The sequence below is a fragment of the Sceloporus occidentalis genome, unplaced genomic scaffold, assembly GCF_023333645.1.
Source record: "Sceloporus occidentalis isolate IW3139 unplaced genomic scaffold, rSceOcc1.0.p SCAF_21, whole genome shotgun sequence".
Classification (NCBI taxonomy): domain Eukaryota; kingdom Metazoa; phylum Chordata; class Lepidosauria; order Squamata; family Phrynosomatidae; genus Sceloporus; species Sceloporus occidentalis.
The window spans coordinates 7,668,061-7,812,239 of record NW_028317001.1 but is presented as its reverse complement, the minus strand read 5'-3'; the positions used below and the strand labels follow the sequence as shown (position 1 = coordinate 7,812,239).

General features: G+C 44.2%; 2 protein-coding genes and 1 long non-coding RNA gene across 3 annotated transcripts in view; 1 reads left to right on the top strand and 2 right to left on the bottom strand.

Moving 5' to 3' along the window:
- Positions 1 to 35,987: 35,987 nt before the first annotated feature.
- Positions 35,988 to 37,591, bottom strand: LOC149301526 (uncharacterized). Its single transcript, XR_016272246.1, has 3 exons — positions 37,348 to 37,591; positions 36,937 to 37,101; positions 35,988 to 36,093 (listed from the first exon to the last, which is right to left on the bottom strand). It is a non-coding gene; the product is annotated as an uncharacterized LOC149301526 (long non-coding RNA).
- A 33,548-nt stretch (positions 37,592 to 71,139) lies between these two features.
- On the bottom strand, positions 71,140 to 111,491 carry LOC149301525 (uncharacterized). The gene is made up of 4 exons (XM_089484305.1): positions 110,568 to 111,491; positions 97,215 to 98,308; positions 78,436 to 78,497; positions 71,140 to 72,661 (listed from the first exon to the last, which is right to left on the bottom strand). Exons 1-4 carry the CDS (start codon positions 111,486 to 111,488, stop codon positions 71,676 to 71,678), a joined length of 3,063 nt encoding a protein of 1,020 aa, XP_089340431.1. The 5' UTR covers positions 111,489 to 111,491; the 3' UTR covers positions 71,140 to 71,675.
- A 28,397-nt stretch (positions 111,492 to 139,888) lies between these two features.
- The window catches only part of LOC149301524 (uncharacterized), an 18,427-nt gene continuing 14,136 nt past the window's right edge, over positions 139,889 to 144,179 (top strand). Inside the window, exon 1 of the mRNA XM_089484304.1 lies at positions 139,889 to 140,034. Coding sequence (XP_089340430.1) covers positions 139,889 to 140,034 — 146 coding nt within the window. The remainder of the gene's footprint in view (positions 140,035 to 144,179) is intronic.

The following is a 144,179-nucleotide window of genomic DNA, read 5'->3' as shown; positions in this document are numbered from 1 at the left end:
TGAAACAAAAGAAGCTTTATTGATGAATCCAAGCAGAAACATCCGTTAACACCTTTTTGCAAAGTCTGAAGTCCAAAGGAACTTGCTCAACCCCTCCCTAAGCCAGCCCCCAATTCCCAAGCTAAAGCAACACAAGTGGAGGTTGCATAGATACCAAGGTTGTCTATACTTCCCTTCTCCCAGACAGCCTCACCTTGAAGAGCGGTGTTCCCAAGCCAGCTTCACTCCTCCTTGATAACCATTCTCCAGCTGCAACCCCAGCCCCTCTCCAAACGCCCTCCTTCATCTAAAAGCCACTCCATCTGCCCTTCTATCATTTTCCATGATGTGCTTTCTATCACCCATCACTCTACACTACCTACTATGAACTACAACTCCTACTTTAATAAGCAAACCCTAATATTTTACCCTTTATGACAGAACTCTTATACACTAGTCCTGACACGCAATGGGCCAGTCCCAATCCTTCAGGTATACAGCACCAGTGTGAAGTGACAATTCTCCTGTCTCAATCCTTCAGGCAAGGAGCATCAGCATAAAGTCACAATGGGCCAGTCTCAGTCTTTCAGGCAAGGAGCATCAGCGTGAAATCATAATGAACCTGAGTTCAAATTGGGCCAGTCTGAATCCTTCAAGCAAGGAGCATTGGCCTGAGGTTGCAATGGGCCAGTCTAAATCCTTCACGTAAAGAGCACCCCTCTGAAGTCACAGTACTACTATCTCAATTATTCAGGCAAAGAGCATCAGCCTGAGGTCACAATATGTCATGTATTCATGCATTTATTGATTTAGGGATTCATGCCATAAGGGTTATAGGTTTAGGTTTAAATTAGAGTTAAGATAGATGGGATTTATGGTGGGTTAAAATAATATGTTTGAATATGTGCTTTAATGGAAGATACTAGAAAGAGGTAGAGAGATCATGGCTAAAGAATGTGCTTCTTTGCTAGGATTGGAATGTGTAGGAATCACCCTTCTAACAGAGCCTTGAGTTTAAAAGACTGGTCTCTGGAAAAGGAGGAGGGAACATAGAGAGTCATTGGTGTTGTTATATTGTATTATGTTGTTATGGGTTTATGCTTATTATATTTTCATATGGTACCATATTAGATTGGGATTGATGGGGTTTCGTATTAGATAGATAGATAGATAGATAGATAGATAGATAGATATTGTTAAGCCATATTGTTAATTAAAACTGTTGTGTGGCTGAGCTCTGTGGTCCAAGGCCAGAGGTTCAGTGGTTGAGAAAAGGCACATGAGAGCTTAATTGTCTTTAGAACAGCTGCCAAAATCTCAGATGGGAGGACACTGCGCAGGAAAGGGCTACCCAATTAATTGGCTTTATTGGTGAATGGGGTGGGGTTAATTGATATAAAAGTGATATGTTTATACTTTCTTTCATTCCTGCCAAATAAAGTCCCTTCTATTGCATGTATCTTCTTCAATAAAAGCTGTTCTTTTTCAAAGTACTGCCTTTTGTGTTTCAAGAGGGGCTGCAATTAGGACCCTGACATATATCTCTCTCCCCTTCCATTCACCCTGCTTTCCCAAAAGGGCTGGAGAGCATACCAAAACAACCACAGAACCATTCCCTGCTCTTGTGTAATGCCAGGTCAGTCAAAAATAAAACACACATAGTCCATGATCTCCTACTGGATGAAGAGGCTGACCTGGCTTGTTTCACAGAGACCTGGCTGGTGAAGATAGCTCAGCCACCTGGGATCAGGCCTTACCAGCCAGGTTCTCCTCCAGTGAGCAGATAAAGGGACGTCGCTTTGGTTCATAAAGAGAATCTTGCTTTGGCCAGGATACCTATCCATAAGATGGCCCACATCAAATGTATTTGCCTCAGCTTAAAGACTAGGGAATGTCTGGGGATTCTGTTGGTTTAATGTCCACCTGTTGCTTAACATAAATACTCTCTGGAAAAGATAACATCAGAATTAACACAAACCAGGGAAAGAGTGACATTCCTGGAGGAAGAATATTAAAAATTGGGAAAAGAGATAGAGAGATTAACAGAAGAACATACTGAAGATACAGCAGAAAAAATTAAATTAGAGCAAAGATTTAGGGAGCAATGTCTGAGAATAAGAGGTCTTCCCGAATAGAAGAAGATCTATATAAAAGGATAATACCAGCCTTGGCTGAATTTATGGACCTAGATAATGAAACCTTTCTCCTTGAGGTGGACAAGATGTTAAGAGTAAGCTCCTGGGTTGCAAAACAGAAGAGACTGCCCAGAGATATCGTGATTTATTTTGTTAGGACTCAAATGAAAGAAGCAATTCTTCAACAACACTTTCATACAAGATTCAAAACCAAAGAAAGTGAAATTTTATTGTTTAAAGATATCTCTGGGAAACTGTTAAGGAAGAGGAAGGAATATGGACCACTGACTAAGGTTTTGCGCAGCAATGTAATCTACTACAAATGGGAACTAACTCAGGGCCTATCTTTTAAATTCAAGCAAAAAAGATACCAAATCAACTCGGTACAAAAAGCAAGAAATGTTCTACATGAGAATGAAAAAGAACTTAATAAAGGGGACAGTCGGAAAGAAGAAAGAAACAACCCCGGAAAAGGAGAAGAGGATAAGGAGGAAGAGAGCTTAAAAGAAGAAAGAGAAGAAGGAGAATTGCTTAGGAAACCAGATCCAAACACAAGAGAGGATGATATAGATGGAGAATATGAAGATGAAACGGAAAAAGACGGACATCCTATCATCGAATGTTAAAGGAATCAACAGCCCAAAAAACAAGGTAAACTTTTTCATTATTGAGGGAAACAGAGACTTGATGTCATTTGCCTTCAGGAAACCCATATAAAGGAAGAGGATATAAGATTGTTGGAAAATGCCAAATTGGGGAAAGAATACATAGCAGCCTCAAAAAAGAGGGGAAAAGGTGTAGTGATATATGTAAAGGATAAATGAGAATCTAAAGAGGTATTCTCAGACCCCAATGGATACTTGGTTGGTGTAGAAGTTACTTTACAAGACCAAAGGATCCTAATGGTGGGAGTTTATGGACCCTTAGGAAATAAAGGCCTGTTTTTTGAAAAACTGAAAAAACAAATGCCAGACCATATTGGCTATAGGACCTTAATGATGGGAGATTGGAAAGGGGTGATAGACCCCCAGATAGATAGAAAAGCAGACAAGAAAACATACTTAAAGCAAGGGAAATTGCCGAAATCTTTCTTTGAATCAAAAGAAGCCTTCACATTAGAAGATACTGGAGAATCAAGTATGGTCTGTCTAAGGATTCACGTTCTTTTCAAACACCCATCAATCCTGGTGGAGAATAGATATGTTCTTGACTTCCCCGACTATTAGCAAAATGGTGGAAGCAGTAGAAACCCTACCAAAAATCCTATTGGATCACAACCCAATTTTATTGTCTTTGAAGAATAAACCTAAGGAACTGATATGGAGACTAGATGAGGCTTTGTTAAAAGATGGAAAAATTCTAGATAAAGCAAAAACAAATCCACTTAAATCCTTCTTTGAAGAAAATCTGAATGGAGAAGTCAGCCCAGAGATCGTCTGGGACACAAGCAAAGCGGTAATGAGGGGTTTCTCTTTGAAGCAATCTTACGAAAGGAAGACAAATAGAGAAAAGAATTGGAAAGAACTACAGGAAAAGTTAAAGGATAAGGAACAATTACTGAAAGAAAACCCCTAAAACAAAATGATTCAACAACAGATTCAGAAGATTGAAAAGGAAATATCCACAAAGCTAATAGAAGACCAGGAGAAAAAATCAAGATGCATCAAACAGAAACACTTTGAGAATGCTATTAACCTGGTAAATGTTTAGCATGGAAACGGAAAAAGGGAAAGGAGAAACGGATCTTTTCAAGGGTTAAAGAAGGGATTGAGATTTATTCCAACCAAAAACATATGAAAAAATGTTTATATAAATATTTCACAAATCTATACAAAGATGAATATATTTCCAAGGAGAGGATACAAGAATCTTTGGACAGAGAAGATGTAGTAAAGATTGACGAAGAACAGAGAATCAAACTTAATAAACCAATAACGGCTCCTGAGGGGCTAGAAGCAATCAGTAAAACCAAGGCATCCAAAGCGCCAGGGACAGATGGCCTAAGCACAATGTATTACAAGAGCTTACAGAAAGAGCTAATTAAACCCCTAGTAGAAATCATGAATAGACTCTCACAAAGAAGAACGCCTGACTCTTGGAAGATAGATGATATTGCACTGATTCCTGAAGAAAGTAAGGAGCTGCTGGAGGTGAAACATTTCAGACCCATTTCTCTCCTTAACAACAATTACAAAATCTTTGCAATGGTCTTAGCAGAAAGATTTTTAAAAACCCTACAAAATATCATAAACGGAGACCAAAGGGGCTTCCTCCCAAAAAGGCACCTTAGAAACAACACAAGGAATTTAATAGATATTAGAGAAATCTATGAGAAGAAAACAGACAAAAAAGTAGCTATAATTTTTTTTGAGGCCGAAAAGGCGTTCGATGAAGTTAATTGGAGCTTCATGTTGGAAACCTCAAGAAAAATGGTTCTAGGAGATAACTTTATCAGCTGGATAGAAGCAATCTATAGAAAACAAAGAGCGAAACTTATTATTAATGGGGGGAAAGCGAAGGCGTTACCTGTAATGAGAGATACCTCTCTCACCTTTGTTATTTATGGCCACTTTAGAGACTTTGAGTCCTAGCATTAAAGAAGATAAGAAGACCAAAGGCCTGGAAATAAAACAGGAAGAGTACAAACCTAAGCTATACGCGGATGACGTGGTGATATACTTATCTGACCCAATAGAAAGTGTTAATCCCCTGCTTTATAAATTAAAGATATATAGACAGCATTCAGGTTTCTGGATTAACAGGGATAAGACAAACATTTTACCAATTAATTTAACAAAAGAACGATCAGGAAAATCTACAAGAGGTGACTGGCTTTAAAGTAGAAGAAAAGGTCAAATATCTAGGTGTTGCGTTCACCTCTAAAAACTGAGACCTCTTTAAAAACAACCACAAGAAAATATGGGGTGATATCAAACAAGGTCTCAATAGATGGGCTAAACTCAACCTATCCCTCTTGGGAAGGATCAGGGCAGTTAAAATGAACGTACCGCCTAAATTACTATTTTCATTTCAGACTATACTATCCTTCTTAATGACAAACCATTTTTAGAACGGCAGAAGGACCTGCAAAAATCCATCTGGGCAGGAAAAGACCTAGAACCAGATTTAAATCTCTAATAGATGATGTAAGGATTCACAATCCTCTCTTCTATTTTGACCTGACACTTCTTTGGGTGTTTGAAGGACAGTCGTGTGGATGGATTTTAAAACACAGACCAAGCGGCTGATTTAACAACAATGTAAGTTTATTTTTAAAATAGAATAGGCAAAGGTATCTTTGACATGGAGTTGTTACTCTGTCTTCTTTTGTTACATATATACAGGGCTGGTTTTAACTCAATAATAATAATAATAATTCTGCCACACAGGCTATTACTATTACTCAAGAAATGATGTAAGCCAAAGCCCTCTTCCTGAGTCTGGTTCCCCTGAGTCTCTCTTCTAGACTCTCCAGAACTAATCCTGTCCCTCTCTGGACAAAGCAGTTCCTTAAGTAACCATCCCTCAGGAACTATGGGAACCCAGTCCTCTCTTGGACTCTACTGTTCCCATCCTCTCTATAACTATCTCCCACTGAACTCCCGCTTCATCCCTCAGGATTGCAAACCCTAACTGACTCCACCCAACTGCCAAGCGGAAGCTTCAAACTCCTCAGCCAGCACCTGATTGGCTTAGAGTCTCTGGCTTCTGATTGGCTGGTTTGTAAGTCAGTCCGTCAGACGCCTCCCCCCTTTAATAGGTTCATTGAGACACAGAACCAAACGGTTCTATGGTCGAAGGAACTCCCAGTTATCAATTATACTTACCCATTATATATAACATTATACACACATCAGGTGACACATGTGATATACTTCATATACTTGTTTTATCAATAACCATTTCCAACTTAAATATCTTTGGTATTTTCCTGTATGTTCCCCTTTTAAACATATGTCTAATATCAGTTCTACCAGTTATAACAACTTACCATCATTTTCTTATAAGTTTAGCATATTATATCCATATCCCATATCACTTGTTGGGTTTTGATATTTTAATAACACTTAAATAACCTTTTCCCCAACTTTAGATCTTTATATGTTCCATTTAAATGTTTTTATCAAACATATTTAATCTTTAACCCTTTTCTCTTATTGGATTAAAGGCTGATGGAGCATCATCTCCAACCACTTTGCCCTGTTCCCAGTATGGTTTTGAAAACATTTCATCTTCCATTATACTAATGGCAAACTACAATATATTGGTTTTCTTGTCTATCAACTCAATTATATCCTTGTCCTTTTTAGGAGTCTTCTCTGGATCAGTCCTTGTAACTGACCACGTGTTTCTTTTTACCGGCTGTGGACTTAACACCTCATCTAGTAAAAAGTCTTTGCTTCCTCCTGTTTCACTGGACCACATTCCTTGAGTGCGCTGAGCAATCTTTACATCTTCTTCTGTAGACCGTAAAGTGTCCCTTATCAAAATCATCCCGTTCTCTAAATAGTTCATCACAATCTTTGGTCTTTCTCCCTCTGTTGAATCTCCTTTTCCAGTTGGTTGATGGCTTTTGGGGTCCCACCAACGCTTGTCTGTCATCTGGTCGCCACCAGTATGTTTGACAGCGAAGTTTATAGACGTGAACATGTTCTGCATATACACATCTATTCTTTCAACTTTTAGTTTAAGATTCTTCCAGTCTCTGTGAACTAAACCATTTTCTTGGGTTATATCACCCATTTGCCAAACTATATATTTTTCAACACTGTCCTATTTAATATATAGCTTCCAGAACCCTGAACTCTTTATTAGAACCTACAAAAGCCTGCTGTGATGCTTTTAATCACTACTTCGCAGACAAAATCTCTCAGATGAGAGCCGATTTGGATGCTGGCCTTATGACAGAGGCGACAGGAGAGGTATCCAGAACCTCTGCTTATACTGTTATTCTGGATCAATTTGAGTCAGTTAGTACAGAGGATGTGGACAAGCTCCTTGAAAAAGACGACTTGCTCTCTCGATCCTTTCCCATCTTGGCTGGCTGTCCAGGGGGAGATACCATCAAGATGCTGCTAAAAAACATAACTAATGCATCTTTCAGGGAAGGCTGTCTTCCATCTTGACTCAAAGAGGCGGTGGTTAAACTACTTCTAAAAAGCCTTCCCTTGACCCTCTGGACAGAAACAATGACAGGCCAGTTTGGCTCTTACCATTCTTAGGCAAGGTATTCATGAGGGCAGTCTCCATTCAACTCCAAGCAGTCTTGGAAGAAATGGATTTTTCTACATCCATTTCAAACTGGATTTAGGACGGGTTGCAGAGTTGAGACAGCCATGGTCACCTTAGTCGATAACTTCCGTCTGAGCATCGACAGCTCTTTGAAAAGAGGAAGTGTGACCCTGCTGGTGCTATTGAAGGCCTCTCAGCGGCCTTCAATACCATTGACCACGGTATCCTTCTGGAACATATGGGAGAGTTGGGAATTGGGGCACTGCTTTCCAGTGGTTCAGGTCCTACCTCTTGGGCAGATTCCTGTCACTTGGGGACAGTTGTTCGTCCAAGAGGGAGCTCAAGTCGGACATCCCTCAAAGCGTGATTCTGTCCCCAATGCTATTCAACATTTACATGAAGCTGTTAGGTGAGATCATTCGGAGACATGGGGCGGAGAGCAGGGAGACCTTGGAACAGTAGTACATGCGCTAGTCACCTCTTGGCTGGACTTCTGTAACACACTCTACATGGAGCTACCCTTGTGCCAAGTTTGGAAACTACAATTGGTACAGAATATGGCAGCCAGGTTGGTTATGGGCTCTTCTAGAACTGCCCACATTACACCGGTTTTTAAATCCCTCCACTGGCTGCCCATTAGTTTCTGGGCAAGATACAAGGTGTTGGTTCACTCTGGAAGGACCTCTGGATGAGATCCGTCCTATTAACACCTTGGAAGCCTTTAGGAAGGCTATTAAGACGGACCTCTTTCCAGACTAGATGAGATCTATTGACTTGCCTCCCCCTCCTCCTGACCCTTACCCTTGCCATCGTTAGTGTGATGGAAATTGCTATTGATGTATATCGTTCCTGCCCTCCCACCTCTCCTTCAGAAAATAACCCAGAAGAAGAGGAGTGGTAGAAGAAGAGGAGAAAGTGACAGAGTGAAGGTTTGTAAGCGTGAAGATGAAGGCGTAGTAATCGCAGGGAATGGGGAACTAGAAAAGAAAAGTAAGTAGTAATAAGGGGGAAGAGGTTTTAGAAGGAATTTGAAGGAAAGAGAAGGAAACAATGGAGGATCAAAGATAGTTAAGATGAGAAGGAAAGAAGCAGGAGATGGTTAAGAAGTAAAGCAAGGAATAGGAGAAGGGAAAGATGTAGAAGGGAAATATAGGAGTGGGGAAAGAAAGTGATCATAGAGCAATATTCCCTATATAAAAACGTATTATTTTAATGATGGGTTATCTCTCAATATATCATTATTACTATTTTCTCTTTTTGAATCCCCATTGTAAGTAGGTTAATGCATCGAGTATGTAAGTGTGTTATTGTGTATGTTTGGTGTTTGTATATTTGATTGTCTGTTTTAAGTTTCAATAAAATTTAAAAAAAAAAAAAAAAAAGAAAGAAAATAACCCATTTCTTGCCCGAATAAAATTTTTTACTGTATTGTGTTATGAAAGTTTTAAATTTTCTTGCTGTTTAATAGGATTTTTAAGGGTTGATTAATGTTTTTATAATTGGGAGAAGGGTTGGGGGTTTGGAATTTTAATTGTATTTCTTAAATTGTATGTTATTTTATTACTGTAATTCTCTTTGATTCCTTTGAGAAAAGGTGGAATATAAATAATAAGAATAAGAATAAGAATAAGAACATCTGTTCAAGGGGGTCAAAAGCCCTTTCAGTATGCTCCCAGAACTGGGGGGGGGGGGTGTTTCTGGGGCTGTGGGTCTCTCTGTTGGTCCTCCTCTGCAGGGTTGTTGTGAAGGAAAAGGTAAGTATGTGAGGGGGTGCCCAATCTGGATCCTGTGGGTCTCTAAGCCTAGTTCCCAGGTTGACAAGGGATTGCCAGAGTTTTGAGGTCCCTCCGTCTCCCTCCTCTTGGCTTTGGACAAGAGGATTTTGGCTTTTCTCCCTCCCCCCAGAGCCTCCTCCCCCAGGACTCCAGAGAAAACTCCCCCCCCCCCCCCAGAAAAATGCCATTGAATCCTATCCTGTGCGATGCTTTCTATTTGGCACAAAACTCTTCCCCAAATGAAGCATCAGAAGAGAGGGTCTCTCCTCGGCCCCACTTTCCACGAGGGAGGGGGCTCCTCAAAGACCTTTTTACCTTTGGATCCCCCTCCCCTCCATGGCCATGCCTCTCTCCAAGGGTCCCACCGGCCTTCATTTCTCATAATAACCCCCAAGTACCCTGGACCCAAGGAATCCCCCAAGGAGGGGGCAGGGAAGGAAAGAGGGAGAGGAGGCCTTGCAGGACCCCTGCCTTTCTTTGGGGGGAGAAGAGGGGCTCCTCCCCTCCAGCCATTCCTCTGAATGAACAAGGGCTCTCCCCACTTCCCTCCCTCCCTCAGAACAGACTGTGAGGGCAGCAATGGCTTCTGGGGCTGAGACTGTGCAGGCGCATATAGTCGCAAAGGCCCCTCCTCAGCATGCGCAGGGATTGCCAGGTCCTAGATGCTGCTGCTTATTCCGCTGGCGGCCTTTGTGGCAAAGGAAGGTATGCGCCGGGGTTCAGTGGCCTCCCCTTCCTTCCCTCCTTTCTTCCTTTGAGGAGACCGCAATGGAGCCCAAGGTGCAGAGCTGGACTCAGGAGGGAAAGGCAGGAAAGGAAGGCTCTGCTTTGGAAATATAGCTCTCTCTGTGTATCCTGTATGTTTGTGTCTGTGTGTCTGTGCTGTTCTTATGGCTGGGAATGGAGTTGAGAACTGAGGAGAGTAGAAAGGGTCAGTTTTGGGCAAATTCAGAAATTCTGTGCATCAAAGTCCAGTGTGTTGAAACAGTAAAGAACTTTATTGAGAACACATAGAAATTCAGTGATTAAGTCAGAACTGACCACTCCAATACAAACAATATATTAAAACCCCTAAAACCTAAAACATCACCCTCTTCCAAACCTAGCCCCCACCTCCAATTCCCACAGTCTATGCCCCACAGATAACAAGGCCCCCTTTTGCCATTCCCAGAAACTAGCCCTTTCTGTTAATACTTGCCCCCAACTTTCTTAAGCCAAAATCCCACACATTGCAAAAGCTATAATTCCCATAACTATTCTAACCAGCTGCAACAAATCCCAACCTCCCATCTACCTAACCTATACCACAACCCACAATTCCCAGCCAAATTGACAACCAAAAGCAATTATTTATACTATTGGCAATTAAAACCTAAACGTAAGATAATCCAACTTGAAAACATAGAGACATATTGACAGACAAATTTTACAAATAAGATCACAAGGGCCTTTTCTTTGCACTGCTGGATTGAAAATATATTTGTTGTATTCGTTATTGACAAATATAATGTTAGGATTTGTGTGGCTTCTCTCCTCTGTGGACTCTCTGATGTGCCACTAGGTGTGACTTCTGAGGAAAACATTTCCCACAATGGTGGCATTTGTATGGCTTCTCTCCTGTGTGGACTCTCTGATGTGTCAGTAGGTTTGACCTCCGAGAAAAACATTTCCCACAATGCTGGCATTTGTATGGCTTCTCTCCTGTGTGGACTCTCTGATGTATCATTAGGAGTGACTTACGAGAAAAACATTTACCACAATGCTGGCATTTGTATGGCTTCTCTCCTGTGTGGACTCTCTGATGTATCATTAGGATTGACCTCCGAGAAAAACATTTCCCACAATGCTGGCATTTGTATGGCTTCTCTCCTGTGTGGACTCTCTGATGTATCATTAGGATTGATTTCCGAGAAAAACATTTCCCACAACGCTGGCATTTGTATGGCTTCTCTCCTGTGTGGACTCTCTGATGTATCATTAGGATTGACCTCCGAGAAAAACATTTCCCACAATGCTGGCATTTGTATGGCTTCTCTCCTGTGTGGACTCTCTGATGTTTCACTAGGTCTGACTTTGAAGAAAAACATTTACCACAATGCTGGCATTTGTATGGCTTCTCTCCTGTGTGGACTCTCTGATGTATCATTAGGATTGACTTCTGAGAAAAACATTTCCCACAACGCTGGCATTTGTATGGCTTCTCTCCTGTGTGGACTCTCTGATGTGACACTACATGTGACTGACAAGAAAAACATTTCCCACAACGCTGGCATTTGTATGGCTTCTCTCCTGTGTGGATTCTCTGATGTGTCACTAGGTGCGACTTCGAGGAAAAACATTTTCCACAATGCTGGCATTTGTATGGCTTCTTCCCTGTGTGGACTCTCTGATGTGTCACTAGGCTTGACTTCTGAGAGAAACTTTTCCCACAATGCTGGCATTTGTATGGCTTCTCTCCTGTGTGGACTCTCTGATGTATCATTAGGATTGACTTCTGAGAAAAACCTTTCCCACAATGCTGGCATTTGTATGGCTTCTCTCCTGTGTGGACTCTCTGATGCATGACTAGGATTGACTTGTAAGCAAAATGTTTCCCACAATGCTGGCATTTATGTGACCTCTTTCCTGTGTGGACGCTCTCATGACTCAAATGTTTTTCTGTAAAGAACGACAATTACAGATGAGACTGAAAATCAGACTTAACAGAGGAGGGTGTTACTGCATGATTTAGCCCTCATTAATCCCTCCTTTTTAGAGATTAAATTAATAAAGTTGCTGTGAGTAACCCAAGCATGACCCTGCTGCTTATGCCTCTAAATCCATTGAATGGTTGCATTCTTACTCATAGGAGCTAGCAAAGAAGAGACTGTATGGGGACTGCCTTGAGGGAATAAGTGGAAGAAGATAGTCAAAGGACTGTTGAAAAAAATATTCAATTAAACATGTGCAAAAATACTTTGATTGACAGGTGGCATCATATCCTGTGAGACGGCCACTGAATGCTGAGTCAGAGCCCAAGGCATGATGCAAGCTAACTGCAGAGGATGCTTCATGCTGTTTGCAACCAGGAGAGGACTCACAACCAATACAGTATGCAGCTCACATGAGGATTGGAGTGGATTGGATCGGAGTTGTGTGTACAAGGGATGGTGAAGTTGATGGAAGTCGGAGAGGAGAGCTTGCAAATATTTGCATTATTTTGCAACTCAAGATAGAGAACCTCCAAGGATTTCAATGAAATCGACTGTGTTTGTGACTTATTTTTAAGTGTGAAAAGTGGTCATTGCATTGCCAATGCCTATATCTGGATATTTGCTTCCGTACTCTGCTATGATATTTTTGAGCTGTATCTGGGTGCATCACGCTCAGATTGTAGTGTACATTGGCTTGTGAACGCGATCAAAATTCAGAGCCAACAAGAATCTGAGAGGCGGTGAGCTAATCCCTTTTGTCTGATGTATTTGCATCAAACACCCTTTGCATTCAATTCGTTTCACACCATTCTTCCCCCACAAAGGAAATATTCTAAAGTGATATAAACCTTTCTGAACCCACAGTTTCTGCTCCCAAGCAGAAACCAATTTCAGTATAAATATCAGCCCCGACTTGCTGTTCTTCGGTGTCAGTCCAGTTACAGATAGACACTCTGTTTGTTTTCATGGCTAAACACCTCAATGCACTCACCAACCCCAATTGTCATGGGAACTACTGATCTCTCCTTATTTCAAATCCTCAACAATTGGAATAAAGATCTGGATAGATAACGTATCATCATTATCAAAGCCTTACATCTATTCACCACACCCACCTTTGTTACCTAGTTCTTGCGTGTGTGCGTGAACACTTATATGTATGTTTCTGTGTGTTTTGCTTTCCCCCTAAATAAAACACAAAAACCTATTTCAAATCCCACTGAAGATCTGTTTGATTCAGTAACTGCTATAGATTGGCTGAGTCCAGAGGTCACTATTGCCCCAGTAAAACTATTTCTTTCTATTGAGCTAAGTACCAAACTCCACTAAAAGCATAGCGCTTGCGTCCCACAACATTCCAGAATTGGCAGTTTAGGGTTGAATATTTAGAATCCTTACAAAGTGGAGAACAATAGTGCCTCTCTAAAACTAGAAATTCCAAGATTCCACAGGAAGTTGTTATGACAATTAAATTACGTGTGAAAGGGAACTAGGAATTGTAGTACAGCACAAGTTGAACATGTGTCAACAGTGTGATGCAGCAGCTAAAAAGGCCAATGTGATCCTAGGCTGTATCAATAGGAGTATAGTGTCAAGATCAAGGGAAGTAATTGTGCCACTCTATTCTGTTTTGGTCAAGGCTCACTTGCAATAATCCTGTGTCCAGTTCTGGGACGACAATTCAAACAGATGTTGAGAAGCTGGAGCATGTCCAGAGGAGGGAAACCAAAATGGTGAATGGTCTGGAAACCATGCTCTCTGAGGAACGACTTAGGGAGCTGGATATGTTTAGCTTGGAGAAGAGAAGGTTAAGAGTGGATATGACAGCCCTGTTCAAATATTTGAAGAGATGGCATATTCAGGATGGAACAGGCTTGCTTTCTGCTACTCCAGAGAAAAGGACATGGAACAATGGATGCAAGCCACAGGGACAAGAGATTCCACTTAACCTTTAGGAGGAACTTCCTGAGAGTAAGAGCTCTTCAACAGTGGAATATACTCCCTCAGAGTTTGGTGGAGTCTCTTTCTTTGGAGGTCTTTAAACAGAGGCTGGATGGCCATCTCTTGGGGGGGTGCTTTGAATGTCTATTCCTGCATGGCAGAAGATTGAACCGGATGGTCCTTGTGGTCTATTTCAACTCTTTGATTATATCATTCTAAAGCAGAATCATAGCGCTCTGACAGTGAATTATGAAAGGACCCTCAGTCTTCACAGGAAGGGAAATGGATTCAGGTTCCTTACCCACAGAGGCCACATTCTCGTAATTCTCCATCATCACATTACTGTACATAAGTTTCTGCTTCTTCGTCAACATTTTCCATTCCTCTTCGGTGAAATATACCGCCACATCCGCAAAGGTCACCTGCAACAGAAAATAGCCCTCATCCAGAGAGTGACTAAACAAAAGAGGAGGAAAGCACATGGTGCATTGCAAATATTATTTGATCACTTTAGAATTCAGTCCAGGAAATAAACTTTAAATTCTGCAAGCCAGAAAAAAGCTGCAGCCTTTGAGATCCAGTTTGTCTCGAATCCTATCAATATAATATACAATATAATAAAGAATATAATTTAGGCCATTTCTGGAATATTATTGATTGATTAGGATACTGAGTATCCCAACATGTATAGTACATTTAGTCACCAATGAATTATAGTGCATTTAACCATATGTCACCTAATTTCAGAGGTATATTTCATTGTTAAAAACAGTTCTGGGGAGTGCTCTGGGTTTGAGGGCCACTGGGCCCACCCTCAATTTAGGCCTAGACATATTCTCCCATATCCCCCAGCATTTCACAGATGGGAAAAGCAAGACACATGTGGCTAAGCAACACCAGAAGGTGGTCAAGATGGCCAAAGTTGTATGATAAAGATCACACAAGCGAGGAAGGGTACCGCAGTTTGCTTTTGCCTCCGTCTCCTGGCAAGGGCAAGACCCTGCTTCCTCCTCTCCTCCCTTCTCCCCTCTTTTGAGTGGAAGGGATGAACACTCTTTTGAACTTGGAACAAATTTTTCAGCAACTGAACTGACCTGAGGAGAATGGGGAAAGTGGGAGGAGGAGAGAGAAATAGGACATTTTCTAAGCCCCTGAAAAAATGAGGTGACAGAGGATTACCCAGGACTCTTTCTGCCAAACTGGGACAGTATGTTCTCTGCTTGCTTTCATGAGCCGGACCAGACATAGATGAAACTAATAGTAAGGATGGCAACTTACCAAAGAGCTGTTGTACCTCAGGAGCCTCTTTCTGTTGGAGCCCAACTCACTCTGCTTGGCCTCTGTTTCGGCCATCAGGTGGGCAGGGGGATCCTGGTTGTCCTGCACTTGGGTCACTTCTAGCAAGAGAGGCCCAAAGCCGTGTCCAAGGAGGCCGAGATGAAGGTCCTGAGAAAAGGGACCAGGATTAGGATTGACTTGGCAAGAAACCCTGCAGCAGTCAAAGACACCAACAACAGCATCCTGCTGGAGACATACGCAGGTGACAAATGCCTCCTTTGGCCCAATGCAGAGGTGGGCATCCCCTTCCTCCCTCTCCACCAAAGAAAGCTCCCTGGACCTAGCATAGATTTACTTCAGCTCCCCTACTCAACAGATGCTCCATGCCTTATTAGAGTGGAGGGGGGGGATTAAGGGATGGGGAATTAGAGAGGCCCCTGGTTATGTCCCCATAGATAGATGTGAAATCAGTGCATCATAAATAAATAAACAATCTGCTGAAACCTCCAGAGTTCCCCAGTGCTTTTCCCCAGCATCAGCCCCATTCCCAAGAAGGCTCCATCTGCACTACAGGAATAAGGCACTTTGACACCAGTTTAACCACTCAGTGCTATGGAATCCTGGGATTTTACATTCTCTGCCAGAGAGATCTCATGCCACAACAAACTACAAATCCCAAGATTCCACAAAATGGAGCCAGGAGAGTTAAAGCGGTTTCACACTGGATTATTTCTTCAGTGCAGATACAGCCTGAGTCGGTTGTAAAAGGGCAGAAGCACCCAAGTCTTGTTTTTACCTTCCTAATAATGGATTTACTTTTAAAAAATAAGCAGTTTGCTTATCTGTCTAATCCTTATTTTTGTTGTTCTTGTTTGTTTCTATGTTTATTTAGTAATAATATGAGTTATTCTGGTCTGTCTCCTTCCTTCTTCCCTGAAAATCTATTAATAAGGAAACTGGGGAGACTTTTAAAACCTCCCAAAGGAGCCACTTTTGGCCTTGTTTGGGGGACAATCCTCCTCTTAGAAGCCAAAGACCAAGGTTTGTGAAGAAGAAGAAGAAGAAGAAGAAGAAGAAGAAGAAGAAGAAGAAGAAGAAGAATAAGGCTTGTATGAAAACTCTCCTCCCCATTTCTGATCCCTTTTGAAACCCATGATCCCCAGAAGGAGCAGAGCTGTGTAATAAGAAAACCCTCTCAGAAAAGAGACACAAAAGACACACACTTCCTTCCTTTTGGCCCAAGGAGCCTGGCCTCCTTCTGACTCTGGAGCCTCAGGAGAGAAAGAGAGGCCTCTGTTCAACTGAGGCCTCAGAGAAGGTTCTGGAACATTATTCCCCACAGTCACAAGCAGCACAAAATGGCCGCCAGAACACAAAATGGCTGCCGAAACATAAAATGGCCACCTCCACCTCAGCACTTGGAGGCCTCAGTGCAGTAGTGAAACCTACCACTTCCAGGCCTTGTCCCTCTGCTCCCTCTCCCCTCTCTCTCTGCCTCCTTCCTTCCTCCTTGTCTCTGTCTCTCTTTCTTTCCTTCCTTCTCGCTGTCCCCTTCTCACTCACTCTTCCGCGTGCAGAGCTAAATAGAGAGGCAGAAGCTCCTCCCCTTCTTTAATCTGGCCAATGGGAGCAGAGGAGCTGGAAGACCCCGCCCCCTGCCCCACCCTCACAGGCTCCTCCTGCAGTTAATATGGAACAAGGCAGGAGGGACTGAGGGACCCTGGAGCCCCAGCCACACTGGCGGCCATTTTGTGTTCTGGCGGCCATTTTGTGTGCTGTTTGTGACTATGGAGTATGTTCTAGAACCTTCTCTGAGTCCTCAGTTGAACATGCATAAACACACACAGATACACACACACACACAGAGAGAAAGAGACATACAGACACACATATACACACATTATATATATATATATATATATATATATATACACACACACACAGACATATATACACATACATATACTGTATATATACATACGTGTCACAACAAACTACAATTCCCAGGATTCCCTGATTTGACAAGGGAATTGCCTCCACGCTTCCAGATCACAGCCCCAGAGAAAGAGTCTCTACAGTATATCAGCATTGCCAATTTAAGTCCACTTTTTCAGCTGCATTTGAATTTAATAATGATAATAATAATGGTGATGATGATGATGATGATGATAGATAGATAGATAGATAGATAGATAGATAGATAGATAGATCGTGTAGCACATTTGAGACTCACTAAAAGAAAAGTTGGCAGCATGAGCTTTCCTAGACTTAAGCGTACTTCCTCAGATGTATGGGAATTGTAGTTTATTGTGGCACCAGAGCTCTCTCTCACAAAACTACAATTCCCAGGGTTCCCTAGCACTGAGCCACGGCAGCTAAAGTGGTCTTGAACTGGATTATTTCTGCTGTGTGTCTTGGAACCAACTCAGACTGCATCTTCACTCCAGAGACAATCCAGTTTCATACCGTTTTAACTGCCATGGCCCAGTGCTATGAAGTCCCAGTAATTGTAGTTTGTTATCATACCAGAGTTTGCTGAGAGAGAAGGTTCAATGTCTCACAGAACTAGAATTCCCAGGATTCCATAGCACCGAGCCTGGGCAATTAAAGGGGTGTCAAACTGGATTATTTCTGCAGTGTGGTTGCAGCCGAACACGTTTCTATTTTGCATAAATCTTCCTGGCCCCCCTTCATGTCCAAATAAGTATCTTAAAGGTATTAGAAGGACTGAAAGATTCTTTGTTTGGTCCAATGGTAATTTTGAGAGTTGAAATAAGTTACAATTATTTTTATTCAATTAGGTTTACATTTATTTGCTAAAGATCCACCATATTAATAAAAATATAAATAAATCCTATTATTATTATTATTATTATTATTATTATTAACATTACGGGAACTTTCAAGGGATTTTGACTGAATATTCCGTGTAATATGGGGTGGATTCCATGGATTTTGGTAAAACATGCCGGGAAATAAGTTCAAGGCTTCTTACCAACACTGGTCCTGCTCTGCAGTAAGGCCACTCCAATCCCTCTCAACCGAGGACTACAACTCCCAAGTCTTCTTTCTTTCTTTCTTTCTTTCTTTCTTTGTTACTTTCCTTCTTCCTTCCTTCCTTCTTTTCTCCCAAGCTGCCTTGTGTTAGTGCTGTTACTGCTCTTGTTGTCGTTGTGTGCTTCTATGTTGTTTCTGACTTATGGTGACCCTAAGGGAAGTCCATTGAAGGCTTTTCTTGGCAAGATTTGTCCAGAAGTGGTTTTGCAAGTGCCTCCCTCTGAGGCTGAGAGAGTGTGACTTCTTGCCTAAGGTCACTCAGTGGATTTCTGTGGCCAAGAGGGCATTCGGACCCTGGGCTCCAGGGTCATAGTCCAATGCTCCAGCCACTAAACCACCGCTGGCTCTTTCTTGAGGCTTTGTAGTTTTTTGTGGAGTGGCTCTAAGTCATTGCCGACTTCTGGGGAGCCTTCCCTGGGGTTTTCTTGGCAAGAGTTGTTCAGAGGAGGTTTGCCATTGCCTTCCTCTGAGGCTGAGAGAGTGTGACTTCTTGCCCAAGGGACCCAGCTGGTTTCATAGAGGAGTGGAGCACTGGAGCCTGGACTCCAGAGTTGTAACCCAACACTCAAACCATTGCACCACACTGCCCCCCGTTCCCATGTACAACCTGAGAAATAAGTGCAGACTTTTTTCTGTTCTTCATGTGTGTCTTCAAGTCTAATCCAATTTATGGCAACCCTAAGGCAAACTTATCATGGGGTTTCCTTGGCAGGTTTATCCAGAGAGGGGATGCCATTGCCATCCTCTGAGGCTGAGAGAGTGTGACTTGCCAAGGGTCACCTAAGTCCAAAACACACTGCAGCAATAATCCAATCTGAGATTGCTTTAACTGCCCTGGCTCAGTGCTAGGGAATTCTGGGAGATGTAGTTTTGTGAGACATTGAGCCTTCTCTGTCAGAGGGCTCTGGTGCCACAATAAACTCCAGTTCCCAGGATTCCCTAGCACTGGGCCAGGGCAGTTAAAGCGCTCTCAAAATGGACTATTGCTGCCGTGTGCTTTGGACCTTACTTGGCCGCAAACTGTCCATATCCTGCAATGCATCTCCTAATTCTGTTGGCAGTCCCTCCCTCCCAACACTTTCTCATTTACCCCCAAAACCAGCGCAAAGCTGGCAGATGGAAAGAGGTTTTAAAGCAGCATTTAAATCTGCCATATTTGTTTTTAAAAGACTAAATGTCCCAAGTGCTATTATCAGTTTTGTAGCTATTATTACAGAAAGACGTAGAGTCCAAACTCCTCAAGTACCTTTATTTTCTGGAGTGAGATGGGCTTTTCCAACTGACTCTCTGTGATGATCTCCGGTGGTCCAAGCAGCCAAACTGCGGCCCTGTAATAATAGTAATAATAATAATAATAATAATAATAATAATAATGTTTTTATATCCCTCTCTTCAGCCAAAAGGCTATCAGAGTGGATTACAAATTGTTAATTAGATATTTAGACATTATGGCTCTTAGCCCAGCAGACCCTTAACTTCCTTGAATCACGCTGCCATCATCCAGTGAATTATAAAAGGACTTCCCTTAAACTACACTGGGACCAGTTAAGGGACCTTATTTCTACTTCTTTACTGATCTTCCCAAGCATCAACCGATCCAAGACACGTGTAAAAGGAGCATTGAGTAGTAGATACTCCAAGGAGATATTTACTATAAATAACAAAATATAACTAAAATATAAGTCCTACAAGATATTAAGAACCTTGCAGGTACAATATTTGTAAGTATATAATATTCAATTCACACAAGTTATTAAAGAAACAAATAGACCTAAGCGTCCAATTCTGAGACTAACTTCCAAGATCCGCTCTTTAACTCTCTCTCTCGATCTCCAACCGACACAATTCCCCCAACTGTCTCTTGGTCTCTCAGGCCTTATATCTCCTTCTCACGGAAGCTTCCAGAAGAACCTTCATCTTGCTCTCTGATTGGTCAAGAGAGCCTTCAATAGCAGTGATGTCATTCTGCATTTGCATAAACCTCCCTTTACTGCCTGAAGAAGACCTCCATTGACTGGAGCCCAGTCATTACACTTTCCCAAGGCAAGGCTTCCACCTATTTCCCAATGTTGTTCTTGGGGTCTGCCTTCCAGTTGTTTCCAGGTGTTATGGTGACCTTATGGGAGTCTCTGAAGGGGTTTTCTTGGCAGGTTTCTTCAGAGTGGGTTTCCCATGGCTATCATCTGAGGCTGAGAGAGTGAGACTTGCCCAAGGCTTCAGTTCTTTAGGAAGCCTTTTTGCTTTATCTTCTAGAAGGCAGCTGAGGAGTTGCTTCTTGCTCTGAAGAAGGAGAGGAACCTTCTGGCATCCAAAAGGCTAACATTCTCTGGAGTTATGTCTGATAATATGAATATATAGAATTGAAATACCTGTTCATTTATTAAAATGTTTATAGTGCACCCCATATCATAGACTCTCATAGATATGTCTCTTAATAGCAGTTAACCAAATTAAACAGTATATAAAACAAAAACATGAAACAAGCTGGACAAGGCAACTGTTACATGGATTTGTAATTGGTTGACTGGCCAAACCCAAAGGATATTCAACAGTGGCTCCTTTTCATCCTGGAGAGAAGTGACCAGTGGGGTGTCCAGTGGGGTTCTGTCCTGGGCCCAGTGCTATTCAACATCTTTATCAAGGACTTGGATGACAGAATTGGGGGAATACTTATCAAATTTGCAGATGAAACCAAATTACGAGGAGTAGCTAATACCCCAGAAGACAGGATCAAAATTCAAAATGTTCTGAATAGACTAGAAAGCTGGGCTAAAGCTAACAAAATGAAATTCGACACGGAGAAATGTTTGGTATTGCACTTAGGGTGGAAATATGAAATGCAGAGATATAGGATGAGGTACACCTGGCTGAATGAAAATACTTATGAAATGGATCTAGGGGTCCTAGTAGACCACAAGTTTAACATGAGTCAACAGTGTGATGAGGCATCTAACAAGGCCAATGCGATTTTAGGCTGCATCAATAGAAGTATAGTGTCTAGATCAAGGGAAGTAATAGTGCCACTCTATTCAGCTTTGGTCAGGCCCCACCTGGAATATTGTGTCCAGTTCTGGGCCCCACAATTCAAAAAGGACATTGAGAAACTGCAGCGTGTCCAAAGGAGGGCGACTAAAATGGTGAAGGATCTGGAATCCATGCCGTATGAGGGAGCTGGGAATGTTTATCCTGGAGAAGAGAAGGTGATATGAGAGCCCTGTTTAAATATTTGAAGGGATGTCATATTGAGGAGAGAGTAAGCTTGTTTTCTGCTGCTCCAGAGACTAGGACCCTGAAAAATGGATGCAATCTACAGGAACAGAGATTCCAGCTCAACATTAGGAGGAATTTCCTGACAGTGAGGGCTGTTCAACATTGGAAGACACTCCTTCCTCGGAGTGCAGTGATCCTTGGAAGTCTTTAAAGAGAGGCTGGATGGCCATCTGTTGGGGATGCTTTGATTGAGAGTTCCTGCATGGCAGAATGGGGTTGGACTGGATGGCTCTTGAGGTCTCTTCCAACTCTATGATTCTATGATTCTAAGTGAACATGAAACATGTAATAAGAAAGTAATGCTATGTAATGAGAGGAAAAGGTATGAATACAAAGAACAATTACAATACACAAATCAGCTTCAATTTATCTACTCTGAATAACATACTGATGTAATGCAGAATAACATCTAAACAATGATAATGTAAAAACTAATTTCAGTTTATTACTATGAATAACCTACTAATGTAAGTAATACAGAATGACTGTATATAAACAAGGGCAATTGTGAGTACAGTTACACAAAGGCTTCAGTACAATGACAATACATATAATTAAGAATGGGCTACAACAAAACAACAAAAGGAACAATTACGAGACACAAACTCCCTCCAATATATCTGCTCTAGGTGACATGCTAAAATAGATGATATAAAACTGAATAAAGTACTGTTATCCCTGTCTTTGGGAATTGATGGAGGACATTTCAAGACAAAAGGTCTTCCTCAGCCGCAATGGAGCAGGCTGTCATCTGAGATACTCTCGTTCTTCCTCATTCAAGAAATGTGCCAGAGACGTATTTTGCAACCCATCTTCCTCTACTCTCTTGCATGAAACCTGTCCTGGTTTTGGGATCTTCTGGGGAGGCCCTGGTTGCTGTCCCAGGAAACTCTCAGGTGTATTTGGGGGGAAGGCAGGAGAGGGCTGCTTGGGGGCTGCTCTCAGGAGTTGGGACCCCTTCTTAGTCCTGCCGTTTTCATTAATATTCTGCTTCCCCCGATTTGGGACACAAGGCAGGTTCTGACCATTAAAACAACCGTTGTTTTTGTTGTGTGTCTTGAAGTGGTTTCTGACTTATGGCGACGCTATCCTAGATTGTTCTTGGCAAGATTTGTTCAGAGGAGCTTTGCCATTGCCTTCCCTTGAGGCTGAGAGAGTGTGACTTCCCCAAGGTCACCCAGAAGGTTTCTTTTTTAAATCTTTATTGTATTAAAAGACATATTTTGTGACAGCAGCTAGAACAGAAATAGCTAAATTATGGAAATATGAAAAGATACCAACTTGGGAAACCTGGGAAAGTAAATGAGTGCAGGGAATTGGATAGACTTTCATGTATATCCCAAAATCATGATAAAGGCAGAAGAAAGGAGGAGCGGAAGAAAGTTTTGATAAAGTGGCGAAAAGAATGGGAATTAAACTTGTCGCTAGCGGAGGACTAATCAAAGTCCTCTCTTTTTACTGATCTCAGTGGATTTGGGAGAATGAAATTTAAGAACCTTTAAGAATATTATGCTATGCATGTTAAAAATTGAATATAAGAATATTCTGTTTCTCTTTGCTTTCTTATATGAATCCCAGGTCAACAAAGAATGATTGAATAACTCACTGTGTATATTAAAAACAATAGAGAGAGATCCATACAATGAAATTGATGTAAACATCTGTATAAATATATATTTCTTCAGTTGTTGTTAACCTTACAAAATAGTAAGAGAAGTAGACAAAATTTATTTGTAAAATTGAAAGAAAAAAATGCAGTTTCTTTCTTTTTTTACTTAAATTGTAAAAGAATAATTCACAGCTAGAGATCATATTTCGGAGGGAGGTTTCAAGGCGAAGGACATTCAAATGGGCTCAGATTCAGAAGACGGAAAAGGGAGACTTAAGAGGGTCCCAAATGACCAGTCAAGACTCAGATTTGCTTTTACAAGCAATTTTTATTTGAATTATGTATTGGTCGTGTTTTATGTATTTGGAAACTTAAATAAAGATGAATTAAAAAAAATACATATAACTTATAACAAACAAATGAACAATATTTAAATTACCAAACATACATAGGAATGCCATATATACATATAATTCTAAATGCAAAGTACATCAGAATAAACTTCCAAACCTAAAGCGACAGCTAGCTCCTTTCTTTAAATAATCCTCTTTTATCTCTGGCTAATTAGTCTTTACATCTTTTCTTGTTCTCAAGTCGATTTAGACTCATGGCAACCCTATGGATGAGAGTCCATAATTCTCTATTTGTCTTCATACTTGACCTATACCAATTTTATTTTGAACTGGAATTATTCTCTCCCCTTTTCAATGTAAATCCTTTGTACATATTCCCCCAGATATTACCATTTCTTCCCACAATACATAGTAATCTTCATTACAAATTTGACGTTTATATAATCTTTATTATTTTCTGAGTCATAAAAACAGAAAAAAGACACAAATCCAGTATCCATAACATCACTGTCCCAAATCTTTCCGTTTCCTCGGACCCACTTTCTGTTTTCTGTTTTCTTGGCCTTTCAAGGAGCTCACTTTCATAATATTATAACCAAACCCTGCTTTTAAACACAAATTTTATGCACAACTCTAAAACGTATGAACACAATATATCCCAATTTCTTATTGATAATATCAGTTTTCATTTATGTTCTTATCTATTGTCAAAATAACGTATGCATAACTTCGCAGTATTCGATTCCTTCTTTATCATGCTTTACTTTAAGCAGGAGACTCAAACTTTCTTCTACTGACCTATAATTAATCAGGAAATAAAAATACACATTTAAAGAAATGTTTGAAGAACAGACTTTGTAGATTCAATTCCAGTTAATTCAGACCTCAATGAGCTTCAGATTTCAGTTCCATTCTTTTCCCATTCCTCTTCTCTTTTTCCATATCGTCATTCTGAGCCCTACAAGAGAGTTTGTCCAGTTCCCTGCAATCATTAACTCTCTGCATCCAATTTTCCCGTCTTGGAGTCTCATCTGACTTCCATAACTTTGCTATTTCAGTTCTAGTTGCTGTTACAAGATATAATATAATCCTCCAATATTGTCTTTCGTCCTGTGGGCTTAAAATCGAAGTTATATTGAGTAAGTACAACTTAGGGCTCATTGGGAATTTTATTTCCAATATCTGCTGTATTGAGTCATGTACTTTCTTCCAAAATTTCCCAGCAACGCCACCATATATAATAGATGTTTCCCTTTTTACAATCACACCCCCAACAATTAATTCCCCTGTGCTAATTTATAAGGGTTTTTTAGCTTCCATGGGGTGTAATATCATCTGTTCATTATTTTCATGTGATTCCCTCTTAGATCCTGCGCTACTGTAAATGTATTTGTTCTATTCCAGGCGTTTTGCCATTCTTCCATTTCCATTTTGCATCCCATATCCTGCGCCCATTTCCCCTTATACTCTTTTACAGTCTCCTGTTCCATATTCCTTTTGTGTCATTTGGATATCTTTTTCTTATCAGGTTGCCAGAACAAATCATCCAATCCGTTTAGTCTAGCTTCGATCCCTATTGTTTTGTTGTCTACCAGAAGTTTTTGTTTTAGCTGGTAGAAATTAAACCACTGTCTATTATGTCCATCCTTGTTAATATCTTCCCTAGATCTTATCGGCCAATTCCCAGATTGATCCTTCTTAAGCCAATGTTTGTAAGTGAGCCAATTACTGATGCTTATCCATCTACCGAAGAGTGCCTTCTGGGCCGATGTCCGAAGTGCTAACTTAAAATAAAATGTCTTTTTAATCTTGTTCCAAGTGAGTAGTAAAGATTTCCTCATTGGATGATTATTGAAATCTTTATTCATCCCCAACTTCTCATAATATAAGAAGGCGTGCCAACCAAATCTTAACAGCACATCCTCTAGATCAAGCATTTCTTTGTCCTCTAATTTAATCCAGTTTTGGATCCAAATTAGGTTACATGCCCAATAATATAATCTGAAGTCTGGGAGCGAATAGCCCCTCTCTTTGAAGCATCTTTGAGCTCTTCCCATTTAATCCGAGGTTTGTGTCCTTTCCATATGAATCTTTTTAGCTCGGCTTCCCAACCTTTAAATATCTTATCCTTAATCTCTATTGGCAAATTTTGTAGCAGAAACATAATCTTCTGTAGAAGTGCCATTTTGATTACGGCAATTCTGCCTAGTAGTGAAAGATTTAACCAGCTCCATCTCCTTAAATTTCCTCTTATGTCTTTCCATACCCCTAAATAATTACACTGGTACCCCGGGATACGAAAGAACCGGGTTACGAATTTTTCGGGATACGAAAAATGCGGCTTGGAAAAAGCTGTCCCGGGTTACGAAAGATTCTTCGGGTTACGCAATCCTTTTCGGCGCGAAATTCAAACGATGCAAACTGCAGCGATAGGCTTTCCAGGGATTTAAAGGGCTAACGGCTAACCCAGGGGGCTGGGTTAGGGGTTAGCTTTGGCGCGATTTTTGAATTTCGTTAGCAGCAGTGATTGGCTTGAGAAATCAAGCCAATCAATTGCATTGGCTAACGAAATTGGGGGGGGTGGCTTGCCTTGAGAAATAAAAGCCGGCTTCCATTGATCGGCTCCTTTGTCTGGCCCTGTGGACTGTGTGAGGAAGAGTTGATATTTGAGCTCTGACTCTTGGGTTCACTTGCGGTTCGGACTTTTCCTGGCTTTGGACTTTTGCTGCCTTTGCCAGGTGTATCTTCGGATCAAGACCGGCATCGGGAATTTCTCTACCGGTAGGTTGATGAATTTTTACCTTCTTCTTGTGGGGTGGGTTGGGCTGAGACAGTGTGACCATGCTTTTGCTCTGGGGTGCTGGGGTGCTGTTAATTTTTTTAAAATTTTTTTAATTTTTTTTTAATTTTTATTTTTTTTATTTTTATTTTTTTGGTGTTTTCAAAGTGTGGATTGTGGGTTTTGCTACTGGCATGTTCAGATTTGTGGATGATGGGCTAGAGCTGCTGGGTTGCATTTTTGGGGGTTTTTTGCTGTTTGGGTAACATGCTCTGATGTGTGGATGATGGGTTAGAGCTGCTGGGTTGCTTTTTTTGGGGTTTCTTGCTGTTTGGGTAACATGCTCTGATGTGTGGATGATGGGTTAGAGCTGCTGGGTTGCTTTTTTTGGGGTTTCTTGCTGTTTGGGTAACATGCTCTGATGTGTGGATGATGGGTTAGAGCTGCTGGGTTGCTTTTTTGGGGGTTTTTTACTGTTAGTGTGGCATGCTCTGATGTGTGGATGATGGGTTAGAGCTGCTGGGTTGCTTTTTTTGGGGTTTCTTGCTGTTTGGGTAACATGCTCTGATGTGTGGATGATGGGTTAGAGCTGCTGGGTTGCTTTTTTTGGGGTTTTTTACTGTTAGTGTGGCATGCTCTGATGTGTGGATGATGGGTTAGAGCTGCTGGGTTGCTTTTTTTGGGGTTTCTTGCTGTTTGGGTAACATGCTCTGATGTGTGGATGATGGGCTTCATTTGCTGCTTTGATTTCTTCATGGCTGTGCTGTTTTCAAAGTGTGGTGTGAGACTTTTAACACTTTGGCTATGGTCACATGTGGCCAGAGACTCTCACCATAGGGTGGCATGTTCAGATTTGGGGTTTCTGGCCTTTGAGTTTGGGTTCTGGGGTGGCTTGGTCATGGCTGTGATGTTTTCAAAGTGTGGGCATCGATTTTTGCAAGTTTGGCCTTGATTTGATGTGGGCCAGAGAGTGTGACCATGGGGTGGCATGTTCAGATTTGGGGTTTCTGGCCTTTGAGTTTGGGTTCTGGGGTGGCTTGGTCATGGCTGTGATGTTTTCAAAGTGTGGGCATCGATTTTTGCAAGTTTGGCCTTGATTTGATGTGGGCCAGAGAGTGTGACCTTGGGGTGGCATGTTCAGATTTGGGGTTTCTGGCCTTTGAGTTTGGGTTCTGGGGTGGCTTGGTCATGGCTGTGATGTTTTCAAAGTGTGGGCATCGATTTTTGCAAGTTTGGCCTTGATTTGATGTGGGCCAGAGAGTGTGACCATGGGGTGGCATGTTCAGATTTGGGGTTTCTGGCCTTTGAGTTTGGGTTCTGGGGTGGCTTGGTCATGGCTGTGATGTTTTCAAAGTGTGAGATGTGAGGTTTGCATGTTTGGCCTTGATTTGATGTGGGCCAGAGAGTGTGACCTTGGGGTGGCATGTTCAGATTTGGGGTTTCTGGCCTTTGAGTTTGGGTTCTGGGGTGGCTTGGTCATGGCTGTGATGTTTTCAAAGTGTGGGCATCGATTTTTGCAAGTTTGGCCTTGATTTGATGTGGGCCAGAGAGTGTGACCTTGGGGTGGCATGTTCAGATTTGGGGTTTCTGGCCTTTGAGTTTGGGTTCTGGGGTGGCTTGGTCATGGCTGTGATGTTTTCAAAGTGTGGGCATCGATTTTTGCAAGTTTGGCCTTGATTTGATGTGGGCCAGAGAGTGTGACCTTGGGGTGGCATGTTCAGATTTGGGGTTTCTGGCCTTTGAGTTTGGGTTCTGGGGTGGCTTGGTCATGGCTGTGATGTTTTCAAAGTGTGAGATGTGAGGTTTGCATGTTTGGCCTTGATTTGATGTGGGCCAGAGAGTGTGACCATGGGGTGGCATGTTCAGATTTGGGGTTTCTGGCCTTTGAGTTTGGGTTCTGGGGTGGCATGGTCATGGGTGTGATGATTTCAAAGTGTGGGCATCGATTTTTGCAAGTTTGGCCTTGATTTGATGTGGGCCAGAGAGTGTGACTTTGGGGTGGCATTTTCAGATTTTGGGTTTCTGGCCTATGGGCTTGAGTTCTTGTGTGCTTTGGCCATGGCTGTGATGATTTGAGAGTGTGGGGTGGGACTTTTGCAAGTTTGGGCCAGAGAGTGTGACCATGGGGTGGCATGTTCAGATTTGGGGTGCTTTGGTCATGGGTGTGATGATTTGAGAGCTCATCCTCCTCCTCCTGCCTGACTCTGAGATGCCAGAACCATCAAAGAGAGAAAAAAACTTTTTTTCTTTATCCTTTAGAAAGTTTAGAATGGACCTGTCAGTCATTGTTAAGATCATTAGAAAGTTTAGAATGGACCTGTCAGTCATTGTTAAGATCATTAGAAAGTTTAGAATGGACCTGCCAGTCATTGTTAAGATCATTAGAAAGTTTAGAATGGACCTGCCAGTCATTGTTAAGATCATTAGAAAGTTTAGAATGGACCTGCCAGTCATTGTTAAGCTCTTTAGTGCCTCAGGCAACTTTGTATTACATTGTATTGTAGGGTACTTAGCTTAATAGGCCTCTATTGTGACTTTGTTTTGACTTGCAGGTTCAGTCTGAGGTCATGGAACGCATTAGTTATTTTCAATGGGAAAAGCGCTTCGGGTTACGAAATTTTCGGCTTACGAAAGGAATAGCGGAACGAATTAATTTCGTAACCCGGGGTAGCAGTGTATTGTCTTTAGAAATCCAAATTCCTCAGTTTCTTTCCTACTTGGAAGCCCGGTTTCCTCTTTCATTCCTCTACCTCTTCTCCAGTCATATTTCTAGTTATCAACACTGTCTTCTCTTTATTGATTTTCCTGTGAATTTGCCGAATTTGTTTAGCTCCTGTAGCAGCGGTTCTCTGCCCCGATTTGGGTCCTCCAAAACTGTTACCACGTCATCCGCAAACGCTCTTATCTTGGTTTCCTTTCCTGTTAATCCCTTTTATATTTGGATTACCTTTAATAGAGGAAATCAAAATTTCCATCATTTCTAAGAATAAGAGCGGTGATATCGGGCATCCTTGCCTTGTGCCCTTATTTACCATACATCCTTGGGATCTTTCTCCGTTGATAATTAAGCTCTTTGCCGATTATATATTTGCCTTATTGTCTCCCATTTCCATACTTTTTACCACTTCTATCAAAAAATCCCATCTCACGCTGTCCAAGGCTTTCTCCATGTCAATAGCAATGATGGCACAGTTTTTCTCATTATTGACCTGGTAAAATTCAAGACAATTGATAATCGTTCTGATATTGTTCCTAATCTGTCTCCCTGGTAAAAACCCGTTTTGCTCCTTCCCAATTGTCAAATTCAAAATTCCCTTCAGTCTGCTGGCAAGTATTTGTGTGAATATCTTATAATCAGTGTTCAGCAAACTTACTGGTCTATAATTAGTCATTAACAAGCTGTCCTTTCCTTCTCTAGAAATTAAAGTGATACTCACTAGCTCCCATGAGTCTGGAATCCCCTCTGCATTAATAGAATTAAACCATTTATATAGTGGATCCACTAGTTCCCCTTGAAATGTTTTATAATATCTAGCTGTAAATCCGTCCACTCCAGGGGATTTCCCCTCTTTATCATCTTCTTATCTTCCCTCCGTCTATGGGGCCTGCAAAGGGAGGGGGCTTCCTTTCCTGGGAGGGCATGGTCTAGATCTTCCCTGTCTATGGGGCTTCAAAAGAAGGCTCCAGGGCAGAGGAGAATGTGGCCCAATAGAGGGACCCTAACATTTCCCCAAATGAGCACATTCTCCATCTCTCTGTCCAGAGGCAGAGCCCTCTTTCCCAAAATGTCAGCTGAGGGGGTCCTATCCAAATGCCCCCTGTCTTTCAGCAGCCCCCTTTATGCCATCTCTTCCCTTGACACTTTCCTTCTTTCCTTCCTTTAACCTCCATCCCTTCAAGGAAGGGGACTTTCAGGCAAAGAACTAACAATGGCTTCCATGTCCTTTCTGCATTTTCCCAGAGGAGGATGACTAATCTTTGCAGGGTTGTTGTGAAGGGTAAGGAAAGGACGTGTGTGTGTGTGTGTGTGAGAGGGCTAATCCAGGTCCTGTGGGCCTCTAAGCCTAGTTTCCAGGGGGGTATCCCTCTCCCCAGAAGGGGCTTTGAGCTCCCTCCGTCTGCCTGCTCTTGGCTTTGGCCTAAATCTGGGCTCTTCTCTCCCCCACAGACAGAGCCCCCTTCCCCCAAGAGAAAACCCCTTCTCCTCAGAAAGCTGTTGTTTCCAATGCTATTGAAGCCTATGCTATCTGATGCTTTTTATTTGTCACAAAAGTCTTTTAACTGGGAGCCTCCCCTCTTCCCAGAGATGAAGAGGGTGCCTTCATGGGAAGACCAAAGAGGGGGGCTTGCGAGCCCTTATCTCCCCCAAATGAGGAGGAAGGGAGGGAGGGTCTCTCCTCTGCCCCACTTTCCAGGAGGGATGGGCTCCTCAAAGCCCTTTTTACATCTAAAGGACCCTGCCCCCTCCCCCCATGGCCATGCCTCTCCTCAAGTGCCCCCTGCCCCCTTTTTCTCATACATTTCTCTCCCCCACTTCCATCTCTTCCCCCCTCTGAACAGACTGTGAGGGCAGCAATGGCTTCAGGGCCTGAGACTGAGCATGTGCACATGCCCCAAAGGCCCCTCCTGAGCATGCGCAGGGATCGCCAGGGCCTTGCTGCTGCTGCTGCTGAGGCTTATTCCATTGGCAGCCTTTGGGGAAAGGGAAGGAGTGCACCCTTCCTTCCTTCCTCTCTTTCTTCCTTCCTTCCTTCCTTCCTTTGAGGACACTTGGAGGATGCCAGAATGGAGTCCAAGGAGGAGCTGGACTCAGGAGGGAAAGGGAAGGAAGGAAGGCTCTGCTTTGTACATATAGCTCTATCTGTCTGTTTGGTATGTGTTTGTGTGTGTTTGCCTCTGCTCTTCTTATGGCTGGGAATGGAGCTGAAGACTGATGAGAGAATAAAGTGTATTTTGTGCAAATTCAGAACCTCTCTGCATCAAAGAGTCCAACACATTGAAACAAGAAATAACTTTATTGAGAACACATAATCAGAAATTCAGTGTTTAAACCAGAACTGTCCTCCCCAAGACAAAGAATACATTGAAACCCCAACACCTAAAACCCCACCCTCTTCCAATCCTAGCCTCCACCCTCAGTACCCACAGTCTATGCCCCAAAGGGAACAAGGCCCCCTTTGCCATTCCCAGAAACTACCCCCTTTCTGTTAATACCTGCCCCCACCTTTCTTCAGACAACATCCCACACTTTCCAAAAGCTATCATTCCCATAACTATACCAGCCAGTTGTAAAAAAAATCCCAGCACCCCCATCTAGCTGACCTACACCATGACCCATAATCCCCAGCCAAGTTTATAACCTGAAGCAATTATCTATACTAATAGCAATTAAACTTAACAAACTATAACTTTAAAACAGAAACAGACATATAGATAAACGTAACACACAAAATCACAAGGGCCTTTTCTTTTCACCATTGGATTGAAAATATACTTTTTGTATTTCTTATTGACAAAAACAACGTTAGTTTACTGCTGAGATTTGAGTGGCTTCTCTCCTGTGTGGACTCTCTGATGTGTCACTAGGTGTGACCTCCGAGAAAAACATTTCCCACAATGCTGGCATTTGTATGGCTTCTCTCCTGTGTGGACTCTTTGATGTTTAACTAGGCTTGACTTCTCAGAAAAACATTTCCCACAACGCTGACATTTGTATGGCTTCTCTCCTGTGTGGACTCTCTGATGTTTCACTAGGTCTGACTTCAAAGAAAAACATTTCCCACAATGCTGGCATTTGTATGGCTTCTCTCCTGTGTGGACTCTCTGATGTGTCCCTAGGTTTGACTTCTGAGGAAAACATTTCCCACAATGTTGGCATTTGTATGGCTTTGCTCCTGTGTGAGATCTCTGGTGTATCACTAGGTATGACTTTGAAGAAAAACATTTCCCACAATGCTGGCATTTGTATGGCTTCTCTCCTGTGTGGACTCTCTGATGTTTCACTAGGTCTGAATTCTGAGAGAAACATTTCCCACAATGCTGGCATTTGTATGGCTTCTCTCCTGTGTGGACTCTCTGATGTTTCACTAGGTATGACTTCTGAGAGAAACATTTCCCACAACGCTGGCATTTGTATGGCTTCTCTCCTGTGTGGACTTTCTGATGTTTCACTAGGTCTGAATTCTGAGAGAAACATTTCCCACAATGCTGGCATTTGTATGGCTTCTCTCCTGTGTGGACTCTCTGATGTGTCACTAGGTGTGACTTCTCAGAAAAACATTTCCCACAATGCTGGCATCTGTATGGCTTCTCTCCTGTGTGGACTCTCTGATGTCTCACTAGGTGTGACTTTGAAGAAAAACCTTTCTTACAATGCTGGCATTTGTATGGCTTCTCTCCTGCGTGGACTCTCTCATGACTCACAAGTTCTTCTGTAAAGAAGGACAATCACAGTCAAGAATGAATATCAGAATTAAGATAGGAGGGTGTTACCCTGATTTTTAGCCCTTGTTGAACCCTCCCTATTTGATATTAAATTAATAAAGTTGCTGAGAGTGACCTGAGCATGACACTATTGCAGATGTCCCGAAATCCATGGAACAATTGTATTCCTACTGACAGAGCAAAGAAGAGATTGTAGTAGAACTGCCTTAAGGGAATTGGTCGAAGCAGATAGTCAAAGGGCTGTTGAAAAAATATTCCATTAAACATGATTTAAAATATTTTGATTGACAAGTGGCATCATTTCCTGTGAGACTGCCATAGAGTACTGAGTCAGAGCCCAAAGCATGATGCAATCTAACTGCAGAGGTCACTTAATGCTGTTTGGCACCAGGAGATGACTCACAACCAATACAGTATACAGCTCACATGTGAATTGGTGTAGACTGGATTGGAGTTGTGTGTACAAGAGATGGTGAAGTTGATGGAAGTCAGAGAGCTTCCAAATATTTGTATTATATTGCAACTCAGGATAGAGAACCTCCAAGGACTTGGGTGAAATCAACCTTGTCTGTGAGATACTTTTAAGTGTGGACAGTAATCAGTGCACTGCCAAAACCTATATCTGGATATGTGTTTCCATACTCTGTTATGTTATTGTTGAGCTGCATCTGGAAGTGTTGTTTCCAGATCACGCTGTACATTGGCTTATGAACAGGACTGGAATTCAGAGCCAAGAAGGACCTGAGAGCCGGTGTACTAATCCCTTGTGTCTGAGGTATTTGCATCAAGGGTCCATTGCATTCAATTTGGATTCAGACCATTCTTTTCCCAACCAGTAAACATACTAAAGCGATTTAAACCATTTTGAACCCTTAGTCTCTGTCCGTAAGCAAAAATTTCAGTATAAATGTCTGCCCCGATATTTACTGTTCTTTGGCGTCAGTCCCGTTGCAGAGAGACACTCTGTTGGTTTACATGGCTAAGCTCCTCAATATACAGTCGGCCCTTCTTATACACAGATTTTTTATACACGGATTTCAGCATACACGGTTTGAAAATGTTCCAAAAAAGTATAAATTTACCTTGATGTTCCATTTTTTATTAGGGACACCATTTTGCTATGTCATTATACTTAATGGGACTTGAGCATACACGGATTTTGTTATACACGGGGGATCTTGGAACCAAACCCCAGCGTATAACAAGGATCCACTGTACTCAACAAACCCACTTTCCGTTCCCTTGCAGGACCCTCAGCAATTGGAATCAAGAACATTCTAGGAAATGCATTACCATTAGTATAGCTTTACATTATTCACCAATCCCAGCTTTGTTACTTACCTCTTGTGTGTATGTACGAAGGCTTGTGTGTGTGCATGTGTGCATGTATTTTGCTGTTTCCCTAAATAAAACATAAAAACCCATTTGAAATGCCTCTGGAGTTATGTGAGATTGCGTGCCTGGTATAGTTGGGCTGACCTCTGAGGTCACTGTTGCCTGAACAAAATTATGTCTCTTTTTGGGGCTAAGTACCAAATCCCCCCCCCCCCCCCAAAAAAAAAGCATAGCACTTGCAAGTGTCCTCCCCAGACTCCAGCATTTTGGGTAACAAATGGCTTTTGGAACGAAAAATGCAGCTAGGCAAGCTCAGGATGGAAAATAAAAGTGCTTTTTCTCTAACTGTGTCCTCCTTTCCTTCCTTCCTAAATATTACTCATAATTGCTAAATAAAACCACTTAATATGTCTGAAAACAAGGACCTAAGCCGGTTCTCATTAGTTCACTGAAACCAGTTCAGAACTGCCTCCCAATCCCCAAGGGCCCCTCTCCTGGCCCTTCCCAGGGGTCCCTTCCTCTCCACACAGAGGTAGGCGATCCTGGCTTTGCTCCTGCCTTCCCTTCCTGGCTCCGAGAGGCCTGATCCCCTTCACTTTCTCCCTCTGCTCTCTAACCTTCCTTCTTGCCCATCAGCACCTCATTTTCAGCATCTCTTCCCTGCCTTTCAATTTTTCACTTTCTGTTTGTCTCTTTATCATAGACACATACCCACAGAGTGTGATGCATAAAAGGGACACTTTGAGGCCCATTTGTTGAGAAAGGTGGGATAATCAATATACAAACAACTCATTGGCAAAGGCAGAGCAAAGGAGCTGGGACCTGGACTCCAATTTTGGTGAGGGTCAAGCGCCAGGGAGAAACCTTAAAACAGCCTTAAAACATTTATAAGACAGGCATGGACTACTGAAGGGGTTTGGAGGAGATCTCAGTGGCAACCTTACATTGTATTACCTGGGGGGGGGGGGGGGGATGAAATAATATTTTGCCCCTCAACATCCTACAGCATCCCTTTGGGGAAGTGGAGGCCATTTTGCCACTGTTGGGCCCTCTCTGAGCCATTGCAGGCCCAAGGGAGGGCTTTCCCCCAAGAAAACTCTCCAGAACCTTAAAAGGATGGAAGAGAGGCCATAAAAGGTAGGAAACTTGCTCAGGGATGTTCTGAGAACCATTTGGGTGTGAAAAACATTAATCTCCATGGCTTCTTTCCATGAAATCCTAGAATTGGCAGTTTAGGATGAAGTATTTAGAATCCTTCGAAACTAGAGAGAAATAGTGCCTCACTGAATTACAGATTCAAATATTCTACAGGATGTTGCTATCACAATTAAACTAGGCTTGAAAGGGCTCTAGGACTCCTAGTAGACTGCAAGTTGAACATGGGCCAACAGTGTGATGAGGCAGCTAAAAAGGCCAATGTGATTCTAGGCTGCATCATTACAAGAATAGTTTCTAGATCAAGGGAAGCAATAGTGTCACTCTATTCTGCTTTGGTCAGGTCTCATTTGGAATAATCCTGTGTCCATTTCTGGGCCTTACAATTCAAAAAGGATGTTGACAAATTGGAGCATGTCCAAAGGAGGGCAACCAAAGTGGTGAAGGGTCTCGAAACCATCAAGCTCTATGAGGAGCAGCTTAGAGAGCTGGTTATGTTTGGCCTGGAGAAAAGAGATAAAGAGTGGATATGATATCCATGTTTAAATATTTGAAAGTATGTCATTTTGCGCAAGGAGAAGGCTTGGTTTTTTCTGCTACAGAAAAAAGGAGACACCACAATGGATACAAGCCACAGGGAAAGAGGTTCCACCTAAACATTAAAAGGAACTTTGTGACAGTAAGAGGTCTTTGACAGTGGAATATACTCCCTTAGGGTTTAATGGAGTCCTCTTCTTTGGATTTCTTTACAGAGAGGCTGGATGGTGCTTGGAATGTGTATTCCTGCATGGCAGAAGAGGGTTGAACCAGATGGTCCTTGTGGTCTATTCCAACTCTATGATTCTATGATTCTAAAGTGGAATCATAGTGCCATGATAATGTAGTATGAAAGGGACCTCAGTCTTCATAGGAAAGGCAATGAATTCCGGTTCCTTACCCACAGAGGCCACATTCTCGTAATTCTCCATCATCACATCCTTGTACATAAGTCTCTGCTTCTTCGTCAACAGTTTCCATTCGTCCTCAGTGAAATATACAGCCACATCCGCAAAGGTTACCTGCAACAGAAAATAGCCCTCATCCAGAGAATGACTAAGCAAAAGGGGAGGAAAACACATGGTGCATCCAAATATTAGTATTTCATCACTTCAGAATTCAGTCCAGGAAATAAACTTTAAATTCTATCAGCAAGAAAAAAGCTACTGCCTTTGAGATCAGTTTGGTTTGAATCCTTTTAATATAATAAATAATATAATTTATTCCATGGCTGAGATATTGAGGATGGATTAGGATACTGACTATCCCAACACATATAGTACATTTAGCCACAAAAGTATTATGGTGCATTTAGACATTTCTTGCCAAATTTCAGAGGCAAATATCATTTTTCAAAAAAACAGTCCTGGGGAGCACTCTGGACTTGAGGGCCAATGGGCCCACCCCCAATTTAGATCCAGAGATGGTCTCCCATATCCCCCAACTTTTCACAGTCAGGAAAAGCAAGGCACATGTGGACAAGCAACACCAGAAGGTGGTGAGGATGACAAAGGTTGTTTAGGAGGAAGATTACACAAGCTAGGAAGGGCACAACAGTTTGCTTTTGCCTCAGCCACCTGAAAAGGGAAGACCCTGGCAACTTATCTCCTCTCCTCCCTTTTGAGTTGATGGGGTGCAAACTCCTTGGAAGTCATTTTGCAGCAACCCAAGAGAGCTGAGGAGAATGGGGAAAGTGCGAGGAGGAGAGAGAAACCGGGACATTTTTAAAGCCCCTAAAAAAGTGGGGTGACAGAGCAGTAACCAGGACTTTCTCTGCCAAATTGGGACAATATGTTCTCCACTTGCTTTCATGAGCTGGCCCAGCAGTGACACAAATGAAACTAATAGTCAGGATGGGAACTCACCAAAGAGTTGTACTTGGACAGCCTCTTTCTCTTGGAGCCACTCTCCATCTGCTTGGCCTCTGTGTTGGCCATTAGGTGGGCAGGTAGTTGTGGTTGCCCTGCACTTGGGTCTCTTCCAGGAAAATATGCCCCTTAGCTCTGTACAAGGAGGCCGAGTTGAAGTTCCTGAGAAAAGAGATTAGGGTTAGGCTTGCTTTGTCAAGAAATCCTGCATCACTCAAAGACACAGAGAACAGATGCTGCTAGTGAGATACGCAGGTGACATATGCCTCCTTTGGGCCAATGCAGAGATCGGTATCCCCTTCCTCCCTCTTCACCAAACAAAGTCCCATGGACCTGTCATGGATTCACTGCAGCTGCCCTACACAACAGATACTCCATGTTAAAACGCTTTTGACGTTGCTATCTTACGGAGCACATGAGGCAACACGTTAACGTATGGCGCCAGATTGTCCACCTTGACTGTAGTCAGTAGCTTGTGAGCTGAAGAAACACCTGTCGCTTTCTCAGTGAGCAAAGTGACACTGTAATCTTCTCTCAGATGAGGCTTTTATTCATATAAGAAGTTGCACTGTGTACAACACTATATACATCGACACCCTCCACCATCCACACCAGTAACAACCCACTCTGAGGCACACACTGTCTGACTCTTCCTCAGTGACAGTTGAGAATGACAGTTGACAGTTGCATCAACATTCCAATGATGCACTGTTTAAATGCTGACACATCTAACTGCCACTAGAGCTTTCAATGACTTCCACAACAGCTCCCCCTAGTGGCCACATGCATGTCATTTCCTGAGACCTGTTCACCATGGTCCTGACACTCCATGCCTTGTAAGAGTGGAGGGGGGTCAGGGGATGGGGAATTGGAGAGGACCCTGGCTATGTCCCTGTAGCTAGATGTGAAATGAGCGCATCATCTGCTGAAACCTCCTGACCTCCCCAGTGGCCCTCAGAGGAGAATGGCTTCCTTTGGCTTCTGGCTAGAGAAACACAGCTGGATGCTTCTCCAATGCCTCGCACCCAACACTCTCATCAGGCATGGAATGACCATGGAGCATGGCTTCCACAATTCCCATGTTTCATTTTGTATTCCTTCTAATTTCACATCTATTTTAAACCTCTCCCTCATTTGATGATAAAGATACCAGTGACAATCTAGGCCAGATTCTTTAGGTTCGTCTTGTGTTTTGATCTCTAGTTTTCCTTGCAATTCTTTCAGGACATCCTTGTATCTTAACCAGTTAGTTTTCTGGATACCTTTCCTCCCGAAAAGAGCCTCATGTGGCAAACACCATAAAGGTATTTTTGGGCTTATTCTACACTTGTTTTTCCCCCAGATCTTCAAAAGAGCTTTTCTTACTAAATGATTTCTGCTTTCTTTATGAACTTTCTCTTTACCGTAAATTAGGTATCCATGCCATCCAAATCTTAAATGTTTACCCTCCAGACATAACAATTGTTCTTTCTCTAACAAAACCCATTCTCTAATCCAAACTAAACAACAAGCAGCATAATAAAATTTTCAGTTTGGTAAACCCAGCCCTCCTCTACTTTTGTCATCACAAAGTATTTTCGTTTTTATCCTGGCTCTTTTTTTAATTCCAAATAAATTTTGAGATTCCCTTTTGCCATAGATTCAAGGGTTTTTTATTCTGGATGATGGGTATCGATTGAAACAGAAACAGTATCTCAGGAAGTAAACTCATTTGGATCAGTGATATTGTTCCTAATAGCGATAAGTGTAATTTCCCTCATTTTTCTAGGTCTTTTCTGATTTCCTTCCATTTGTCTCATAGTTATTGTGAAATGGATCTGAGTTTTTATTTGTTACATTTATTCCTAGATATTTAACTTTCTTTCCTACTTTAAATCCACTAATTACTTCCAGGATTTGTTCTTCCTTTTCCCTATATTTTCTGTTATTAATGTTGTTTTGTCTCTGTTTACTTTTAGTCCTGAATCATATTCCAATTCCACTATTACATCCATCAATTGTCTTGTGCTCTTTTCTGGGTTCTCTAGGGAATACAAATGTCTCCTGAGAAGACTCTCATTTTAAACTCAGTTGTTTTTAATTTTTATTCCATTGATCTTATTTTCTAATCTTATCCTATTATTCAGTGCTTCAAGGATCAGAATGAACAAAATGGGTGATAGTGGGAAAGCTTGCCTTGTACCTTTAGAAATCTTAAATTCTTCTGTTTCTTTATAGTTAACAATTAGTTTGGCTCTTTGATCTTTATACATTGCCTTTATCCATCTATAATAAGAAGCTCCTATTTCCATTTTTAAAGTGTCACAAATAACATATCCCATCCTATGTTATTGAAGGCCTTTTCTAAAAAGATAAGTGTTTTTTTCGTTGTGCCTTTGAAAATATTCAATTATATTTCAGATGCTTTGTATGTTATCACTGACTTGTCCTTATGAATCCAGCCTTTAAGACCTTTTTTGAGTCTATGGGCCAAAATCATAAAAAAAATGTATAATCCATATCTAATAAGGAAATTAGCCTATAGCTCTTTACCTCAATTGCATCTCTATCTTCTTTTAACAACAAAGTTAAATTAGCTTGTTTCCATGTTTCAGGATAATGGTTTTCTTTGATGGCATTTTCTTTGATGGCATTCTTTGATGGCATTTACAGGAAGAAATACCTTTAAACCCTTTGATCTTTTTGCTCAATCTGACATATAAACTGAAAAAGGAAGTAGCTAAAAGATTTTCCAGACTAATTTTGTAGATGGTCACTCATAGTATTGCAAAAACATCCAAATTCCTAAAATAGAGGAGTGGATAATTAAACTAAGAGAAGCAAAGGGATTGGACATTTTAACCGCAATCATGAGGGATAAATCAGTTGAGAAAACTAAAGAGGACTGGTCATGCTTTGATTTATTTTGTAATAGTAATTATTGATTTACAATCCCAGATATCATATGGAAAGTCTACATGAACATTAGAGGTTTAAGACGTATCGGTACCTTGTAGGAATTTAAGTAAATTAAATAAAAGGGTCATCTTAGCTTAACTGGGAAGTAACTTAATAGTACATTTCTGACAATTTTGTATATCAGGATCTTATTTATTGCTTGTTGTATGTGTATGTTATAGGTATTTCTACTTTTTGTTGTTGTAGTTGTATTTGTTATGCAAATGTCTTGGTATGTTTTTTTAATTTTTGTTTGTAAAGGATTGTTTATAAATAAATTACAAAAGAAAAAAGTGGTTTCCAACCAGATTATTTCTGAAGTGCAGATACAGCCTCAGTCGGTTATAAAGGATAGAAGAACCCAAGTCGTACTTTTATCCTGTTAAGAATGGTTTTGCTTTTTTAAATAAAAGCAGTTTGCTTTTCTGTCTAATCCTTATTTTTATGGTTCTTGTTTGTTTGTATGTTTGTTTGTTTCATTCTTGGTAATATGAGTTATTCTGGTCTGTCTCCTTCCTTCTTCCCTGAAAATCTATTAATAAGGAAACTGGGGAGACTTTTAAAACCTGCCAAAGGAGCCACTTTTGGCCTTTTTGGGGGGACTAGCCTCCTCTTAGAAGCCAAAGCCCAATGTTTGTGAAGAATAATAATAATAAGGCTTGTGTTAAAACTGTCCTCCCCATTTCTGATCCCTTTTAAAACCCATGTTCCCCAGAAAGAGCAGAACTGTGTAAGAAAACCCTCTCAGAAAAGATACACAAAAGACACAGAAAGAGACACACTTCCTTCCTTTTGGCCCAAGGAGCCAGGCCTCCTTCTGACTCTGGAGCCTCAGAAGAGAGAGAGAACCCTCTGTTCAACTGAGGCTCAGAGAAGGTTCTGGAACATTATTCCCACAGTCACAAGCAGCACAAAATGGCCTCCAGAACACAAAATGGCCGCCTCTGTCTCAGCACTTGGCAGTTTGAGGCCTTCAGGGAACCCAAATTGGAGGATGAAAGGGCTCCAAAGTCAGAATGGACCCAAACAGCATTTCCAAACCTTAACAACAGCGAAAATCTTTCCTGATGCTATAATATAGAGACTCACTGAGATACTCTTTATAAATACCTCTTTCCATGTCTTTATAAATAAATAAAATGTACTAATAACTAATGCTACTACTAATAATAGTAATAATAAGTTACAATCAGGAGATTTCTCCCTGTGGCTTCTCCCCCAGAACCCTCTGCGTATGCTCAGGAGCCCCTTCTTCTTCCTCTGCAGAATCCTCCAGAGGTCTCTCTGCTCCTCCTCTTCCTCTTCCTCCTCAGGTCCTTCTTCTAAGCCTTCCTCCTTTACCTCAGGCCCTTCCTGTAAGGCCTTCCTCTTCCTCCACCTCCTCCTCAGGCCCTTCCTCCAAGCCTTCCTCCTCCTCCTCCTCCTCAGGCCCTTCCTCCAAGCCTTCCTCCTCCTCCTCCCCTTCCTCCCCCTCCTCCTCCCCTTCCTCCTCCTCCTCCTCCTCAGGACCTTCCTCTAAGCCTTCCTCCTCCTTTTCCTCCCAGACTTTGGGGGAGTGTTGTGCGCCTTCAATTCCTTTCTGGGGACCCCAAGGCAACACTGTCACAGGAGTTTCTTTGTAGATTTTGTTGCAGAGGGTTTACCATTGCCATCCTTTGAGGCTGAGAGAGTGTGCCTTGGGGGCTTGGGGTGTGCTGCGTGCCTTGAACTCGTGTCTAGTGACCCTATTCCCAGGGTTTTCTTGCCTTCAGGTTTGCCTTCCACTTTGCCCTTTGTCTTCCTCTGAGGCTGAGAGAGTGTCTGCTGCCCAAGGTTCCCCCGCAGCAGGTTTCATGGCCCAGAATGAATGCCATTTTCATCATGTAGATGTGTGTTTGTGTGTGTGTGTTGTATGCCTTCCAGCTGGCCATTGGTCTTCCTCTGAGCTGAGAGAGTGTGACTTACCCAAGGTCACCCATTTTATATAATGGGACTTGAGCACCCATGGATTTTACTATCCAAACCAAATCCCAAAGGATACCAAGGGCCCATTGTTTTTAAATCTTTTTTTTGCAAACAGCAAAGCAGATCTTGCTTGCCTGATCTTTGCATGTTCAAGAGCAGTGTTGGGCAAATGCTAAGAGCTGCCTTGTGAGGTTAGGAAGGGGGTCCTGGAAAACAGTCCTCTTCCTCTGGACCCACAGACTCAGAAAGACATGGGCCCCCCATTCAATGGGACCCCTTTCTTTGAGGCTGCTCTAGGTCCAGGAGGGTCTCTCAGGAGAGATTGGGAAAGTCAGCCTTTGAGGAGCTCTGGTCCATAAAGGTTAATATCTCCAGGCTTTCCTGAGAGGGCAATATTTGGGATTTGGGCAGATCCAGGCTGCAGGTCTCTCTCAGATCTGGTTCAAAAACACTGCAGAAATGATGATGATGATAATGATGATGGTGATGAATCTTCCCTTCAAACCCACAGAGCCTTCTGGACGCTCAAAATAGTAACAGAGGTCAAAAACACATTGCAGAAATAATCCAGTTTGCAGAAATAAACCACTTCAACTCCCCTAGTTCAGTACTCGGGAATCCTGGGAATTTTAGTTTATTATAGCATCTGAGTTGTCTGACAGAGAAGACTAAATATCTCACAAAACTACAGTTCCCAGAATTCCCTAGCATTCAGCCAGACAGTTAAAGCAGCCCTGAACTTGGGCCATTGTTAGCGGTTGGCTTGGAGCCTGAATAGGGTTCTAGAAGGCTGGTGGCTTTGGTCATTGGCTGCTTGGGAAGAAGGGCTCCTTCTGGGTTTCCTTGGCAGGAAAGGAAAGGTGGGTGCCTCAAGATGTTGATGGGAGACCCCTAAATTTGGTTCCTTTGTAAGAATGCTGACTGAGGGGGAAGAGAAGGGTGATGGATTTGGTCCCCAGGGAGGCCCCCGGTCAGGCAGGGCAGGCCACACAACATTCGCTAACTCCCAAGTCAAATCCTGGGTTCCCTTCTTTTGTCCAGGACCTAAACCTGGACCAGAAAGGATCAGGTTTTATTTTCTGTCTTCTCCTGTAACAGGTGTTTTTCCTTGCCCTTTTTACACGTGGCAGTAAAGATACGATACAGCAGGGCCTGGCATTGAGCTTCCAGTTTTCATGCATGATCTTCAGACAGGAGATGAGGCTGCCTCTTCTCCATTTTGGAGGGAGCCCAATTCCAGGAAAGAGGAAAGGGCTCTGTGCAAACATCCAGATCAGATGTGAGAGCAGTAGCTTAATATAATTTGCAAGGCTTAATTCATTGGTTTCTTCAACTAGAAAAATTGCAGGGGTCTATGGATTGGTTTAGTTTCTTGCTTTCTCTCAGTTGTGGTGGTACAAGGGCTCACTACTATACTCTGCATTCGCCATCTGGCAAGAAAGAAGGAGGCTAAATTAAATGCTTTTTATCCTTAGATTTTTGTGGATTTTTGGGGCTATGTGGCCATGTTCTAGAAGAGTTTCTTCCTGACATTTCGTCAGTATCTGTGGCTGGAATCTCTGAAAATGCCAGACACAGATGCTGGCCAAACATCAGAAGAAACTCTTCTAGAACGTGACCATATAGCCCGAAAAACCCACAAAAAGCTATGAAATCCGGCCATGAAAGCCTTCGACTTCACGTTTTTTATCCTGTCTCTCCAAGCAAGTGAGAAAGAATATTTCTCTCATTTCCCCTTGATCTGAGAACAGACCTTTAAAAATTTCTCTCTTCATTTCTACACAGGAAAGTATCTTGAGTAGATTTGAATGACAAATTGTGAGCGACTGTGGTTTGTAATTTATGCATTGGGCTGAATGAGATCGCTAGAGGCCCACAAACCTCAGGACCTGGCACAATCCTCAATTCACAATCCTACAAGAGAGATGGCGGGACATCAGAAAGGATGCAACCAAAGTCCTATACATATTACCCAACTGTAGCAGTTTGGTGCCATGTTAACAGCTGTGGATCCATCCTACAGAAACCTGGGAATGGGCTGCTTAGAATTGGCTGCTTGGTAGAAGAGCCCCAGTGCAATCATTCATGAAAGTTGCTATATAATTCTAAGTACCTGAAAGATGAAATCCCAGGATTCTGTTGGACAGAGTCCTAGAAGTTTCATGGTATCAAAGTGCTAGGTATGGGCAATGGAGATACAACCCAGGTGCCAAAAATGACCCCTAGCAATTCTGGACAGACTCATTCAGTCTCTGACTCTATTGGTGGAGGGCTATTTACACCAAGAAACCCATGGATCCTCAAGTGATCTCCAGTTTATTTATTTTATTTATATACATCCATCCTTTCTCCCAATATAGGGAGTCAGGGAGGCTAACAATAAATTTAATACAGTACAAATTCAAAACAATGCAAAGGGATTAAAATCATAACTATATATTTTTTAAAATTACACCTTGAAAATAGTAAATTGTATCAAAAACCATATACAAACCTTGAAATCTGAATCGCACAGCCGTTCAAACCTTATCTCTTGTTTTGCTTAAGATCCAACCCTTGAGGCATCAGCATTTCCAGAAAGGAGAGAAAGTGGAAGTGCGAAATACTTTTTGTTTGGAGGAAGTGTCTATCCAGGTTCTGTCCTGTAAAACTATTAGAGCCTCTTTGATGCTGTCTTTGGCGTGTTACAGACCGCCGGATTGCAGCGGTCTGCTGCCGCCGCCGCTTCACCGTCCGGGAGCTGCAGCCTTTAAACGGTGCGGCTCCCGGACGCTGCCGAGAAGGAGCGCGGAAATTGCGCTCCTTCTCAGGCCCTGGAAGAGGCACCGCAAAGCGCAAGGGGCGCATTTGTGGCATCATTTCCGGGGTGAAACGTGCAGACGCCACACGTCCAGCACGTAAATATGGCGGCGCCCGTGTATATAGGGCGCCGCCATCTTTATGCCCCCGTCACGTGCTAGGGGTGAGGTCGGTATGGACGCTAGGTCCTCGGCCAACCCCTAGCACGTGATGGGGGCGTATTAAAGGCCCGTCTATAACGCCTATGATTCAGAACATATGATTTTAAGGCATTTTGCACTTCTATCTCCATCCAATAAACCTTTGAATTCTTTGACGCATTCTGTTTTTCTTGCTGCCCATCCCAAGAGTATGAAACATAGTAATATTTTTATTTTTTATTTATAGACCGCTATTCCGCATTGATCATAGCGGTGTACATTAAAATTGCAATACAATACAAAAAAAAAATAGCACCAGTCATGGAGATTCAGTCTTTTTCATTATGGGGATACGGAGCGAGGGTCACAGGATCCCCACTCCTGGCGTAAGACCTGGCCCAATTCATTGTAGATGTTTGACATACTTAATGTTAGAGCCAGACTGAGAGGTTTTGGGAGTCCCTGTCCCTCCAACATTAACTTTCCCAAGAGCAGTCTAGGTCTCCCTTCCAAAGACCAGAAGTGGATGGAGAAGGAGTCCTTGGGAAGCAGAGGAGAGCTTGGCTGGACCCCCAAGGACTCTCCCTTGAAGGTTTCCATCTCTCTAGGAAACAGTGGAGCCTGGGAGGGAGACTGAGGACTAGGGCATGCTGGGAAAAGCTTCAGGGGGAGCTTATGAGAGCTAATGTGGGACTTTGCTTTCTCCTCCCAATTACTTTCCTATTTTCTTCTAACAGGCTTGAAGACAACACAAGGTAAGTTCAATGGTGGAAAAGATTACCAAAGGCATCTTCCCTATACGTTCGTTCCATGCTCACCTCCATGGCACCTTAGGAGTAAGCAAGTCTCCACTGAGGGCAGCACAGTCAAAAGACAAAATCCAAAATGGGGAGTGGTCTTTGAGATCCTGATGGTCCTCTGAGAGGAAAATGCCAGCCCCTGAAAACAATCCTGGACAGGTCCAAGCGGCTCTCAGCCCCTGACAGACTGTCCCTTCCCTGAGTCTTGCTTCCTGGAGGCTCAGAGGAGATTCTGGGGGCCTGAGCAACTCCTCTTCTTAGGGACCCTGACCCCCAAGTTCAGCTGACAAATGGTAAATCGCCCATGAGGAACCACCCATTCCCCGCTCTGTCCTGGCACATGCCTTAGGAAACCTCTTCCATGGAAATTTGGGTGCTCCTAATCTTAGTGGAAATGGAAACCTCTGGAATCCTTCTATTTTCCCAGCCGGGAAACAAGGTATAGTTGTGAATCTCTTCTGATGAAAAGAGGGTTTTTCTTGTTGTTGTTGTAATAACAGGGCTCCAGTCAATTGAGATCTTCTTCAGGCAGTAAAGGGAGGTTTATGCAAATGCAGAGTGACATCACTGCTACGGAAGGCTCAGTTGACCAATCAGAGAGCAAGATAAAGGTTCTTCTGGAAGCTTCCGTCAGAAGGAGATATAAGACCTGAGAGACCAAGAGACAGTTGGGGGAATTGTGTCGGTTGGAGATCGAGAGAGAGAGAGTTAAAGAGCGGATCTTGGAAGTTAGTCTCAGAATTGGATGTTTAGGTTTATTTATTTGTTTTAATCCCTTGTATGAAATATCTTGCATGACTTATAATTTAGTTATATTTGTTATTTATAATACATATCTCCTTGGAGTATCTACTACTCGACTCTCCTTTTACACGTGTTTTTGCTCGGTTGATGCTTGGGAAGATCAGTAAAGAAGTAGAAATAAGGTTCCTTAACCGGTCCCAGTGTAGGTTAAGGGAAGTCCTTTTATAATTCACTGTGTGGAGGCAGCATGATTTAAGGAATGTAAGGGTCTGCTGGGCTAATAGCCATAACAGGGCTGTGGTTTGGCTGCTTGGACCCCAGGAGATCATCCCAATCTCTGATCCCACGCATTGTGCAGGTCATACTCTCGATGTGGTCTTCTGTACGGAACAGGCACATCCGTGGGTGGAGGTAGTCCATATCTCCGCATTGCCATGGACCATGGATTGTTTCCTGGTCAAGGTTGGGCTGAAGGTCACTATTCCCTCCGTTGGGGGCAGAGGACCTATTAAAATGGTCCCACATAGAAGCTAGTAGAGCAATGGCTGTGAGATCTATTGGAGCAATCCTTAGATCCTACAACCAGGCAGGGGGTCATCTGGTCGCACCAGCTCTAAACATATTTCAGAGTAACGTTATAGCTCAGATCCTATATGGCGCTCTGTGTGGGGATGGGATGATTCCCAATTAGTGAAACTGGAGGCCATCCAGAATACATTTTTCAAGAAATTGCTTCTACTTTCACCTGGCACACCTGCAGCTTTGGTTCGGTCTGAGGTCGGCATCCCTTCCATCAGAGCTCATATTCATTTTGCTTTATTTAACTACTGGAGATCTGTAATAGGTTAAGGTTTTTCCTAAGTTGTGTTTCCAACATTTACCAAGCTGCAAAGTCTGCAGTTTAAGATACAATAGGTTGCTTGAATCCTATCCTGCTCTAACTGAAAATCCTTCTACCCGGAATTCAAGAGAGAAGCTTCGTGAATACATTTTTAACCATGATGTGTATCTGGATAGACTGGCTATTAACAATTCGACATTTTCCAAATGGTTTAGATTATATAAATTGGACCATCAGATGGCTGTTTACCTAAGGAAGCTTACATTCCCAAAGCTTAGGCAGGCTTTTACAGCTCTTTGTTTCCAAACAATGCCTTCAGCCATGATTGATGGTAGATATTCACACACACCTACGGATCCCCGTTTATGTATTTGTGGAGCTCCAGAAATCGAGGATTTGCCTCATTATCTGCTTTTTTACTCATTATTTACTGATCCAAGAACTAAATTTATGGGATCTGTTCTGTCCAATTTAAAGTCTAATACCACTTCTGAAAAGATTTTTTTCTCCTGTCTGATATTGATTCTCAGGTAACTTATAACGTTTCACTGTTTGCCTCAACAGCAATCAAAATTTGGGCAAGGGTAATTGTTTTGTCCCAAGAGCAATACTATGGACTTTGGGTGTAGTAAGGCCTCTGGCTCTCGGGAACACAGCCAGAACAAAAGACTTGTCCACAAATTTCTAAAGTTTCAAAAGCTTTACTGGTTATAAACACAAATAACACAAAACTGATTTCTTCTTTCTCAATAGTCCTTCCTAAATACCTTGCTCTCTCGGTGGATTCTATCTTTCTTCTTCTGAGGACTATCTTTCTTCCTTTGTGGACTTATCTTTTTGTCAAAGGAAAATACTCTCTCCAGGTCTGACTTGGCTGAAATCTTACTACACACTGCAACTTAGCTAGAGGGAGACAGCATAAGACCCTGGGATTTCACACAATCCTGGTCTTTCTTAAAGCTGTAGATCTTTATTTTCCCTCCTAAACTAATACATAGAGAACCTATTATAATCTTAAATAAATATATGTCTCAAGAGCATCAAAGATGTTCTGGAGGCATGACACTCCCCACCAAAACTCTTAATGAGTTTTCTATATAACTTTATATTAACTTTAAGTACTAACACTGGTATACTTTATACACTGGTACCTCGGGTTACGAAATTAATTCGTTCCGCTATTCCTTTCGTAAGCCGAAAATTTCGTAACCCGAAACACATTTTCCATTGAAAATAACTAATGCGTTCTATGACCTCAGACTGAACCTGCAAGTCAAAACAAACGCACAATAGAGGCCTATTAAGCTAAGTACCCTACAATACAAGTTGCCTGAGGCACTAAAGAGCTTAACAATGACTGGCAGGTCCATTCTAAACTTTCTAATGATCTTAACAATGACTGGCAGGTCCATTCTAAACTTTCTAATGATCTTAACAATGACTGGCAGGTCCATTCTAAACTTTCTAAGGATCTTAACAATGACTGGCAGGTCCATTCTAAACTTTCTAAGGATCTTAACAATGACTGGCAGGTCCATTCTAAACTTTCTAAGGATCTTAACAATGACTGGCAGGTCCATTCTAAACTTTCTAAAGGATAAAGAAAAAAAGTTTTTTTCTTATCTTTGATGGTTCTGGCATCTCAGAGTGAGGCAGGAGGAGGAGGAGGAGCTCTCAAATCATCACACCCATGACCAAAGCAACCCCAAATCTAAAAAAGCAACCCCATGGTCACACTCTCTGGCCCACATCAAATCAAGGCCAAACATGCAAACCTCACATCCCACACTCTCAAATCATCACACCCATGACCATACCACCCCAGAACCCAAACCCAAAGGCCAGAAACCCCAAATCTAAAAAAGCAACCCCATGGTCAGGCCCATTCTAAAGGATAAAGAAAAAAAGTGTTTTTCTTATCTTTGCTGGTCTTGGCATCAGAGTGAGGCAGGAGAAGGAGGAGGAGGAGCTCTCAAATCATCATAGCCATGACCAAAGCAACCCCAAATCTAAAAAAGCAACCCCATGGTCACACTCTCTGGCCCACATCAAATCAAGGCCAAACATGCAAACCTCACATCCCACACTCTCAAATCATCACAGCCATGGCCAAACCACCCCAGAACCCAAACCCAAAGGCCAGAAACCCCAAATCTAAAAAAGCAACCCCAAGGTCACACTCTCTGGCCCACATCAAATCAAGGCCAAACTTGCAAAAATCGATGCCCACACTTTGAAAACATCACAGCCATGACCAAACCACCCCAGAACCCAAACCCAAAGGCCAGAAACCCCAAATCTGAACATGCCACCCCAAAGTCACACTCTCTGGCCCACATCAAATCAAGGCCAAACTTGCAAAAATCGATGCCCACACTTTGAAAACATCACAGCCATGACCAAACCACCCCAGAACCCAAACCCAAAGGCCAGAAACCCCAAATCTGAACATGCCACCCCAAAGTCACACTCTCTGGCCCACATCAAATCAAGGCCAAACTTGCAAAAATCGATGCCCACACTTTGAAAACATCACAGCCATGACCAAACCACCCCAGAACCCAAACCCAAAGGCCAGAAACCCCAAATCTAAAAAAGCAACCCCAAAGTCACACTCTCTGGCCCACATCAAATCAAGGCCAAACTTGCAAAAATCGATGCCCACACTTTGAAAACATCACAGCCATGACCAAACCACCCCAGAACCCAAACCCAAAGGCCAGAAACCCCAAATCTGAACATGCCACCCCAAAGTCACACTCTCTGGCCCACATCAAATCAAGGCCAAACTTGCAAAAATCGATGCCCACACTTTGAAAACATCACAGCCATGACCAAACCACCCCAGAACCCAAACCCAAAGGCCAGAAACCCCAAATCTGAACATGCCACCCCAAAGTCACACTCTCTGGCCCACATCAAATCAAGGCCAAACATGCAAACCTCACATCTCACACTCTCAAATCATCACACCCATGACCAAACCACCCCAGAACCCAAACCCAAAGGCCAGAAACCCCAAATCTAAAAAAGCAACCCCATGGTCACACTCTCTGGCCCACATCAAATCAAGGCCAAACATGCAAACCTCACATCCCACACTCTCAAATCATCACACCCATGACCATACAGTACAAAAGTGTTTTTCTTATCTTTGCTGGTCTTGGCATCTGGTCCTGGCATCTCGGAGTGAGGCAGGAGGAGGAGGAGGAGGAGAGGGGCAGCCCAAAAAGCCAAATTTAAACCAATTCAAGCAATTTAACCACTTCAGCCAATTCAAGCAATTTAACCAATTCAGCCAATTTATCCAATTCAAGCAATTTAACCAATTCAGCCAATTTAGCCAATTCAAGCAATTTAACCAATTCAGCCAATTTATCCAATTCAAGCAATTTAACCAATTCAGCCAATTTAGCCAATTCAAGCAATTTCACCACTTCAGCCAATTTAGCCAATTCAAGCAATTTAACCACTTCAGCCAATTTATCCAATTCAAGCAATTTAACCAATTCAGCCAATTTAGCCAATGCCACCAATTTAACAAAGTTAACCATTTTTTTAAAAAGAATTTGGTGTTTTTTTTAAGGGTCACCTTTTTTTTAAGGGTCACCTTTTGCCTTCTTGGATGACGGTTCTCCCTCTCTAGTGAAGAACTGGTCCAAGGATGTCTGCTTTTGCCGGCCCTTAAGCAGGTTCTTAAAATGGCTAAGGCAGACATTATCAAAATGGGCAATGGCATGGCTGGTGAGCACCTTCTCAGGGTGGTGCTTCTCCACATATGAAGACACATTGTGGAATTGCCGCAAAATGTCTTTAATTTCTGCCGTTGGCAAAGATGCCCCCGCAGCCTCCTCCTCCTGGCCCCTGTCGAAATGGAGCACGTCTTCATCCACGGCCGAGTGTTGCATCGCCGCCAAGGCCTTCAGGTCCTCTGTTGTCAGGTCCTCGTTGTGCTCCTCGATGAGTTCCTCCACGTCCTCGTTGTCCACGTCGAGTCCCAGGGACCTTGCGATGGAGACGATCTCGTGCACCTCTTCCTCTTCACCTGGCTCAGCACCCTCGGACTGTGACCCTTCCAAGGAAGAAGCATCAGGCCACAGCTTCCTCCACGCAGCAATCAGGTTGCGCCTGGTGATCTCCTGCCAGGCCAAGTCCACCATCTTCAAGCACACCACGATATCAAAATGCTGCTTCCAGAACTCTCGAAGGGTCAGCTGTGTGCTCTCCGTCACATCGAAGCAACGCTTGAACATGTGCTTGGTGTAGATCTTCTTGAAGTTGGCGATCACCTGCTGGTCCATGGGTTGCAAGAGGGAGGTCGTGTTGGGTGGCAGAAACTGGACCTTGATGAAGGAGAACTCCGCGAGGATGTCCTTCTCCAGGCCATGCGGGTGCGCAGGAGCATTGTCCAAGAGGAGGAGGCACTTCAAGGGCAAATCTTCTTCCTCCAGGTACCGCTTCACTGTCGGGGCGAAGACACTGTTGATCCACTCGACGAAAAGGAGGCGTGTGACCCATGCGCGGCCATTGGAGCGCCACATCACTGGCAACCTGTCCTTCTGGATGTTGTGTGCCTTGAAAGCCCTTGGATTTTCGGAGTGGTACACCAACAGGGGCTTGACCTTACAGTCCCCGCTGGCATTGGCACACAACGCAAGTGTGAAGCGGTCCTTCATAGGCTTGTGGCCTGGCTGTCTCCTCTCCTCCTGGGTGATGTAGGTGCGGCGAGGCATCTTCTTCCAGAAGAGGCCCGTCTCGTCGCAGTTGAAGACTTGCTGTGGGACGTAGCCTTCCTCCTCCACCATGGCCTTGAACGCGACGACGAATGCTTCGGCGGCCTGGTGGTCTGCGCTGGACGCCTCGCCGTGACGGACGACAGAGTGGATCCCGGTCCTCCTCTTGAACTTCTCGAACCAGCCACGTGATGCTTTGAAGTCCGGGGTGGCTGGCTCCTCCTGCGAAGAAGTTCCTTCATCTGCCTCCCTGCTGGCCAGGTCTTCGAAAATGGTGATGGCCTTCTCGCAGATGACCGAGGTGGTCACAGTGTCCCCGACTCGCTCCTTTTCCTTGATCCAGAGGAGAAGCAGGCGCTCCATCTCTTCGTGCTTCGGTGTCCTCTGCTTGGCGATCGTCGTCACGCCTTTCGCTGGAGCCACAACAGCTCTGATGGCCTCCTTCTGCTTGAGGACAGTGCCAATTGTCGAAGGGTTTCGTCCATACTCCTTGGCAATGTCCACCAAGCGCACGCCCCTCTCGTGCTTGGCGATGATGTCCTTCTTGTCCTCCAAGGACAAGGGAGCCCTCTTCTTTTTCTCACCGCTTGGCTTGGGAGCCATAGCTCAAGCCTAAAAAGGACAAAAGGCACAGGCACTGAGCAAAAGCCACAATTGGAAACCACCCCCACCCCCATGGTCACACTCTCTGGCCCAAACTTGCAAAAGTCCCACCCCACACTCTCAAATCATCACAGCCATGGCCAAAGCACACAAGAACACAAGCCCATAGGCCAGAAACCCAAAATCTGAAAATGCCACCCTATGGTGGGACTCTCTGGCCCACATGGGACCATGGCCAAAGTTTCAAAACCCACACTCCACACTTTGAAAACAGAAAAAAAAAACCCAGCATGTGAAGCCCATAATCCACAAATCAGAGCATGCCACCCAAACAGCAAAAAAACCCAAAAAAAGCAACCCAGCACCTCAAGCCCATAATCCACACATCTGAACATGCCACCCTAAAAGGGAAAAAAGCCAAAAAAGGCAAGCCAGCATGTCAAGCCCATAATCCACACATCTGAACATGCCACCCTAAAAGGAAAAAAGCCAAAAAAGGCAAGCCAGCATGTCAAGCCCATAATCCACAAATCAGAGCATGCCACCCTAAAAGGAAAAAAAGCCAAAAAGGGCAAGCCAGCATGTCAAGCCCATAATCCACAAATCAGAGCATGCCACCCTAAAAGGAAAAAAAGCCAAAAAAGGCAAGCCAGCATGTCAAGCCCATAATCCACACATCTGAACATGCCACCCTAAAAGGAAAAAAAGCCAAAAAAGGCAAGCCAGCATGTCAAGCCCATAATCCACAAATCAGAGCATGCCACCCTAAAAGGAAAAAAAGCCAAAAAAGGCAAGCCAGCATGTCAAGCCCATAATCCACAAATCAGAGCATGCCACCCTAAAAGGAAAAAAAGCCAAAAAGGGCAAGCCAGCATGTCAAGCCCATAATCCACAAATCAGAGCATGCCACCCTAAAAGGAAAAAAAGCCAAAAAAGGCAAGCCAGCATGTCAAGCCCATAATCCACAAATCAGAGCATGCCACCCTAAAAGGAAAAAAAGCCAAAAAAGGCAAGCCAGCATGTCAAGCCCATAATCCACAAATCAGAGCATGCCACCCTAAAAGGAAAAAAAGCCAAAAAAGGCAAGCCAGCATGTCAAGCCCATAATCCACACATCTGAACATGCCACCCTAAAAGGAAAAAAAGCCAAAAAAGGCAAGCCAGCATGTCAAGCCCATAATCCACAAATCAGAGCATGCCACCCTAAAAGGAAAAAAAGCCAAAAAAGGCAAGCCAGCATGTCAAGCCCATAATCCACAAATCAGAGCATGCCACCCTAAAAGGAAAAAAAGCCAAAAAGGGCAAGCCAGCATGTCAAGCCCATAATCCACAAATCAGAGCATGCCACCCTAAAAGGAAAAAAAGCCAAAAAGGGCAAGCCAGCATGTCAAGCCCATAATCCACAAATCAGAGCATGCCACCCTAAAAGGAAAAAAAGCCAAAAAAGGCAAGCCAGCATGTCAAGCCCATAATCCACAAATCAGAGCATGCCACCCTAAAAGGAAAAAAAGCCAAAAAGGGCAAGCCAGCATGTCAAGCCCATAATCCACAAATCAGAGCATGCCACCCTAAAAGGAAAAAAAGCCAAAAAAGGCAAGCCAGCATGTCAAGCCCATAATCCACACATCTGAACATGCCACCCTAAAAGGAAAAAAAGCCAAAAAAGGCAAGCCAGCATGTCAAGCCCATAATCCACAAATCAGAGCATGCCACCCTAAAAGGAAAAAAAGCCAAAAAAGGCAAGCCAGCATGTCAAGCCCATAATCCACACATCTGAACATGCCACCCTAAAAGGAAAAAAAGCCAAAAAAGGCAAGCCAGCATGTCAAGCCCATAATCCACAAATCAGAGCATGCCACCCTAAAAGGAAAAAAAGCCAAAAAAGGCAAGCCAGCATGTCAAGCCCATAATCCACAAATCAGAGCATGCCACCCTAAAAGGAAAAAAAGCCAAAAAGGGCAAGCCAGCATGTCAAGCCCATAATCCACAAATCAGAGCATGCCACCCTAAAAGGAAAAAAAGCCAAAAAAGGCAAGCCAGCATGTCAAGCCCATAATCCACAAATCAGAGCATGCCACCCTAAAAGGAAAAAAAGCCAAAAAAGGCAAGCCAGCATGTCAAGCCCATAATCCACAAATCAGAGCATGCCACCCTAAAAGGAAAAAAAGCCAAAAAAGGCAAGCCAGCATGTCAAGCCCATAATCCACACATCTGAACATGCCACCCTAAAAGGAAAAAAAGCCAAAAAAGGCAAGCCAGCATGTCAAGCCCATAATCCACAAATCAGAGCATGCCACCCTAAAAGGAAAAAAAGCCAAAAAAGGCAAGCCAGCATGTCAAGCCCATAATCCACAAATCAGAGCATGCCACCCTAAAAGGAAAAAAAGCCAAAAAGGGCAAGCCAGCATGTCAAGCCCATAATCCACAAATCAGAGCATGCCACCCTAAAAGGAAAAAAACCCAAAAAAAGCAACCCAGCACCTCAAGCCCATAATCCACAAATCAGAGCATGCCACCCTAAAAGGAAAAAAAGCCAAAAAGGGCAAGCCAGCATGTCAAGCCCATAATCCACAAATCAGAGCATGCCACCCTAAAAGGAAAAAAACCCAAAAAAAGCAACCCAGCACCTCAAGCCCATAATCCACAAATCAGAGCATGCCACCCTAAAAGGAAAAAAACCCAAAAAAAGCAACCCAGCACCTCAAGCCCATAATCCACAAATCAGAGCATGCCACCCTAAAAGGAAAAAAACCCAAAAAAAGCAACCCAGCACCTCAAGCCCATAATCCACAAATCAGAGCATGCCACCCTAAAAGGAAAAAAACCCAAAAAAAGCAACCCAGCACCTCAAGCCCATAATCCACAAATCAGAGCATGCCACCCTAAAAGGAAAAAAACCCAAAAAAAGCAACCCAGCACCTCAAGCCCATAATCCACAAATCAGAGCATGCCACCCTAAAAGGAAAAAAACCCAAAAAAAGCAACCCAGCACCTCAAGCCCATAATCCACAAATCAGAGCATGCCACCCTAAAAGGAAAAAAACCCAAAAAAAGCAACCCAGCACCTCAAGCCCATAATCCACAAATCAGAGCATGCCACCCTAAAAGGAAAAAAACCCAAAAAAAGCAACCCAGCACCTCAAGCCCATAATCCACAAATCAGAGCATGCCACCCTAAAAGGAAAAAAACCCAAAAAAGGCAAGCCAGCATGTCAAGCCCATAATCCACAAATCTGAACATGCCACCCTAAAAGGAAAAAAAGCCAAAAAAGGCAAGCCAGCATGTGAAGCCCATAATCCACAAATCAGAGCATGCCACCCAAACAGCAAAAAAACCCAAAAAAAGCAACCCAGCACCTCAAGCCCATAATCCACACATCTGAACATGCCAGTAGCAAAACCCACAATCCACACTTTGAAAAAAAAAAAAAAAACCCAGCACCCCACAGCAAAAGCATGGTCACACTGTCTCACCCCAGCCCACCCCACAAGAAGAAGGTAAAAATCCATCAACCTACCTGTAGAGAAATTCCTGATGGCCGGTCTTGATCCGAAGATACACCTGGCAAAGGCAGCAAAAGTCCAAAGCCAGGCAAAGTCCGAACCGCAAGTGAACCCAAGAGTCAGAACTCAAAATATCAACTCTTCCTCACACAGTCCACAGGGCCAGACAAAGGAGCAGATCAATGGAAGCCGGCTTTTGTATCTCAAGCCAGGCCACCCCCCCCAATTTCGTTAGCCAATACAGTTGATCAGCTTGATTTCTCAAGCCAATCACTGCTGCTAACGAAATTCAAAATTCGCGCCAAAGCTAACCCCTAACCCAGCCCCCTTAGGTTTCCGTTAGCCCTGGAAATCCCTGGAAAATCTGTACGTTGCACTTTGCATCATTTGAATTTCGCGCCAAAACGAATTTCGTAACCCGAAAAATAATTCGTAACCCGAAACAGTTTTTTCCAATCTACGTTTTTCGTATCCCGAAAATTTCGTAACCTGGGTATTTCGTATCCCGAGGTACCAGTGTATTCGAATAAACACATATTAAAGTATAAGTCTCTAAATAACATTGTCATTGCAAAGAAAGACCAAGTCTGATATTGATCTATCAAATGTCTTTCTGCCTGTTTCTTTGGCTATTCTAACTTTAACTTTGCGAACTTTTCCATCGTCGCTTGGGATTGCTTTCTCGATGACTCCGAGTGGCCAGCTATTCCTTGGAACTTCTTTTTCTTTTAGCAGTACAACGTCTCCAGTTTTTAAATTGGGCTGGGTGTCCAACCATTTTGTCCGCTTTTGTAAGAGTGATAGGTATTCTTGACGCCATCTTTTCCAGAAAGCATTGGCTAGTACTTGACTCTGCTTCCAATGATTCTTATAAACCCCTTGGAGATCTGATACTCATGCGGGATCTGTCCATTCTGCAGTTTTGAATGTAAGCAGTGTGGCTGGTGACAGTACAAATGGATTTTCTGCGTCTGTAGACACTGGCACAAGTGGGCGGCTGTTGATGATGGAAGATCTAAATGAATTTAAGTCTCCGGGACCAGATGAACTCCATCCAAGGGTATTAAAAGAACTGGCAAAAGTAATATCGGAGCCATTGGCAATCATATTTGAAAACTCCTGGAGAACAGGAGAGATCCCAGCAGACTGGAGGAGGGCAAACGTTGTCCCCATCTTCAAAAAGGGGAAAAAAGAGGATCCCAACAATTATCGTCCAGTTAGTCTGACATCAGTTCTAGGAAAGATTCTGGAGCAGATCATTAAACAGAGAGTCTGTGAACATCTAGAAGGCAATGCCATAATCACAAAAAGTCAACATGGGTTTCAGAGAAACAAGTCATGCCAGACAAATCTAATCTCTTTCTTTGACAAAATTACCAGCTTGGTAGATGAAGGGAATGCTGTGGATATAGTATATCTTGATTTCAGTAAGGCCTTTGACAAGGTTTCCCATGACATTCTTGCAAACAAGCTTGTAAAATGTGGGCTAGACAAAGGAACTGTTAAATGGATCTGTAATTGGTTGACCGGCCAAACCCAAAGGGTGCTCAACAATGGCTCCTTTTCATCCTGGAGAGAAGTGACCAGTGGGGTCCCACAGGGCTCTGTCCTGGGCCCAGTACTATTCAACATCTTTATCAATGACCTGGATGACAGAATTGGGAGCATACTTATCAAATTTGCAGATGACACCAAATTAGGGGGAATAGCTAATACCCCAGAGGACAGGATCAAGATTCAAAATGACCTGAATAGACTAGAAAGCTGGGCCAAAGCTAACAAAATGAAATTCAACACAGAGAAATGTAAGGTATTGCACTTAGGGCGGAAAAATAAAATGCACAGATATAGGATGGGTGACACCTGGCTGAATGAAACAACGTGTGAAAGGGATCTAGGAGTCCAAGTAGACCACAAGTTGAACATGAGTGAACAGTGTGATGCGGCAGCTAAAAAGGCCAATGCTATTTTAGGCTGCATCAATAGAAGTATAGTGTCTAGATCAAGAGAAGTAATAGTGCCACTGTATTCTGCTTTGGTCAGGCCCCACCTAGAATATTGTGTCCAGTTCTGGGCGCCACAATTCAGAAAGGACATTGAGAAACTGGAGCGTGTCCAAAGGAGGGCGACAAAAATGGTGAAGGGTCTGGAAACCATGCCCTATGAGGAACGACTTAGGGAGCTGGGGATGTTTAGCCTGGAGAAAAGAAGGTTAAGAGGTGATATGATAGCCCTGTTTAAATATTTGAAAGGATGTCATATTGAGGAGGGAGCAAGCTTGTTTTCTGCTGCTCCAGAGAACAGGACCCGGAACAATGGATGCAAGCTACAGGAAAAGAGATTCCACCTGGACATTAGGAGGAACTTCCTGACAGTAAGGGCTGTTCGACAGTGGAATGCACTCCCTCAGAGGGTGATAGAGTCTCCTTCATTGGAGGTCTTTAAACAGAGGCTGGATGGCCATCTGTCAGGGATGCTTTGAATTGGATTTCCTGCATGGCAGGGGGTTGGACTGGATGGCCCTAGTGGTCTCTTCCAACTCTACGATTCTATGATTCTATGATTCTATACTTCTGCCATAAGTCTGACCAATACTTCATGTGTTAGGTAGCTCACCTTTGACAGCAATGAGTTTAAAATTCTTCTAGAAATGCCTATCATACGCTCCCATGCTCCACCCATATGAGAAGCATGTGGAGGATTGAATAACCATACACACTTTTCTTTTTTCAGAAATTCTTGTAAATCTGGGTCAGTAACAGTCTTTGCTGGACATTTCAATTCTTTACAAGCACCTTGAAAATTAGTTCCACGGTCTGAACGGATGATTTTAGCTGGACCTCTTAAAGCAAAAAACCTTCGTAGAGCATTAATGAAAGATGACGTGTCCATAGATTCAATTAATTCAATATGAACTGCTCTGATGGATAGGCATGTAAATATTACTGCCCACCTCTTACTGTTAATTGCTCCACCTCTGGTTTTATGAGTAGAAATTGTCCATGGACCAAAAACATCTATGCCTATGTTAGTGAATGGCGGCCCCATATTTAACCTATCCTGAGGCAAGTCAGCCATTTTCTGATGACTGCACTTTCCTCTCTGTTTTTTGCAAGTCACACAATGCCGTATAACTTTGTTGACTAACCTTTTTAAACCGACTATCCAGAAACCGGCTTCTCGCACTGCTCCTTCTCTGAAATGTCTGCCTTGATGTTGTTTTCTTTTGTGATAATGCTAAACAAGTAGAATTGACACATGATGCTTAGCAGGAAGTATGATGGGATACTTCTCAGGATTTTCTATTTCAGCTTTAGACAGTCAGCCCTCTACTCTGAGTAAACTGTTGTCTTTAAAGGTAGGACTTAAAGATCGTATAGAACTGGTTTTAGGCATTGGTCTTCCTTGTTTTGCGCAAGTTATTTCTTCCTGGTAGTTTTCGGCTTGTACAGTCTGGAAAACTATTAACCCTGCCTTCTCTCTGTCTTCAACAGATGTAGCTTCCTTATCACAAAAACGTAGGAAATGAATAAGTCTTGCTAGACCTGTGATCAGATGGGTCCATGATGAAAATCTAGAGAATCGATGCGAACCCAGTGTCTTCGCCTTGGGGATGTTTGATGCCAAGACTGTTATAGAGGGTCTAACTTCTTTATCTGTTTCTGGATCTTGCAACTCATAAGTTTCTGTTGTGGAACTTATATAGTCTGGGTCTAGCAAAAATGAAGGACCGTGTAGCCAGGTTGAATCTTTAAGTTTGCCTGCTGGAATGGCTCTGGATCCCTGGTCAGCAGGATTGAGGTCTGTGGGTATATATCTCCACTGTTCAGGGTTAGAATATTTTCTTATACGTTCTACCCTGTTGCTGACATATATGTGGAACCGGCGATGCTCATTGTAGATGTAGCCTAAAACTACTTTGCTGTCTGTATGGAAAATAGTTTGATGAATTTCTAAATCAAGTTTCCTTTGAATTAGTTCGTAGATTTGGACTGATAAGACAGCTGCGCAAAGCTCTAGCCGAGGTATAGTATGTCCTTTGGTTGGTGCTAATTTTGATTTTCCTAATAGGAAACCCAGGTGGACTTCTCTGTCTTCAGTTATTCTCAAATAGGCCACTGCAGCTATGGCTTTAGTGGATGCATCAGATAAAATATGTAGGTCTTGTAAAAGATCTAAAAGGTCCCACAACTTCTTGCTGTCTCTCATTGTGAGATGAGGGAAGTCCTTTAATCTACATAAAAGAGAGGTCTCAATCTGAGCTGCACTTCCATATCTCTGGTCCAATCTGTCCCATGCAGCTTGTAAGGCTGTCGAAGGGTCTGCTATGTGATTATAAAATCTTCGCAATGGTCTTAGCAGAAAGATCTTTAAAAATCCTACAAAATATCATAAACGGAGACCAAATGGGCTTCCTTCCAAAAAGGCACCTTAGAAACAACACAAGGAATTTAATAGATATTATAGACTTCTATGAGAAGAAAACAGATAAAAAAGCAGCTATGATTTTTCTTGAGGCTGAAAAGGCGTTCGATGAAGTTAATTGGAACTTCATGCTGGAAACCTTAAGAAAAATGGTTCTAGGAGATAACTTTATCATCTGGATAGATGCAATCTATAGAAAACAAGTAGCGAGACTTATTATTAATGGAGGGAAAGCGAAGGCGTTACCTGTAATGAGAGATACCCCTCTCCCCTTTGTTATTTATAGCCACTTTAGAGACTCTGAATACTAGCATTAAAGAAGATAAGAAGACCAAAGGCCTGGAAATAAAACAGGAAGAGTACAAACTTAAACTATACGCAGACGACGTGGTGTTATGCCCAAGATTGTAAGGGCAATCTGTTTATCCTGAGAGCGTGTAATGAGAATCCTCCTCTCCGTGAACTTATTCACAGTAGGGCTGACACAGACATTGAGACACCAAATTTGGTTTTAAACACCATGCATGTAACATTTATTGAATCACACAAGTAACACAACCATTGATTATCAAGAGCTCTTTCACTCACACATTCATACAATACTCACACACACTTTCCTTCCGCCGAACATTGATCAGTTGTTCTCGAAGGCTGGGGATGACACCGTTGCCGCGGTAGATGCCAACAAAATGGAGATGAAAGTCCAGGGTCTTTATACTTTTTCTTCTCTCGGGCTCTTGGCTGCTGAAGTCTTGCAATATTGCAGCCCATTACTCAACTTCCTCTTTTGGGAGGACAGACAGGTTGTTCAGATCAGTCCGTGTTCAAAGCAACTCGTTCTGTTCAAAGTTCTCCATTGTCCTGTCAGTTCCTCATCATGGCGACTCAGGAGATAAGGTTCTTCCCGGTCATGGTTCGTCACACCTGGACGGCACCCCGCTTCAGCTTCCAAGTTTTCAGACTTTCCTCGCCTCGGTTGCCAAATACCTTCGTCACATCAATGCTTTGCGCGGAACCATCTTGTTTGTTCCTTTAGCTATGTTTAAAGCACAATTCCTTGGTTCTTCGGTTCTTCAGCTCTGGGTTTAAGTCAGAACTCACTCATTCGTCTTACATACACCCCCTCTTGATAATCAATTAATTCAAAATTGATTGTCACAAAGTTATTGCTATAAAAGGTTACATAAGCTGGTTACATAGATTGGTTAAATGTAATAATGAGGTATGTGTGATAATACTATGAGGTATATTGTGTGAAAAGGAAAGAAAGAGAGAAAAGAAAACAATAGCACACCCAATCATGATTCATAATGCAAATTCATAAGGCAAATTCTTCTTCTTTCTTCTTGGGTATCACTGAAACAATACTACGTTGACATATGCAAATTAAAATTGGAAAACAACAGGTTATCACACAAATCATAACCACCACCATAGCTATTAACATAAGGATTTCCTTTTACCCATACAGCAGATGGCCACAAATCACTTAGCCATCCGAAAAGAGACCAATTCCTTTCTATTCCTTTATCTCCTTCAATATCATTTTACCAAAAAAAAACTTCTTTTGCAGCTAACAAATAATCTAAGGCTAATCTCTGCTGCATTATCATTTGACTTAATTCTTCAATTTCAAATTGTAACATTCATACTATTTCTCCAGTAGCATTTATTGAATTTTCCAGTCCGCAGGCAAGTCACAGTATGCTCTTCCAATTTTCCTGTGCTATCATTCCCAGATATGCTCCCAAAGTGAGGATTCCTGTGAAAGCTCCTTTGACAGCCCTCCCAATTGATGTACCATCTGACAATTGATATCTATGATCATAGTGTCAGAACAATCTGGTCCTAAAACCCCACCACAGGCATCCCGCTTTTGCCTAACTTGGAGATCCTGAGACTTATATACAAGAACTGGAAAAATCTAGTATCCCACCCCTACACATTGATAGCTTCTTGGATGAAAATTGGTAGTCCATTTGTCAAAGAAGAACCATATGTTCAGGTCTCGAGGTTGCCAACCAGAACATATGCTTCCCTGTCCCAACCCAAACATAACACTCCCATTTAAACGAAACATTGGGTATTTTGGATACCTCTCATTCAATTCAGTTTGATTTAAGTCTTCTGGCATATAACTTTGATTATAAGTTCTATACAAATAAAATTTATTCATAGGTTCTGGATCCTGAAGGGGCTAAGTCCGATTTGCCCCTTGGAGGTCTTTCCATCTCTTGCTTCCTGTGATTTAATCCTAGAAAAGAAAATATACAACCAAACAAACTTGTTATTCTTCAATTCAATATACTTATATATGGTTTTGGTGGACCCATTTCGATTTCCCATCTTTTTCAATTAAATAATTGGTAGGCCATATATGATCCATTATGATATATGGCCCCTTCCACTTGGGTCTCAGAGCATGCTCTTTTGGTCCCAAATGGAGGTACAACACTTGAGTTCCAAATGGTATCATTTCTTTTAACTCATTTTTTTTTCATGATCCAAATCTACAGTTTCATTTGTTCTTACTATATTTGAGTTCATACAAATTGTACGTTTTGATTGCAAATAGGGTTTCTAATTTTTTTCATTCTTTTCAGTCTGTTTTAATGCCATCAATTTTATCTGCCACATTGATTCTTTTATTTTATAACCCAAAATTTTATATCCTGACTAAAAATTTGTATGAACCCACCATTTCAATCTTTTTATTTTTCAAAATTTTTTCTATAGTTCCCATATAAAGCTAATATAAACTAATGATGTAGGTGCGCCCACATCTCAGGTTTAGCAACAGCTCAGGTTCAGCACAGCAGCAGCAGCAGCAAGTATAACCAGGAGCTGAAAATCAGGAATAGCTGAAGCAAAAAGCAAGCAGGAAGCAAGCAAGAAGCATTTTGGAGGATATAACTGAATGATTAAACTGACTGTATTTGAGTACAGTATCCAAGACAGAAAAATATTTTTTGCGTTTTAACCGAAACCTGTTGAGGCAACAATAGATCAGATGTCCCGGTACCTCCTATATTCTGAAAAGAACATTATAGTGAGCAAATAAAAAAAAAATACAAAAGAAAGAACAAAAAAAGTGAAAATTCTGTATATGCATCTTTAAAACCGAATATGGAGCCTCTGCTCCCTTGTCTTGAACTTTATCCCAAACAGGAAATTTTATTTATGTGTACCTTTAAATTATACCATCCATATAAATACTTTACAATTTCAAATCCTTTTTTAAGCCATCTCTTTCTCTCTTTTTCATAGTTGCTATTACTATATATGGAGGGGTATCACATCTTTACCCTCCCCCTCTTGTTCTTTTGACATTAACATCAAAAGGACATTTAACATCAAAAGAACATCTATAACTGTCTATATTTTAGCATCTTATGCCCTCATATCATTATTAATATTTCCCTTTTCCCCCCTCTTGTTTCTGATGTGATTGTCTTATCTTCATATCCTGAACTGAGCAGCAATTTAAAATAGGATTTGTCCTACTCACAACATATATCAAAGGAAAGGGGAACACACACAAACCCATAAACTCACACGCTCACACACTGTAGCCGGCTAACTTCACACACTCACACACACAGTCACACAGTCATTTTCTCAAGGTAAAACATAATACTCTAGAGTCAGTTTTTAAACCAAGCCCATGGTTTTTCATATATCAACAACACAAAAGCAATTCCAATAAATAACATAAAATACACACATGTCCATTTTTAAATTCTCTACCACAGACCCACATTTATGACACAGTTTGTTAGAAACACACACAGAGACAAAAAAAACCAACAGCCTTTTATTCATTATATAAAAACACTTATTATCTTATACTAAAGACAAAGACAAACAAAGTTCAAATGAGGATTCTGTTTTTATTTTATTCTTCTAACCACCATTTAAAAAAACTTTATATATTAGCACCTTCTTTTCCACATGGAGGACTTATCCTTTATACTTTTATCAAAAGTCCATCTATGGGGCTAAAATGTTCTCTGCTGATCTGTTAACTCATCAGCAGGGTTGTATAGCGTTCTTAAGTTTCTCACTGTCCAGAAGGAAAGCTGGCTGGGAGGAAAGAGTTAATTCTTTTAAAACAAAGGCAATTTCCAATAATATTGTTTGCAGGGATTTACTCCCTGGTAACCAAGTTCTAACATTGGCTCCTGAGTCCATTAAAGTAACATATTCTTTTCATTTTTGATCAGTGGCTGTGGCAAATTTTCTGTGAGAAGCATAGAATCATAACTTTCCTGTTCGTGATGCCCATTTGTCAGGGGTGGCAAGAGGTGTTTTGTCACTGCCAGCAAAACAGGTTCTTTTTGTCTTTACCAGTCCCTTGGCAAGTTACACATTTAGTTTTCTTCAATGGGATTTTACTATCTACCAAAACTTCTTTCAGCACACCCACTCTTTGTTTCTGTATTTTACATTCCTGCTCTTTTTCCTCCAAAGCATTCAAACAGACCACTTCACTCATTGACTCAAATAATCCAAACCAACCTGCACCAACAGCAATCCAACTTTCATCTGCTCTACCTTGTCAGTAGAAGCTGTATGAAAGCAAAACATTCCAATTCCCTTACATAAAGCTTCCCAGGGGTCATGTTTTTCCAATGCCTGTTGAAACCATTCTGAAACCTTATTCAAAGCTATTTCGTACTTATTTCCCTTCAAAAGGGACCTCTTTAAATGCAAACCCCAATCTTTACTCTCTTCAGTAAGAACATCAGCAGGAGAAACTTTCCTGATCTCTCCATCCACAGTACAAAAAGGGTTATCTGAGACGGAGTTCCTGCCTTCCCCCGTCCCCCTTCTGTTTTTCTTTCCAAACATTATGTCAACTGCAGGAGAGAGCACGCCGACCCTCTCCCTCAAAGAACAAAGAAGTTGTGTGAACAGGTTTCCAAACCTCCACCTGTTCCCCCTCTGCTCTTATTACACCTGCGGGAGAAAGCATGCCGACTCTCTCCCTCAAAGAACAAAGAAGTTGTGTGAACAGGCTTCCAAACCTCCACCTGTTCCCCCTCTGCTCTTGTTACACCTGCGGGAGAAAGCACGCCGACTCTCTCCCTCAAAGAACAAAGAAGTTGTGTGAACAGGCTTCCAAACCTCCACCTGTTCCCTCTTTGCTCTTGGCTCCAAGCTTTTTGTTACAACTGCGGGAAGAAGCACGCCGACTTCATCCCTCAAAGAACAAAGAAGTTGTGTGAACAGGCTTCCAAACCTCCACCTGTTCCCTCTTTGCCCCTTGTTCCCAGCAAGGGCGTCCCCTTGCACCAAGTCTCAAGATCTGTCCCCCCCAAGCTATGAGAGTCCCCAGAAAGAAAGAGTCTCACCACGCTCTAGGATCCCACTTCTGACACCAAATATGTTATGCCCAAGATTGTAAGGGCAATCTGTTTATCCTGAGAGCGTGTAATGAGAATCCTCCTCTCCGTGAACTTATTCACAGTAGGGCTGACACAGACATTGAGACACCAAATTTGGTTTTAAACACCATGCATGTAACATTTATTGAATCACACAAGTAACACAACCATTGATTATCAAGAGCTCTTTCACTCACACATTCATACAATACTCACACACACTTTCCTTCCGCCGAACATTGATCAGTTGTTCTCGAAGGCTGGGGATGACACCGTTGCCGCGGTAGATGCCAACAAAATGGAGATGAAAGTCCAGGGTCTTTATACTTTTTCTTCTCTCGGGCTCTTGGCTGCTGAAGTCTTGCAATATTGCAGCCCATTACTCAACTTCCTCTTTTGGGAGGACAGACAGGTTGTTCAGATCAGTCCGTGTTCAAAGCAACTCGTTCTGTTCAAAGTTCTCCATTGTCCTGTCAGTTCCTCATCATGGCGACTCAGGAGATAAGGTTCTTCCCGGTCATGGTTCGTCACACCTGGACGGCACCCCGCTTCAGCTTCCAAGTTTTCAGACTTTCCTCGCCTCGGTTGCCAAATACCTTCGTCACATCAATGCTTTGCGCGGAACCATCTTGTTTGTTCCTTTAGCTATGTTTAAAGCACAATTCCTTGGTTCTTCGGTTCTTCAGCTCTGGGTTTAAGTCAGAACTCACTCATTCGTCTTACAGTGGTGATATACTTATCTGACCCAATAGAAAGTGTTAATCCCCTGCTTTATAAATTAAAGGAATATGGACAGCATTCAGGTTTCCGGATTAACAGGGATAAGACAAACATTTTACCAATGAATTTAACAAAAGAAGGATCAGGAAAATCTACAAGAGGTGACTGGCTTTAAAGTAGAAAAAAGGTCAAATATCTAGGTGTTGAGTTCACCTCTAAAAACCGAGACCTCTTTAAAAACAACTATAAGAAAATACAGGTTGATATCAAATAAGGTCTCAATAGATGGGCTAAACTCAACCTGTCCCTCTTGGGAAGGATCGCGGCAGTAAAAACAAACGTACTGCCTAAATTACTATGTTCATTTCAGACTATACCTATCCTTCTTAATGACAAACCATTTTTAGAACGGCAGAAGGACCTGCAGAAATCCATTTGGGCAGGAAAAGACCTAGAATCAGACTTAAATCTCTAATAGATGATAACACGCAAAGAGGAGGTTTGGGTTTGCCATCGTTACAAATCTACAATGGCTTAGGGAATGGATTACTCTAAAAACAGAAAACCTTTACAATTAGAAGGAATGGATGATTGCTTTGGTTGGCATGCATATATGTTTTACAACGAGGTGAAAGCCAACAAAGAATTTCTAAACCATTTTGTCAGAAGAACATTGTTTAGGGTCTGGCAGAAATGTAAAAACCATATTAATAGGAAGATCCCATTATGGGTCTTTACCAATGAGGCGTTTTATCAAAGAGAAGAGGTTACGAAAGGAAGATGGGTAATGTATAAGGAATTACTAAGAGAAGAGGAATGAGGTGACCTTATTATGAAATCCCCTGAACGATGGGTATCACAAGGTCTCAGGTACCAGCGGCATATTTATAGACAACCTTCTGAAAAGTTAAGATTAGAGAAGAAGACAGAAGGCCTATCTGGGTTAGAATCAGAAACAGAATCAGAAAAGATATTACTGGGAAATGGAGATAAGATTATTTCCAAGTTATATAAAGAACTACTTAAATTAGACACAAAATCAGAGACTGTTAAAGACTGTATGGCAAACTGGGCGAAGGACTGCGGGGAAAACATTTTACTAGAGGAATGGGAGGGAAATTGGCCAAAAAGGCTCAAACATAGGTTCCCTATGGATCTGAAGGAACAATATTTTAAGATGAGTTCAGGTGGTACCTGACCCCCATCAGAACAGCCCATATGTATAAGGACACAAGCGACAGACGCTGGAAATGTGGGGAAGGAAGAGGCTCCATGAGTCACATCTGGTGGAAATGCTGGAAGGCCACACAATTCTGGGGGAAATACAGGCAGCTATGTCAGAGATCCTTCAAATAAAAACACTGAAACATCCTAAGATAGTCCTACTTGGAATACTTAGTAAAGAAATGGAAAATGAATTTGGAAGGATTTTGTTTTATTGGATCTCTGCTGCCAGACTGGTATACGTGAGAAGATGGAAAGAGGCAGAGATACCGGGGATTTCAGATTGGGAAGAGAAACCTTATGATTTAATGGAGAATGATAAACTTACTTTGTCTGATCAGATCTGGTTCACTAGATAAATTCAGGGAGGATTGGTATCCGGTGCAGGCTTATTTGGGAAAACAAACTTGTGAAAGGAACTAGAGAAAATACTACGCAGTTACTGGTCAAGCGAGTAAATAGACGAGGGACTTAAGATTACAAAGATATCTGATAAGTGTTAAAGTTATCTGCGTAGATATAAGAGGATACTCTTGAAAGCACTATGCTTTTATTTTTTAATTTTGTTTTATTTTATTTATACTTAAGTATACTTAAGATCTCAAAATAATGAAGAGGGCAGGACAATGGCTAGAATGCCGCTGGCAGAAATATCGACTCATACCTGATAAGATGCAGCTAAGAAGTCCTTCTGCTCTGCATCTATTGTGTCTTCAAAGTCTAGTCCTGCAGAGCTATTCAGGGTGATAAGGGACTTGACTCAAATGTCCCTCACCCTGACTCTTTAATAGAACCTACAAAAGGTTGCTGTGATGCTTTTAATAACTACTTTGCAGACAAAATCTCTCAAATAAGAGCCAATTTGGATGCCGGCCTTACGACAGAGGCAACAGGAAAGGTATTCAGAGCCTCCGCCTATACTGTTCTTCTGGATGAATTTGAGTCAGTTAGTACAGAGGATGTGGACAAGCGCCTTGGGAGTATGAAAAAGACGACTTGCTCTCTCGATCCTTGCCCGTCTTGGCTGGCCATCCAGGGGGGGAGATACCATCAAGATGCTGCTAAAAACACAACTAATGCATCTTTGAGGAAAGGCTTTCTTCCATCTTACCTCAAAGAGGTGGTGGTTAAACCGCTTCAAAAAAGCCTTCCCTTGACCCCCTGGACAGAAACATTTACAGGCCAGTTTCACTCTTACCATTCTTAGGCAAGGTAATCGAGAAGACAGACACCATTCAACTCCAAGCAGTCTTCGAAGAAACGGATTTTCTAAGTCCATTTCAAACCGGATTTAAGGCAGGTTACGGAGTCCATGGTCGCTTTGTTGATGAACTCAGTTTGATCATCGAAAGCTCTTTGAAAAGGGGAAGTGGGACCCTGCTGGTGCTCTTGGACCTCTCAGCAGCCTTCAATACCAGTGACCACAGTATCCTTCTGGAACGCCTGGGAGAGTTGGGAATTGGGGCATTGCTTTCCAGTGGTTCAGGTCCTACATCTCAGGCAGATTCCAGATGCTGTGCCTTGGGGACAGTTGTTCGTCCAAGAGGGAGCTCAAGTCGGGCGTCCCTCAAGGCGCAACTCTGTCCCCAATGCTATTCAACATTTACATGAAGCTGCTAGGTGAGATCATCTGGAGACATGGGGCGGGGAGCAGGGAGACCTTGAAACAGTAGTACATGCGCTGGTCACCTCTCGGCTCAACTTCTGTAATGCAGTTTACACGGGGCTACCCTTGGACCAAGTTTGGAAACTTCAATTCGTACAGAATATGGCAGCCAGGTTGGTTACAGGCACTTCTAGAACTGCCCACATTACACCGGTTCTTAAATCCCTCCATTGGCTGCCCATTAGTTTCCAGGCAAGATACAAGGTGTTGGTTCACTCTGGAACTACCCGAATGAGATCCATCCTATTAACAACTTGGAAGCCTTTAAGAAGTCTATTAAGATGGATCTCTTTCCAGACTAGATGACATCTATTGACTTGCCTCTCCCTCCCACTGACCCTTACTCCTGCCATCATTAGTGTGATGGAAATTGTTATCTATCGTTCCTGCCCTCCCCTCTCACCTTCAGAAAATGATCCAATTCTTGCCCCCAAAAACTATTTTACTGTATTGTGTTTGGAATGTTTTAAATTTTCTTGCTGTTTAATAGCTTTTTAAGGGTTGATTAATGTTTTTATAATTGGGAGAAGGGTTGTTATTTTATTGCTGTAATCTGCTTTGATTCCTTTGAGAAAATAATAATAATAATAATAATAATAACAACAACAACATCCGTTGATGGGGGTCCAAAGCCCTTTCAGCATGGTCCCAGAACTGGGGGAGGATCTTTATGGGGCTGTGGGTCTCTCTGTTGGTCCTCCTCTGCAGGGTTGTTGTGAAGGAAAAGGTAAGTATTTGAGGGAGGATGCCCAATCCGGATCCAGTGGGCCTCTAAGCCTAGTTCCCAGGTTGCCAGGGGATTGCCAGAGCTTTAAGGTCCCTCTGTGTCCCTTCTCTTGGTTTTGGTCTTGATTTTGGCTCTTCTCTCCTCCCAGAGCCACCTCCTCCCAGGACTCCAGAGAAAACTCCCCCCCCCCACAAAAAAAAAATGTTGTTTCCAATCCTATTAAACTCTGTCCCAAATGAGGCATCAGAAGGGAGGGTCTCTCCTCTGCCCCACTTTCCAGGAGGGAAGGGGCTCCTCAAAGCCCTTTTAACCTTTGGATCCCCTTCCCCTCCATGGCCATGCTTGTCTCCAAGGGTCCCCCCCTGCCCTCTCTTCTCATAATAACCCCCCAAGAACATGGGGCCCAAAGACTACCCGAGGAGGGACCAGGGAAGGAAAGAGGGTGAGGAGGCCTTGCAGGACCCCTGACTTTCTTTGGGGGGAGAAGAGGGACTTCCTTTCTTCCTATAACCCCACAAAGGACCCCCAGAAGACCCTCCAACCATTCCTCTGAATGAACGAGGGCACTCCCCACTTCCCTCCCTCCCTCAGACCAGACTGTGAGGGCAGGAATGGCTTCGTGTGCATGCATATATGGCCCCAAAGGCCCCTCCTCAGCATGCACAGGAATTGCCAGGGCCTAGCTGGTGCTGCTTATTCCGCTAGTGGCCTTTGCGGGAAAGGGAGGTATGTGCCGGGGGTTCAGCAGCCTCCCTTCCCTCCTTCGAGGGGACCGCAATGGAGCCCAAGGTGCAGAGCTGGACTCAGGAGAGAAATGCAGTAAAGGAAGGCTCTAGTTTGGAAATATAGCTGTCCCTGTGTATCCTGTATGTTTGTGTGTGTGTGTGTATGTGTGTGTTTCCCTCTGCTGTTCTTATGGCTGGGAATGGAGCTAAGGGCTGAGGAGAGAAGAAAGGGTCAGTTTTGGGCAAATTCAGAACTTCTGTGCATCAAAGAGTCCAGTGTGTTGAACCAGCAAAGAACTTTATTGAGAACACATAGAAATTCAGTGTTTAAGCCTAGAACTGCCCACTCCAAGCCAAACAATACATTAAAACCCAGAAACCTAAAACATCACCCTCTTCCAAATCTAGCCCCACCTCTAATTCCCACAGTCTATGCCCCACAGGTAACAGGTCCCCCTTTGTCATTCCCAAAAACTAGCCCTTTGTGTTAATACCTGCCCCCAACTTTCTTAAACCAACATCCCACACATTGCAAAAGCTACCCTTCTCATAGCTATTCTAACCAGCTGCAACAAATCCCAGCCCCACATTTATCTAACCTATACCATGACCCACAAACCCCAGCCAAATTTACAACCCAAAGCCATTATCTATACTATTAGAAATTAAAACCTAATCTTAACAAAATATAACTTTAAAAATTAAACAGACATATGGACAGACAAACATTACAAGCAAAACCACTACAGCCTTTTCTTAGCACTGCTGGACTGAAAATACGTTTTTTACATTCCTTACTGACAAAAAGAGTGTTAGTTCATATCTGGGATTTGTGTGGCTTTTCTCCTGTGTGGCCTCTCTGATGTTTCACTAGGTATGGCTTCCTAGAAAAACATTTCCCACAATGCTGGCATTTGTATGGCTTCTCTCTTGTGTGGACACTCTGATGTATCACAAGGCTTGACTTCTGAGGAAAACCTTTCCCACAATTCTGGCATTTGTATGGCTTCTCTCCGGTGTGGATTCTCTGATGTATCACTAGGTCTGACTTTGAAGAAAAACATTTCCCACAATTCTGGCATTTGTATGGCTTCTCTCCTGTGTGGACTCTCTGATGTATCACTAGGTCTGACTTTGAAGAAAAACATTTGCCACAATACTGGCATTTGTATGGCTTCTCTCCTGTGTGGACTCTCTGATGTATCACTAGGCTTGATTTCTGAGGAAAACATTTGCCACAATGCTGGCATTTGTATGGCTTTTCTCCGGTGTGGATTCTCTGATGTTTCACTAGGTCTGACTTTGAAGAAAAACATTTCCTACAATGCTGGCATTTGTATGGCTTCTCTCCTGTGTGGACACTCTGATGTATCACAAGGCTTGACTTCCGAGGAAAACATTTCCCACAATTCTGGCATTCGTATGGCTTCTCTCCTGTGTGGATTCTCTGATGTTTCACTAGGTCAGACTTCGAAGAAAAACATTTCCCACAATGCTGGCATTTGTATGGCTTCTCTCCTGTGTGGACTCTCTGATGTATCACAAGGCTTGACTTCCGAGGAAAACATTTCCCACAATTCTGGCATTTGTATGGCTTCTCTCCTGTGTGGACTCTCTGATGTCTCACTAGGTGTGTCTTCGAAGAAAAACATTTCCCACAATGCTGGCATTTGTATGGCTTTTCTCCTGTGTGGACTCTCTGATGTTTCACTAGGTGTGACTTCTGAGAAAAACATTTCCCACAATGCTGGCATTTATGTGGCTTCTTTCTTATGTGGACTCTCTCATGACTGACAAGTTCTTCTGTAAAGGGGGGCAATGACAGACAAGATTGAATCTCAGTGTTAAGAGAGGAAAGTGTTACCCCAACATTTAGCCCCACATTCACCCCTTCCTATTTGAGATTAAATTAATAACATTGGTGTGAGAGACCTGAGCATGACCCTGTTCTGGATGCCCCCAAATCCAGATAATCATTGTATCCTTACTCATCGGAGCTACCAAAGAAGAGATTGAAGGGGAAGTGCCATGAGGAAATCAGTAGAAGCAGATAGTCAGGCCATTGAAAAACATTCCATTAAATATATGTAAAACTATTTTAATTGGAAAGTGGCATCATTTCCTGTGAGACTGCCATAGAGTGTTTAGTCAGAGCACATGGCATGATGCAAGCTAACAGCAGAGGATGCTTCATGCTGTGTGGCACCAGGAGATGACTCACAACCAATACAGTATGCAGCTCACATGTGGATTGATGTGGGTTGGTGGTGTGTTTAGAAGAGGTTGTCAAGTTGATGGAAGTAAGAGAGGAGAGCTGGTAAACATTTGTTTTATATTGTAACTCAAGATAAAGAACCTCCAAGGACTTGGAAGAAATCAACTGTGTGTGAGTTACTTCTAAGTGCTGAAAGTGGTTAATACATATCTGGAGATTTGCTTCTGTACTCTGCTATGTTATTGTGGAGTTCTGGGAGTGTCGCCTTCAGACTGTGCTATACATTGCCTTGTGAATGGGACCAGAATTCAGAGCCAAGAAGGATCTAAGAGCCGGTGTGACAATCCTGTTTGGCTGAAGTACTTCCACCAAGCACCCATTGCATTTATTTCAGTTTCAGACAATTCTTTCCCCACCCAGGAAACATCCTAAAGCAATTTAAACCTTTCCGAATGCTCTGTTTCTGCCCCTAAGCGACAATTTCAGTATAAATATCAGCCCCAACTGGCTGTTCTTCAGCGTCAGTCCAGTTGCAGACAGACACTCTGTTGGTTTACATTGCTATACACCTCACTTCACTCACCAGCCCCACTTGCTTTAGCAGTTACTGACTTCTCTCCCCTTTCTGGACCCTCAGCAATTGGGATCAAGATCCATCTAGGTAATGTATTACCATTAGGAAAGCCTTACACTATTCACCACTCCCACCTTTGTTACCCAGTTCTTGTGTGCGCGTGTGAACACCTATATGTGTAAATGTGTGTGTATGCGTGTATTTTGCTTTCCCCCTAAATAAATCACAAAAACCTATTTGAAATTCCTCTGGAGTTCTGTGTGCTTTCAGGCCTGGTATAGTTGGGATGAATCCCGAGGTCACTGTTGCCCCAATCTCTCCTTTGAGCTAAGTATGAAATTACCCTAAAAGCATAGCACTTGCGAGTGTCCTCCCCAGACTCCAGCATTTCGAGTGACAAAGGGCCTCTGGAATCAACCACAGAGCTAAGAAAGCTCAGGTTGGAAAGGAAACATGAGAGAAAAAGGAATTTTGGTGTTACCCTTTCCTCTCTTCATAGAGATTGCTCATAATTGCTAAATGAAACCCTTAATATGTATGAAAACAAGGGCCTGATTTCAAGTTCAGTTCTTAAGTTCAGTGCTCGACATGGGGCTACCTTTGTACCAAGTTCGGAAGCTTCAGTTAGTTCAAAATGCGGCACAATCTTGGTCACTGGAACCATCCATTGCTTTCCAGTGGTTCAGGTCCTACATCTCAGGCAGATTCCAGATGCTGTGCCTTGGGGACAGTTGTTCGTCCAAGAGGGAGCTCAAGTCGGGCGTCCATTAGGAACCCAAGCCCTCCCTCCAGTCCATCTCCCTTGGTCCAGGACTCGGAGGTAGAGAAGAACTGCTGGACCTCATCCCCTTCCCCACCACCACTCCCTTCTTCTTTTGTGTCGTTTCTTTTTTGTCTTATCACCACCTTGGATACTTTCAAGAAAGCACTTAAGACGGATCCCTTCCGGCAGGCTTACCCAGCTGACCTCTTGTAAAGAACTTAAGGAAAAATCCCACTTCTGATCACAACTGTGCATTTTAAATGATGTTTTTATTTGTCTCAAATTGAGTTTCAAGCGTTTTGTTGTTTTACTGTGTGTAAATTGGATGCTATTGTTGTTTTGTGGCTATTTTACGGTTGTAATACTGCCTCGCTCCATTGAGAGAGGTGGGTAAATACAAATAAAACTTATTATTATTATTATTATTATTATCATCATCATCATCAGTATAATCTGTGAGCTTGGTGGCTGCCTCCCAATTCCCAAGGCCCCTCTCCTGGCCCTTCCCAGAGGTCCCTTTCTCTCCACACAGAGCTAGGAAATCCTGGCTTTGCTCCTGCCTCCCCCTCCTGGCTCCCAGAGGCCTAGAATCATAGAGATGGAAGAGACTATGAGGGCCATCCAGTCCAACCCCATTCTGCCATGTAGGAATCAAAGCATCCCTGACAGATGGCCATCCAGCCTCTGTTTGAAGACCTCTAAGAAAGGAGACTCCACTAAAATCTCAGAGGGAGTTTGTTCCATTGTCGAACAGACCTTACTGTCAGGAAGTTCCTTCTAATGTTGAAGTGGAATCTCTTTTATTGCAGTTTGCATCCACTGTTCTGTGCTCTAGTCTCTGGAGCAGCAGAAAACAAGCTTGACATTCCTTCAAATATTTAAACAGGGCTATCCTATAACCTCTTAACCTTCTCTTCACCAGGATAAACATCCATAGTTACCCAAGTTGTTCCTCACAGTTTCCAAATCCTGCACCATTTTAGTCGCCCTCCTTTGGACATGCTCCAGTTTCTCCACATCCTTTTTGAATTGTGGTGCCCAGAACTCGACACAATATTCCAGGTGAGGCCTGACCAAAGCAGAATACCATGGCACTATTACTTCCCTTGATCCTGACACTATACTTCTATTGATGCAACCTAAAATCGTATTGGCCTTATTACCTGCTGCATCACACTGTTTACTCATGTTCAACTTGTGGTTTACTTGGCCTCCTAGATCCCTTTCACACGTAGTTTCATTCAGCCAGGTGTCCCCCATCCTATATCTGTGCATTTCATCTCCCTCTTAAGCATAATCTCCTTCCCTTTTTCCCTCCGCTCTCCAACCTTTCCTCTTGCCCATCTGCACTGTTTCATTATTTCACCTTCACCATCTCTTTCCTGCCTTTCTGTTTTTCACATTCGCTCCTTCTCTTTATCACAGACACACACCCATTTATGTGATGCATAAAAGGGACACTTTGAGGCTCATTTGTTGAGAAAGGCAGAATAATCCATATACAAATTACTCATTGGGAAAGGCAAAGCAAGGGGGCTGGGACCTGGACTTCTGTTTTGGTGAGGATCAAGCACCAGGGAGCAGTATTAAGACATCTCTAAGACAGGGATGGGCTACTGTTGGGGATTGGGGACGTCACATTGGCCCCCTGGGGATCTCAGGGGCAACTGCACATTGTATTGCCTTAAAATAGGAATAAAGTTTTGTGCCTCAGTATCCCATTGCATCCCTTTCGGGAAGTGAAGCAGAACCTCAAAAGGCTGGAAGAGGGCCAAAAAAGGAAACATACTCAGAGATATGCTACCATTTCAATGAGAAATGCATTACTGGTAATCTCCATGCTGTCTTCCTACAAAATCCTAGCATTAGTGAGATATCTGGGGGCGGAACTTAGTTTCAGAATTAAAAAGTCCTTTGCTTCCACCAAAAGGTTTATTGAGAAACTCAGGCAGAAGGATCCATTAATAAGTATAAGCTGTCTCTGAAGTGTCTAAACCTTTTTCCTCCGTCGTTAACTACCTTCACACTCATCCCTTTTCCTCCCCTTCAGCCCCTAAACAGCCCGGCTGCCAAGGTACCTCTTGCCTTCTTCTTCCACCATTCACATGCGCCTCTCCCCCCGGGGGCATGTCTGGCACCCAGAGTTCACAGACCAGGCAGTTAACAGCCTCCACAACTGCTTCCCTTCCCCGAAGCCATTCTAGGCCCCAATATCCTTAGCAACTACTTAAAACTACTAGCATTTAAACTACTAACAATCCCCCCTAAACCCCAATACCATTCTGGATGAACCACAGAACCTGCTTCTGACAATTGGCAGTTTACACTGCAGTATTTGGAATCCTTATGAAGTGGAGAGCAATAGTGCCTCACTAAACTACAAATTCAAATATTCTACTGGATGTTGCTATCACAATTAAACTACGCTTCAAAGGGATCTAGGACTCCTAGTAGACCACAAGTTGAACTTGGACCAGCAGTGTGATGCGGCAGCTAAAAAGGCCAATGTGATTCTAGGCTGCATCAATACGAGTATAGTTTCTAGATCAAGGTAAGTAATAGTGAAGCTCTATTCAGCTTTGGTCAGGGTTTACTTGGAATAATCCTGTGTCCAGTTCTGGCCTCCGAAATTCAAAAAGGATGTTGACAGGTTGGAACATGCCCAGAGGGCAACCAAAATGGTGAAGGATCTGGAAACCATCAAGCCCTATGAGGAGCGGCTTAGAGAGCTGGGTATGTTTACCCTGGAGAAAAGAAAATTAACAGCGGATATGATATCCATGTTTAAATATTGGAAAGGGTTGTATTGAGGATGGAGCAAGCTTGCTTTTTGCTGCTACAGAGAAAAAGAGGCACCACAATGGATGCAAACGACAAAGAAAGAGGTTCCACCTAAACATTAGGAGGAACTTTGGGACAGTAAGAGCTCTTCGACAGTGGAATATACTTCCTTAGAGTTTGGTGGAGTTCTCTTCTTTGGAGGTCTTTAAACCAAGGCTGGATGGGGCTTAGAATGTGTATTCCTGCATGGCAGAAGAGGGTTGAACTGGATGGCCCTTGTGGTCTATTCCAACCCTATGATTCTATAATGCTAGTGGATTCTGGTTCCTTACCCACAGAGGCCACATTCTCATAATTTTCCATCATTACAGAACTGTACATAAGTCTCTGCTTCTTCGTCAAAAGTTTCCATTCGTCCTCGGTGAAATATACTGCCACATCCGCAAAGGTCACCTGCAACAGAAAATAGCCCTCATCCAGAGAGTGACTAAGCAAAAGGGGAGGAAAGCACATGGTGCATCCAAATATTATTTGATCCCTTTAGAATTCAGTCTAGGAAATAAACTTTAAATGCTGTCAGCAAGAAAAAAGCTACTGCCTTTGAGATCCAGTTTGTCTCGGATCTTTTCAATATAATATACGATATAATAAACAATATAATTTAGGCCATGGCTGGGATATTGATGACGGATTAGGATACTGACTATCCCAACACATACAGTACATTTAGCCACCGAAGAATTATGGTGCATTTAGACATTTCTTGCCAGATTTCGGAGGCAAATGTCCACCCCCAATTTATATCCAGAGACATTCTCCCATAGCCCCCAACACTTGATTGATGGGAAAAGCAAGACACATGTGGACAAGCAACCCAGAAGGCAGTGAAGATGGCCAAAGTTGTTTATGAGGAAGATCACACAAGCTAGGAAAGGCACAGCAGTTTGCTTTTGCATCAGCCTCCTGGGAAGGGCCATATCCAGTCTCCTTCTTTCCTCTCCTCTCCCCACTTTTGAGCTGATAGACTGCAAACTCAATTGCACTCAGGAACGGAAGTGAGCTGAGAAAGGGGAAAGTGGGAGGAGGATAGACCAACTGGGACATTTTTAAAAGCCCCTGAATAAGTGGGGTGACAGAGGATTAACCAGGACTGTCTCTGCCAAACTCGGACAGTATATTAATTGCTTCCTTTCATAAATTTGCCCAGAAGTGACACAGATGAAGCTAATAGGATAGTGACTCACCAAAGAGCTGTTGTACTTCGGCAGCCTCTTTCTGTTGGAGCCCAACTCCCTCCGCTTGGCCTCTGTGTTGGCCATCAGGTGGTCAAGGGGTCCTGGTGGCCCTGTTCTTGGTCACTTCCAGCAAGAGAGGCCCCAAAGCTGTGTACAAGGAGTCCGAGATGAAGTTCCTGAGGAAAGGGACCAGGGTTAGGATTGGCTTGGCAAGAAACCCAGACCTAGCATAGATTCACTGCAGCTCCCCTACACAACAGATACTCCATGCCTTCTTAGAGTGTTGGAGGATTAGAGGATGGGGAATTTGATAGGGCCCTGGTTATGTCCCCATAGCTAGATGTGAAATGGTTGCATGATAAATAAATAAATCATCTGCTGAAACCTCCAGAGTTCCCCAGTGCTTTTCCCCATCATCAGCCCTTTTCCCAAGAAGGCTGCATCTGCACTATAGAAATAAGGCACTTTGACACCGGTTTAACCCTCAGTGCTATGGAATCCTGGGATTTTACATTCTCTGCCAGAGAGCTCTCATGCCACAACAAACTACAAATCCCAGGATTCCACAAAATGGAGCCAGGAGAGTTAAAGCAGTTTCAAACTGGATTATTTCTTCAGTGCAGATACAGCCTGAGATGGTTGTAAAAGGGCAGAAGCACCCAAGTCTTGTTTCATTCTTGGTAATCTGAGTTATTCTGGTCTGTCTCCTTCCTTCTTCCCTGAAAATCTCTCAATAGGGAAACTGGGGAGACTTTTAAAACCTCCCAAAGGAGCCACTTTTGGCCTTTTTTGGGGGACTAGCCTCCTCTTAGAAGCCAAAGCCCAATGTTTGTGAAGAATAAGAATAAGGCTTGTATTAAAACTCTCCTCCCCATTTCTGATCCCTTTTAAAACCCATGTTCCCCAGAAGGAGCAGAGCTTTGTAATAAGAAAACCTTCTCAGAAAAGAGACACAAAAGACCCACAAAGAGACACACTTCCTTCCTTTTGGCCCAAGGAGCCTGGCCTCCTTCTCTCTCTGGAGCCTCAGGAGAGAAAGAGAGGCCTCTGTTCAACTGAGGCTCAGAGAAGGTTCCGGAACATTATTCCCAACAGTCACAAGCAGCACAAAATGGCCACCGAGACACAAAATGGCCACCTCCACCTCAGCGCTTGGCAGTTGGAGGCCTCAGCACAGCAGTGAAGCCTACCTCTGCCAGGCCTTGTTCCTCTCCCCTCCTTCCTTCCCTCCTTGTCTTTGTCTCTCTCCTTCCTCCTTGTCTCTCTCTGACCCCTTCTCAATCTCTGCTCATCGCTCACTCTTCCTTGCGCAGAGCTAAATAGAGAGGCAGAAGCTCCTTCCTTCTTCCAAGGCTTCCAGGCCTTGTCCCTCTGATCCCGCTCCGATCCGCTCCTCTCTCTCTCTCCTTCCTTGTTTCTATCTATCTCTCTTTCCTTCCTTCCTTCCTTCCTCTCTCTCTCTCTCTCTCTCTCTCTCTCCTTCCTCCTTGTCTCTCTCTGTCCCTTTCTCACTCTCTGCTCCTCGCTCACTCTTCCTTGCGCAGAGCTAAATAGAGAGGCAGAAGCTCCTCCCCTTCTTCATTCTGGCCAATGGAGGCAGAGGAGCTGGAAGGCCCCGCCCCCTGCCCCACCCTCACAGGCTCCTCCTGCAGTTAATATGGAACAAGGCAGGAGGGACTGAGGGACCCTGGAGCCCCAGCCACACGGACACTGGCCAAAGGCACACATTCCCAGAGCCTAAGACCCATGAAATGGCAGCCCTATGCAGGGCAGGACCCTCCTCTCTCTGGCCATGTGGATGCTGGGAGATCCAGTCCAGGGAATGCACTGTAAATCCCATTGGCAAGAGGAAAGGCTACTACTACTCTCTGATGTCTCACTAGGTGTCAGAACCTGTTATTAATATCAGTTATAAGGTTATATCTTTTCAGTTCATGTGAATTCACTTGATTTTAAAACCTCCCAAAGGAGCTACTTTTGGCGTAGTTTGGGGGACAATCGTCGTCTCAGTGGCCCTCCTATTAGAGACCCCTCCTCTTTTGACCCAAATCCTTTATGAGGCCCAAAACCCCTTTGTTAGGAAGCAAACACCGAATATCTCAGGAAGGCTCTATATCTGTGAGGTTTGGAATCCTCTGATCAATGGCCCACATCCAAACGTATACCAAAAGTAGAAAGTCTATTGTGAGAGCATTGCAGTAGTGATCTGCAACACTTTTTTGCAGAGTCTGAGGCTTCAGAGAAAAATGTACACTTTTAAAATTATTATTATTACTATTAACCTTTATTTATAAAGCGCTGTAAATTTACACAGCGTTGTACATACAAAAATGCCCCTCCTTTCTCCCCCTGCTAGTTCCCCACCCCACACACACTTAGCCAGGTCCCCATCACAACCCAGCCTCACTCAAGACATTTGCAACATTGCCAGCTAGTTGTCTAAAACAACACTCCAAAGCAGTTAATAGGGCCCCACTTAGAAACTAACACCACTTTAATATTCTACCCATATACTCTCCACCCCCCCCCAACATCTTAGCTAACAGAACAATATAGATCAGATATCTCAAAACATACATGAAGTGATTATATAGGAACTGAATATATACAGCATTATAACTGATCTCAATAACAGGTTCTGACAATATCTCCCAAGGCCCCCTCCCTCCAGGACCCCCTTCCACTCTTCCCCTCCGTCTCTCTCTCTCTCCTCTGAAGGCCTCAAACTGCCAACTGCCAAGCGCTCAGACAGAGGCAGCCATTTTTTGTTCTGGGGGCCATTTTGTGCTGTTTGTGACTATGGAGAATGTTCCAGAACCTTCTCCGAGGCCCCAGTTGAACAGAAGCATCTCTTTCTCTCCTGAGGCTCCAGAAAGAGAAGGAGGCCTGGCTCCTTGGGCCAAAAGGAAGGAAGTGTGTCTCTTTGTGTGTCTAGTCCTCTCCTCTCTTGGGAGTCTCTGTGGGGCCATGAGATTTTTTTTTTGGGGGGGGGTAATCCCAGAGAAACCATGGAACCTCAGAATATGATCAAGATTACAAGGTTCTTTCTGAGGAAGGAGAGGCAAACTAGGAGAGGCTGCAGCTGTTTGCTTTTGCCTGAGCCTCTGGGAAGGGCCCCTCTTCTCCTTTCTCCTTGGCTGTCTTCATGGAGGGCAGACTCCTTTTCCCCTTTGGACTCAGTTTGCAGCAATGGCAGTGAGCTGAAGAGAAGGGGAGAAATGGCAGCAGGAGGAGGAAACTGTGGCCTTTGAAGAGCAGCTGAGAAGGTGGGAGGGTAGAGGATGAACCAGGGGAGGGTCCCTGCCTAACTGGGAGAGTTGGAGGGTATGCAGAAGGAGCTGGGCCTAGAAATGGAGGAGGAGAAGGGGGCTTATAAAATGGCCTCCATGAATGAAGAAGCTGGGCCAAGTCCATGACATACAATGGCCCAGTGAAACCATGTCCATGTTGTAGGAGCCAGTGTGGCCTAGTGGTTTGAGCATAGTGGAACTACAACTCTGGAGTTCAGAAGCCCATTGGGGGACTTTGGGCAAGTCACACTCTCTCAGCCTCAGGGAAAGGCAATGGGAAAACTATTCTGGAGACATTTGCCAAGGAAACCCTGTGATAGGTCTGCCTTAGGGTCACCATAAATTCAAAACAACTTGGAGACACACAATAACAGCAACAAAAGCAACGTCTATTATATAAAATGGCAAAAATAAGAGTTGCTCTTGGAATTTACATTGTGTTTCTATGTTTTCAAGCTTTGGATGGTTCAATCCATGGGTAAAGAAATCTGTAGATAGAGAGGTCCATCATCGTCCTCATCATCATCATCATGAAAAAATAGAGGGTCTTCTTTATCAGATTTTTATCAGGAGGGCGACTAAAATGGTCAAGGGTCTGGAAACCATGAAACCCTATGAGGAATGCCTTAGGGAGCTGGGGATGTTTAGCCTGGGGAAGAGAAAGTTAAGAGGTGATATGACAGCCCTGTTTAAATACTTGAAGGGATGTCATATTGAGGAGAGAGCAAGCTTGTTTTCTGCTGCTCCAGAGACTAGGACCCGGAGCAATGGATGAATGCAAAGGAAAAGAGATTCCAGTTCAACATTAGGAGGGACTTTCTGACAGTCAGGGCTGTTCGACAGTGGAGCAAACTCCCTCAGAGATTTCGGTGGAGTCTTCCTCCTTGGAGGTCTTTAAACAGAGGTTGGATGGCCATCTGTCAGGGATGCTTTGATTGAAAGTTCCTGCATGGCAGAATGGCGTTGGACTGGATGGCCCCTGCGGTCTCTTCCAACTCTACAATTCTATGATCAAAAGTGTTAAAAATCAAACAGGAGAAAGGCACCACTGTTTTGTGCATTTTGGATGTTATTGTTTACAGTGTGGCCAAAACACCTTCTCCTGGATATGCTTTCTAGATTCCAGGATACTACATTTTTTTAACTTTGGTGCTAAAAGGAAAAAAACCATATAGGACCAACAACAATAACACAGATACAATTAAGAGACCTGACAAAATACAAATATTCACAAGCAACAAAACTTGTGAAACATACTAAGGCGGGGTACAGGCCGCCAGAAAGAGGCACGTCCCTGGCCCTACTCTTTTCTCCGCAGAAGCGCCGCAACAAACAAATTGAGCAGTGCTGTTGCGGAGCAAAAAAGGAGCACGTGGAAGTGGCTCCTTTTTGCGCTGCACTTCTGCCGCCCCGAAGCGCCAGCGATGGCGAGGGTACATTGCAGTTGCGCCTCCCTGTTTGGAGGTGGCACATCTGCAATGTCACCATTATGCGCCGCGTATGGTGGGTGTGCTGCAGCTGTGGCGCCCTCGTCACTTGCGAGGGTTGCCAGCTGTGTGGTCACTCCACCTACCAGGCAACCCTCACACGTGACCAGGGTGCCTCAAAGGCTTCTAAAGGCTTCTAAAAACTGATCAAAGCGACTAAGAGTAAAAGCACTGGTAAAACACAATAACAACTTGTCATTGTTGTGTCCCAAACCCTCCCAATTCCTCCCATCCACAATAAAATACAATTAAATTCTTAAACAATTATTAAAACAATTATTAAAAATTAAGCAGAAGCAGTTAGAGCAGTTGCTGAACAATTCAATTAATAAGAGATTGCTGGAATGCTAATCTGGAAAGAGATATGTCTTGATGAGCTTTTTAAAGCCTTAAAGACTGGTGATATATCGGATTTCTTCTGGAGGCTGTTCCATAACTTGGGAGAAGGTCCTTTGTGTAACTGCAGAGAGCCTTGTTATTGCTGGCTGCAGTAAGTTTTTAACTAGAGGACCTCAAAGTGTGGGGCAGATTGTATGGGAAAAGGCGATCCCGTAAGTAAGATGGACCCAAGCCATGGAGGGCTTTAAAGGTTATAACCAAGACCTTGTACTGTCCCAGGAAATTAATGAGCAGCTATTATAGGTGTGATATGGACACCTCTAGATCTTCCAGTGGCCACTCTGGCTGCCATATTTTGGATTAGTTGAAGTTTCCGGACTAAGTGCAAGGATAGCCCTTTGTAGATCTCATTGCGGAAGTCAAGGCATGAGGTTATCAGCGCATGCATCATAGTTTTCATGTCCTCAGGTTCCAGGAAGAGGCGCAGTTGGCGTATCAACCAAAGCTGATAACAGTCACTCCTTGCTGTCGTACTTATCTGAGCTGACATCTGGAGTAACAGATTCAGGAACACCCCAAATTGCAAACATAGTCCTTTAGGGGAAATGCAACCGCTTCCAGGACCAGTTGGCAAACCTCCATACCTGGATTAGGACCTCCAACAATCAGCACCTCCGTTTTACCTGGATTCAGTTTCAGTCTGTTTTTCCTCATCCAGCCCATTACTGCCCCAAGACATTCATTCAGAGGGGAGATGCCAAAAGCCTAGGCGACTCCTGCAGCAGCTCAGAGGCCAGTTGTGTCAGCTTGGCTAGGGAGTCTGTTAAGGAACGGGGAGGACAGGAAACCAACAGATTCCCCAGACTTTCTCTAGTCTTTAAGCTGAGGTAAATACATTCAATGTGGTCCATCATATGGATAGGTATCCTGCTCAAGGCAAGATTGTCTTTATGGACGAAAGGCACTCCCCTTACCTGCTCACTGACAGAGAATCCGGATGGTAAGGCCCGAACCCAGGTGGCTATCTTCACCCAGCCAGGTCTCTGTGAAACAAGCCAGGTCAGCCTCTTCATCCAGGAATATGGACTATCTGCGTTGTATTTTTGACTGACCTGGCATGACACAAGAGCAGGGGAGGGTTCTCTGGTTGGTTTGGTATGTTCTCCAGCCCTTTTGGGATAGCAAGGTGAATGGAAGGGGAGATAGATATCTGTCAGGGTCCTAATTGCAGCCCGTCTTGCAACACAAAAGGCAGTACTTTGAAAAAGGAACAGCTTTTATTGAAGAAGAAGATACATGCAATAGAAGTGACATTTTTGTCAGGAATGAAAGAAAGTATAAACATATCCCTTTTATAACCATATGAATCCACCTCACTCCATTTACCAATGAAGCTAATTAATCGGGTAGCCCTTTCCCGCACAGCGTTTTCCCACCCTTTTAGGTGCAGTGTCCTCCCATCCGGGATTCTGGCAGCTTTCCTAAAAGCAATGAAGCTCTCATGTGCCTTTTCTCAACCACTGCACCTCTGGCCTTGGACCACAGAACTCAGCCACACAACAGTTTAATTAACATTATGGCTTAACAATATATATAGTTATCTATAATATAAAACCCTATCAATCTCCACATAATATGAGACCGTATGAAAATATAATAAGCATAAACCCATAGCAACATAATGCAATATAAAAATATCCCTGGTGGTGCAGTGGTTAAATGCCTGTACTGCAGCCATTCACTCAAAACCACAAGGTTGCGAGTTCAAGACCAGCAAAAGGGCCCAAGCTCAACTCAGGCTTGCATCCTTCCAAGGTCGCTAAAATGAGTACCCAGACTGTTGGGGGCTAGTTAGCTTACTTGCAAATTAGCTTACTTGCTGTTCACCACTATGATCTCTGGAATAGCGGTATATAAATAAAATAAATTATTATTATTATTATTAATTATTATTATTATATAAAAATATCCATAACTCTCTGTGTTCCTCCTCCTTTTCCAGAGACCAGCCTTTTAAACTCAAGCCTCTGTTAGAAAGGTGATTCCCACACATTCCAATCCTAGCAAAGAAGCACATTCTTTTTTTTTATTAATGTTTTCAAAGTTTTTGACAAACATGAGATAACAAAAACATAGAACCAAATACATTATACAATAATAACACATAAAATATACATTTACCTACACAATATATACCCCACTCAACCTCATCATTAAACATTGAACACTAATAAAAAAACACTTAACATATACTGTACCTTCCAGCTGTCTGAATCCCTATACAGTCTATCAATTTTACATTGTCTTTATCTTACATGTTATTCAGATGTTTCCTTCACAAAGTGCACAATTAGTTCAATCCCATTTCAACAATGAATTTCTTATTGTATTGTTTTTGAACAGTCTTTTACCCTGTAATTTACCTTAAGTGAGTAAATCTCTATGAACATATTACTAGTAAATGTGAACAGCATACACTCAATTTAATACTCAATTGTTTTCTTCACAGAGTACACAAATTGTTTGATCAATTTTTTCGGAGTGGATTTTCTATCATTTTAGCCTGTTGTTTTTTTTTCCCTTGGTTTTTTTCCTTCCTCCTCCTCTCTCCCTCCTCCTTTTACCCTATAAAATTACTTCATATAAGGAGAATTGTGTAGGCGAACTTCAACTTAGTTATAAAGAGCATACCCTCAATTTCATTGCTCTGTATTCATTTATAAATTGGAAACCTAAATTCACATTGAAATCTGATTTCTGAAACTATCAAATTACTATTTCTCACTGCTTACTGAATGTCATATTACGTAATTATCTCAAAACCACAATATTTTCCCATTTTCTTTCTATAAAGTTGTAAAAAGGTTCCCATTCTTTTTTGATAGATTCTTCATTTTTTCCCCTCATCCAACAGGTCATCTTATCCATTTCTGCCATTTCGAATACTTTCATTAACCACTTTTCCATGGATGGGGTCTGGTCAGATTTCCAAAATGTAGCATATGAAATTCTGGCACATGTAAGAAGATAGAAGATTAATTTACCATGTTGTTTCTGCAATTCTGAATCAACCATACCTAGCAAGTATGTTTCAGGAAGAAAAGAGATTTGAACATTTAGTTCTCTAGTTATAATATTATGCACCTTTAGCCAATATTGTTTTGCCGCAGTGCGTGTCCACCACACATGGTAGTAAGACCCTATTACTTTCAGACACTTCCAACACTTTGGTTAGCTGCCTTTAAACATCAAGGAGATTCTTTGTGGAGAGAGATGCCATCTATATGTCATTTTGTATATGTTCTCCTTTAAATTCTGATTACTGGTATACTTAAGATCTTTGGTCCAAATGTTCTCCCCTTTTTATATGCTAATTTGTGACCCACATTCTGTGCCCATAGGATCATGCTACGTCTAATTACCTCCTCCTCCGTATCCCAGCTCAAAATCATTTTATAAAATCTGGCGATGGCATTCTTCTTTCCTTTCCCCATTATCTCTTCCCATTCAGTTCTCTTGTTACATATGCCTGGCTGTAACTTATCAATTTTCCATCTTTCTTTCAATTGCATGTACAAATACCAATGACATGCAATGCCCGAACTTTGTAACTCTTCCACTGTTTTGAATTCTGTCAGATTCTGTGTTACATTAATTAAATCTGCATATCTTAGCCATTTTTTCCTTTGGTATACCTTCCCTCCCAAAAAAGGATTCGTGTGGAGAACAACTGTGAATAATTTGATTACACAGTCTCGGTTTTAATTTATCCCACACCTTCAGCATTGATCCAATTATAATATGATTTTTACATTCTCTGTGGATTTTATCTTTATTATAAAATAGATAGCCGTGAAGCCCAAATCTTAGTCCGTCTCCTTCTAAATTCAGTATATACGCATTTTCTAACAGAATCCAATCTATTAACCACAATAATGTAGATGCAAAATAACAGATTTTCAAATTTGGAAGTCCCAGGCTCCCTCTACCTTTCTCATCACACATTATTTTCTTTCCAATTCTGGCCTTCTTTTTGTTCCAGACAAATTTCATTATATCATTTTGCCACATATCCAAAGGTTTAAAGGAATGCAAAATCAGAATAGTCTGAAACATAAACAAAATTTTAGGAAGCACATTCATCTGAATGACTGCTATCTTCCCCAAAAGAGATAGCTGAATATTCCCCCATTTAACAAGGTCTTGTTTAATGTTCCTCCACGTTTCCTCATAGTTGTTATGGAATAAGTCTGTGTTCCTGTTAGTTATCGTTATTCCCAGATATTTCCCTTTTTTTCCTATTCTGAATCCCGAAAGTTCTTCCAAATTCTTAATAGCCGCATCGTCCATATTTTTCGTCAGCATATTGGTTTTGTCCTTGTTCACCTTAAGCCCAGAAGCTTTTTCAAATTCTTGTACTAGGTTGATTAAAGCTTGAATACTGTTACAGGGGTTTTCCAGGATATAAACCACGTCGTCGGCGAATAACCTCATTTTAAATTCAGTTTTCTTAATTTTTAAGCCTTGAATTTGTTCTTCCAACCTAACTCTATTGTTTAACATTTCTAATACAAAGATGAATAACAATGGGGATAGGGGACAACCTTGTCTCATTCCCCGTTTTATTTCAAATTCTTCAGATTTACTGTTATTTATTATTAAATTCACCTTTTGTTTCTTATATATTTCCTGGATCCATTTCTGGAATTGTGCCCCAACCTCCAGTTTTTCCAACATTGTAAATAGCGTTGTCCAGCTGATGTTAACATTCTTTAGCATGATCTCTCTACCTCTTTCTAGTATCTTCTATTAAAGCACATATTAAAACATATTATTTTAACCCAGCATAAATCCAATCTATCTTAATTCTACTCTAAACCTAAACCAATAACCTTTATGGCTTGAATCCCTAAATGAATAAATGCATGAATAAAGGGATTCATGACATATTGTCACTTTAGGCTGGTGCTCCTTGCCTGCCGCAATGAGATGGGACCATTGTGAATTTAGGCTAATGCTGCTTGCCTGAAGGTTTGAGATGTGACCATTGGAACCTGAGGCTGATGCTGCTTGCCTGAAACACTGAGACTGTCCCATTGTGATCTCAGCCTCAAGTTCTTTGCCTAAAGAATTGAGATGGTCCTATTGTGACTTCAAGGTGGTGCTCTTTACCTACAGGATTAAGACTGGCCCATTACAACTTCAGGCTGATGTTAGTTACCTGAAGGATTGAGATGGGAGAATTGTCACTTCAGACTGGTGCTCCATGCCTGAAGGATTGAGAAAGGTCCACTGTGTGTCAGAACTAGTGTATAAGGGTTCTGTCATAAAGGGTAAACATATTAGGGTTTGGTTATTAAAGTAGGAGTTATAGTTGTAATTCATAGTAGGCAGTGTGGAGTGATGGGTTATAGAAAGTATGTAATGGAAAATGATAGAAGGACAGATGGAGTGGCTTTTAGATGAAGGAGGGCGTTTGGAGAAGGGGATGGGGTTGCAGCTGGAGACTGGTTATCAAGGAGGAGTGAAGCAGGTTTGGGAAGACCGCTCTTCAAGGTGAGGCTGTCTGGGAGAAGGGAAGGGAAGTATAGACAACCTTGGTATCTATGCAACCTCTGCTTGTGTTGCTTTAGCTTGGGAATTGGGGGCTGGCTTAGGGAGGGGTTGAGCAAGGTCCTTTGGACTTCAGACTTTGCAAAAAGGTGTTAATGGATGTTTCTGCCTGGATTTATCAATAAAGCTTCTTTTGTTTCAAATGTGTTTTATTTTTTGAGCAGAGGACTGACTCCAGATCTCACCGTTTGCGAAGTCTCACAGTTTTAGCTCCAATGGAGACCCAGGAACAAGAAGAGTTCATGGAGAACCCAGTGGTTCTGGAGTGTCCGGTGGTGGGGGAGCAGGTGCCTTCTTCAGAGGAACTAGGGCCAAGCCCAAGACTGGGAAACCTCCTGAAGCTCACACCATCCAGGCCACCACTGGAGGATTTGGGTTTCTGGCCCCAGACTGGGGACAAGAAGGCCGTCGGGGGGCAGAGAGACAGCCTGGGACCTGGCAGTGGGGGAGTCGCTTGATAGCTGCCCCAGGACAGAAGAACCCCAGGTAGACGTTTATTGAATGGAGGAAGACATAAAGGAATTAAAGGACCTTATGAAGTGGATGGTGCCCAGCTTAAAGATGTGGAGGAGGAAGATGTCAGAGGTGAACCAAGGGCAGCTGATGCTCCTTGCCTGAAGCAATGAGACTGTCCCATTGTGATATTTGGTTTCCAAACTCTTCACCATTTTAGTTGCCCTCCTTTGGACATGCTCCAGTTTCTCAATGTTCTTTTTGAATTGTGGTGCCCATAATATTCCCGGTGACCAAAGCAGAATAGAGTGGCACTATGACTTCCCTTGATCTAGACACTATACTTCTATTGATGCAGCCTAAAATCGCATTGGCCTTGTTAGCTGCCGCAGCGCACTCTTAACACATGTTCAACTTGTGGTCTACCTTGGACTCCCAGATCACTTTCACACATACTTTCATTCATCCAGGTGTCCACATCCTATATCTCTGCCTTTCATTTTTCTGCCCTTAATGCAGTACCTTACATATCTCCATAAGGAATTTCATTTTGTTCGCTATGGCCCAGCTTTCTAGTCTATTCAGGTCATATTGAATTTTGATCCTGTTCTCTAGCGTATTAGCTACTCCTCCTAATTTAGTGTCATCTGCAAATTTAATAAGTATGTCCCAAATTCTGTCAACCAAATCATTGATAAAGATGGTGAATAGCGTTCGGCCCAGGACAGAACCCCACTGGACACCCCACTGGTCACTTCTCTCCAGGATGAAAAGGAGTCATTGTTGAGCACCCTTTCGGTTTGGCCAGTCAACCAATTACAAATCCATGTAACAGTTTCCTTTTCTAGCTTGTTTCATGTTTTTGTGTTATATACTGTTTAACTGCTATTAGTGAATTACCAAGAGTGGCCACCAGATGGCGCTCCAGGATAGACGTTGGTGAGAAGCCAAAGGGCCTGCAGTGCCCTGAGTATCCACAAGAGGGGGGCGTTGTATTAGGAATGTTCTTTATTGATAAAATTGTTCTATAGGGACTAATGTGATTTTCCCATTGGCTCCCATTCCTGACGGGGTGTATCCTCCTTCCCTTTAACTGGACCTTCCTCCGCTCCCATTGGCTGCCTATTCCCCCCCTCGGTTGCCCTGAAAGCAAAAGGGCCACCAGAAGGAAATGGGGGGGGGGGGGGTTTGCAGCGCTGCATCATGGGAAATTTGCAACCAGGGGGGTTTGCGGTGGTGAAACAGAGCAGAAGCAAAGCTGTATTCCACACCAGAACAATTCGGAGTGGAATCGGGAGCGATTTCTGTGCATTCGCTTGTTACCGATTTCACCAAAATGAGGGGTCACTTTGGAATCACTGCAGAAGCCCCACAGAAGGAGCCCCCATAGAAAGGAATCGCCTGTGATAACACTCACGTTGTCGTGTGAATTTGCATCATTGGACCCGCAGTGGCTTTGGATCTGAGCTGCAAAGAGCTGCAAAAACCACTGTGTGATAAACACAGTCTTTCAGATTTCACAAGGCTCTGTGGTTTTGGGAACAAGAAACTGATTATCATAATTCTTGTTGATAATAATAATAATAATAATAATAATAATATGCCATTCTCCCTCATAAAGGGACAACTGGAATTACAAGTTTAAGACAATAAACTCTCTTTTCCTGTCGTTTGCACCCATTGCTTCGTCTCCCGGTCTCCTCCGCTGGGAGGAGGGAGAGCGTGGAATTCTGGGAAAAGCTGGCGGTTGGCTTGGAGCCTGAATAGGGTTCTAGAAGGCTGGTGGCTTTGACCGTTGGCTGCTTAGGAAGAAGAAGGGCTCCTTCTGGGTTTCCTTGGCAGAACAGGGAAGGTGGGTGCCTCAAGATGGCGATGGGGGACCCCCAAATTTGGTTCCTCTGTGAGACGGATGGCTGAAGGGAAGAGCCCCCATTTTGGAGCCAAGGATGGGGTCTGGAGGGTCTTCTGTAGGGAGGCAGCCTTTGGGGACTGGAAGCAAGGAAGCCCCCCTCCTCCTCCCCTCTTCTCCGGCTGCCAGGCCTCCTCTCCTCTCTTGGGAGTCTCTGTGGGGCCATGAGATTTTGGAGAGGGATCCAAGAGAATCAAAGGGAGGCTGGGACCAAGGAACCTCAGAATATGATCAAGATTGCAAGGTTCTTTCTGAGGAAGGAGAGGCAAACTAGGAGAGGCTGCAGCTGTTTGCTTTTGCCTGAGCCTCTGGGAAGGGCCCCTCTTCTCCTTTCTCCTTGGCTGTCTTCATGGAGGGCAGACTCCTTTTGCCCTTTGGACTCAGTTTGCAGCAATGGCAGCGGGCTCAAGAGAAGGGGAGAAATGGCAGGAGGAGGAGGAAACTGTGGCCTTTGAAGAGCAGCTGAAAAGGTGGGAGGGCAGAGGATGAACCAGGGGAGGGTCCCTGCCAAACTGGGAGAGATGGAGGGTATGCAGAAGGAGCTGGGCCTGGAAATGGAGGAGGAGAAGGGGGCTTGCAAAATCACCTCCATGGATGAGGAAGCTGCCCAAGTCCATGGCATACAATGGTCCAGTGAAATGATGTCCATGATATAGGAGCCAGTGTGGCCTAGTGGTTTGAGCATAGTGGAACTACAACTCTGGAGATCAGTGTTTGAATCCCATCTCCAACATAGAAACTCTCTGGGTGACTGGGCAAGCCACACTCTCTCAGCCTTAGGGGAAGGCAATGGGAAACATTAAATATAGACATTTAAATATTGCAATTGCTATGGTTGTTGTTATTGCTGTCTATCTATACATTATGATTTTATGTAGATTATTGGAAGAAAAAATTTAAAAATAGACCCATTAAAATCAATCAGACCCATGAGTCTTACCCAGCCCTCCTCCTATTGACATCTTTGGAGTGATGAAGGCTGGGGCCAACCCTAGGACTCCAATCCTAGCCCCATTTTCTGGAAATTAAGGGGATGTACAGGCCGCCCCTTTTAGCGCCAGATCAGGGCCACGACAAACACGCTACTTTTTGCAGCTCCTTTTTCCACTATGATAAAGCTACGCTGTGGCCCTGATGTGGCCTTTCCGTGGGGCAAAAAGGAGCTCCTTTCTGCGCCAGGGAAAAAGTGCCATATCCGCCAATGGTGTGGCTTTTCTCCACTCCTTTTCTGCATCATCAGGATGTAGCGCCAGAAGAACACTGTGATGTCACCTGTGATATGGTGCAATGTGCAGCATCACACATGCGGGAAGAGTCAGGGAGTGCGCTGTGCAGACTCCATCTTCGCCCTCATGCCAGCCAACGATGCTGGTGTCTACGCCCCGAAAGGCCCAGTGAACTGTCTTAGTCTTTCAGTATTCACAATATTCTCTCTCTGAGGGTTTGGAGGCAAGACTAATAATAGTAATAATAATAATATCAATAATTAATATCCTGCTTTCCAATGGATTTATTTTGAATTTTAGGGAAGGTTCAGGTTTGATTTGCCCTTAGCGCTGTTGAATTGTATTTTCGGTGGTCTGTGAAATGTGCATAAATGTGTGCACATAAAAACACTTTGTATTTTCTGCAGGTGTGGAAAGAACCAAAATGGCTTCCAAAGGAAGGGAGAGAAGAGAATCGACCCTCAATTCCTCCTTTGTGGAAGAAACTGGAGGAAAGAAGACCTCCAGACAGGTTAGTGCCCAGACCTCCTTTTTTGTGGTGGAGCCATTGGGAATTTGACAGACTAGGATGCAATGGGGGTGTTATTTACAATCCTCTGTCTTTCAACAAAGGCTATTTTCTATTGCAGGTTACCTTTTGAGATGTGGCAGTGTTCTTCACAGAGGAGGAATGGCCACTCTTGAGTCCAAAGCAGGAATTTCTGTACAAAGAGGTGATGATGGAAACCTATGAAAATGTGTCCTCTGTGGGTAAGGACACATCGCCCTTCCTATAGAATGGGGGCAAGTGCTCTAGAACACTACATTGCATGCAACACTGGTCCGAATTCAATTTTTATAGCAACATCCTGTGAAATCATGGAATTTGTAGTCTGTAGTTTCTAGAACTGCCCACATTACACGGGATCTTAAATCCCTCCATTGGCTGCCCATTAGTGTCTGGGCAAGATACAAGGTGTTGGTTGTAACCTTTAAAGCCCTACATGGCTTGGGTCCTGACTACTTGCAGGAGTGCCTTCTTCCACACAATACTCCCTGCACTAGAAAAAGTCTCCTAAAGCCTAAGAAAAGTAGATTGGCTACAAAAACCCAGAGGACCTTTTATTCTGCCACTCCTAGTCTTTGGAATGACCTGCCAGAAGAGATCCATCACATCTCCACCTTAGAAGCCTTTAAAAAGGCTGTTAAGACAGATCTCTTTCAGCAGGCCTTTCCAGATTAGGGCTTTTCACTGTCACTGACACTTCTATTGCTACCAATACCTTGGCTACCTTGCATAGATAGAGGTTCTCCCCTCAGCCTCTCCACCCTCATTTTAGCCCATTTTTCCTTTTTCTTATCTGTATTGTAATTTATCTTACTTAGAGCCGATATAGACAGGGCAAAACAAAGCTGCTTCTGGTCACTTTGGAGGTATGCTATTTAAATGATGCATGTGTCCTAAGAGGCCAGAAGCCATGACAAAGCCACACTACAATCCTAAGGACAGGAGCGCAGCTTTGGTGCAGCTTCTGGCCTCTTAAAATGCATGTGTCATCTGAACAGTAATAATAATAATAATAAGAAGAAGAAGAACAAAAATAAGAACAAGTGTGATGTATGTTTGAATTGTAATTTTATTGATTGTATGGTGGAATTTGAAGATTATTTACAGTTTGACCTCAGTATCTGCTGAGGTTTGGTTTCAGGACCCCATGAAGTAACCAAAATCCGTGGATGTTAAGTCCTATTACAAACAATGGGGTTGTAGTATGATGTGCCTTACATAAAATGGCAAAATCAGGGTTGGCTTTTGGGGGATATATTGAGATGCAGAATCTGTGGATCCTGAGAGATGACTGTGAAATGTTAAAAAGCAGTTGAAATCATCCTATTAAGAGAAATGTAACCCATGTAATTGGACTCATGGAGAAGTAAGTGGTCAGATGGAACCAAGGAGAATGTGTTTCTTTGGTTGGTTTCCTTGGAAAGAATTGGGAATCTTGGCCAAGGTGGGAGTTGAGTCAGTTGAGGCTGAGAGAAGGAGGAGAGACCTCAGGACAAGAGCATTTCTCTGGGTTAGTTTGCCTGTTTCCTATTTTATGTTAGTGTTTTGAGTACTGTCTTCCTTACAGTGGAACCTACTCCTGCTTTGTGAAGGCATCACAAGTTGGACTGGTTGATCTCACCTGAAAGCATCCTTCTGGAGGTCTTTAAGCAGAGGCTGGATGACCATCTGTCAGGGATGCTTTGATTTGGATTTCCTGCATCGTAGGGGGTTGGACTGGATGGCCCTAGTGGTCTCTTCCAACTCTACGATTCTATGATTCTATGATTCTTATTCATTCATTCCTATTGTACCTTCTTTTAACTGTATGGTTGTGTTATTTATTACATTTCATCCCATCTTTCTCCCATGGGTGGGTCTCAAGGTGGCTTAGAATACAAAATGTAGAATGAACAAAAGCATCTTTGGGTCTCCATTAGTCCAAAATGACTTGGAGACACACCAGCACCACCAGCAGCAGCACCACAACAAGGCAATGTCACACCTTCTTCCCCTCCTTTCTTTCAATGGTCAGATCCCTGATTTTGTCACATCCCTAATTTTGCTTTAGGACTAATCTGCCCAATTTTCTTCTTTCACTGGCCAAAGACAGTGAGGCCAAAGTTGGAGATAAAGGGAACCCACCACAGGGCCCTGTCTACGTTGCAGCTGGGAGTGAGCCCATAGCCATTGCGGAACAGGAGGAAGAAGAGGAGGAAGAGTATATAACCAGGAAACATTTGACATTGTACGTTTTCTGCCACTCATATCATGCTGAAAACATGCAGAAAAGAGTATCCATTGAACTCTTCTCCTGCATCACATTTTAGATGAGCTGAGTTTCCTCTTTACTTAGCTGTCCAAAGCAATAGGCAAGTTAAAATAATTCCTCCCACCTTCCCTCCAACCCTTCACTTTCACATGGCTCCTCTCTGTTTATTCCCCTCTTCAGTGCGAAGAGAAGATGCAGCCAGTCAGGAAGGCCATACAAGATCTGGACAACCCAGGCAAGGGGCACTTGGTGGAAGAACTGGAGAATCTTATGCTCAGCTGTCTGTTGAGATAGGCGACCACATCGGCGAGTGCTTGAAAGCTTATTCCAACAAGCAGGAAACTATACTTTGGCGAAGGTAAGCCTCAGCTACTTTCCTGCCAGGCCTTTTACCATGGAATCCAATGAACCCGATGGAAAACCCAGGACAGGGCTATAGAAAGGGAGCTTGTTTGGCTCTCGGTGGCTCCCCTTGAGTCCAATGGACACGGCAGATTGCGGTCTGGAACATAGTTGAATGCAGGAGCAATCATGGGTCTTGGCTTCCATGTTGACCTGTTCTCAGTTTTAATACCCTCTAAGATGCTGAGTTTGAGGGATATGGTTCAGCACTGTCAATAGTTGCCTTAAAATCTGAAACTGCGCATGTGCATATACTTCCAAAAGCCCCTTCTGATCATGTGCAGGGATCACCAGGGCCTTACTGCTGCTGCTGTTTATTCCACTGGCAGCCTTTGAGGGAAGGGAAGGAGCGTGCCGGGGGTTCAGCAGCCTCCCCTTCCTTCCTTCCTTCCTTCCTTCCTTCTTTTGAGGAGATTTTGAAGAGGCCGCAATGGGGCCCAGGAAAGGCAGGAAAGGAAGACTCTGCTTTGGAAATAGCTTCTCTGTGTATACTGTATGTATATAGATATAGATATAGATATATATAGATGTATGTGTGTTTGCCTCTGCTGTTCTTATGGCTGGGAATGTTGCTGAGGACTGAGGGGAGAAGAAAGGGTCAGTTTTGTGCAAATTCACAACTTCTGTGCATCAAAGAGTCCAATGTGATGAAATAACAAAGACCTTTATTGAAAACACAGCCAGAAATTCAGTGTTTAAGCCAGAACTGCCTCCCCAAGCCAAAGAATACACTGAAACTCCAAAACCTAAAACTCCACCTTCTACCAAACCTAGCCCCACCTACAATTACCATCATCTATCTCCCACTATTAACCAGCCCCACTTTGCCATCCTTCTCACACGCACAATCTCTCCCCGCCCCAGACATTCGAAGAAGCTAGCTCCCTTTCTGTTACTACCGGTCCCCAACTTTCTTCAGCCAACATCCCACAAATTCTGAATGCTATCATTGCTATTCTAGCTAGCTGCAATAAATCCCAGCCCCCCGTCTAACTAACCTAAACCACAGCCCATAATCCCCAGCCAAATTTATAACCCAAAGCGATTATCTATACTAGTAGCAATGAAAACCTAAACTTAACAAAATATAACATAAACAGACATATGGACATAAAAACCGTACAAATAAAATCATGAGGGCCTTTTCTTAGCACTGCTGGAATTAAAAAAGATTTTTGTATTCCTTCTTTACAAAAATAAAGTTCGTTCACTGCTTGGATTTGTGTGGCTTCTCTCCTGTATGGATTTTCTGGTGTGTCAGTAGGGTTGACTGCTGAGAAAAACAGTTCCCACAATGCTGGCATTTGTATGGCTTCTCTCCTGAGTGGATTCTCTGGTGTGTCAGTAGGTTTGACTGCTGAGAAAAACAGTTCCCACAATGCTGGCATTTGTATGGCTTCTCTCCTGAGTGGATTCTCTGGTGTGTCAGTAGGGTTGACTGCCGAGAAAAAGAGTTCCCACAATGCTGGCATTTGTATGGCTTCTCTCCTGAGTGGATTCTCTGGTGTGTCAGTAGGGTTGACTGCTGAGAAAAACAGTTCCCACAATGCTGGCATTTGTATGGCTTCTCTCCTGAGTGGATTCTCTGGTGTGTCAGTAGGGTTGACTGCCGAGAAAAAGAGTTCCCACAATGCTGGCATTTGTAAGGCTTCTCTCCTGAGTGGATTCTCTGGTGTGTCAGTAGGGTTGACTGCCAAGAAAAAGAGTTCCCACAATGCTGGCATTTGTATGGCTTCTCTCCTGAGTGGATTCTCTGGTGTGTCAGTAGGGTTGACTGCTGAGAAAAACAGTTCCCACAATGCTGGCATTTGTAAGGCTTCTCCCCTGAGTGGATTCTCTGGTGTGTCAGTAGATGGGACTGCTGAGAAAAACAGTTCCCACAATGCTGGCATTTGTAAGGCTTCTCTCCTGAGTGGATTCTCTGGTGTGTCAGTAGGGTTGACTGCCAAGAAAAAGAGTTCCCACAATGCTGGCATTTGTATGGCTTCTCTCCTGAGTGGATTCTCTGGTGTGTCAGTAGGGTTGACTGCTGAGAAAAACAGTTCCCACAATGCTGGCATTTGTATGGCTTCTCTCCTGAGTGGATTCTCTGGTGTGTCAGTAGGGTTGACTGCCGAGAAAAACAGTTCCCACAATGCTGGCATTTGTAAGGCTTCTCTCCTGAGTGGATTCTCTGGTGTGTCAGTAGGGTTGACTGCCAAGAAAAACAGTTCCCACAATGCTGGCATTTGTATGGCTTCTCTCCTGAGTGGATTCTCTGGTGTGTCAGTAGGGTTGACTGCTGAGAAAAACAGTTCCCACAATGCTGGCATTTGTATGGCTTCTCTCCTGAGTGGATTCTCTGGTGTGTCAGTAGGTGAGACTGCTGAGAAAAACAGTTCCCACAATGCTGGCATTTGTATGGCTTCTCTCCTGAGTGGATTCTCTGGTGTGTCAGTAGGTGAGACTGCCGAGAAAAACAGTTCCCACAATGCTGGCATTTGTATGGCTTCTCTCCAGTGTGGACTCTTTGATGCATGACAAGGATAGACTTGTACGTAAAATGTTTCCCACAATTCTGGCAGTTGTATGGCTTCTCTGATGTGTGGACTCTCTCATGACTGACAAGTTCTTCTGTAAAGAAGAATAATGACAGATAATACTGAAATTCAGAGTTAAGAGAGGAAAGTGTTAGCCCAACATTTAGCCCTACGTTCACGCCTCCCTATTTGAGATTAAATTAATAGAGCTGGAGTGGGTGACCTGAGCATGATTCTGGTGCAGGTGCCCCAAATCCATGAAATGATTATATCCTTACTCAGAGGAGCTGGCAAAGAGGAGATTGTGGGGAACTACCTTGAGGTAATCAGTAGAAGCAGATAGTCATACAGACGGTTGAATAAATATTCATTTAAACATGTGTAAAAATATCTTGATTGAAAAGTGGCATCATATCCTGTGAGATGGCCAGAGAGTGCTGAGTCAGAGCACATGGCATGATGCAAGCTAACTGCAGAGGACGCTTCATAGTGTGGCATCAGGAAATGAATCACAACCAGTACAGCATACAGGTCACATGTGGATTGCTGTGGATAGGATTGAATTGTATTTGTTTATACAAGAGACAGTGAACATGATGGAAGTCAGAGAAGAGAGCTTGCAAATATTTTTTATTTTGCAACTCAAGATAAAAAACCTCCAAAGATTCAGATGAAATCAACTGTGTCTGTGACTTATTTTTAAGTGTGAAAAGTGGTCAGTGCATTACCAACACCTGTATCTGGAAATTTCTTTCCATATTCTGCTATGTTATTGATGAGCTGCATCTGGGAGCATCGTGCTCACATTGCGTTGTACATTAGCTTGTGAACGGGACTGGAATTCAGAGCCAAGAAGGACCTGAGAACCGGGGTGCTAATCCCTTATGTGTTAGGTATTTGTACCAAGCACCCATTTTATTCCATTTGATTTTGGACCATATTTTCCCCAACCAGGAAACTTTCTGAAACGATTTAAACCTTATAGAAACTCAAGTTCTGCCCACTAGCAACAATTTCAGTATAAATATACCAACTGGCTGTTCTTTAGCCTCAGTCCAGTTGCAGACAGACACTCTGTTGGTTTACATTGCTAAACACCTCAGTACACTTGCCAGCTACACTTGCCATGGGAGTTACTGATTTCTCTCCCCATTCTGGACTGTCAGCACTTGGAATCAAGTTCTGTCTAGGTTATGTATTATCATTAGCAAAGCCTAACATCACCAGTCCCACCTTTGTTACCTAGTTCTTGTTTTTGTGCGTGAACACCTATATGTGTGTGCCTGAGTGTAGAGTGCACCTGCGTCATACGCGGACATGCCTTACACGGATTTCAGCATACACTAAAAGTCACATTGGGAAAAGGGCCGGCATGCCTCCTAAGGGTTAATGGCACCTCATTCATTTAAATAGGGCTCGGGAATATATGGAATTCGTCTAATGCCGGGGGGGGGGGGTGTCCGGAACTACTGAGGTCCCTGTTGCCCCAATCTCTCCTTTGAACTAAGTATGAAATTCCCCTAAAAGCATAGCACTTGGGGGTGTCCTCCCCAGACTCCAGCAATCAGGTAATAAAGGGCCTCTGGAATCAACCATGGAACTAAGCAAGCTCAGATTGGAAAAGAAACATTAGAGAAAAAGGGATTTTTGTGTCGCCCTTCCATCTCTTCATGGGCCAATAGTGTGATGCGGCAGCTACAAAGGCCCAAGTGATTCTAGGCTGCATCAATGCAAGAATAGTTTCTAGATCAAGGGAAGTAATAGTGCCACTCTATTCTGCTTTGGTCAGCCCTCACTTGGAATAATCCTGTGTCCAGTTCTGGGCCCCATAATTCAAAAAGGATGTTGACAAATTGGAGCATGCCCAAAGAAGAGCAACCAAAGTGGTGTAGAGTCTGGGAACTATCAAGTTCTGTGAGGAACACTTTTAAGAGCTGGTTATGTTTAGCCTGGAGAAAAGAAGATAAAGAGTGGATATTATATCCAAGTTTAAATATTTGAAAGGTTGTCATGTTGCGCAAGGAGCAAGCTTGCTTTTTGTTGCTACAGAGAAAAGGCGACACCACAATAGATGCAAGACACAGGGAAAGAGGTTCCACCTAAACATTAGGAGGAACTTTGTGACAGTAAGAGCTCTTTGACAGTGGAATATGCTCCTTTAGAGTCTGGTGGAGTTCTCTCATTTGGAGGTCTTTAAAGAGAGGCTGGATGGCCATCTCTTGGGGGTGATTTGAATGTGTATTCCTACATGGCAGAAGGGGGTTGAACTGGATGGCCCTTGTGGTCTATTCCAACTCTATGATTCTATTATTCTAGTGGAACCATAGAAACATAATAATATAGGATAAAAGGACCCTCAGTCTTTATAGAAAGAGCAATGGATTCAGGTTCCTTACCTACAGAAGCCACATTCTCATAATTGTCCATCATTACATAACTGTACAAATGTTTCTGTTTCTTTGTCAACAGATTCCATTCATCCTCGGAGAAATATACTGCCACATCTGCAAAGGTCACCTGAAATAGAAAATAGCCCTCATCCAGAGAGTGACTAAGCAAAAGGGGAGGAAAACACATGGTGCATCCGAAATATTAGTATTTCATCCCTTCAGAAATCAGTCCAGGAAATAAACTTTAAATTTTGGCTGGGATATTGAGGATGGATTAGGATACTCACTATCCCAGCACATATAGTACATTTAGCCACCAAAGAATTGTGGTGCATTTAGATATTTCTTGCCAAATTTCAGAGGCAAACGTCATTTTTAATAAGGGCCACTGGGCCCACCCTCAATTTAGATCCAGGGACATTCTCCCATATCCCCCAACATTTCATAGATTGGAAAAGCAAGACACATATGGACAAGTAATCCAGAAGGGGGTGAAGATGGCCAAAGTTGTTTATGAGGAAGATCACACAAGCTAGCAAGGGCACATCAGTTTGCTTTTGCTTCAGCCTTTTGGGAAGGGCATATCCTATCTCCTTCTTTCTTTTCCTCTCCCCACTTTTGAGTTGATGGGCTGCAAACTGAATGGCACTCAGGAACTGAAGTGAGCTGAGAAGGGGGAAAGTGGGATGGGGTATTTTTAAAAGTCCCTGAAAAAGTGGGGTGAGAGAGGCTTAACCAGGACTGTCTCTGCTAAATTGGGAGAGTATGTTCTCCGCTTGCTTTCATGAACTGGCCCAGCAGTGACACAGATGAAACTAATAGTCAAGAACCTAGACTCACCAAAGAGTTCTTGTACCTCTGCATCCTCTTTCTCTTGGAGCCCAACTCCCTCCGCTTGGCCTCTGTGTCAGCCATCAGGTGGGCAGGGGTCCTGGTGGTCTTGCACTTGGGTCACTTCCAGAAAGAGAGGCCCAAAGCCGTGTACGAAGAGGCCGAGATGAAGTTCCTGACAAAAGGGACCAGGGTTAGGGTAGGCTTGGTAAGAAACCCGGCAGCGCTCAAAGACACAGAGAACGGCATCCTGCTGATGACATACGCAGGTTATATATGCCTCCTTTGGGCTGATGCAGAGGTGGGTATCCCCTTCCTCCCTCTGCACCAAACAAAGCCCCCTGGACCTAGCATAGATTCACTGCAGTTCCCTTACACAACAGCTATGCCATGCCTTGTGAGAGTGGTGGGGGATCAGGGGATGGGGAATTGGAAAGAGCCTTGTCTATATCCCTGTAGCTAGATGTGAAATGAGTGCATCATCTCCACAAGTACCCAGTGGTCCTCAGAGGAAGATGTCTTCATTTTGCTTCTGGCTACAGAAACACGGCTGTATGCTTCTCGAATACCTCGCACCCGACACTCTCACCAGGCATGGAATGGCCATGCGGGATGGCATCCACAACTCTATGGTAGGACCTGGGTCCGCGAATGGCCAGTTGTAGCCTCATTCCACCCAGAACAACACTGGAGCGTGGAGGGTTTTGCTGAGTCAGGCTGTGTGGCCTAGTGGCTCCTCATTCTCCCAAACCAGTTGCCCTCCATCCCCCAGGGAGGACCCTGGTCAGGCAGGGCAGGAAAGGAGCTCTCTCTTCTCTTCTTGCTCCCCTTGCATTGTATCATGCCCTCCTCCCAGGGTTGGGGGGCATCAGAGGATTGGGCTGATGGGAAGAGAGCACCTGATTTCCACATGCAGGACTAAATCCTAACCTGGAACCTATACTATGCTTTGTCCTGATCAGAGGAGAATCACTGAATCAGTTGGCATTACCTATAGGTTGACTCGCCAGTCACTTATGGATTCAGTGGGTCTAATCTCTAGGGTTAACCAACAGGATTCATGCCACCTCAGTTTTTTTAAATGAAGAAATGCTGTTTCAAAGTCATGGCTGAGAATTAGACTACTCTTTCATGTAGAGGAGGAGGAGGAGGACCTGTTTTATGTCCCACGAAGAGAAGATCTAGCTCCTGGACTGGATAAGATATGCACTACTTTAGGGATCTGATCCACAGCCTCCTCTCATCATGCCCCCATCCCCATTTTGACACTGGTGAAAATAATCATTTCATTATTACAAATGAGAGTGTTCATCTAAGTTTAACTGCTGTGTTTGTGTCTGTCAGTCATAGCTAGGGCATGAGGTGTGCAGCTCCTCTCTCTGCTTGCTGAGGCCATCCAGAAATCCTTATATGTATATTTGTGTGCAGTGTTTCTGAACAGACCCATTGTCAAAATCACATTCATTTTCACTTCTTTTTGTATATTTTTAAAAGGTATGCACACCACTTGATACAATAAAATTCTATAAATGTATAGGTTTAAGATTAAAGACTGCATCCTGGATTATGCTTATTTTTGGGAAGAGAGGACATATGTAAATTCATTTTATAAACTCAGTAAAACAAATACCTCACAAAGCTCTAGTAAACAACACATACACACATATTCCCCACACAAAGGGCCATGTGTCTGGGGTCTGGAAATCTCACTTCCACCTTCTGGGAAGACAGTTCTGCTAGAGACTGCATTTTCTGCCAGAGATGAATTTGGGGCTTTATTCCTGCAAAGCCTGGGCTCAGTCTCTCAGCTGCAACCTTTCCATACAATCCTGGACTGAATCATTCAAACAAAGGTCCTCTTTCAGCTCCAGGAATAAAGGCCTACCTTCAGTACAAAGACCCTGATTCCTGCAGCCCCAGAAAGGGCTCTTCTGCAGTCCTTTATGGCCGGAGCTTCCCTGGGTCAGAGGCCGTCTCCTCAGCCGTAGAGAAGGGCTGCTCTGAGTGCGAAGGAGGAGGAGGTCCACAGGGCTGAGGGAGGGAAGGCAATGGGGAAAGGTCAGTGCCAATGGCCATGGAGGGCAGAAGGGGACAATGCCTAGGAAACTCCTCTGAGTCCCAGCCCTAAGAATGAGTGGCAGGAGTGAGTCCAGGGGGTTGAGGGGGTCTCCTTTCCTAAAGGGGGAGGCAAGGACCAGTGGACCCTTTCCAGCTAGGGCCCAAAGGGAGGGTCTTTTTCCCAACTCTCTCTTCCAGCCCCCAAAGCCCAGCCTCCCCACTGGCCCTGTCTCTCCTTCCTTCCTTCCTTCCTTCCTTCCTTCCTTCCTTCCTTCTCCCCAAAATGGAGGACCAGAGGCAGAAAGGGACACACTTCCTTCCTTTTGGCCCAAGGAGCCTGGCCTCCTTCTGACTCTGGAGCCTCAGGAGAGGAAGAGATACCTCTGTTCAACTGAGGCCTCAGAGAAAGTTCTGGAACAAGCAGCACAAAATGGTTGCCAGAATACAAAATGGCCAGGGATGGAGGGAGGGACTGGGATTCCAGCCAATCAGGGTCAGGGATGGTGGGAGGGAGGGGGGGTTCCAGCCAATCAGGGCCAGGGATGGTGGGAGGGACTGGGATTCCAGCCAATCAGGGCCAGGGATGGTGGGAGGGACTGGGATTCCAGCCAATCAGGGCCAGGGATGGTGGGAGGGACTGGGATTCCAGACAATCAGGGCTAGGAATAGTGGGAGGGACTGGGATTCCAGCCAATCAGGGCCAGGGATGGTGGGAGGGACTGGGATTCCAGCCAATCAGGGCCAGGGATGGTGGGAGGGAGGGGGGTTCCAGCCAATCAGGGCCAGGGATGATGGGAGGGACTGAGATTCCAGCCAATCAGGGTCAGGGATGGTGGGAGGGAGGGGGGTTCCAGCCAATCAGGGCCAGGGATGGTGGGAGGGACTGGGATTCCAGCCAATCAGGGCCAGGGATGGTGGGAGGGACTGGGATTCCAGCCAATCAGGGCCAGGGATGGTGGGAGGGACTGGGATTCCAGCCAATCAGGGCCAGGGATGGTGGGAGGGACTGGGATTCCAGCCAATCAGGGCCAGGGATGGTGGGAGGGAGGGGATTCCAGCCAATCAGGGCCAGGGATGGTGGGAGGGAGGGGATTCCAGCCAATCAGGGCCAGGGATGGTGGGAGGGACTGGGATTGCAGCCAATCAGGGCCAGGGATGGTGGGAGGGAGGGGATTCCAGCCAATCAGGGCCAGGGATGATGGGAGGGAGGGGATTCCAGCCAATCAGGGCCAGGGATGAAGGGAGGGAGGGGATTCCAGCCAATCAGGGTCAGGGATGAAGGGAGGGAGGGGGGTTCCAGCCAATCAGGGCCAGGGATGATGGGAGGGACTGGGATTCCAGCCAATCAGGGTCAGGGATGGTGGGAGGGACTGAGATTCCAGCCAATCAGGGCCAGGGATGATGGGAGGGAGGGGATTCCAGCCAATGGCAGCCCTCAGAGTGTCCTCAGGAGGCAATCATGTGTAAAATACATATCATAAAAGCATCCCAAAGAGGGACGTAGCCAGGATTTTGGGGAGGGAGGGGTCCAGACTAAGTGCCACCATTTTGAGAGACACAGAAAGAGGGTCAGCGTTCACCTGAGGAAAGGGCAAGAGGAGGGAGGGCTGCTCCATTGCAACCCCATTGCCAAGGCCCCCAAGTTCATTCAGGGGAAGGAGAGGCAGGAGATCTGTCATTGCAGGGAAGGGACAAAAAGCAAGCCGGGGCTGCAGGGAAGTCTTTGAGTCAGTGGAGAAGTTTGCCCTAGGAGTGAAGGGAAGGAGGACAAGAGAAAAGAGGGGGGAAATCCCATTTCAAACTGAATTCGGGGGGGGGATACGGAGTTGAGACAGCCATGGTTGCCTTAGTCAATGATTTCCTTCTGAGCATCGACAGGGAAGTGTGGCCGTGCTGGTGCTCTTAGACCTCTCAGCAGCCTTTGATACCTTCGACCATGGTATCCTTCTGGAGCACCTGAGGGAGCTAGGAATCAGAGGCACTGTTCTACAGTGGTTCTGGTCCTACCTCTCAGGCAGATTCCAGATGGTGGCACTGGGAGACAGTTGCTCTTCTAAAAGAGAGGTAAAATTTGGCATCCCCCAGGACACCATACTGTCTCCCATGCTGTTTAACATTTACATGAAGCCGCTGGGAGAAATCATCCGGAGACATGGGGCAGGATGTTATCAGTACGCTGATGACACCCAAATATATTTCTCTATGTCTCAGACTGATGCAGTGACTAAGGATGGCATCTCTCCTCTGAATGCCTGTCTTGGGGCGGTAATGGACTGGATGAGGGAAAACTGACTCAAGCTGAATCCAGGTAAGACGGAGGTACTTGTTATAGGAAACCCAAGTCCAGGTATGGAATTATGTCAGCCAGTTCTGGATGGGGTCACACTTCCCCTGAAAGACTCTGTCCGCAGCTTAGGGGTGCTCCTTGACTCGTCGCTTCACCTGACAGCTCAGGTAGATGCGACAGTCAGGAGCACTTGTTATCAGTTTCGGCTGATACGCCAGCTGCGCCCCTTCCTGGAGCAGGGAGGCCTTGAAACAGTTGTACATGCGCTGGTCACCTCTCGATTGGACTTCTGTAATGCGCTGTATATGGGGCTACCCTTGTGCCAAGTTCAGAAACTTCAACTTGTACAAAATATGGCAGCCAGGTTAATTACAGGTACTCGTCGTACCGATCACATAACACCGGTTTTGAAATCCCTTTACTAACTGCCAATTAGTTTCCAGGCAAGGTACAAGATGTTGGTGATTACCTTCAAAGCCCTACATGGCTTGGGTCCTGAATACTTAAGGGATTGCCTTCTTCCATACTGTCCGTCCCGCACTCTAAGCTCCTGGGGGAAGAATCTACTTCAGCCAATAAAATCTAGGCTAACCTCAGTCACCCAGAGGGCCTTTTCCATCGCAGCTCCGAAGCTATGGAATGACCTGCCAAAGGAGATCCACGACATTTCTACTCTTACAGCCTTTAAGAAGGCTCTTAAGACGCATCTCTTCAGGCAGGCCTTCCCTGCCTAGTTCCCTATCTAGTTCCTCTCCCCATTTACTGTGACTTATGTCACTCTGTCCACCAATTCTTCTCTTATATTAATGAGAAGAATTAAATTAAAATTAATGAAATTATATTATTGCCTCAAGAAGAAGAGCCCTCCCTCCATTTCAAGTGTCATCATCAGACCTGGGAGGGAGTGAAAAAGACAGGCCCAATTTCCATCAGGCCTAACTGTGAATTACTGTAACTAACGTCGCTCTGTTTTATTTTATTGTATTGTATTTATTTTTTGTATTTTATTTTATTGTATTCTTTATATTTTTATTGTTGTAACCCACCCAGATTCCTTGTGATTGGGCGGGCTATAAATAATAATAATAATAATTATTATTATTATTATTATTATGTTGTTGTTGTTGTTGTTGTTGTTGTTGTTTAGAAACGGAAGATGGGAGACCGGTCTGTAATTGTTCATGTCCTAGGGATCATAACACCATTTCTTTTAAGCAAGATGGAAGAGATGCATTTATGATACATCTCAGGTGAGTCCTAAGTGCATCTCCTCCTTGGATGACCAGACATGAAGGACACAGGTCAAGAGGGCAAGTTGTCTTCTTCTCATTTCCCAAGAGATTGACCACATCCTTAGTACTCACAGATTCAAATTGATCCAGTATGATCTCATTGACAGAGTCACTGGACACCTGACCTATGGCCTCTGCAATAATGCTGGCATCAAAGTCAGCTCTTATCATTTAAAGCAGGGGTCCTCAAACTCCGGCCCTCCAGATGTTTTGGACTTCAGCTCCCAGAATCTCGGATCATTGGCCAAGCTGTCAGGGAGGGCATTATGAGGTAGGAAGGAAATTTGCATGTGGATGGTGATTGGCTGAGGGCCAAAGAGGAAAGGGGAGCCTTTGTGGGGCTCTGGAAGTCTATTCAGATTGGCTGTAGACTACTGAGGTAGGAAGGGAATTTGCATGTGGATGTTGATTGGCTGAGGCTTCTGGGAGATGAAGTCCAAAACACCTGGAGGGCTGGAGTTTGAGGACCCCTGATTTAAAGCATCACAGTGAGCTGTGATAGCTCTTACAATGGGTCCTGGGAGGTGAATACATCAGTCTGGTCCACGATACCCCCACCTCACTTCAATAGTCCCATTATGCTTTTCTTCCCTTGGCACCTACCTTCCTTCCTTCCTTCCTTCCTTCCTTCCTTCCTTCTCTTCCTTCCACCTCCAGCCAGGCAGAGAGTTGAGCCAAGCCAGAAGCAACCCTTTCTCTCCTCCAATTCCTCCAGGGGCCAAGGAAGGCAGCAGAGGCAAGGCAGCAGTGAGAGGGGTATGGCCAGGACTGTAGATCTTCCCCGAGGCCAGAGGACGCCAGCCAGGAGACAGCCTTCTCCCTTAACATCCCTGGCTCCCAGTGGCAGGGACGCAGTGGTGAATGGTGGGACAGATGATGCCAACTGGCTGGTACCTTTTTCCTTGTGTACTTTTATTTCATATGTTCTTAGACAGACACTTGGAGGGAGATGGGCATGGGCAAGGAGAATATCATTCAGATGACGAATTGGGGGGGGGGGAGATTGACTGTGGAGTGGCTATACAAGATGTGCATGGTGAGCTAACAGGGTGAAATGTCGTTACAGCGGAAGGAGAGATTGATGTTTGATATCTATCTCCCCTTCCATTCACCCTGCTATCCCAAAAGAGATGGAGAGCATACCAAACCAGCCACAGAACCTTTCCCTGCTCTTGTGTAACGGCAGGTCAGTCAAAAATACAACGCAGATAGTCCAGAATCTCCTACTGGACAAAGAGGCTGACCTGGCTTGTTTCATGGAGACCTGGCTGGGTGATGATAGCTCAGCCACCTGAGCTCAGACTTTACCAGCTGGGTTCTCCATCAGTGAGCAGGTAAGGGGACGTTGCTTTGGTCCATAAAGACAATCTTGCATTGGCCAGGATACCTATCCATAAGATGGACCACATTGAATGTCTTTACCTCAGCTTAAGGACTAGGGAAAGTCTGGGGATTCTGTTGGTTTAATGTCCACCCCCTTCCTTAACAGACTCCCTAGCGGAGCTGACACAACTGGTCTCAGAGCTGCTGCTGGAGTCGCCTAGGCTTTTAGTCCTGGGCGACCTCAACATCCCCCTCGAGGCCGGTTTAAGGAACGTATCTGGTGCAGCTCGGGAGTCAATGGTCAGCATGACAAACATGGGCCTTTCCCAGATAGTCTCTGAGCCCACTCACTGTGCAGGGCATACTCTCGATATGGTCTTCTGTGCGGAACAGGCACATCCATGGGCGGAGGTAGTCAATATCTCCGCATTGTCATGGACCATGGATCATTTCCTGGTCAAGGTTGGGCTGAAGGCCACTATTCCCCCCATCGGGGTTGGAGGACCTATTAAAATGGTCCGCCCTCAAAGGTTGATGAAACCCACTAGGTTCCCAGAGGCCTTAGAGGGTTTGATGGCTGGTAATGCCTGCGATTCTGTTGAAGCTCTGGTCAATACTTGGAACAATGTTCTTACCAGAGCTATAGACACTATTGCTCCCAAGCGCCCTTTTTCAACCCTCTTCAAATTGCAGTTCATGGTATACTAAAGATCTCAAATTAATGAAGGGGGCTGGACAACGGCTAGAGCGCTTCTGGCAGAAATATGGACTGATACCTGATAAGGGTTTTTCTGAAATCCTATGTAGTAGCAATAGATGCAGCTAAGAAGTCCTTCTACTCTGCATGTACTGCATTTGCAAAGTCTCGTCCTGCAGAGCTATTCAGGATGGTAAGGGACTTGGCTCAAATGTCCCCCACCCTCAAGTCTTTGTGAGAACCTACAAAAGTCTGCTCTGATGCTTTTAATAATAACTTCGCAGACAAAATCTCTCAGATAAGAATCAATTTGGACTCTGGCTTTACGACAGAGGCGACAGGAGAAGTATCCAGACCCTCCGCTTATACAGTTCTTCTGGATGCGCCGGGGGTTCAGGAGCCTCCCCTTCCTTCCCTCATTTCTTCCTTTGAGGAAACCAAAATGGAGCCCAAGGTGCAGAGCTGGAAAGTCAGGAAAGGAAGGATCTAGTTTGGAAATATAGCTGTCCCTGTATATTTGTGTTTGTGTGTGTGTGTTTGCCTCTGCTGTTCTTATGGCTGGGAATGGAGCTGAGGACTGAGGACAAAAGAAAGGGTCAGTTTTGGGCAAATGCAGAACTTCTGTGCATCAAAGAGTCCAATGTGTTGAAATAGCAAAGAACTTTATTGAGAACACACAGAAATTCAGTGTTTAAGACAGAACTGCCCATTCCAATACAAACAATACATTAAAACACCAAAACCTAAAACATTACCCTCTTCTAAACCCCACCTCCAATTCCCACAGTCTATGCTCTGCAGGTAACAAGGACCCTTTGCCATTCCCACAAACTAAAACCTTTCTGTTAATATTGGCCTCCAACCTTCTTAGGCCAAAATCCCACAAATTGCAAAAGCTATCCTTCCCATAACTAATAAAGCCAGCTGTAACAAATCCCAACCCCCCATCTACTTAACCTATACCATGACCCACAATCCCCAGCCAAATATACAACCCAAAGTAATTTTCTATACTATTAGCAATGAAAACCTAATCTTAACAAAGTATAACTTTAAAACATAAACAGACATATGGACAGACAAACCTTACAAACAATATCACAAGGGCCTTTTTTGGACTGTTGGATTGAAAATGTATTTTTTGTATTCGTTATTGACAAATATAATGTTAGTTCACGACTGAGATTTTTGTGGCTTCTCTCCTGTGTGGACTCTCTGATGTCTCACTAGGTCTGACTTAGAAGAAAAACATTTCCCACAATGCTGGCATTTGTATGGCTTCTCTCCAGTGTGGACTCTCTGATGTATCACTAGGTATGACTTCTGAGGAAAACATTTCCCACAATGCTGGCATTTGTATGGCTTCTCTCCTGTGTGGACTCTCTGATGTAACACTAGTTTTGATTTCAAAGAAAAACATTTGCCACAATGCCGGCATTTGTATGGCTTCTCTCCTGTGTGGACTCTCTGATGTGTCACTAGGTCTGACTTCCGAGGAAAACATTTCCCACAATGCTGGCAATTATATGGCTTCTCTCCAGTGTGGACTCTCTGATGTCTCACTAGGTCTGACTTCTGAGGAAAACATTTCCCACAATGCTGGCATTTGTATGGCTTCTCTCCTGTGTGGACTCTCTGATGTCTCACTAGGTATGACTTCTGAGAAAAACATTTCCCACAATGCTGGCATTTGTATGGCTTCTCTCCTGTGTGGATTCTCTGATGCATCACTAAGTGTGACATCTGGGAAAAACACTTCCCACAATGCTGGCATTTGTATGGCTTCTCTCTGGTGTGGACTCTCTGATGTTTCACTAGGTCTGACTTCTGAGGAAAACCTTTCCCACAACGCTGGCATTTGTATGGCTTCTCTCCTGTGTGGACTCTCTGATGTTTCACTAGGTCTGACTTCTGAGGAAAACATTTCCCACAATGCTGGCATTTGTATGACTTCTCTCCTGTGTGGACTCTCTGATGCATCACTAAGTGTGACATCTGGGAAAAACACTTCCCACAATGCTGGCATTTGTATGGCTTCTCTCCTGTGTGGACTCTCTGATGTTTCACTAGGTCAGACTTCCAGGAAAAACATTTCCCACAGTGCTGGCATTTGTATGGCTTCTCTCTGGTGTGGACTCTTCGATGCATGACAAGGATTGACTTGTAAGCAAAATATTTCCCACAATCCTGGCATTTATGTGACTTCTTTCCTGTGTGGACTCTCTCATGACTCAAATGTTTTTCTGTAAAGAAGGACAATGACAGATGAGACTGAAAATCAGACTTAAGGGAGGAGGGTGTTGCCACATGATTTAGCCCTCATTAATCTCTCCTTATTTGCGATTAAATTAATAAAGTTGCTGTGAGTAACTTAAGTATGGCCCTGCTGCTTATGCCCCTAAACCCATTGAATGGTTGTATCCTTACTCATAGGAGCTAGCAAAAAATGGGGCTGCCTTGAGGGAATCAGTGGAAGCAGATAGTCAAAGGACTGTTGAAAAAATATTCCATTAACCATGTGCAAAAATACTTTGATTGACAGGTGGCATCATATCCCATGAAACTGCCATAGAGTCCTGAGTCAGAGCCCAAGGCATGATGGAAGCTAACTGCAGAGGTCCCTTCATGCTGTTTCGCACCAGGAGATGACTCACAACCAATACAATATACAGCTCACATGCGGATTGGTGTGGATTGGATTGGAGTTGTGTGTATAAGGGATGGTGAAGTTGATGGAAGTCGGAGAGGATTATTTTGTATTATTTTGCAACTCAAAATAGAGAACCTCCAAGGACCTGAATGAAATCTACTGTGTCTGTGACTTATCTTTAAGTGTGGAAAGTGGTCAGTGTATTGCCAATACCTATATTTAGATATTTGCTTCCATACTCTCCTATGCTATTTTTGAGTTGCATCTGGGAGTGTCACCCTCAGATTGCAGTGTACATTGGCTTGTGAACACGGTCAAAATTCAGAGCCAACAAGGACCTTAGAGGCGGTGTGCTAATCCCTTTTGTCTGAGGTATTTGCATCAAAGACCCAATGCATTCAATTCGGTTTCACGCCATGCTTTCCCCACACATGAAATATGCTAAAGTGATATAAACCTTTCTGAACCCTCAGTTTCTGCCCCCAAGCAACAATTTCAATATAAATATCAGCCCCAACTTGCTGTTCTTTGGTGTCAGTCTAGTTACAGACAGACACTTTTTTTTTCATGGCTAAGCACCTAAATGCACTCACCAACCCCAATTGTCAAAGGAACTACTGACCTCTTCCCAACCAAATCCTCAGCAATTTGAATAAAGGTCTGGATAGATGACGTGTCACCATTAACAAAGCCTTACATCTATTCACCACTCCCACCTTTGTTAACTAGTTCTTGCATGTGTGTGTGAACACTTATATATTTCAAATGCCTCTGAAGATCTGTTTGATTCAGAACATGCTATAGCTGAGCTGAATCTAGAGGTCACTATTGCCCCAGTAAACCTAATTCATTCTATTGAGCTAAGTACCAAATTCCCCTAAAAGCATAGCACTTGTGGGTGTCCACCCAGACTCCAGCATTTTGGGTAACAAAGGATATCTTGTATCAACCATGGAGCTAAGCAAAAGAAACATTAGAGAAAAAGGAGTTTTTGTGTCACCTTTCCTCCCTTCATAGATGTTACACATAACTGCTAAATGGAACCCCTAAATATGTCTGAAAAGAAGGATTTGAGCTGGTTCTCACCAGTTCACTCAATCCAGTTCTTAAAATCTGTCAGTTTGGTGGCTGCCTCCCAATCCCCAAGGACTCTCTCCTGGCCCTTCCCAGAAGTCCCTTCCTCTCCGCACAGAACTAGGCGATCCTGGCTTTGCCCCTGCCTTAGGGTTGCCATAATGGAGGACCTCCAAACCGGGACAAATGTAGGACCAGGTTTGAAAATGTAGGACTTTTTTTTTTTATTTCCTGGCTAGGAAATTAAAAAAAAAAGTCCTACATTTTCAAACCCTGTCCTCCTCCTCCCGGCTTCGGAGGACGCCAAGGCTCTCTCCCAAGCCGGGAGGAGGAACAAGGGCCGCTTGGAATCGCGCCGCGGTTCCAGTGGCCTTTTCCTCCTCCCGGCTTCGGAGGACGCCTAGGCCGGCTCCCAGCAGGGAAGGGGCGCGGGGAAGCTTGGCACTGTGGCGATCGCCATGGTGCCAGGCTTCCTCCTCCTCCTCCCGGCCTGGGAGAGAGCCTAGGCCGCCTCCCAGGCCAGGAAGGGGCGCGGGGAAGCTTGGCACCGTGGTGATCGCCACGGTGCCAGGCTTCCTCCTCCTCCTCCCAGCCTGGGAGAGAGCCTAGGCCGCCTCCCAGGCCAGGAAGGGGCGCGGGGAAGCTTGGCACCGTGGCCATCGCCACGGTGCCAGGCTTCCTGCTCCTCCTCCCGGCCTGGGAGAGAGCCTAGGCCGCCTCCCAGGCCAGGAAGGGGCGCGGGGAAGCTTGGCACCGTGGCGATCGCCACGGTGCCAGGCTTCCTCCTCCTCCTCCCGGCCTGGGAGAGAGCCTAGGCCGCCACCCAGGCCAGGAAGGGGCGCGGGGAAGCTTGGCACCGTGGCGATCGCCACGGTGCCAGGCTTCCTCCTCCTCCTCCCGGTCTGGGAGAGAGCCTAGGCCGCCTCCCAGGCCAGGAAGGGGCGCGGGGAAGCTTGGCACCGTGGCGATCGCCACGGTGCCAGGCTTCCTCCTCCTCCCCCCGGCCTGGGAGGGAGCCTAGGCAAGCCTCCCAGGCCAGGAAGGGGCGCGGGGAAGCTTGGCATCGTGGCGATCGCCACGGTGCCAGGCTTCCTCCTCCTCCTCCCGGCCTGGGAGAGAGCCTAGGCCGCCTCCCAGGCCAGGAAGGGGCGCGGGGAAGCTTGGCACTGTGGCGATCGCCACGGTGCCAGGCTTCCTCCTTCTCCTCCCGGCCTGGGAGAGAGCCTAGGCCACCTCCCAGGCCAGGAAGGGGCGCGGGGAAGCTTGGCATCGTGGCGATCGCCACGGTGCCAGGCTTCCTCCTCCTCCTCCTCCTCCCGGCCTGGGAGAGAGCCTAGGCCGCCTCCCAGGCCAGGAAGCGGCGCGGGGAAGCTTGGCACTGTGGCGATCGCCACGGTGCCAGGCTTCCTCCTCCTCCTCCCGGCCTGGGAGGGAGTCTAGGCCGCCGCCCAGGCCGGGAAGGGGCGCGGGGAAGCTTGGCATCGTGGCGATCGCCACGGTGCCAGGCTTCTTCCTCCTCCTCCCGGCCTGGGAGGGAGCCTAGGCCGCCTCCCAGGCCGGGAAGGGGCGCGGGGAAGCTTGGCATCGTGGCGATCGCCACGGTGCCAGGCTTCCTCCTCCTCCTCCCGGCCTGGGAGGGAGCCTAGGCCGCCTCCCAGGCCGGGAAGGGGCGCGGGGAAGCTTGGCACCGTGGCGATCGCCACGGTGCCAGGCTTCCTCCTCCTCCTCCCGGCCTGGGAGAGAGCCTAGTCCGCCTCCCAGGCCGAGAAGGGGCGCGGGGAAGCTTGGCACTGTGGCGATCGCCACAGTGCCAGGCTTCCTCCTTCTCCTCCCGGCATGGGAGAGAGCCTAGGCCGCCTCCCAGGCCGGGAAGGAGGCGGGGCCGCCCCTCATCGCGGCGATCGCCGCGAGGGGAAGCGTCCTCCTCCTCCTCCCGGTCTGGGAGGAAGCCTCAGCAGGCTCCCAGGCCGGGAAAGAGGCAGGGGCCGCTCCTCATCGCAGCAATCGCCGCGGTGGGAAGCGGCCTCCTCCTCCTCCCTGGCCTCGTGGAGGCCTTGAGGACCCCGCGGCCGGAGCTCCGACCGCGGAGCCGCCTCCAAGGCCTCGCTGGGGCCCGGGAGGGAGCGTCTCCGCGGCTGGAGCTCCAACCGTGGAGAGCCTTCCCAGGCCTCAGCAAGGCCTTGGAGCCGCCGCGGGGCCTGAGGTGGCCGCGGTGGGCGGGGCCGTCCCGGTTTGGGCGCCAAACCAGGGCGGGACCGGGATGGCACCGCCCAAACCGGGATTGTCCCGCCTCCCGGCGGGATATGGCAACCCTATCCTGCCTTCCCCTCCTGGCTCCCAGAGGCCTGATCCCCTTCACTTTCTCCCTCTGCTCTCCAACCTTGCCTCTTGCCCATCTGCACTGCTTTACCATTTCACCTTCCGCATCTCTTCCCTGCCTTTATGTTTTTCACATTGCCACCATCTCTCTATCACAGACACACACCCACAGAGTGTGATGCACAAAAGGGACACTTTGAGGTCATTTCTTGGCAAGACAATTAATATACGACTAATGCATTAGGAAAGGCAGAAAAAGGGGTCCGGGACCTTGTTTCTGATATTAGTGAGGGTCAAGTGCAAGGGAGAATCCTTAAAACAACCTTAAGACATCTCTAAGACAGGGATGGACTGCTGTAGGGAAGTGGGGTGGTCACATTGCACCCCAGTGGATCTCAGGGGCAACCCCACATTGTGTCGCCTAAAAATATGGCCTAATGTTTTGCCCCTCAATATCCCACAGCATCCCTTTGGGGAAGTGGAGGCCATTTTGCCACTGTTGGGCCCTCTCTGAGCCACTGCAGGGCCAAGGAACGCTTTTTCCCACAATGCCTCTCCAGAGTCTCAAAATGCTAGAAGAGGGGCTACTTGTTCTGGGATGGGCTGAGGACCATTTAGGGGCAAAAAGCATTAATCTCCATGGCTCCTTCCCACAAAATTCCAGAAGTGGCAGTTTAGGATTGGATATTTAGAATCCTTACAAAGTGGAGAACAATAGTGCCTCACTAAAACTAGAAATTCCAAGATTCCACAGGAAGTTGTTATGACAATTAAATTACGTGTGAAAGGGAACTAGGAATGGTAGTAGAGCACAAGTTGAACATGTGTCAAGAGTGTGATGCAGCAGCTAAAAAGGCCAATGTGATCCTAGGCTGTATCAATAGGAGTATAGTGTCAAGATCAAGGGAAGTAATAGTGCCACTCTATTCTGTTTTGGTCAGGGCTCACTTGCAATAATCCTGTGTCCAGTTCTGGGCACCACAATTCAAATAGATGTTGAGAAGCTGGAGCATGTCCAGAGGAGGGAAACCAAAATGGTCAACGGTCTGGAAACCATGCTCTCTGAGGAACGACTTAGGGAGCTGGGTATGTTTAGCTGGGAGAAGAGAAGGTTAAGACTGGATATGACAGCCCTGTTCAAATATTTGAAGAGATGTCATATTCTGGATGGAGCAGGCTTGCTTTCTGCTACTCCAGAGAAAAGGACATGGAACAATGGATGCAAGCCACAGGGACAAGAGGCTCCACTAAAACTTTAGGAGGAACTTCCTGAGAGTAAGAGCTCTTCAAAAGTGGAATATACTCCCTCAGAGTTTGGTGGAGCCTCTTTCTTTGGAGGTCTTTAAACAGAGGCTGGATAGCCATCTCTCGGGGGTGCTTTGAATGTCTATTCTTGCATGGCAGAAGATTGAACCGGATGGTCCTTGTGGTCTATTTCAACTCTTTGATTCTATGGCCTGTTACAGACTGCCAAAATAAAGCTGCTTCAAGTCTCTTTGGACGTATGCTATTTAAATGATGCATGCATCCTAAGAATCCGGAAGCTGCACCAAAGCCACACTCCAGTGCTTAGGAATGGAGTGTGGCTTTGGCACGACCTCCGGACTGTTAGGACCCATGCATCCTTTAAATAGCATACCTCCAAAGAGACCCGAAGCAGCTTTATTTTGGCAGTCTGTAACAGGCCTATAATTCTAAAGTGGAATCATAGCGCTCTGACAGTAAATTATGAAAGGACCCTCAGTCTTCACAGGAAGGGCAATGGATTCAGGTTCCTTACCCACAGAGGCCACATTCTCGTAATTCTCCATCATTACAGAACTATACATAAGTTTCTGCTTTTTTGTCAACAATTTCCATTCCTCCTCAGTGAAATATACTGCCACATCCGCAAAGGTCACCTGCAACAGAAAATAGCTCTTATCCAGAGAGTGACTAAACAAAAGGGGAGGAAAGCACATGGTGCATTGCAATTATTTTTTCAACAATTCACAATTTAGTCCAGGAAATAAACTTTACATTCTGCAAACAAACAAAAAGCTACAGCCTTTGAGATCCAGTTTGTCTCTAATCCTTTCAATGTAATATATAATATAATAAACAATATAATTTAGGCCATTTCTGGAATATTATACATTGATTAAGATACTGACTATCCCAACATGTATATTAGATATAGTCACCAATAAATTATAGTTCATTTAGTCATATCTCACCTAATTTCAGAGGCAAATTTCACTTTAAAAAAAAACAGTTCTGGGGAGTACTCTGGGCTTTAGGGCCACTGGGCCCACCTTCAACTTAAGTCCAGAGATATTCTTCCATATCCCCCAGCATTTCACAGATTGGGAAAGCAAGACTCATGTGGAAAAGCAACATCAAAATGGGGTCAAGATGGCCAAAGTTGTTAATGATAAAGATCACACAAGCGAGGAAAGGTACAGCAGTTTGCTTTTGCCTCTGACTCCTGGCAAGGGCAAGACCCTGCTCCCTTCTCTCCTCCCCTCTTTTGAATTGATGGGATGCACACTCTTTTGAACTTGAAACACATTTTGCAGCAACTGAACTGACCTGAGGCGAAGGGGGAAAGTGGAAGGAGGAGAGTGAAATAGGACATTTTCAAAGCCCCTGAAAAAATGAGGTGACAGAGGAATAACCAGGACATTCTCTGCCAAACTGGGACAGTATGTTCTCTGCTTGCTTTCATAAGCCGGCCCAGACACAGATGAAAGTAATAGTCAGGATGGCAACTTACCAAAGAGTTTTTGTTCCTTGGCAGCCTCTTTCTGTTGGAGCCCAGCTCCCTCTGCTTGGCCTTTGTGTCGGCCATCAGGTGGGCGAGGGGTCTTGGTGGCCCTGCACTTTGGTCACTTCCAGCAAAGGATACCCCAAAGCCGTGTACAAGGGGTCCAAGTTGAAGTTCCTGAGAAAAGAGACCAGGATTAGGCTTGGTTTGGCTAGAAACCCTGCAGCACTCAAAGTCACTGAGATCAGCATCCTGCTGGTGACATACGCAGGTGACTAATGTCTCCTTTGGTCCAATGCAGAGGTGGGCATCCCCTTCCTCCCTCTGCACCAAACAAAGCCCCCTGGAACTAGCATAGACTCACTGCAGCTCCCCTACACAACAGTTACTCCATGCCTTGTGAGAGTGGCTGGGGATCAGGGAATAGGGAATTGGACAAGGTCCTGACTATGTCCTAATAGCTAGATGTGAAATGAGTGCATTATATCCTGCAGAGGTCCCCAGTGGCCCTCAGAGGAAGATTTCTTCATTTTGCTTCTGACTACAGAAACACAGCTGGATGCTTCTCTAATGCCTCACACCCAACAGTCTCACCAGGCATAAAATGGCCATGAGGGATGGCTTCCACAACTCTATGGTAGGACCTGGATCAGTGAATGGCCAGTTGTAGCCTGATTCCACCTGGAGAAACAATGGAGCATAGAGGGTTCTGCTGGGTCAGGCTGTCTGGCCTGGTGGTTCCTCATTCTCCCGATGGTCGAATCAGCAGAACTCTCTATGCTCCAGTGTTGCTCTGGGAGGAATGGGTCTACAGCTGGCCATTCACTAGGGAGCCCTCCGGTCAAGAAGGGCAGGAAACGAGCTCTCTCTTCCCAGGTTGTTCCCCTTCCATGGGATCCAGCCTTCCTCCCAGGATCAGGGGGCACCAGAGGATTGAGCTGATGGGAAGGGAGCACCCAATTCCCATGGCAAACTTCTGCATGCAGAGAAGTCACAATTCTGAGAGAGTCTCTGCCCATGTGGAGAGTGCCCATTTTCCACACTGTTGCCTGTCCATCTTGTCTTGGGAATATCCTGTTCTAGCCACATGCAGACCTAAATCCTAGCCTGTATCCTATGCCTAGGCCTGATCAGAGTAGAATCACTGAATCAATTGGATTTATCTATATGTTGACTCACCAGTCACTTATGGGTTCAGTGGGTCTGCTCTCTGGGGTTAACCAACAGGATAAAGGACTCCTCAGATTTTTTAATGCAGGGATGCAAATTTTTAATGCTATTTCATCATCACTGATGAGAATTTGACTTCTCTTTCACAAAGAGGAGGAGGGGGAGGACCTGCTTTATGTCCCAGGTGAAGAAGCTCTAGCTCTTGGGCTGGATGAGACATGCTTTACTTTACAGACCAAATCCACGCCCTCCCATCATCATGGCCCCCTCCCCATTTAGACACTGGTCAAAATAATTATTTTATTTTTGCAAATGAGACTATTTCTCTAAGCTTAACTGCTGTGTTTGTCTATGTCAGTCATAGCAGGATCAAGAAGTGTGTACTTGCTCCCTCTGCTTGCTAAAGCCACATAGAAATTGAGGCATGTACATTTGTGTGCATTGTTTCGGAATGGATCTATTGTCAAAATCACAATTTCTTCACTTTTCCTTGTATATTTTTTAAAAAGATGCACACTACTGAATGTGTTGCACTTGATATAACAAAAATCTATAAATGTATAGTTTATGAATGAACATTGCACCCTGAATTATACTCATTTTGGGGAAGTGAAGACATATGTAAATTCTTTTTATAAAAGATAGAAGTCATGCCAGACAAACCTGATCTCTTTTTTTGATAAAATTACCAGCTTGTTAGATGAAGGGAATGCTGTGGATATAGTATATCTTGATTTCAGTAAGGCCTTTGACAAAGTTCCCCATGATATTCTTGCAAACAAGCTTGTAAAATGTGGACTAGACAAGGCAACTGTCACATGGATTTGTAATTGGTTGACCGGCCGAACCGAAAGGGTGCTCAACAATGGCTCCTTTTCATCCTGGAGAGAAATGACCAGTGGGGTCCCACAGGGCTCTGTCTTGAGCCCAGTGTTATTCAACATCTTTATCAATGACCTGGATGACAGAATTGGGGGCATACGTCTCAAATTTGCAGATGACACCAAATTAGGAGGAGTAGCTAATACTCCAGAGGACAGGATCAAGATTCAAAATGATCTGAACAGACTAGAAAACTGGGCCATAGCTAACAAAATGAAATTCAACACGGAGAAATGTAAGGTACTGCACTTAGGGCGGAAAAACGAAAAGCACAGATATAGGATGGAGGACACCTGGCTGAATGAAACTACATGTGAAAGGGTAGTAGACCATAAGTTGAACATGAGTCAACAGTGCAATGCGGCAGCTAACAAGGCCAATGCGATTTTAGGCTGCATCAATAGAAGTATAGTGTCTAGATCAAAGGAAGTCATAGTGCCACTATATTCTGCTCTGGTCAGGCCCCACCTGGAATATTGTGTCCAGCTCTGGGCACCACAATTCAAAAAAGGACATTGAGAAACTGGAGTGTGTCCAAAGGAGGGTGACTAAAATGGTGAAAGGTCTGGAAACCTTGCCCTATGAGGAACGACTCAGGGAGCTGAGGATGTTTAGCCTGGAGAAAAGAAGGTTAAGAGGTGATATGATAGCCCTGTTCAAATATTTAAAGGGATGTCATATTGAGGAGGGAGCAAGCTTGTTTTCTGCTGCTCCAGAGACTAGGACCCGGAGCAATGGATGCAAACTGCAGGAAAAAAGATTCCACCTCAACATTAGGAGGAACTTCCTGACAGTAAGGGCTGTTCAACACTGGAACACACTTCCTCGGAGTGTAGTGGAGTCTCCTTCCTTGGAGGTCTTCAAGCAGAGGCTGGATGGCCATCTGTTGGGGATGCTTTGATTGTGATTTCCTGCATGGCAGCGGGTTGGACTGAATGGCCCTTGTGGTCTCTTCCAACTCTACGATTCTATGATTCTATTGTTCTAATATGTCACAAAGTTCTAGTGAACACAACATACAAACATAGTCCCCATAAAAAGGAATCACTGGCGCACTGTGTGTCTGGGTCTGGATATCTCACTTCCACCTTCTGGGAAGACAATGCTGCTAGAGACGGAATTTGGGGCTTTATGCCTGCAAAGCCTGGGCTCAGTCTCTCAGCTACAGCCCTTCCACACAATCCTGGACTGAACCATTTAAACAAAGATCCTCTTTCAGCTCCAGGAATAAAGCCCTACCTTCAGTAGAAAGACCCTGATTCCTGCAGCACCAGAAAGGCCTCTTCTGCAGTCCTTTATATCTGGAGCTTCCCTGGGTCAGAGGCCGTCTCCTCAGCCGTAGAGAAGGGTTGCTCTGAATGCGAAGGAGGAGGAGGTCCACAGGGCTGAGGGAGGGAAGGCAATGGGGAAAAGATCAGTGCCAATGGCCATGGAGGGCAGAAGGTGACCATGCCTAGGAAACTCCTCTGAGTCCCAGCCCTAGGAATGAGTGGCAGGAGTGAGTCCAGGGGCTGAGGGGGTCTCCTTTCCCAAAGGGGGAGGCAAGGACCGGTGGGATCCTCCCCAGCTAGAGCCCAAAGTGAGGGTCTCTTTCCCACCTCTCTCTCCCAGCCCCCAAAGCCCAGCCTCCCCACTGGCCCTGAGTCCCTGCCTCCCTTCCTCAGACCCCCACAGACCCCTCCCTCCCTTCCTTCCTTCCTTCCTTCCTTCCTTCCTTCCTTCCTTCGCCCCCAAAATGGAAGGCCAGAGGCACAAAGGGACACACTTCCTTCCTTTTGGCCCAAGAAGCCTGGCCTCCTTCTGACTCTGGAGCCTCAGGAGAGAAAGAGGAGCCTCGGTTCAACTGAGGCCTCAGAGAAGGTTCTGGAACATTATTCCCCACAATCACAAGCAGCACAAAATGGCTGCTGGGAAGACAAAATGGCCTCCTGAGTCTCAGCGCTTTGCAGTTGGCAGTTTGAGGCCTTCAGGGAACCCAAAATGGAGGATGAAAGGGCCTCAAAGTCGGAAGGGCCCCAAATAGGATTTCTGATCCTAAAGAAAAGATTTCCTGATGGCACCCGATGGCTGTGAGCACACAAAAAGTCCCCAAACAGGATTTGCAAACCTTCACAACACCTAAACATTTTCCTGATGCTATTGAAAGGAGGAACCTCATCCCCTCCTTAATTACAATCAATAGTGAAAGATATTAATATTGATATTAAGAGTGCCCATCGTCCACAACCCAGCTCAGGTCTTGACTGCTCAGGGAGGCCAGTCCAGCTGCAGGTGGCCCTCCGTCCGTCCGTCCGTCCTCCTTTCCTTCTGCATTCCTCCTCTTTTCCCCAGCATCAGCCCCTTTCCCAAGAAGGCTGCATCCGCACTATAGAAATAAGTCACTTTGACACTGCTTTAACCACTCAGTGCTATGGAATCCTGGAATTTTACCTTTGGACACTTAGCCTTCTCTGCCAGAGAGCTCTCATGCCACAACAAACTACAAATCCCAGGATTCCATAGGATGGAAGCAGGAAAGTTAAAGCGGTTTCAAAGCAGATTATTTCTGTAGTGCAAATACAGCGGGAGTCGGTTGTAAAAGGATAGAAGCAGCCCATTCTTGTTTTTACTCTGCTAATAATGGTTTTCCTTTCAAAAAAGATGAGCAGTTTGCCTTTCAGTCTGATCTTTATTCTTATTCTTCCTGTTTGTTTGTATGTTTGTTTGTTTCATTCTTGGTAATGAGTTATTCTGATCTGTCTCCTTCCTTCTTGTCTGAAAATCTATTAATAAGGAAACTGGGGAGACTTTTTAAACCTCCCAAAGGAGCTCCTTTTCGCCTTTTTGGGGGACTAGCCTCCTCTTAGAAGCCAAAGCCCAGTGTTTGTGAAGAATAAGAATAAGGCTTATATTAAAACTATCCTCCCCATTTCTGATCCCTTTTAAAACCCATGATCCCCAGAAGGAGCAGAGCTGTGTAATAAAAAAACCCTCTCAGAAAAGAGACACAAAAGACACACAAAGAGACACACTTCCTTCCTTTTGGCCCCAGGAGCCTGGCCTCCTTCTGACTCTGGAGCCTCAGGAGAGAAAGAGAAGCCTCTGTTCAACTGAGGCTCAGAGAATGTTCCAGAACATTGTTCCCCACAATCACAAGCAGCACAAAATGGCCGCTGGAAAGACAAAATGGCTGCCAGAACACAAAATGGCCTCCTGAGTCTCAGCGCTTGGCAGTTGTCAGTTTGAGGCCTTCAGGGGAGAGAGAGAGACTGAGGGGAAGAGAGGAAGGAGGTCCTGGAGGAAGGGGGCCTTGGGAGATATAGGGCCTTCCTGAGATATTCGGGGTTTGCTTCCTAACAAAGGGGTTTCTGTCCTCATAAAGGATTTGGGGCAAACTGGATCTGAAAGGTAGTAGTAGCCTTTTCTCTTGCCAATGGGACTTAAAGTGTATTTCCTGGACTGAATCTCCCAGCATCCACATGGCCAGAAAGAGGAGAGGTCCTGCCCTGCAGTAAGGCCCCTCCAGTCCCTCTGAACTAGGACTACAACTCCCATGTCTTCTTGACCAGACACACTGGCAATAGCTCGCTTTCTTTCTCTTGTTGTGGTTGTGTGCTTTCAAGTTGTTTTGACTTATGGAGACCCTGTGGGAAGCTCTTCTCAGGCTTTTCTTGGCAAGATTTGTCCAGAAGTGGTTTTGCAAATGCCTACCTCTGAGGCTGAGAGAGTGTGACTTGCCTAAGGTCACTCAGTGGGTTTCTATAGCCAAGAGGGCATTCGAACCCTGGTCTCCAGGGTCATAGTCCAGTGCTCCAGCCACTAAACCACACTGTCTTTTTCGTGAGGCTTTGTTGTTTTTGTGGAGTGGTTCCAAGTCTTTGCCGACTTCTGGGGAGCCTCTCCTGGGGTTTTCTTGGCAAGAGTTGTTCAGAGGTGGTTTGCCATTGCCTTCCCTGAGGCTGAGAGAGTGTGACTTCTTGCCCAAGGGACCCAGCTGGTTTCATGGTGGACTGGGGCAGTGGACCGTGGCCTCCAGAGTTGTAAGCAACATTCAAACCACTGCACCACACTGCCTCCCATTCCCATGTACAACTTGTGAAATAAGTGCAGACTTTTTTCTGTTCTTCATCTGTGTCTTCAAGTCGTTTCTGACTTATGGCAACCCTAAGGCAAATTTATCATGGGGTTTCCTTGGCAGGTTTCTTCAGAGAAGGGTTGCCATTGCCATCCTCTGAGGTTGAGAGAGTGTGACTTGCCAAGGGTCACCTAAGTCCAAAACACACTGCAGCAATAATCCAGTCTGAGACGGCTTTAACTGCCCTGACTCAGTCCTAGGGTATTGTGGAAGATGTAGTTTTGTGAGACATTGCACCTTCTCTTTCAGAGACCTCTGGTGCCACAATAAACTCCATTTCCCAGGATTCCCTAGCACTGGGCCAGGGCAGTTAAAGTGCTCTTAAACTGGACTATTACTTCCGTGTGTTTTGGACCTTTCTTGGCCGCAAACTGTCCATAGCCTGCAATGCATCTCCTAATTCTGTTGGCAGCCCCTCCCTCCCAACACTTTCGCATTTCCCCCCAAAACCAGCACAAAGCTGGCAGATGGAAAGAGGTTTTAAAGCAGCATTTAAATCTGCCATATTTGTTTTTAAAAGACTAAATGTCCCAAATGCTATTATCAGTTTTGTAGCTATTATTACAGAAAGACGCAGAGTGCAAACTCCTCAAGTACCTTTATTTTCTGGAGTGAGATGGGATTTTCCAACTGACTCACTGTGATGATCTCCGGTGGTCCAAGCAGACAAACTGCGGCCCTGGAATGATGATGATGATGATGATGATGATGATGATGATGTTTTTATACCCTTCTCTTCAGCTAAAAGGCTATCAGAGTGGCTTACAAATTGTTAATTAGACATTTAGACATTATGGCTCTTAGCCCAGCAGACCCTTAACTTCCTTAAATCTCTCTGCCTCCATCCAGTGAATTATAAAAGGGTTTCCCTTAACCTACACTGGGACCAGTTAAGGAACCTTATTTCTCCTTCTTTACTGATTTTCCCAAGCATCAACCGAGCAAAAACACGTGTAAAAGGAGCGTCGAGTAGTAGATACTCCACGGAGGTATTCATTATAGATAACAAAATATAACTGAAATATAACTCATACAAGATATTAAGAGTCTTGCAGGTACAATATTTGTAAGTATATAATATTCAATTCATAAAAGCTATTAGAAAATAAATAAACCTAAGCGTCCAATTCTGAGACTAACTTCCAAGATCCGCTCTTTAACTCTCTCTCTCTCGATCTCCAACCGACACAATTCCCCCAACTGTCTCTTGGTCTCTCAGGCCTTATATCTCCTTCTCACAGAAGCTTCCAGAAGAACCTTCATCTTGCTCTCTGATTGGTCAAGAGAGCCTTCCGTAGCAGTGATGTCATTCTCTGTGGGATGTGGGAGGGACTGGGATTCCAGCCAATCAGGGCCAGGGATGGTGGGAGGGACTGGGATTCCAGCCAATGGCAGCCCTCAGAGTGTCCTCAGGAGGACATCTTCTGTTCCTAAAAGAGCATTGAACGCATGCCTTTGAGACAGGGCTTGATTCAGTGAGGCTCCTGGTGAAGGCAGCTGGTTTGGAGCCACCATGAAAGGAAGCCATTCCTAATGGCTGAATATGTGGTCTTCCTATTTCTATTGCCAGGGAAGGGAAGAGGGCCCCGGAGTGTTCTCTGCCTCCAAAAAGAACTTGACCTCCAGGAATACTAGAAATCAAATAAATAAATAAATAAATAAATCTGCTGATTGGGTGACACTGCCCTAGACTTCTGTCAGTTTAGTAAAGCAGATTGGGAAGGCCTCCAGGGAAGAGCTTTCATTGCTAAACAAATAATTCTATCACAGGAGAAATCTAGATGACCAGGAACAAAGATTGCAGCCTTGTCTTTACCCTCTCACCCCTTTCTTGAAGATCCAGGGAGCTAAGGAAAAGAGAAGGGAGGTTATTCCAATATGTCCCACTCTTAGGGTTGCCATAGCGCCGGACCTCAAAACCGGGAAAATGTAGGACAAAATTTTCAAATGTAGGACACACAAAATGTGTCCTACATTTGAAAATTCTGTCCTACATTTTCCCTGGCGATCGCGGCGGGGAGCAGAGGCCAAGCGGCGAGGGAAAGCCTCCACTTAAGGAGTGATAGTCCTGATGAGGTATCTGTACTCAGGACAAGAGGCTACTGTCAGAACAGAACACAGAGAAACAGAATAGTTCTCAATTGGCAAAAGGCTGCATCTTATCACCCCAACTGTTCAGTTTCCATGCAGAAAATAAATGAAGAGCTGGTTTGAAAAGGAGGAGGGAAGATAAGAGGAAGGAACATCAGCAACAATACAATACTACTATCAGAAAACACCATGGACTTGGGACAATGACTAAGGAAGGTCAAGGAAGAAATTGCAAAGGCAGGCTTGTTACTGAATATAAAGAAAACAAAAATAATGACTAGGGAAGATCTACATAAATCCAACCAAGATAATGAGGAAGTTAAAAGGTTTCTTGTATCTTGGAGCAAACATTGATCAGAATGGGAAACTGCAGTCAAGAAATCGAAACAAGACTATGAATGGGAAGGGTAGCCATGAAGGGACTCTAAAGATATACAACTGAGCACTAATGTCCAGTCCATTGTGTCCCCTGTTACCATGTTCGGCTGTGAGAGCTGGGCAGTAATGGAAGTGGATGAGAAGAACATAAATTCATTTGAGATGTGGTGCTGGAGAAGAGGGCTGAGGATACCGCAGACAGTCAAAAAGACAAACAAATGGGTCTGAGAACAGACCAAGCCTGAAATCTCCCCGGAAGATTCATGCCTCCACATCATGAGCAGGCATGAATAATTAAGAAGGAGAGTAATGCTAGGAAAGGTAGAAGGGAGAAGAAAGAGAGGAAGGCCGCATGCCAAATGGCTAGACATAATTTGGGAGGTTATGGGGCTGAATCAAGGGAACCTGAGCAGAGCAATGGAGGATAGAGGGGTTTGGAGGTGGTTCATCCACAGCGTTGCTGTGAGTCGAAGGCAGCTAATAACAACAAAGCAAGTAAAGACTTAAGGGTTTTATTTCAGCATCAGCTTCTGTGGGTTGTGATTCATTTCACCTGCATCCGCACTGCAGAAATCATCTCATCTGACACCACTTTAACTGCCCTGGCTCAATGCTATGGGATTCTGGGAATTATGGTTTTGTGAGTTTTGTTGTTAGCCTTCTCTGTCAGAGAGCTCTGGTGCCACAACAAACTACAGTTCCCAGGATTCCATAGCACTGAGCCATGGTAGTCGAAGTGGTGCCAAACTGGATTATTTCTGCAGTGCAGATACAGCCTTTTTCAGATGCTTGGAGTACAGTATTGTAAGATCATATGCGCGCACACACACACACACACACACACACATATGCATATAGACATATGTGTACACACACAGACACACAATTAAATGATTGTGGATTGAGATCAGAATGAAAAAAAGATAGAGGCAATAGCTATTATAATACTATTATAGGTGATATATGTTTTTAAATTAAACATGCTGAATTTGTAAGATGCCTGAGTGGCTGCTAGGAAATGAAAATGGTTGCATTGTAAGAGAGATTTATTTTGTAGGATCCAGTTAAGGATCCTATTGATTCCTTTGGGACACATCTGTGGTCCAAACCTATGGTTTATTTTCCTTCTCCAAGATTAGTACACCTAGAATTATAGGCCCCAAATGCATCATTAATGATTCCTTTTGAAGTTAATGAAATGGAAACATGCTGAACTATGGTTATATTATGGCCATTTCCCATTCTATTTTGTCTATCTTCAGTACATGAGGAAGAGGCTTAGGGGTCCATGTTGGGTCTGATAAAAGTGATGCTCTCCTTCATGCCATCTATTGCCCTTTCACTCAAGGATTTCCGAGATGTGTCTGTATCAGGGAAGACCCAGCAGCTGCACAAGAGTTGTGGGAATTCGCTTGTAGTGTAGGTGTATTTGGCCTAAAAACTCCGAAGGCACCAATGCCCATTTGATCTTAGAAGCTAAGCAGAGTCAGCCCTGGGTAGTAATGGATGGGAGACTGCCAACCAAGGTCAGGTGCTGCAGGCTATATTTCAGAGGAAGGGATTAGCAAAACCATGGCTGAGTCTTTCCTTGCCTATGAAGACGCATGAAATTCATGGGGTCACCATAAGTTGACAGGCGACTTGAAGATGGTGCACACACACACTCACAGACACATCAGTTTGGATGTAATCCAGTGAAATTCGCCTTCTCCTCCAAATTCTATGTCAATTTAATACCTGCAAGATACATAGTCCTACACTTTTCCCTTTTCTGGCACAAAAAAATATGAAGCTGCTTTTTAGCTTTATGGAGTAGAGTTGGCCTTCTACGTTTGTGGTTTTGACTTTTGCGGCTTTGATTATTTGATGTTTCGATTGATATGTTCTCTCTAGGAATGTCTTGCACAACTCTGCCAGAAGTTGGCCATAGGTTTATTCCCTGCTGCTGGTTTTCTCTTTGCTGTTTTTCATCACTGTTTTGTTGAATCACTGTTGTTCTGCGTTTTGTATTTCCAGCAAATTCTATTCCATGCAGAGAACTGTGGTCAGTGGGTGACAGCGAATGAATGACTGTATTCTCGGAATAGTAATAAATGGTAGACGGAGAGTGATCTTCCACCCCCATCCCCTGGTGCTTCCTTTTAAAGTATTTGGTGGGATGTGGCTGTTCCTGTGTCAGTCATCTGCTGGACATTGCCCTTGTCATCAGTGGTCATAAATGATTTCAGCCTAAAGCTTGTGACATCTTCAGTACCCTATTTAAATAAACCTGTAACCTCTGTGTTTAAGCATTTTCTTACTGTCCATGTGGGCTAATCTCATGCTGAGAAAGGGGTGTCCCTTCTTCACTTCCAAATCATGTATCTCCTGTTATACAGGTTATAGATCCTGGTATGTGTTTTTACCATATTGCAAGAAAGGTGCTATAATGCACTGACAGCGTTCATGCTTTGCATGTAGGAGGTTCTGTGTTCAGTTTTTGTGTAGGATCTTATGAAGAAAGGAAGCTAAGGAAGATCTATCCCTGTCCCTGAAAAGTCAGTCAGAGCTTTCCCCAATCTTCTAGATATTTTGAAGAGTAACTTGTGTCTATCATTCCACTATAGGAACTGATAGGGATTTGTAGTCCAAAAATGCCAGGAGAATATCACTCGAGGGAAGTCTTTTACTGATATAGCTGACCAGAGATCTCCATATGAGGCAGTATAGAAAACACTTTTCCTTCTTCTTCCTCACTTGGTGACACTGACCTGCTCCATGCGACAGTTCTCCTTATATCTTCTGTGTGCCACTGAGTGTGTTTTTCAGCATCAAGCCCTATCTAATCTACATGCTGCCCTGGTATTATTGTAATGGGAAACCCTGGTTTCTTGTGACAGGAATAGTATATGAGCCTTGAGCTCTCATACTCTGCCCTCCTCTTTTTGCTCGCTGGAGAAGGGTTTGAAAGCATTTGCTTCCAGTTCTTTTTTAATTGAATAAACAAAAGAACTTTATTGAAGACCATCAGAAGTGATCAGCAATGCATTTAGGTCAGATCTGAGGCTTCCCTCCTCCCCACGAAAGTATTAAGACGCAAACTAATTAGCTCCAGCTACTCAATTTTAAAGAATCCTTTGGAGAAGCCACAGCGTTGCTTTTTATGGGTAAACTCTGGTTAAAACAAACCAAGATCTGATACCTTAGTTCATATTTGGTTGGTTTTTGTCAAGTTGCGTTTAGGGAAATCACATTGTTCATGTTTGGATGTCACAGAGATCTGTTTAAGTCCATAGAAGGAATGACCCATCTCTTCTTCCAAGGTATGAAAAAGCAGGAGTGGAGATGGGAAACTGCGTCTGTGAGCATAAAGCTTTTGTTTTTAATATTGGAAAGGTCGTATCTCTTGATATAAACCAAGGTGTGCATTGACATCTAAAGGGAGGGCTTTCTCACAGTCCCACCATCCTCACAGACAATCTTAGTAAGGATTCGGGAGAGAGCCTTATCCGTGGCTGCTCCCAAAAGGAGGACTTGGCTCCACAGAAAGTCCGGTTGGCTCCTTCCCTCCTGTCTTTCTTCTGGCAGATGGAGACATTTCTATTTGGATTTTAACTATGGAGCTGCAGTGTATGACACGGTATGCTCTCTCTCTCTGTAGATATATACTATATATATAAGAACTGTTTTAAATACATTTTTGTTTTTAGTGTTTTAGTCATGTTTTCAATGCTGCCACTTAATTTCTTTATAGCTTTTGTAAATTAATGTTTTAGTTGAATATTTTAAAAATGATTGTAAACCACCTTGTATCCCATTTTGGGAGAAAAGCAGGAATGTAAGTGCAATAAACATATTAGAGAAAGAAAATGTGGCTCATTCATGTAATGGGGTTGTATTCTGTGTAAACAAGCTCACTCTCTGATCTACAAAAGTTATAATGTGTAATGTTGTTATCGAGGATGTTACTTCTCATTACATATGCCTGAAATCTCCCACGTTTTTTGAGGGGGCAGTGGGCATATTGACCATTTTTCCAATGGATGCAGACATGCACTTAATGCCTTGTGTGTCTGTGAGGGAGGGATAAGTCTTAGAGAGTCTTTTTTTCTCATACAAAAGGAAAATATGGAGGGAGAGGAGAGAGAGAAAGAGAGAAAGTGAAGTGGGAGATTAAGAGAGAAAATCCATGGGGATAGAAAGAAAAAAATCAGTGAGGAAGAAAAATTGTGAGAGAAACAGATCCTCATACACAAAGAAGCAAAACAGCAAAGGGATGAAGTGTGTGATGACATGTATGTGCCCATGAAACCACTGTGTGTGTTGTGATCAGTGGTTTGACACTGAAAGTCAGGCCTTTGCTTATATTTCTGAGTGATTGTTTGTATATGATGTGAAAAGGGCTGATGTGAAAGTGTAAAGGCAGGATTACTGCTGAACATAAAGAAAAGAAAAATAACAACCATGGAGAATCTGCATGAATTCAACTTAGATTGTGAGGAAATCACAATAGTTAAAGAGTTCTTGTACCTTGGATCAAGCATTGATCAGAATGGAGACTGCAGTCAAGAAATCAGAGGAAGACTAGGAATGGGGAGGGCAGCGATGAAAGAACTAGACGAGATCCTAAAGAGAAACAACTGAGCACTAAAACTAGAACCGTCCAAATCATGGGATTCCTCATCACTTTATACACATGTGAGAACTGAACAGTTAAGAAAGCCAACAGGAAGAAAATCAACTCATTCGAGATGCGATGGTGGGGAAAAGTGCTAAGGATCCCATGGACAGCCCAAAAGCCAAACAAAGGGGTTCTAAAGCAGATCAAGACAGAACTCTCTCTGGAAGCCAAGATGACTAAATTGAGCCTGTCGTATTTGGACACATCACAAGAAGGCATGACTCATTAGGAAGGACAATGATGCTAGGAAATATAGAAGGTAGAGGAAACCGCATGCCCAATGGGTAGAGTCAATAATCGGACCTGAATCTGCAGGACCTAAGCAGAGAAATGGAGGACAGGGGTCTTGGAGATGTCTCATCCACAGGGTCAGCATGAGTCGGGGGCCTCGGGACCAGTTCAAGGGCAGTTAACAACGTGTATAGGATGTGAAAATGACAGACTGGAGTCTGTAAACAGTACAATATAATCTGATTTCCTTATTCAGTTTATTCAGAATATTCCAAATGTGTTATATTTTGGAATTAAATGAAGTTTGCAGCAATATTGCACTCTGGTTATTTTGCTTAAAGGGCATACAACAATGAAATACTACATTAGCCACGCAGAGAAGAAAGGAAGTGAGATGGTGAATTGTCTAGACTAGAAGATGTTGGAGAACCTGGGGCACTGGTGGCGCAGTGGTTAAATGTCAGTGCTGCAGCCACGGTTGTGAGTTCGATCCCAGTCAAGGCTCCAAGGTCCACTCAACCTTCCATCCTTTCATAGGTCAGTAAAAGGAGTAGCCAGCTTGTTGGGGGAAATTGGCTTACAGGTTGTAAACCATTATGGAGTGCTAAGTGCACTGACAAGTGGTACAGAAGTGTACATTCTATATTGCTAATGCTATAACACAGTAATTTGGAAATTGTTGCTTCTATACTTATTTATTTAAAGTATTTATTCTTTTCTCTTCAGCCACAAAGGATCCCAGGGCAGCTTACAGATAGTAAATTAGACAATTCCCTGCCCCTCATCTAACTATCTAAAAAGACACAACACAAAAGAGAAGGGAATGGCAGTGGGGAAGAGGATCAAGTCAAGCAGGTACTTCTGGTTCTTCTCTCCCTTCAAGACCAGGGCAGTGGCATTTGGAATGAAGGGAGGACCTCTAAACCTAGTTCCCAGGTTTCCAGGGGATTGCCAGAGCTTTGAGGTTCCCCTGTCTCCCTCCTCTTGGCTTTGACCTAAAGTTTGGCTCTTCTCTTCCCCCCCCCAGAGCCCCCTCCCCCCAGGACTCCAGAGAAAACTCCCCTCACCCGGAAAATGTTGTTTCCAATGCTATTGAACCCTATCCTCTGTTATGCTTTCTATTTGGCACAAAACCCTTCCCCAAATGAGGCATCAGAAGGGATGGTCTCTCCTCTGCCCCACTTTCCAGGAGGGAAGGGGCTCCTCAAAGCCCCTTTTTCCTTTGGAGCCCCTTCCCCTCCATGGCCATTTCTCTCTCCAAGGGTCCCCCCTGCCTTCTCTTCTCATAATAACCCACAAGTACGTGGGCCCCAAGGAATCCCCTGAGGAGGGAGCAGGGAAGGAAAGAGGGAGAGGAGGCCTGGCAGGTCCCTTGCCTTTCTTTGGGGGGAGAAGAAGGGCTTCCTTCCTTCTTATAACCACCAAAGGGCCCCCCAGAAGACCCTCCAGCCATTCCTGTGAATGAATGAGGGCTCTCCCCCTTCCCTCCCTCCTGTGAGGCCAGCAATGGCTTCAGGAGCTGAGACTGCACGTGCGCATATGGCCTCACAGTCCCTTCCTCAGCATGCGCAGGGATTGCCAGGGCCTAGATGCTGCTTCTTATTCTGCTGGCGGCCTTTGCGAGAAAGGAAGGTATGCGCTGAGGGTTCAGCAGCCTCCCCTTCCTTCGCTCCTTTCTTCCTTTGAGGAAACTGCAATGCAGCCCAAGGTGCAGAGCTGGACTCAGGAGGGAAAGGCAAGAAAGGAATGGTCTAGTTTTGTAATATAGCTCTCTCTGCGTATAATGTATATTTGTGTGGGTGGGTGGGCGGGTGTTTGCCCCTGCTGCTCTTATGGCTGGGAATGGAGCTCAGGACTGAGAAGAGAAGAAAGGGTGAGTTTGGGCAAGTTCAAAGCTTCTGTGCATCACAGAGTCCAGTGTGTTGAAACAGCAAAGAACTTTATTCAGAACACATAGAAATTCAGTGTTTAAATCAGAAATGCCCACTTCAATACAAACAATACATTAAAACCCCAAAACTAAAAACATCACCCTTTTCCAAACCTAGCCCCACCTCCAGTTCCCTCAATTTATGCCCCACAGGTAACAAGGCCCCCTTTCCCATTCCCACAAACTATCCCTTTCTGTTAATACCGTCCTCCAATTTTCTTCAGTCAACGTCCTACACATTGCAAAAGCTATCATTCCCTTAAGTATTCTATCCAGCTGTAGCAAATCCCAGCCCCCATCTACCCAACCTATACCACGACCCACACACCCCAGCCAAATTTATAAACTAAAGCAATTATCTATACTAACAGCAATTAAAATCTAAATCTAACAAAATACTACTTTAAAAGATAAACAGACATATGGACAGACAAACCTTACAAACAAAATCACAAGAGCCTTTTCTTAGCACCACTGGATGGAAAAGATATTTTTTGTATTTCTTATTGACAAAAATAATTAGTTCACTACTGGGATTTGTGCAGCTTCTCTCCTGTGTGGACTCTCTGATGTGTCTCTAGGTTTGACTTCCGAGAAAAACATTTCCCACAATGCTGGCATTTGTATGGCTTCTCTCATGTGTGGACTCTCTGATGTGTCACTAGGTCTGCCTTCAAAGAAAAACATTTCCCACAATGCTGGCATTTGTATGGCTTCTCACCTGTGTGGACTCTCTGATGTCTCACTAAGTCTGCCTTCAAAGAAAAACATTTCCCACAATGCTGGCATTTGTATGGCTTCTCACCTGTGTGGACTCTCTGATGTGTCTCTAGGTTTGACTTCCGAGAAAAACATTTCCCACAATGCTGGCATTTGTATGGCTTCTCTACTCTGTGGACTCTCTGATGTGCCGTTAGCTGTGACTTCTGAGAAAAACATTTCCCACAATGCTGGCATTTGTATGGCTTCTCTCCTGTGTGGACTCTCTGATGTTTCACTAGGTCTGACTTCTGAGAAAAACATTTCCCACAATGCTGGCATTTGTATGGCTTCTCTCCTGTGTGGACTCTCTGGTGTTTCACTAGGTTTCACTTCAAGGAAAAACATTTCTCACAATGCTGGCATTTGTATGGCTTCTGTCCTGTTTGGATTCTCCGATGCATGACAAGGACTGACTTGTAGGCAAAACATTTCCCACAATGCTGGCATTTGTATGGCTTCTCTCCTGTGTGGATTCTCTGATGTATCACTAGGTTTGACTTCAAAGAAAAACATTTCCCACAACACTGGCATTTGTATGGCTTCTCTCCTGTGTGGACTCTCTGATGCATGACAAGGACTGACTTGTAAGCAAAATGTTTCCCACAGTGCTGGCATTTATGTGACTTCTTTCCTGTGTGGACTCTCTCATGACTCAAATGTTTTTCTGTAAAGAAGAACAATGACAGATGAGAATGGAAATCAGAGTAAAGAGAGGAGGGTGTTACCCCATGATTAACCCCTCCTTATTATAGATTAAATTAATAAAGTTGCTGTGAGTAACCCAAGCATGACCCTGCTGCTTATGATCCTAAATCCATTTAACGGTTGCATCCTTACTCATAGGAGCTAGCAAAGAATGGGGTCTACCTTAAGGGAATCACTGGAAGGAGATATTCATACAAAGGACTTTTGAAAAAAATATTCCATTAACCATGTGCAAAAATACTTTGATTGCCAGGTAGCATCATATCCTGTGAGACTGCCATAGAGTCCTGAGTCAGAGCCCAAGGCATGATGCAACCTAACTGCAGAGGTCCCTTCATGCTGTTTGACACCAGGAGAGGACTCACAACCAATACAGTATACAGCTCACATGCGGATTGGTGTGTATTGGATTGGTGTTGTGTGTACAAGAGATGGTGAAGTTGATGGAAGTCGAGGAGGAGAGCTTGCAAATATTTGTAATATTTTGCAACTCAAGAGAGAGAATCTCCAAGGATTTTGATGAAATCAACTGTGTTTGTGACTTATTTTTCAGTGTGAAAAGTGGTCAGTGCATTGCCAATATCTATATCTGGATATTTGCTTCCGACTCTGTTATGTTATTGTTGAGCCAAGATGGATCTGAGAGCCAGTGTGCTAATCGCTTTTGTCTGAGATATTTCCATCAAGCACCCATTGCATTCAATTTGGTTTCAGACCATTCTTCCACCCAGGAAACATTCTAAAGCGATTTAAACCTTTTTGGACACTCAGTTTCTGCTCCCAAGCAACAATTACAGTATAAATATCTGCCCTGGATGGCTGTTCTTTGATGCCAGTCCAATCACAGACACACAGTCTGTTGGTTTACATGGCTAAGCACCTCAATGTACTCGGCAACCCCACTTGTCGCAGGAGCTCCTGACTTCTCTTCACATATGAAACCCTCAGCAATTGGAATCCAGATCCGCCTATGTAAAGTATTACCATTATGAAAGTCTTACATCTCTTGACCACTCCCACATGTTATCTAGTTCTTGTGCATGTGTGTGAACCCTTACATGTGTGTGTGTTGCTTTTCCCCTAAATAAAAGATAAAACCTATTTCAAATGCCTTTGGAGTTCTGTGTACTTCTGGGCCTGGTATAGTTGGGCTGAATCCCGAGGTCACTCTTGTCCCAACCAAACTATACCTCTCTTTACAGCTACATACCAAACTTCCCTAAAAGCATCACACTTGCGGGTGTCCTTACCAAACTCCAGCATTTTGGGTAACAAAGGGCCTCTGGAATCAACCATGGAGCTAAGCAAACTCAGGTTGGACAAAAACATTAGAGAAAAGGGAATTTTTGTGTCGCCTTTCCTCTCTTCATAGACATTGTTGATAACTGCTAAATGGAGCCCCTTAATATGTCTGAAAACAAGGGCCTGAGCCTTGTTCTCACCAGTTCACTCAATCCAGTCCTTAAAATCTGTGAGGTGGTGGCTGCCTCCCAATCCCCAAGGCCCCTCTCCTGGCCCTTCCCAGAGGTCCCTTCCTCTCCGCACAGAGCTAGGCGATCCTGACTTTCGTCCTGCCTTCCCCTCCTGGATCCCAGAGGTCTGATCCCCTTCCCTTTCTCCCTCCGCTCTCCAACCTTCCCTCTTGCCCATCTGCACTGCTTCAGCATCTCACCTTCACCATCTGTTCCCTGCCTTTCTGTTTTTCCCATTTGTTGAGAAAGGAAGGATAATCAATATACAAATAACTAATTGGGAAAGGCAGAACAAGGGGGATTGGGACCTGGACTCCAATTTTGGTGAGGGTCAAGTGCCAGAGAGCAGCCTTAAAACATCTCTAAGACAGGGATGGACTACTGTTGTTGATGGGTGTGTGGTCACATTGCCACCCAGGGGATCTCAAGGGCACCCCCACATGGTATTCCCTGGGGGATGATAAATAATATTTTGCCCCTCAATATCCGACAGCATCCCCTTTGTCCCTGTTCTCTGAGCCATTGCAGGGTCAAGGGAGCCATTTTACACAAGAAGCCTCTCCAGAGTCTCAAAACGCTGTAGGAGGCACCAAGAAAGGCAGCAAACTTGGTCAGGGATGGGCTGAGGAGCATTTGGAGCCAAAAAAACATTTTTCTCCATGGTTCCTTCCCACAAAATCCTAGAATTGCCAGTTTAAGATATGATATGGAGAGCAATTGTGCCTCACTAAACTACAAATTCAAATATTCTACAGGATGTTGCTATCACAATTAAACTACGCATGAAAGGGATCTAGGATTCTTAGCAGACCACAAGTTGAACATGGGCCAACAGTGTGATGCAGCAGCTAAAAAGACCAATGTGATCCTAGTCTACATCAATGCGAGTATAGTGTTATGGCAGGGGGTTGGACTGGATGGCCCTTATAGTTTTTCAACTCTTAAGGTAAGTAATAGTGCAATTCTATTCTGCTTTCATCAGGGCCCACTTGGAATACTGTGTCCACTTCTGGTCACCACAATTCAAAATAAATGTTCAGAAGCTGGAGTGTATCCAAAGGAGAGCAATGAAAATGGTGAAGGGTCTGGTAACCATCAAGCCTTATGAGGAGTGGTTTAGGGAGCTGGAAATGTTTAGCCTGGAGAAGAAAAGGTTAAAGAGTGGATATGATAACCCTGTTCAAATATTTGAAGATATACTGAGGAGGGAGCAAGCTTGCTTTCTGCTGCTCTAGAGCAAAGGACACGGAACAATGGAAGCAAGGCACAGGGAAAAAATATTACGAGGAACTTCCTGACAGTAAGAGCTATTCAACAGTGGAATATCCTCCCTCAGAGCATGGTGGTGTCTCATTATGGTTGTTGTTGTTATTAATTTCTAAAGCACTTCTTCTTTGAAAGGCTTTAAAGGTCTTTAAACAAAGGCTGGGTTGCCATCTACCGGGGATGCTTTCAGTGTGTATTCCTGCATGGCAAGGGGTGGAACCAGATGGTCCTTGTGGTCTATTCCAGCTCTATGATACTATGATTCTAAAGTGGAATCATAGTGCCATGATAATGTAGTATGAAAGGGCCCTCAGTCTTTATAGGAAGAGCAATGAATTCAGCTTCCTTACCCACAAAAGCCACATTCTCATAATTCTCGATCATCACATAATTGTACATATGTTTCTGCTTCTTTGTCAACAGTTTCCATTCTTCCTCAGTGAAATGTACTGCCACATCCGCAAAGGTCACCTGCAACAGAAAATAGCCCTCATTCAGAGAATGACTAATACAAAAAAAAGGGGGGGGAGCACATGATGCATCCCAAAATTATTTGATAACCTCAGAATTTAGTCCAGGAAATGAACTTTAAATTCTGTTAGCAAGAAAAAAGCTACTGCCTTTGAGATTCAGTTTGTCTCAAATTCTTTCAATATAATATACAATATAATAAACAATATATTGCTGGGATATTGATAATGGATTAGGATACTGACTATCGCAACACCTATAGTACATTTAGCCATTTGTTGCCAAATTTCAGAGGCAAATGTCATTTTTAAAAAGCAGTTCTGGAGAGCCCTGTGAACTTGATGGCCACGGGGCCACCCCCAATTTATATCCAGAGACATTCTCCCAACATTTCACAGATTGGAAAAACAAAACACATGTGGGCAAGCAACACCAGAAAATGGTGAAGATGGAAGAGGAAGATCACACAAGCAGGAAAGGGCACAGCAGTTTGCTTTTCCCTCAGGCTCCTAAGAAAGGAAAGTCCCTGCCCCCTTCTTTCTTCTCCTCTCCCCACTTTTGAATTGATGGAGTGCAAACTCCTTGGCACTCCTTATGCAGAAATTGAAATGAGCTGAAGAAAGGGGAAAGTAAAAGGAGGAGAGAGAAACCAGATTATTTAAAAGCCCTTGAAATAATGGGGTCACAGAGGATTAACCAGGACTGTCTCTGCCAAATTCGGCCAGTATTTTATTTGCTTCCCTTTCATAAATTGGCCAAGCAGTGACACAGATGAAGCTATTAGGATAGTGACTCACCAAAGAGTGCAGCCTCTTTCTGCTGGAGCCCAACTTCCTCTGCTTGGCCTCTGTGTTGGCCATCAGGAGGGCAGGGGGTCCTGGTGGCCCTGCACTTGGTCACTTCCAGCAAGAGAGGCCCCAAAGCCGTGTACAAGGAAGCCGAGATGAAGTTCCTGAGAAAGGGGACCAGGATTAGGATTGGCTTGGTAAGAAACCCTGCAGCACTCAAAGAGACAGAGAACAGCATCCTGCTGGTGACACACACAGATCACATATGCCTCTTTTGGGCCAATGCAGAGGTGGGCATTTGCTTCCTCCCTCTGCACCAAACAAAGCTCCCTGGACCTAGCATAGATTCACTGCAGCTCCCCTACATAACAGATACTACATGCCTTCTTAGAGTGGTGGGGGATTAGGGGATGAGGAATTGGAGAAGGCCCTGGTTATGTCCCCGTAGCTAGATGTGAAATGAGTGCATCGTTTGCTGAAACTTCCTGACCTCCCCAGTGGCCCTCAGAGGAAGAGGTCTTCATTTTGCTTCTGGCTACATAAACACAGCTGGATGCTTCTCCAATACCTCGCACCCAGCACTCTCACCAGGCATGGAATGGCCATGCGGGATAGCTTCCACAACTCTATGGCAGGACCTGTGTCAGTGTATGGCCAGTTGTAGTCTTATTCCACCTGGAGCAACACTGGATTATAGAGGGTTCTGTTGGGTCAGGCTTTCTGGCCTGGTGGCCTCTCATTTTCCCATTGGCCAAACCAGTTGCCCTCCATCCCCCAGGGAGGCCCCCGGTCAAGCAAATGAGGAAAGGAGCATTCTCTTCGGTGGTTGCCCCCCTTCCATGGGATCCAGCCCTCCTCCCAGGATCGAGGAGCACCAGAGCATTGAGCTGATGGCAAGAAAGAACCCAATTGCCATGGCAGTCTTCTGCATGCAGAGAAGTCATTATTCTGAGAGTGCCTCTGCCCATGTGACCATAAGTGACTGGTGAGTCAATCTATAGGTAAATCCAACTGATTCAGTGATTCTCTTCTGATCAGGACTAAGAATAGGATAGGATACAGGCTAGGTTTTAGGAATGCATGTGGCTAGAACAAGAAATTCCCAAGCAAAGATGGACTGGTAACAGTGTGGAAAATAGGCACTCTCCACGTAGAATCATAGAATTGTAGAGCTGGAGGAGACTACAAAGACCACCCAGTCCAACCCCTTGCCATGCAGGAAATCTCAATCAAAGCATCCCTGACAGATGGCCCCCTCCCCATTTAGACACTGGTGAAAATAATTATTTTATTTTTGCAAATGAGACTATTTCTCTGAGCTTAACTGCTGTGTTTGTCTATGTCAGTCATAGTAGGAGCAAGAAGTGTGCACCTCCTCCCTCTGCTTGCTAAAGCCACATAGAAGTTGAGGCATGTACGTTTGTGTGCATTGTTTCAGAATGGACCTATTGTCAAAATCACATTCATCTAAACTTCTCCTTGCGTATTTTTTAAAAGCATGCAAACTGCTGAATGTGTTGCACTTGATACATGAAAAGTCTATAAATGTACAGGTTTATGCATGAAGATTACTCCCTGGATTATGCTCATTTTTGGGAAAGGAAGATGTAAGTAAATTCATTATATAAACCAAGTGAAACAAATACCTCACAAAACTCTAGCAAACACCACATACACACACAGTCCCCAAACAAAGGACTCACTGGCGCATTGTGTGTCTGGGGTCTGGAAATCTCACTTCCACCTTCTGGGAAGACAATGCTGCAAGAGACTGATTTGGGGCTTGATGCCTGCAAAGCATGGACTCACTCTCTCAGCTGCTGCCCTTCCACACAAACCTGGGCTGAAACATTTAAACAAAGGTCCTCTTTCAGCTGCAGGAATAAAAGCCTACCTTCAGTACAAAGACACTGACTTCTTCAGCCCCAGAAAGGCCTCTTCTGCAGTCCTTTATGGCCGGAGATTCTCTAGGTCAGAGGCCGTCTCCTCAGCCGTAGAGCAGGGTTGCTGTGAGTGCGAAGGAGGAGGAGGTCCACAGGGCTGAGGGAGGGAAAGCAATGGGGAAAGGTCAGTGCCAATGGCCATGGAGGGCAGAAGGTGACAATGCCTAGGAAACTCCTCTGAGTCCCAGCCATCCTAGGAATGAGTGGCAGGAGTGAGTCCAGGGGGCTGAGGGCGTCTCCTTTCCCAAAGGGGGAGGCAAGGACGGAAGGACCCTCCCCAGCTAGGGCCCAAAGGGAGGGTCTCTTTCCCAACTCTCTCTCCCAGCCCTCAAATCCCAGCCTCCCCACTGGCCCTGAGTCCCTGCCTCTTCTTCCTCAGAGCCCCCCACAGGCCCCTTCCTTCCTTGCTTCCCCCCAAAATGGAGGGGCAGAGGCATAAAGGAACACACTTCTTTCCTTTTGGCCCAAGGAGCCTGGCCTCCTTCTGACTCTGGAGCCTCAGGAGAGAAAGAGAGGCCTCTGTTCAACTGAGGCCTCAGAGAATGTTCCGGAACATTATTCCCCACAGTCACAAGCAGCAGAAAATGGCCTCCGGAACACAAAATGGCCAGGGATGGTGGAAGGGACTGGGATTCCAAGCAATCAGTTCTAGTGATAGTGGGAGGGACTGGGATTCTAGAACACAAAATGGCCACCAGAACACAAAATGGCTACTGGGATACAAAATGGCTGCCCCTTCCTCATCGCTTGGCAGTTGGCAGTCTGAGGCCTTCAGGGAATCCAAATTGGTGGATGAAAGGGCCCCAAAGTCAGAAGGGATCCCAAATAGGATTTCCAAACCTTGACAACACCTAGACATTTTCCTGATGCTATTGAAAGTGAAACTGATACCCTCCTTAATTACAATCAATAGTGAAGGATGTTAATACTAATATTAAGAGTGCCCATCGTCCGCAACCCAGCTCAGGTCTTGACCGCTCAGGGAGGCCAGTCCAGCTGCAGGTGGCCCTCCGTCTGTCCTCCTTTCCTTCTGCATTCCTCCTCTTTTCCCCAGCATCAGCCCCTTTCCCAAGAAGACTGCATCTGCACTATAGAAATAAAGCACTTTGACACCGCTTTAACCGCTCAGTGCTATGGAATCCTGGGATTTTATCTTTGGACACTTAGCCTTCTCTGCCAGAGAGCTCTCATGCCACAACAAACTACAGATCCCAGGACTCCATAGGATGGAGCCAGGAGAGTTAAAGTGGTTTCTAACCAGATGATTTCTGTAGTGCAGATAGAGCCCAAGTCAGTTGTAAAAGGATAGAAGCAACCAAGTGAAATTTTTATTCTGTTAAAAATGGTTTTACTTTTTTAAAATATAAGCAGTTTGTTTTTCTGTCTAATCCTTATTCTTCTAGTTGTTGTTTCTTTGTATGTTGGTTTGTTTCATTCTTGGTAATATGAGTTATTCTGGCCGGTCTCCTTCCTTCTTGCCTGAAAGTCTATTAATAAGAAAACTGGGGAGTCTTTTTAAACTTTCCAGAGGAGCCACTTTTGGCCTTGTTTGGGGGACTAACCTCCTCTTAGAAGCCAAAGCCCTATGTTTCTGAATAAAAATAATAAGGCTTGTATTAAAACTATCCTCCCCATTTCTGATCCCTTTTAAAACCCATGTTCCCCAGAAGAAGCAGAGCTTTGTAATAAGAAAACCCTCTCAGAAAAGAGACACAAAAGACACACAAAGAGACACACTTCCTTCCTTTTGGCCCAAGGAGCCTGGCCTTCTTCTCTCTCTGGAGCCTCAGGAAAGAAAGAGAAGCCTCTGTTCAACTGAGGCCTCAGAGAAGGTTCTGGAACATTGTTCCCCACAGTCACAAGCAGCACAAAATGGCCACCAGAACACAAAATGGCTGCTAGAAGACAAAATGGCTACCAGAACACAAAATTGCTGCCGGAACACAAAATGTTTGCTGTACCACAAAATGGCTGCCAGAACACAAATTGGCTGCCAGAACACAAAATGGTCACTGGAACACAAAATGGCCGCTGGGACAAAAAATGGCTACTTCTGTCTGAGCGCTTGGCAGTTGGCAGTTTGAGGCCTTCAGGAGATAGAGAGACTGAGGGAAGAGTGGAAGGAGGTCCTGGAGGGAGGGGGCCTTGGGAGATATAGGGCCTTCCTGAGATATTCGGTGTTCACTTCTTAACAAAGGGCTTTCTGGCCTCATAAAGGATTTGGGGCAAACTGGACCTGAAAGGCATTAGTAGCCTTTTCTCTTTCCAATGGGACTTAAAGTGTATTTCCTGGACTGGATTTCCCAGCATCCACATGGCCAGAGAGAGGAGGGGTCCTGCCTTGCAGTAAGGCCCCTCCAATCCTTCTGAACCAAGGACTACAACTCCCACATCTTTCTTTCTTTCTTTCTTTCTTTCTTTCTTTCTTTCTTTCTTTCTCTCTCTCTCCCTAGCTGCCTTGTGTTAGTGGTGTTACTGGACTTGTTGTCGTTGTGTGCCTCCAAGTTGTTCCTGACCTATGCCGACCCTAAGGAAAGCTCTTCGCAGGCTTTTATTGGCAAGATTTGTCCAGAAGTGGTTTTGTAAGTGCCTCTATCTGAGGCTGAGAGAGTGTGACTTGCCTAAGATCACTCAGTGGGTTTCTGTGGCCAAGAGGGCATTTGAACCCTGGTCTCCAGGGTCATAGTCCAATGCTCCAGCCACTAAACCATACTGTCTCTTTCTTGAGGCTTTGTAGTTTTTTGTGGTTTTTTTCTCCAAGTCATTGTCGACTTCTGGGGAGCCTCTCCTGGGGTTTTCTTGGCAAGAGCTGTTCAGAGGAGGTTTGCCTTCCCTGAGGCTGAGAGAGTGTGAGTTCTTGCCCAATGGACCCAGCTGGTTTCATGGAGGAGTGGGGCACTGGACTCTGGCCTCCAGAGTTCTAACCCAACACATAAACCACTGCACCACACTGTCTCCCATTCCCATGTACAACCTGAGAAATAATTGCAGGTTTTTTTCTTCATGTGTATCTTCAAGTCACTTCTAATTTATGGCAACCCTAAGGCAACCTTATCATGAGGTTTCTTTGGCAGGTTTCTTCAGAGAGGGGTTGCCATTGCCATTCTCTGAGGCTGAGAAAGTGTGACTTCCCAAGGGCCGCCTAAGTCCAAAACACACTGCAGCAATAATCCAATCTGAGATTGCT

Bases quoted from the DNA above. Each gene is read 5' to 3' on its own strand.
- LOC149301525 (XM_089484305.1), bottom strand. From the start codon at position 111,488: ATGCATCGAAGAGTCCACACCAGAGAGAAGCCATACAAATGCCAGCAC. The intron at 98,309-110,567 runs GTGAGACATCAG...TGTTTTTCTCAG, and splicing joins TTTCTTCTAAGTCAGACCTA to CAGTCTCACCTACTGACACA. The intron at 72,662-78,435 runs GTGAGTCACTAT...CCCCCTTTACAG, and splicing joins CGAAGTACAACAGCTCTTTG to AAGAACTTGTCAGTCATGAG.